Source organism: Magnolia sinica, chromosome 5, assembly GCF_029962835.1.
Source record: "Magnolia sinica isolate HGM2019 chromosome 5, MsV1, whole genome shotgun sequence".
Taxonomy (NCBI): domain Eukaryota; kingdom Viridiplantae; phylum Streptophyta; class Magnoliopsida; order Magnoliales; family Magnoliaceae; genus Magnolia; species Magnolia sinica.
In genome coordinates, this window is record NC_080577.1 from 2,726,701 (window position 1) to 2,870,879 (window position 144,179).

Below are 144,179 nucleotides of genomic sequence, written 5' to 3' on the forward strand. Positions count from 1 at the left end.
CATACGTAGGTATGAGTTCTTTGTGCATAGTACTAAGAAGGACATTACGGGCTGAACGATTTTGTTTTCGCCACTTATTATAGCGAGTCATCGCAACCCTATGTTCTTGTAAATTCCCGTTTTCAGCCAGGATGGGTTCCTCTTGAACTACATCGAGTGTGTGAGATATGTCGTCCTCGTCCAGAAGGCATCGCACTGCTCGGGACCAGTCTTCGTAGTTGTTGCCGTCGAAATGTTGTCCTCTTAGTTGTTCAGCGATTAACGCTTTGGTGGCCTTCTCTACATTGCATGAGTATCACTACTTAGCTATGATCTAAGGTATTGACACTAATCATCAGCATTTCTACGTGTTATATAAAATTTCGAAGTATAAAAGCAGTTAACACATCTTAATGAGATCTGAAAGTCCACATACCCGAATGGGCGGTGTAGAACAATCAAGTTCTCTAATTAAGATGAGATTTAATGCTTTTATAAAAATAAATTTATATAACGAGCAACCTTCCATTACATGGTTGCATGCATCATTTGGTGTAGGAGAATAAACTCCCACTCAGGTTATGCACAACCTTTATTTAAATATAGGGAGTACCTAAGTACTAAGTTTTTCTATATCCAATGAAAACAAAATAAATAAATATGGGGCTTAGATCTAAACACATCAAGCCAAATATTTTCTCATATATAAACATCATCATCAGAAAGAAAAATGAAGTGCTAAGATATCAAAAGAGTACTTTCTTCACCTGTGATCATGATCCTTAGTGATGGATTTGATCTTCACCGTTAATGATCAATGTTGATGATGGATCCTTTCATCAACATTGATCATCATGGTTGATGATCATTTCGTTCACTAATGAGCAATAGATCAACAGTGTATGGTACCAACACGTGTATGGTACAAACACATGTACACATGTACTGCATGTATAACACATGTATGTATAACACATGTATGTATGGCTAATACATGTATGTATAGCTAACACAAGTATGTATAACACATGTATGTATGGCTAACACAAGTATGTATAACACATGTATGTATGGCTAATACATGTATGTATAGCTAACACAAGTATGTATAACACATGTATGTATGGCTAACACAAGTATGTATAACACATGTATGTATGGCTAATACATGTACAACAGGTAATGCGTGTACAGAAGCTTACACATGTATGGTAGCATGTACAGAATCTAATCAACGTATACAGGTACAGCATGTATGGTAGCATGTACAGGATCATGTATGGAAGCATGTATGGTAACATGTACAACAGCTAATGCACGTACAGAAGCTTACACATGTATTGTAGCATGTACAGGATCATGTATGGAAGCATGTATGGTAACATGTACAACAGCTAATGCACGTACAGAAGCTTACACATGTATTGTAGCATGTACAGAATCTAATTAACGTATACAGGTACAACATGTATGGTAGCATGTACGTGTGAACTTGATAATCAACATGAATGGTAGCTAACACGTGTACAGCAGCTAATGTACAGTGGCTAAATAACACGTGTACAGCAGCTAATGTACAGTGGCTAAATAACACGTGTACAGCAGCTAATGTACAGTGGCTAAATAACACGTGTACAACATGTACAACACGTGTACAGGAGATATGCAGGTAGCCAACACGTGTACAACATTATATGATCAGAATATTGTAGTTCAACACGTTATGCACTCCGTAATTATTGTAGTTCAACACGTTAAATAAGTAACATGTATGGGATCTTTTGTTTGTAGTGGTCCACCTGATTTGTGGATCTGCCTCATTTTTAACCCCATATCATTACACGATACATAGAAAATAATGAACGGAGCAGATTCCCAAGAAAGCATCATAAGTGGACCCCACCTATCCAACCCAAATTAAAAATCCTTTCACGGACAAACAGGAATGGGTGCTTAGTTAATGGGTTTTTATCCCATCTCTATGCTCCATATGTGGGCTGTCCAGTCCATAGACCCATTTAAAATTCGGGCCCGTGGGCTAAAATTATTTTACAAAACTAATGGAGGGTGTGGATTTATCGACAATTCATCACGGTGGACCCCACTTAGATTTTTAAAATCCAACCAGAATCTGCTGCATCCTGTAACAGCGCACGCCTATTTCGTCTTCAAGCGAACTTCTACTGAAATTCTCCACCGAAATTCATGGGCTGAATAGCTGGGGTGTTGTACATTAGCCAATCACGTGTACAATACAGCAACTTTATGGATTCTGACTAGTGGGTCCCACCATTAGTTAATGCCTAAGAATTCTAAGTCTGTGACTTATATCCATAACACACATCCTTAGAATTTATTTATATGACAAGTGATCTGTAGCACATTGTACTCATAATTCTAAGTATGATTTGATACTAAAATCATAGACATGAATCTTGTCCAAAAAAAAATTTGAACCGTCCATTTCCCTCATATGATTTTAGGGGTTGGGCCATTATTCCATTCCTAAAGGAAAAGATGGGCCACTTACCTTTTTAGATGATAATAATCGGAGATCCGCCGTTAAATATGCTCTGATACCACTGTTGGGAAGCGCGGAAGGTGAGCCCTCAAGATCTGACGGTCTACACGATGTTTGGAACCTTTACAAAGCAGAAGAACGGTGCTCCAACGGCCCGCCTATCTACTACTGGAGCAGATGGAACTATTCACACCTCTGATCCTACGGTATATAGTGGTCCCGGATTACGATCTATGAATCAGATCGTCCCAAGGACAAGCTAAGATGGACAGACTCTCGTGCACAATGTTTCTCTCTCCGTATACTCTCAGTATTTTGTATATCTTATATTTATGCGAGAGAGAGCGCGTGCCTTTTATAGGAAAGGAAGGGAGATTGGATGAGACCATATCATCCGGTCTTATCCCTATCTCCTATCATAAATCAAATTCAATTTTGAATTTGAAATATAACCGAAAAGGAGAAAGGCCGGAAGATGCCTAAACATGTGGGACCCACCCACTAGTGATTGCTCACCAGTGGGCCCCACCGGCCTACGTCCAACAGGACCCACCGTGATGTGCCGTCCAACCCTTAAAAACTGAAATTGCAGAGTTTGGCCATAACTGCACAGAAACATTTACACATGGCCACCGCACATCACCTGTCTGAAAAATCGGGCTATTCCACTTGCCAGGAAGGCCACACGTCCAGGCTGAATGTGGACCATTAGCAATCCTCTTCTCAAACCATTCATGAATTTTGAACCACGTCACGTGGAGAAAGTACCCATCGTCAGACATCTCATCATCCACACAAACTTAAAAACCAACGTTTCAGAAAGGCAAGTTATGACTCACCTTAGCATGAAATATGATGATCTCCAATCACTGAGATTCTTTCCATCTTGACCGTCACTGTTACGAGCATCTGGATGAACGGTCTGAATCATCACGCCGCCGCAAGGCAGAAGCGCGAACCTCTGCTGCGAGTCTCTCTCATCCCCAATAAAGATGAACAATAAGGTCGGATACTCAGGTTTCCAGTCCTCGTGGTTCTGTAATCGTGACCAATGATCCATCGTGTCCCACTGCAGATAGACATTTTGCCTAAACTAACCACCACAGGACATTTTGTGGCCCACAAACAGAAAACTTAAGAAGATAAACACAGGAACGGTCCAAATTCAACAGGAAGATATCCCGAGATTGGTGACTAGGATTTTCCGATCAGGAAGATATCTGGGGCATGATCTATCCATCACAAACTTAGACCTCATCTAGCGGCTTATCGGAAGGCGTAGGTTCATCCTTGTATTCCTGCTAATGTGCATGCCTAGCTTGGGCCCAGAAGGGAAGGCCTAGTGGGCTATAAGTAGCATGTTGTTATTTGTATTACATATGAATATGGGAGCTACCATTAGTTCACGACACGTAGGGCCCACCCACCATTTCTATCTAGAGTTTGAGCTGTGTGGAGCCTGCGTATGAGGCACTCTGCCTACTGCCCACTGAACTAAAAACCACCGGAAAATTTTTAAAAAATCAGACCTTACAGCCCAAGAATCATCCGCCAGTAAAAACTCAGCTGGGATGCCAAAAAGGGAACAATGTACAATCATGCCTATGGCCTTTTATCGTCACCTGTTGCCCACCTAAATTTGAAATGTCTTGAGCTTCAATGCGTCCGCTGCCTGACGAATGGATCCAATGACAAATAGACAATCCATCTGGAAGTTTTCCCGCCGTGGATGCCCTCGCCAATGTCCCCCATTGTTCCCTTTGGTGTCGCCCACCTGAGTTACGGATCAGGCTGTATTCTGAGATCTAAGCTTAACATTGGGTTGCATCTAATGGATGGATTGATGGCACTCACCATCATAGGGTGCTCCAGACAGCTTGAATGTGATCATTCCGTCAATGAATAAAGAGAAAATGAATATAGTTCAACAGATTCCCAAAGTTTGGTGATCCAAGAGTCATATAGATAGGTATCAATCTCTCTGTATTTTCCACCTCCCTACAATCTTCCCATTCCAATCAGATTAGAATCCATGAGTTTCCTATTGGCAGGTTGACGTGCTTCGTCATGATTTCTAGTAAATGTAGGGCCATCATAGCAACTGGCATATGTCAACGAGCTCAGGCAGCAGAAAACTCAAAAAACTTCTCATTTCCTAATAACAGGAAAGAATTAGGATCCATTTCTAATTGAAGAAACCATGCAAGAATCGGAAAAAGGATTATAGCATTTTCATCACTTACAGAGATATATTGGAACAGGAAAAAATCACATGTTCATATGCATGCCCACAGAGCTTCTTCTTTTCTCTTCTTTTTTTCTTTTTTTTCTTTTGGTGGGAGGAAAGGTCAGCTGGAAAACCCACGAACCGAACTGCAATAGCGCAATCAGAGCTGCAGTTTGTCCTTACAATTGCTCGAATTGATATGAATACGATAACCTCTGCTGGTCGAAGCAAAACTTCATGTACTCATGTCCCAATCTGTCTTCAAGCTACAGATTCAAACTCCTCGGCAACACTATCTTCGTGGAGAGTGTCATATTTCAAGCCCCTTGCAACATCGAAGAAATGAGCAACAGCCTCTTCGGGAGTCCCCACAAGCACACCATGCCCAAGATTAAGGATATGCCCCCTCTGCCCAGCACATCTCACGACCCTGTTGAATGTTATCAAATTCAAAAAAACCAACATAATATAAACTCATTAAGATGGACTTGGTGGCAAGACTACATTTCTAAATCGGATGAGGTTAGTCAAGAAGCTCAAAAAAAAAAAAAAAAAAAAAAAAAAGGCAGGCCCTGAATAGTATCTTTACACAATAGATAGTAATTTAGGCAGTCACTGTGCACTTGATTCTCCAAAATTGGAAATAGTAGGAGCGTCAAAGTGCTGAGACGATCATGTAAATCCAATTCAATGGAAACAGGAAGTGACCATTGTGTGGCCCCCCACTAGTAAATGGTTAGCTCTTTTCTTTTCTTTTCTTTTTTTTTTGACTTGCAAGTATCGGTTTCCTTTTTTTGGAGATCAATGGGTCATGAAACATGAAAATCTTGATTCAAGCTGGCTAAAAATAGTCAAAACTCAGGACAGGTGATATTGCTGTTACATCATCTAGTGACCTGGCTATCTGCTTGCTTTTTGGTTTTTCCTATCAAAGATGAAGCAATTTTCCATAATATCAATAGAAAAAGATAGCAATGTGAAAGGTGTAACTTCAGTAAAATCACAACAGAAATTGACTGAATTTGAGATGACGAAACAAACCTTTGAATTTCATCTGTCAATGCTGGAAGTGGGGAAAATAAATAAGCTGGGTCAACGTTTCCCTGGATGCCAATATCACTTCCCAACCGTCTTCTTCCATCTTCCATATCAACCGTCCAATCAAGCCCGATCACATCAACACCGGTTCCTTTCATGCGTTCAAGAAGGCCACCATTACCATTGATGTAGAGGACTAGTGGAGTTTCAGGGCATCTCTTCCTCACTGTACTCACTATCTGTAGCTCGGTGATTTCAAAGAGTGGTCAATCAGAACAAATTCAGAAAAGATGAACAGGTCAATTGGCATTGCAGAATATAATATCCAGTTTTACAGCATGCTTTCCCAAGTGTCTAATTAGCCCTTTGGGCCAGCTAATTGACCTTTCCACGGGAGATGAGGAAAGAAAAAAAAAAAACAAAAAACAAAAAACAAAAAAACTTTTGATTTTGATAATGTAAAGGAAGATTTTAGAAAATGAGAAAAACTCCATTGCTCCTAGTTGCATCAGGACACTTAGTCCAATCCAGTGATCCAGACTGTTCATTAGGTCAGATGCAGATATCAAAGGCTACTTTTCAAACATCAAACCACGCTGATAAACGTTAATACGGTCTTAAATATGGACAGCCAAGATTTTATACACAAAATAGGTCCAATCAACAATTTGATCCATCTATGCGTTAGGGCCCATCATGGATTGCTTATGATTCCAAAGAAACGCTTCTTTAGGCAATCATAGCCATCCCATCCATGGCTTGGGAATAGGATGGTATAGAAAACAAGGCCAAAACAAGAATGGATTGGACCGATTTGTGAAATTTTTTCATGGTAGTCTGTGAAATGTGTTTTCGACTATTTCTTTTTTTAAGAGATGAGATTTTTTTGGCCTTGATAGACAATTCAGTTAGAACAAATGGAATCTCCAAGTGAACCAATGCAACAAAGAGCACTATAACTTAATAGTGCTTTGAGAGCGCCTGAGCATTTCTGTTAAAAAATATCCGTTTAATAATTTTTCACCAAAAAGAGATCTTTCAAGGCTGGGATGAAAAAGAAAAAGAACTGCTATCTTCACGGATGTTTCCTTTATATCCTTAAATCCCAGAAAAGGAGAGACATATGTTGATAAAAACGGAAGTCCTTTCAGCTCAGTTGAGGGGTTACAAATCATTTGAAATCCCCACAGCTTTGCATAAGAACAACATAACATACAGCAGACAACCCAAGCAGAACATTCGAGAACTTCAACAGTATGAATTCATGATAAGCTTTACTGAAATTATTCAGAAAAATAATTCCAAATGGAATCCATCCATACATGAGTTCACCAGATGGCATTTCTTATACTTCAGTTTCACTTGTAACTCATCTTCTGCTACCTTAAGAGTTGCATATGACATCATAATAATGAACCCATTTCTGGACAGACATTTCATGACGTTGAAGTAGGAGTTTGTAAATTTACTGAGAAAAAACAGTATTTACCTCTTTGATATAAGGTTTTGACCAGTATGAATTCATGATAAGCTTTACTGAAATTGTTCAGAAAAGGAATTCCAAAAGGAATCCATCCGTACATGAGTTCAGCAGATGGCATTTCTTATACTTCAGTTTCACTTGTAACTCATCTTCTACTACCTTAGAGTTGCATATCACATCATAATAATGAACCCATTTCTGGACAGACATTTCACAACATCGAAGTAGGAGTTCATAAATTTACTGAGAAAAAACAGTATTTACCTCTTTGATATAAGGTTTTGACCAGCGGTCCCACATATCCGGTGGTAGCTGTCCACCCCATGAATCAAATATTTGTATACATTGAGCTCCAGAATTTACTTGGAAAATGATGTACTCAGCTATTGCCTGCGTCAGATGAGAGAGAAGAGCTCTCAATACATGTGGCGCAGTATGGCACATGCTTTTTATGGTTGTATATGTGCGAGTCGTACCCCCCTCCACAATATAAGTTGCAATTGTCCATGGCGCTCCTACAAAACCCAGCACTGCTGCTTTTTCCCCAACCTAGATATAAAGAATGATTAAGTAAGCAGCAGCATTGATAGAGCAAGTGAAAAAGAATATCATCAATGTCTTCTTGGTTTATGCTTGAGGAAGTAAGAATTTGACAAGAACTCGTATGATCCAGTATTTAAAGAATGAATTGACATATATACCTCCCTCCGCAAAATTCTTAGAGATTCCCCCACAAAATGAAGTTTCTCCAAGTCAATGGGATGCAATGTTTTCAGACCCTCTTGAGAACGAATTGGAGACTGAATAATAGGGCCTTTTACATCTTCTATGTCAAACGGAACACCAAATGCTGGTAGAGGAGTAAGTATGTCGGAGAAAATAATAACGCCGTCGGGACGAAAAGCTTTCCATGGCTGCAAAGAAATTTCCACAATGAGATCAGTTGTCTCTGACCTCTCTCTGAATGATGGGTATTTCTCCGCAAGCTTTCTGTAAACAGCCATATACCTTCCTGCTTGGCGCATCATCCACGCAGGGGGTCTATTAATGGGATCTCCTCTTGCAGCCTGAACCAAGAGCGGATCTGGAAGCACATGATAGTTTTTTTAAAAAAAGAAGAAGAAGAAGGAAAAAAAAAAAGTATATCCACTTGAGCTCCAAAGATCTCCAAACAAGGAAACATGGAGATACAACTGCAGCTAATATAGTTCAAAAGTGAAGTGTAAGATTAACAACATTAATGTACAAATCAGAAAATGCTAAAAAGGTGAATTTTCATAACATGTCAGTAAAAGGATTGAAACCACATGCTACAACAGAATAAATCAGAGTGGGCCATACATCCTAGCGATCAGCATATTCTGAAAATTGACACACACAAAAACATAATGATAGGAGTTTAAATATATAATTTTTTAAAAAAAAGACTAATTTTTTTAAAATTCAGACATTTGGGGTTGATTTTTATGTTGCTTAGAAGGTGTTTGATAAAATACCTGTCAAACCATTGCTGCTGTCTCAAATACAGTGAGATTTTGAAGGTGCAGTCCAGGTGTTTGTGAAAATGCTGCAACGGCGAACTCGGCTCGATCTTGGCTCGAACTTGTCTCGAACTAGCCCGAGCCGCTGACCGAACCAAGCCGAGCTGGCCAGTCAGGCTCGAGGACCGAGCCGAGCCGAGTTCAAGCTGAGGTCAGCTAGTGGCCGAGCCGAGTCGAGCTGAGGCCAACTCGACTCGGCTCAACTCGATGTACACCCCTAGTACAATCCAAGAAAGAAAAAGAAAAAAGACACTAGGAAGATTATAATAACCATCTGATTTTATCTCTGAATTTGGACTATTCATTGTTTTCTTTCAGCTGTCCATTCAATAACCACTAACTGGATAGTTAGGATTGTTCGATCAGTATGATTATCAAGCAATCCTCCATCCACAATGTGCCTGACAAGTTCAAAGGCATGGATAGCAGTACATGTGCGCCACGCATTTTGGAAAATGTGCCACCACCATTTTGAAAATGGTGGTAAACTACCACAGGGGAGCCTTTGTACGTTATACTCAAGTTTTCAATTGTGAAAATGGTGGTAAACTACCACAGGGGAGCCTTTGTACGTTAAACTCAAGTTTTCAATTGTGACAAGCTGGCCATTGTTCATTAATCCTAATCACTGACCTGTTGCATCCGGTTGTGGTAGAACCAAGACCCTAAAATCTCCTCGATAGGACAATTTTGACCTTCCATTTTTCGTTCAAACAAACGATTAAGAAGAGAAACAGAGCAACCAGGTGTCACCAACAACCTACTCGTCTGCACACATGTGCCTATGTGCCACACATAGAAGATCCAAGATGTTCATTAGGTCACCTCACCGTGTATATACCCTGGATAGGATAACAATCATGTTATCTCCTCCAGTGGGCCTCACATTGTTGAATTTGTATCAAAGGTATCTTTTCTCGATCTTGTTATTTTGTGCATGCGTGGCCCATCTTGTGAACATAATGGTCTGACTTTTGGAATGAGGCGCCTGAATTATGGGCTTGATGAGATGAATGGATCTTGAACACATGTGACAAGATCACATATGTGCACGGCAGGTATAAAAAGGTGCTATGGTGCTGCAATGATGTAGCAATTATCCATCTCATCCACAGCCTGTGCACCCACAAATAATTAAGGAATGAGTTCATTTTCGCCTAAGTTGTAACATAGGATTACCAACATGCGTCACCACATTGGACCCCACATGGTCCATGATCTAGAAGGTAACTAAAAGTGGTGCAACAGAAAGCTTGCGCTGGCAAGATAATTCTTCTTCATCATCATCTAAGCCTTATCCCGCGACACAAATCATGTTCTGCCATTCCAGTTTATCAAAGACCATGTCCTTGGTTAAACCATAGGTCATCAAATATTTTCTTACTACCTCCATACACATCCTCGGAGCCATAGCCCTATCCCTCCCTGCCCGTCCACCAACCGCTGTCCATTTGTCTTCAAGGGCCACCCTACCACCACCAGAATGCCGTTTGACCACTTTCCAAGGAGGGCTCTTTTTCCCATTTTTTTACTGCTTACTTTGCTCCTACCAAGACAAATCCTCTTTCTTATTAATACATAAACCAAACAACAGGTTTAAATATTTCAAGATTTGTGATTTTCAATCCAGGATGTCAACCAAACAAAATGTTCAATAGGCTAGGGAGTCACCAATCCTGGATAGACCACTCCCAGGACTCGCAAGCCGCAGCTCCTGCAAGGCTGGGATGGGAAGCCCCACCATCCAAACGGGCAGCAAGAGAAGAATACCATGCATTGAAATATCTGGCGCCAAATTAATCACAGCTAGAATTTCATGAAAATGCGATATAGAGAATAGCACACCTTCAAAGCGCACAGTGGGCCCTAGAGTCAGTGTGCACCTCATCTCCAACCACTAAAAGATGGATGGCAGAATCCAGCAAGCACTGGAAAATGCGAATTTCAAACGCCCAGTTTGAAATGTGTGTTCAGATGCCCATCTTAAAGAAAAAGCATTACAATTGCATGAAATTAGGGTTTCGAATTAAAGAAATAAGAGAGAGAGAGAGAGAGAGAGAGAGAGAGAGAGAGAGAGAACACATATATATACCAGAAGAGAAGCTTGCCCTAGGGAATCTGCGGATGAATTTCCTCCTAGAGTAAACCTTAGTTCCATTGGGGAGAAACCCTAGCTGTAAAAACGAGCTTGAAGAAGAAGCAGCAGAAGAAGAGCTCCAACCGATGGAGCAGCAGCTGTGGATTTCAAGTCGGAATTAAAACAGATAAAATCCGAGAATTTGACACACACACACACACACACACACACACACACACAGAGAGAGAGAGAGAGAGAGAGAGAGAGAGAGAGAGAGAGAGCTGATGACTGACCTGGTTACAGAGGAGGAATTCATTGGCAACATGTATTTCGTTGTAATGTATTATTACTAAATGGATGGAATTTGGGAAGAGGAGACTACAGAAATGGAGATTTTCTCCACATCTAGGCTCTCCTTATCTATACGTTTCCTTCACTTTGCTCTATCTTCTCTCTCTCATGGTGAAGACAATGGAAGCGGATTGCGTACCGAGCAACAAAATACGCTATAGTGCACTGAGTAAACTACGTTGGCCCCACCATGGATGTATGTGTCTTATCCATTGCCTCCATCCTTTTTAAAGCTCGTTTCAGGGCGTGAACCCAAAATTGAAGCATTTCCAAACCTTAAGTGGACCACACCACCGGTATAAAAAAAAAAGAAAGTGAGAATTGAATGCCCACCGTTGAAAACTTAACAGGGAACGCATAAGTTTCGGATCAAGTTGATATCTATGTTTTCCCTTCATCCATGTCCGTGGTCACTGAGCCCGGAGCAGGTTTCAACTGTGGTTGTCATTACCCCTGTTTCGGTAGTGTGATCCACGCGAGACTTGGATAGGACATACTTCAGTTGGGCTCATTTCTTAAAATTAGCTGATAAGATGGATAGACGGCGTGAATAAGACACACATAAATCAAGGTGGGGCCAATAGAGTTTACTCAGTAGGCAATCTCCTTCAGTGGAGACTTGAGTCCTCGATGCTGCCGACCTCTCCACGTCAGCACCGTTTGCTTACAGTGATGTGTGTGTTTTATCTACGCCACGGATCTATCCTGCCACCTCATTTTTGGATGTGAGTCAAAAAATGAGCAGTTCCATAGCTCAAGTGAACCACACCACATGAGAGGACCGTTGAAATTTTCAAATTTTTTGGGATAAGGCTGATATCCATGTTTTCTATTCATCCACTTCTTTTGTGACCTTCTGCATAGGTTGGATGGCAAACAAACACCATGGTGGACTGGAGGGTTTCAATGGTGACTGGTGAGTTCCATTACCCCCTGTTTCATATGGTTTAGTTCACTTAAAACGTGCTAGAGTCATAAATACATCACATGAGAGGTTCGCCCCAATATATAGATACAATGGGACTTAGTCTTTGAACCTGAGCCATCTTCCAGACGGTTTCTCATAGCTGGTATGTGATATGCCAGTTGTACAATTTGTAATTGCTGCCATGTCCAGGTATCAAATAACTCTGCGTTGCCAAAAAGAAATAGCCTTGCAGTATTTTTAAGAAAGAGAAGAAATTTGATATCATGGCCGAGTGTGATGGTTGATACATTGGCTCTAAGAATTGTACACGTCGGCATATAACTTAAATTTAACCATCCAAATCGTGTGCCTAAATTAGATAGATCATTCAAAAAAATTTTGATCTGGTTACATTTATCTAATTCGGTTGGTGGGAATTTAGTGGACGGTTGAAATAAAAACAATCTCAATCTCCCAATTTTTCAAATAAATACACATTAATCGTAGGATCACATTGTCAATTTGATTTTAGGGTGATGACCTATCAACGGCGGGACCTACCATTTGGGGTTGATTTGAGTTAACACTTGCAGCGTAAACAATTTCCCAGTGCCTGCGTATCAATTGTCGTACTATGACTGAGTATCAAATCAATTGTCACACGTGTTAGTTCATGGTGTGCCGTTCGGATTCACGTGTCATCGTGTGCTTCACGAACAATATGATCATCCATCAGAGGATGTGTAATATCATCTTGACCTCGGCTACCTACCGAGGCGCACACGGTTCAGTGATTCAGACCGTTGATCTCCCAAAAAGAGAAAGCCCAATTCTTCCATCCATCAATGGCCTGAAATTACGGTTACGGAAATGACACGTCTATCCACATTTCGTGGAAAATGGAAGAATTGGATTGATGGAGTATTTCCGCATTGGAGAAGTTTCGGCATCATCCTTCCACATTGCGGCCCATCGGATGGACGATCTTATCACCGAACCATGTACGATAACCAAAGGGACGAATACACACTGAGGACGAAAAATGGGCAGGATCCGACAGTTGAAGCATGTCCGGTCGGTCCTATGATCTAAGAACGTGAGCCCAAGGCCATCCGAACCTTTACTGAACTCCATCTGGGTCCGACCCCGGATCCACCTGATATTTGCTTTCTCCCTTCATCCTGGTGGAACTCATTGATGGGTGGGATGGCGTACAAAATATCACAATGGGCCCAGGAAGGTTCCAATGGTGGGCATTAGTGAATGACCCTGGCTGGATGTCATGAGTCATCATATTCAAACGCCGCAATTTTAGAGAATGATCTATCTACTGTAGTGGCCATCAGATGGACCATTCAGATCATTTGAACTTGCAGCCACGTGGGCCACCCAGCAACTCACCCAAAATGAATTGCTCTCTTAGTGCCAGAGCATACACAAGGGCATTTCACTTGCGTGCTTTCCTCGCTGTTTGAACGAGGCTTTTTGGTCATCGCCACCACGATCCTGAGGGGACTTGGCTATTCTACTTGGAGGCCATTTGGTGTGGACCTAGTGCAGGAACTGCACCAGCTCGAACCATCCTGACCACCAACAGTCGGACTGAAATAGATAGTCAATGACTTGAAGAATAGTCCTGTGCTTTTTTAACCGCCCATTTGTAGGTCGATGCACCCATTCACGGCCTGCATCCGTTCTATCCATGTGGACATCTGCACCCCTTTACAACAACGCCATGCAATCCAATAGCAAAAGCTGTTGGCTGTATTTTAAACTGCAGCCCCCTCATGACCCTCACCCAGTTCATATTGTTGCCACTCTCCCAAGGCACGGCCCACAATCCAAGTCTCCTTACCAGGTGTTTGTAAAGGCAGTGGCCCGATGCTCTGCCAAAAACAAAACAAAAAAAAAATAAAAATTCAATAACAGAATGCCAGGGTCTCCATGGGAAGGCAAACAATTGGCATTACTTTTCCAGCCAGATCAATATCCAATGCATTTCAGGTTCTCACCCTCGACGCCTCATCATGAATTACTAAGTCTAGGAGCACCACTACTCACAAAGATCAAACAATTCTCTGCTTGGATTTGATGTTTTTAATATCCAACTCAATATCCAGTACATTTCAGGTCCTGCCTGATAAACACAACATGTCGATTTAGGGCAAAAAAGCAAGAGAGCATACACTGCATGCATCCATTCCATCCATTCGGCCAAAATATTCAATCTGCATAGTGATTTCAGAGGGTAGTGATTAATTGACTTCTGCAAGCTTCAGATAATGCCAGACTTCCTCATACATAACCTAACCCATCTATCACAATCTGCTGCATGCATGGTTCCTCTTACTGGCTACAACTATACAATTTGAATTCCAAAAGGAATCAGATGTGAACATTTACCAGAGGTTAATGGTCAGGAAGTCTTTAAGCGCCAAAATATTCCTCAGGAAGATGAAATTTCAAGCCAACAGCCTATAAACACGACAGGAACAGATACCGTCAACAAAAAGCTTTAAGCAAAGATAGCAGCAAGAAGATGTTGCAACCATAAATCAAAATTTAGGATGCTATGGAAGATCTTCCTGATCTTCTAGTCAGGAAGTCTTTAAGCTTTAAGATGCACTGTTTAATTCGAATTGCAATTGTTGATATAACGAAGCCATGGATTTAAGTAGCACCTTCGGAGTGCGAGTCGCCTGGGGACCGAAACCGGCACAACCCGGTCCAACTCATTCCATTTCCGTACAAAACCTATGTGACTTGGACAATACCGAACCATATCGGAAGATATTTCAAACCATGAATGAAGTCCCTAAGACCAAATTGTGATTTGCTTCCCAAGCACTCGTATTGAGAGTAGAAGCTCCAAATTGCAATTATGTCACAAGTTGGACTAGAAAAATTAAAGGACACGGGATGCATTTGAGGCTATGGCCATGCTAGGATTACTAGTTAACATCGTTAGCTTTTGTCATTTCATCCTGATTAAAATAAATGTTCACAATTCAAATTGCGTCCAAACGCATCCTAAAGGAGAACTTTGAATGGTACCTGAGCAAATTTAATATCTGCATCACTATGATCATTGACTCTCCCAGCTGCATCACCAACATAAAAAGATCTGTGTGCAGAGGTAACTTTTATCAAACCAGTATTCCGATCCCATTGGGAGTAATTCGCAATCAGACAACATTTGTTCTCAAAAGGAATTATGAAAGACATGTCAATCTAAAACACAACAAAAGGGCATGATGCATCATGACTACAGAGTCTACAAATGAAGCCCTTTTTTTTACCTTTTTCCTGTTTCCAAAGGGAAATGATCTGTAAGCAGACAACTGAAAGCAAACTGGCTAATTCCCACTGACTAAAAATCTTAAAAGTTAAAACTGTAGAGCAAGCTAAGGAAGACAGAGAAAAGAGAAATAACTGATCCATATCAATTGCAATGCCAGAGTTGAAATTTTGCTCCATTATTCTCCACATTCCAGGCTTCGGTTTGCGAAATGGATCATCACCTTGACCCTTAGTTTTCCCTAACCCGCAAGCAATAAAAACCTGCACTCAAATGTATGAAAAGTGAGAACCAATGCAGACTTTCCTGGACTTCCGATTCAAACGATGATATTCAACTAGAACGTTCATACTATTGTCAGATACTTTGGAGAACTTAACCAATGGTAAGACATGCATGCATGCATAGCATAAGCACACATAGCACAAAAATCACTTTCAATCTAACACAAAAGCAGATTCAGTACTTGCTGCAGACTTTCCTGGACTTCCGGTTCAACTGATGATATTCAACTAAAACGTTCATACTATAATCAGATACAACTAAAACGTTCATACTATAATCAGATACTTTGGAGAACTCAACCAGTGGTAAGACATGCATGCACACACAGCACAAAAATCACTTTCAATCTAACACAAAAGCAGATTCAGAAACTTGCTGCATCAGTCAACAACATCACATTGCATGGAAATAACATTCTCAACACTGTTACATAATACCTGGATTGGGACTTTGACACACTTGATGAAATTGTTGAGACGTCCGATTTTGGAGTCAACAGCTTGCTGTCTTTTATTCTTCCAGCGCTCAATGTTGGATTCATTAGTGAAGATTACCTGATGTTAAAAGGAAAAAACTAAACTGATGACATACGCTACCTCTTAAATTTATGAGAAGAATTGACTTTGTTAGCTGGCCAGAAGAAACACTATTACGTGATAACAGCTTCACAAGGTAACACATTCTTGAAAAATCAAAACCCGCCATCTTCACATTGATGATTCCAGTAGGTAGAACGTAAATGAGTTTACAGTGCAACAAGAAACAGATAAGAGAAACAAACCAGTTTATAGCCATCGTTGTATAAGCTTTGCAGCTTCTCTGGTATTGAAGGATACATAAGAGACCAAGCATCCGCACCAACTCTGCAGTTGAAAAAGTATCAAACCATTAGGTTGTGGATCACATGTTTGATTGGTATTTTTCAGTTTTTTTTTTTTAAAGAGATTGGTATTTTTCAGTTAAGAGGCCCAACAAATCTGCATACCCATAAACTTTTCTCAGAATTCCCTTTTCTCAAATTGCATCATCATCAACAATCGTCATCTAAGCGTTATCCCAATTAATTGGGGTTGGCTACATGAATCCTGTTCCACCATTCCACTCTAATTTTTCATCAATTCATCAAAAATTGTTTTGCAAATTCTTTTGTTTTGCAGGCACCTAAAATACCTAGGTTTGTGATCTCTCAGAGAAAAAAAAACTAAGTTTATGGATTTAGAACAGCATCAAAAGATTGTAAAATTTGCAAGAAAGTCATTTTGAGTTGTGACTGGTGATCTCCACAACACTGGTGACTGCCAAAGATGGTAAGGCTTCCCAAAATGCACGTCTCTTGGATCTTTCATGATTTTTCGAATAGGATGTATAGCAAGCACCAAGCTTGCCATATGAAACTCCTAACTTTTTAAATTACTCGATGTCTAGGGTACAACAATGTTCCACTTTTGAATCCAGCGGTGAATGTAAGTTTGTGAAAAGCTTCAAAATGGATTTGAATTAATGCTAAAAGATTTGAAAAGAAAAAAATAAGTACTTTTAGAAACTAAACTATTAGTGCCATTAGATGGAGATTTCCTAGGATTTAATCCTCCACAAATAAACAATAACACCAGCACCAAGGTAAAATATTTTAATTAGTGTATATCAGCAGGTATTTCGTGCAGAGTGTGTGCCATGCAACAGAAATAGCATGTTAGCCCATTTCCAAACATTAATGAACTTGTTTAACAATCAATACCTCAAGCATTTAAAATCATGGTACCTTTTAACAGATGTATTAACGAGACACCCATCAAAATCAAATGCAGCAATTTTTCCTGAATCATGAAGCCCTTCATCCTACGTAAATACGGAAAATGAAGAACATGAGATAGAATAAAAAATGCCCAGTGATAGTAATAGTATCATGCGGACTGATTTCATTCCAAGAAAAGAAAAGGAAGTACATGTCTGCATTAGTGCCACAAAAATAAATAAAATAATATGCTCCATTGACAGATCAAAGTAGAAGAAAGCAATGAGAGAAGCAAGTAACAAGCTTGATAAATTCGGTAGACCCTGTGGGTTTCAACACTGAGGTGGTAGACCCTACTCATGGCTCAGTGCTAGACCCTGTGGGTTTCAACACTGAGGTCGTGGGATCGAGTACCCATGTGGTGTGTGTAGGCATGTGTAAAAAAAAAAATCGATAAATTTGGTGAAACAAAACACGCGTGCACACCCACGCACGCAGGCATACATACACACATATACATTTGTGTGTGTGTACTAGATGAACAGCATAATTACTAAAATAACATCCAGTCTCACCTACAAAAGAACTAATGCACGAATAGATAGCAGATTATAATCACAATTCTGACTCAGGAAACAATCCAAAAAGTGAAAAAGCTGGCAAAGCATAAAACAGTTTCCATCTCCTATGTAAAAATATAAAAAGAAAAAAAAGGGACACACCTTAAAATAAACATCCAGTTCTCTCTTACAAACGAACTACTTCATAAATAGCTAACAGTTTATATTTGCACGAAGAAGATCCCATCTCACCCGTTCAAGAAAGATAATTGTTTGGAAAGCCTTCCATGTTGGTAGAAGTGTAGCATCCTGAACCAGAAATGAGAATTAAATGAATGATCTAACAATGTATATAAGGGAAGGTGCAGTCAAACAGGAATGCTAAAGATGAATGAATGCTGCCTCATTAAGTTACATATTCTGTAAATATGTGGGGAAAAAATCAAATAAACTAAGAAAAAAGAAAACCTTGTACTTGTTCTTGACATCAGAGGTAGAGAAAACTATCTCCAGCTCAGCTCCATTGTTAGAGGCAGACAACTGGGATCAATTCCATGGAAAAAATATGATCAGTTTCTACAAGCAATGAACCACCGTAAGAAATATCATAGAAAAACATTAGGACCTTGTTGATTTGCTGTAATTCATGTGAATTGATGGTAAAAATGTAATTATGGTTTTTCACAAGTATTTGGAAGGGAGGTAGAATTCCACCTCGAAAATCGGGCAAAATTCAAATTCATAAGACGTGTTTCGAAACAAAACTTTGTGAGGCCCACCATGATGTATATGTTATATCCATGCCGTTCATTTTTTCAGATCATTTTAGGGCATGAGGCAAATCCGAAGCTCAATTGGACCACACCGCAGAAAACAGTGGGGATTGAATGATAACCATTGAAAACTTCTCGGAGGCTAAAGAAGTTTTGGATCAATTTCATCCATGCATGTGTGACCTTATGAACACATTGGATTTCAAATAAACCTTATGGTGGGACCTATGCAAGTTTCAATGGTGGGTGTCATTATTCCCACTATTTCTTGTGGTGTGATCCACCTAAGTTTTGGATCTGCCTCAATTTTGGGCTCATGTCCTCTGGCAAAATGAATGGATGGCGTGGATAAAACACATACATCATGGTGAGGCCCATAGAGTTTTGCCACCTATTATTTAGGGCCTTGTTTTCCAAGTCAGCCTACCAAAGGAAGTGGATTGCATGGGTGCCACACACCACCGACCTTGGTGGTGTGTTGACATCGCCAAGTTATTGGGCCCCACCATGATGTATGTATTATATCCACATTGTCCATCCATTTTTCAAGATCATTTTAGGGCATGGGCCCAAAAATGAGGTAGATTCAAAGCTCAAGTGGACTACACCATAAAAAGTTGTGGGGACAGTGACGCCCACCGTTGAAAACTTCTTAGGGCCCACTGTGATGTTTATTTTCCATCCAAACCGTTCATAAGGTCACACAAACCTGGGTGAAGGGAAAACACAACTATCAACTTTATCCAAAACTTATGTGGTCCCCAAGAAGTTTTCAACGGTAGATGTTCAACCCCCACTACTTTCTATGGTGTGGACCACTTGAGCCTTGGATTTGCCTCATTTTTGGGCCCATGCTCTAAAATGACCTCGCAAAATGGATGGACAATGTGAATATAACACATACATCATGGTGGGGCCCACAGAACTTGGTGATGTCAACACACAACTGAGGTCGGTGGTATGTGGCACACCACGCAATCTGCTTCCCTACGAAAGATGTCAACATTTTACATCCATTTTTACCAAGGTAAGTAATAAATGCTAAATTCCAGTCAAATTCTATGTAAAGACAGCAAATCAAACAGGACCTAAGTTGAGTTACATAATAGTATGGAAGTAAATGGAGAAATAGTATTTATATGGCTAAGGTCAACGGTCACAAAAACCAATGACAGTTAAATAGCTAGACTTATGAAACTGTGCTAGTGGTTTGGCAGAGAAGCATGTAAAAGATTCAGCCTCAGATATAATTGTTAAAATCAGTATAACTGCAGGAAAAAAAAAAAAAAAAGTGCCAAGTGGGACAACCTTGTGATAAATTTCAGGCTATTCCCCTTCACCAAAAGAAAAGCATTAATAACTAAAAAAGTACAGTTTGACAACCAATATCCAACTTGCATTTGAAATTCAACTAGGTCCGAATAACTTGAGAGAAAACAGTAATGAGTGGAACGCAAAATCCACTATCAATAACTTCACCCCAAAAGTGGAGTTTCGCGCAATGTTAAAATTAATCAAATTTGGTATAGATTTAGAAAAGGGCAGTGTATCTACCTTTGGTTTCTTAGAATTCCCATCCTTGAGATTATCTTTCACGGCTTCATCTATTTTATGAACCTAAAACAAATAAAAATGACAATGAAAACCACAAGGATATGTAGAACTAGAACCACATGTTTACATGTGTTAAATGGCTACATAGTGCTAATCTTGAGGGCCTATGAGAAGCTACAATAAGAAGAAGAAGAAAGAAGGAGAAGAAAGATGGAAGAGGGAAACAATGTGTGTGTGTGTGTGTGTGTCTGAGAGAGAGAGAGAGGGAGAGAGAGAGAGAGAGTAAGAACATGAGATGCTTAGGATGTATTAAAACCCTAGCCCTCTACTCTTATTTATAATGGTAAAAAACATGAATGGGCCCTATAGGCCTTATTACATGGAGTTGTGAATGGCCTCTATGGGACTTATTACAAGGACTTGTGCCCAATGGGCCTTATTCAATCATCAACCTTTCAACAATATGGATAATTTGTATACCTTCGTTTCTTTTGAACTCCTTTCCTCACTACCATCAATCCCAGCTTCACCAGCATCACATGCCTGAAAATAATAACAGTAGCCCCACAAACAAAGTTGCAGAAGAGAATTAAAATTGTGGCATCTCACATTGTGGGCCCCTGCGTAAATCAAGGGTGGTAGTCCACTCTCATATTTTCCCTGGCCCACTTGAGTGTTGGGTTAGGCTGTTGTTTAACAATTGGGGGTACTTCGAAGTGATGCATCTGATGGACTGATTGGATGGCCTTCATACATCACATGGGCCACAAATCCACCGGGAACTACCGTAAGCTTACCATGGTGGCGGTACCACTCACGCACACCCTTTATTTTGTAGGGAACTGAAGCACCCACTCCAATTGATTCACAAACACCCATTTTCATTTTGGGAATTAAGATAGCAGACCAAGTAGCATACTTCGGTTCCCAAAATGGAGAATTGCCATAGGCAAATGAAGGGTGGATGAAAATAATAGCCACCTGTTTGTCTTTTTTATTTTTCAACTCCTCTTTTACTGCATAAGGAAAACGAATACAGCAAAATTTTCATTCAAACCTCTTTGGGAGACAAATCCCCTCCTTCCTCCAACTTCTTTAATGCCTCCTGATCGCAATTCTAGAAAGCCCGTATAAAAACAAAGAGAAGATTATTTTTTCAATGAATCATAATCGAACATGAAGAATAACCAAAGCGTAAAAATAAAATAACTCCACTATCCAAACCTTCAGAGAATCGAAACCCTTGATTTTCTCCACGGAAACGATCGGTTGAGATTCCCTCGGAAAGCAATCCAAATGATGCCATTTCGTAGAATCGAACCCTCGAGGGTCTCTGCTGACCAGGCCCAGCCTCAGAGAATCTGCAGGAATCGATTTCGAACACTTCTTGCAGGAAGAACGGCTGGATTTTGCGTACTCGACAACGATTTTCGAAGAAGCCATAGAAGAACTGAGGCCGGATGAGGATCGACGATGCCGATGAAGGAACGACGGGACCCAACGGCGGTATTGAAAGGACAGGTGAGGTGAGGGGTTAGGGTTTTGCCGGAGGAGAAGGAGACTGCGAGATTTTAGCATATAAGGAAATGAGGATCTGTTGGAGAAAGCTAGGGTTTTGTTGCGGTTGGAGAGACAAGGGTTCGACTTGGAAGATCATCTCCCGCCATTTTCGTCTCGAGCGCGTGCGGAAGTTTCAGACCGTTGGAGATGGTCTTCTGCTCATTTCGAGAACCTCTATAGACAGAAAGAACGGGGCGGGAAGGAGAAAGCACTAGTTAGATTTCAGTTTGTGCAAGTGGGCCCCATTATTCGACAATCCAGACCATTGATCTTTTGGGCTCCATCGTGGATCGAACATGCCCCTAGAATCTCCTCTATAATAAAACCCCAGCTATTGTATGTGGGGCCAGAAAACGGTCGGATAAGAAGATAAGTACACGAGTGGACTCGGACTGGTGGCTGGGATCACCCTCTTTTCAGGGAGAGGTCTTTAGCGACGAGGCACCAACAGACTACTGGCGTAGAACACTTCCCCACGCACTAGGGCTTGGATTGTTGTAGGCAGGTTGACGTGGCGAAGTTCTGTGGGGCCCACCATGATCTATGCGTTATATCCACGCTGGCCATCCATTTTCCCATATCATTTTACGACATGAGCAAAAAATGAGGCGGATCCAAAGCTCAAGTGTACCACACCACAGAAAGCAACTGGACAATGACACCTATGTTGAAACGTTACGGTGGACGTAGGGAAATGAACATTACCGTGGGCCTAGGAAGTTTCAATGGTGGGCATTCAATGACCATTGTTTCCGCTGTTGTGGGTCACCTGAGATTTATATTTACTTCATTTTTAGGATTAGTGTACTAGAATGAGTCGGCAAAACCGGTGGACGGCATGGATATACAGCATACAACGAGGTCGACCCCACAGTCGGGTCCCACCCACTTCACTGGATCCTGTGTGGCTGCTAGGGGCCAGTTTGGCAGCGTGGATTTGGAGCCCCTGTAACCCCTTGGATTTGAAATCCTTCCGTTGTGTTTGCCACCTTGGATTGTGAATCAAATTTAATTCAAAAGTAGCTATGCATGTATATCTATATGGGTTTGAATTTAATTACTAAATCAACTTTAATATCTTTAAATGGTAAGATATGTAATTTTTGACATGATGGTTGTGATAAGCCTGCTGTAATATATGTTTTGCCCTAAAATGATGAAATTCCTAATCTTAGATGGGTCAAAAGCATAAGATCATGTTTGAGTGATTAACTAACAACTTTTAACTGTTAATTAACATGGACATTGATCGGATGGTGTTGACTTACATAAACAATGTTTGGATGATGCTGATCATCATTAGTGGGTCATGTGCCTAATATAATAATAGTATAGTCACACACATATTACACATGCAACTATTAGAATGATTTTAGGTGTAATCATTAGAGAAGGATTTGAAACACCTTCACCGGTTACTTTATGATGCTTAGCAACCGAAGGATTCGAAACCCCCTCGAATCGCCTCCAACCCACGGTGCCAAACGTTCCCTAAGTCGCGTCCCTCGGGTCGAGATATTTATGATTTTGTAGGAGCACGTGGGCGTGGTGTCCAACCGGTCCGCGAGCAAGCACACGTGCCGAAGTGGCATGCTTGTGAAAGCCGAGCGTTTCTTCAGGTGGCCCCATTTAGATCTCCTAGCCTAAAAATGACGCCACTTCATTACTCATATGGGTCAGAATGTACAGCCAAGACAAACGGCTAAATCATTTTTCTAGCCACCCAAATGTTTTGTACAATGTGGCCCACCTCGATAGCCAAACATCCTAATTTTCAAAAGAGGGAACCAAGCCAGCCTGGCCCGCCCGCTGGAAAGCCCGGATCTCGTACATGATTTCATACTGGCATGTGTGCTCTCGTGTGGGTGGACAGGGCTCCACACGCGTGTGGTCTTAGCAAAGCACGAAGCGGTCGTTGAACACGATTAAGTCCCGCCCCTGCCATTATTGGGTGGATCCAACGGTGATAGGGACTGTTTAAATGTCGACCCCACGATTGATGCACCCATATTTTAGTGCTCGAGACCTATGATATCGGGAGCGGATTGGATACTTAACGCTTCAGTAGCCAAGACGCTACTGAAGTGGTGTGGCAAAATGCCATTGGCTAGATAACAACGGTGTGTTCCCTTGGTATAAATGCTACTCCGTTAGATCATTTAACCGATCTTTCTCCCTTTACGCCGTGCACCACTCGGCCATGAAATCGGATTGTTATACCGAGAAAATTCAGTTGGCCCACTATGAATTTATGTGATTTATCGACACCTTCTATCTGTTTTTCCATCTAATTTGACGTGTTGAGCCCAAAATCCAAGCTCGTAACAATCTCAAGTGAACCATACCACATAAAACAGTGGAAATAATGATTTCTACCGTTGAAACCTTTCCAGGCCCCACAGTGATGTTTATTTTTCATCCAAATTGTTCAAAGGATCAAGATATTTATTTTTCATCCAAACTGTTCAAAGGATCAAAAAAATAGATGAAGGTAAAAAAACAAATATAATCTTAATCCAAAACTTCTATAACCCCCAAGAATTTTTCAACAGAATATTCAACTCACACTGTTTCCTTTAGTGTGGTTAATTTTAACCTTTTATATGCTTAGGTTTTGAGCTAAGGCTATAAAATTATCTTATAAAATGGATGGACAAACAGGATAAAATACATAAATCACAGTGTACCCCATAGAGTTTACTTACACAATCCGCTTCCCATGGCCCCATATCATTAAACTCGGCATGCATTTTTTCTGTACGCAGATTTCTTCCTGCGCTGATAACCCAGTTTGGGATATGATGCCAAAATTGAACCGTATCCAAAGCTCAAGTAGGCTGTATTAAAGGAAAATGTGGTTAAAGAAATTCCTACTATTAAAATCTACGTGGGTTCAACAGTGATGCTTACAAGCCATCCATACCTTTAATAACTTCATTCCTACTGAGATGAACTGAAATAAAAAAATATTAGCATGACTCAAAACTTCTGTGGCTCACGAATATTTCTACTATGGACGTTCAATTATCACGTTTTTGGCCCACTTGAGCTCTAGAAACGGTTCATTTTGGCTTCAAGTCTAAATTGAACTCAAAAAACAGATGGACGGGTAGGATTTCTCACAAACATCATAGTTGGCCCCACTTGGTTCCCAGCGCAAGACCTTCCTGGAATGTCTTTTGGCAGAAAATCCACCGTCCGGTTATTCCTTAAGATAAACAATTACGTGTACGTGGCCGAGTGCGTCCACGGCCTAAACGGAAAAACATCCCAAACATCCGCTAACGCATCTCCGTTGGAAGAGTATTTATTGTAAGGAAACAGCAGCTTGGCATCCACCAGTGGCGTTTTGCCACATCACTTCAGTAGCGTTTTGGCTACTGAAGCGTTCAGTATCCAATCCGCTCCCTATGATATCATGGGATCCACCTTGGATGGAGGATGGCCCAGTAGTGGGGTCGGGCCACGCTGATTCGGAAAGGCTTTCGATCGGAATCGCGTACAGCACCTTTTCTGCAGCGAGTGGAACCCAGCATGCTGTATCAGTAAAATCCACTCCGTCCGTCATGGAATATCCTCACTGCTAGACCATGGGGCAAAAAATTAGCCAGATCCACAACTCATCTGAGCCACACCAGAGAGAACAACAGGGGATGTGATGCAAACCATATTGAATGTGGGGCACCATGGTGTCTATCTTTCTTCTAACCCCTTGATCACGTGTAACACACTGGGATGAAGAGAATATAACTAATATATAACTAATATATATATATATATATATATAGAGAGAGAGAGAGAGAGAGAGAGGAGAATGGGTGGGGTGTAACTTCATTGAGAGAAGGAAAGTCTTAAAAAAAAAAAACTCTCTCCTATACTCACGGAGAGAACATTAGATTTGCAAGAGAATTTCCCGTGAAAACCTTTCCCAACCTTTTCTATGTAGGGCCTACTCTGATGTTTGTGATAAATCCAACCCATCCATCCGTTTTTCAAAATCATTTTAGGATGTACGACTAAGGATGAGGAGGTTCACTCTAATTTTCTTCCTTTTCATGGAGGTCAGGTTCTTTGTCCCCTTTTATCCACCTTCACACACACAATGATTACACGTGTGACATATTCTTCACAATGATGTATTTATTATATCCACACCGTTCAACCATTTTCTGAGATCATTTTAGAGTATTATATAAAAAAAATAAAAATGAATCATATCGAAAACTCAAATGGACCACACCAAATATAGCAGCGAGGTTAATGAATTTCACCGTTAAAAAATTCATAGGGTCCACCATAATGTTTATTTTCTATCCAATATGTTAATAAGGTCACAAATACATGTATGAAGAAGAAAAATAAATTTCATATTGATCCGAAACTTCTATTTATTTGACATCCAATCTGTTGATTTGGTCATACAAGCCCAGATGAAGGGAAAAAACAAAAATTAGCTTGATCTAAAACTTCTATAGCCCCCAAAATGTTTTTAATGGTCGACGCTCATTCAACACTGTTTCCTATAATGTGGTCCATTTGAGATCGGGATATATCTCATTTTTGGTATTATATCGTAAAATGATCTATAAAAATAGATGGACCACATGGATGTAACACATACATCATGGTGGGGCCCACAAAGCACCAACCATCAACCCATTGGCTAGTGTCGGGGGAGTAGCCAATCCGTTTCCCAGGGAGAATGGAACGAGGGATAGCCACCCTTCTACAAACTTAGATTGGGTAGTGAGTAGCCACCCCTCCACTACCCAATTCATAGTGGAAAAGCTCTATAGGCACCACCAAAATGTATGGTTTCATCTACCATTGAAACATTTATAGGGCCCACAATGATGTAGTTTTCATATCCAACCTATTCATACGTTAACATAGACATAGATGAAGTGAAATATATATATATATATATATATAAAAGCTTGATCGGAAACTTCTGTGGCCCCTAAGAAGTTTTGAATGGTGGATGTTACTGTCCCCACTGTTTTCTATGGTGGGTCCACTTGAACTTTAGATTTCTCTCATTATTTTTCTCATGCTATAAAATTATCTCTCCAAATGGATGGACGGTATGGATACAACACATGCATCATGGTGGGGTCCACGGAGCTTGGTGACATCACTTCAGTAGTGAGACCTTGTCAGTATCTAATCTGCGCTCATCCGAGAAGGTATCGTGTGCGAAGGAAGCGCATTGGCTGGTGTTCCACACATATCACCGATTGGCTGATGTGTCGATGTCACTAAGTTTCGTGGGTCCCATTATGAGGTATGAGTTATATCCAAACGGTCCGTCCACTTGGTGAGATAGTCTTAGCACTTGAGCCGAAAAATAAGACAAATCTAAAACTAAGTGGCCCACACTGTAAAAAGCAGTGGGGGATCGAACGCCTGTCGTTGAAACCCTTGTGGGGTCACATAAATCGTGGATTAATATGATATTTGTTTTTTTTCTCTTCATCCAGGTCTATGTGACCTGATGAACAGATTGGATGGAAAGTAAATGTTACAGGGGGCCTATGAATGTTTTAACGGTAAGAATCACGCCCACCTTTAAAAACTTCTTGAGGGCCACAAGTTTTAGATGAAATAGATATTTTTGTTTTCTCATCACCCAAGTAGTGTGATCTAACGAACAAGTTAGATGGAAAATAAACATTACAGTGGGCTCAGGAAGTTTTTAACGATGGGTGTTTAATCACAACTGTTTTCCTATGGTGAGGTCTATTTGAGATTTGGATATACTTTTTTACTGGGTTCATGATTGAAAACGATATGAAAAATTAAACGGACAACATGGATTAAACATATGATAAACCCACACAGCACCATCCAATAGCTTCCTAGCTGTATACAACATGCAATTCCTATAAGAGTGCAAAAATCTTGACGGGCAAGTCATTATTTTACAGACTCTCTCATTCTCACAACTGTTTTCCTATGGTGAGGCCTATTTGAGATTTGGATATACTTTTTTACTGGGTTCATGATTGAAAACGATCTGAAAAATTAAACAGACAACATGGATTAAACATATGATAAACCCACATAGCACCATCCAATAGCTTCCTAGCTGTATACAACATGCAATTCCTATAAGAGTGCAAAAATCTTGACGGGCAAGTCATTATTTTACAGACTCTCTCATTCTCACAGCTGCTGAATCCCAGCCATGAGTGTAATCTAACAGCTAATATGAAAGCTCGCTTTAAAGTTCCATGCGGCCTTGTGCGCAGGAGACGGGGACTCTTCACCTCCTTCAAAATTTAGGCAGGCCACGTCACGTGAACTTAAAAGGCTTTAAAAGCAATTATACATCATTTCCATTGATGATGTGCCCCACCCCACTTCTGTCAGATGACTTTTCTAGGAACAAGAAGATTTGCTTCTCGCCCGATGAACTGAGTGTATCTTACATACATACCATGGCTTCCACAAAAAATGGGTATTTTTTTCACCCCGTGTAAAAGGCGCAGCTTTGATGCATGTAGACAATTAATGAAAGATGCTTTGATTCATGGCTAGGATCTCAGGGGTTGTTTGGGAGCATTTAATCGATGGTAAATTATGGAATTTGGATTGTTTTTGTGTCAATTCACATCAAATATGCGAAGGTATCTGATGATTTCATTTCAAGTGGATTCACATTCGCGCATAGATTCAAGTTATTATCTCTCCCTACCAATGTATTTTAGATAGAAGTTATTATCTATATTTACAAATTTATTCTAAATATAAGTTGTCAAATACATTCACGTGAATTAAAATGAAATCTAATTATTTAGACTGTCCACTATGTGAGCCCCATATTGTTCATGGACAGTCCACCACATGGGGACTCTTTTGATATGGACTTGCTGGAGAGCCTTATTTGACAAGGATTGTGAGAGATACGTAAAAAAAAAAAAAGTCATAATAAGTTAAAAAGTTAAAAGAAATTATTTATTAAGCTAAGTAGTTTTTTGTATATAAGTTATTTTGATTATGATGCTTACCAAACTAACTTACATTTAAAAGAAAATTTACTTAATTACTTAATATAATTAAAGATAATTTATTTAGTGGTATCTAAGTGGACTAGATCTTTAACCATATACCATGATGTCAAACGTGTGCTTTGTGTATGTGTTGTATTTCACCTTACATGAATTTAGCAAAGTCATATCTTATGGTAGACTCATAAGAGTTTCAACATGAGGTTATGGGTTCGAGTAACCATCGAGGTGAAATCTCACTGTGGTGTGGGTGTACTGGTGTGTAGGGTGTTAACCGGACTTTCTTGTAGCCCCCACTTGCAGCGTTACGTGGTCATCCATTCATTTCATGATAAATATTACTCTAAAAATGAGATAGGTGCAAGACTCAAATGAGCAATGCCATGTGAAGTAGTGGGATTAAACACAATCTTGAAGCATTCGCAGGGATATAGTCTATCTTATACATGTTTATCAAATATGCACTTTTTCACAAAAGCAATTCTTAGAGAATCAATATGCTTCTCTTTTAAAATTTGCAATATTTGGTCCGTCTAAGACTTTATCATTTTTTAGGCAAAAGATTTCAACTTGGATCTACTAATTTCAAAATCTCAGTGGATGTAATTGACTATGGAAACATTTGGCAACTAGAGAAGGCTTATTTAGATAGTGAAGCTCGTTTTATGTAATTATGGAATCAACAAAGCTTTTAATATGCTCATGGACAAACACATGGATAAAGTGGTCTCCCTTGCCCATGGGATGGTTTAAGCATAATTTCAATGGCATGGCATGAGAGAATTGAAGGAGGGGCTCCGGGCCTATTTGGTTTGGTGTAGATACAGTTAAACCATGATAAAAGCATAATTATAAACAACAATTGTTTCAAATATTGGTCAAATTTCATCATGAATTTTGAGCAAAACTCATCCTCCTAAAAGTTAGAAAAAAATTATATAAGGCTCACCAAGACACATGTTATATCTACACTATCCATTCATTTTTTTCATATTATTATAAGGCATGAACCCAAAAAACAAAGCAAATCCACAGATGAAGTATACCACACCAAATAAACTGGTGGGTTTGATAATGGGTATCATTATTCCCACTACTTCATTTGGCGTGGTCCACTTGAGCTTTGAATCTATCCCATTGTTTGGCTCGTGTCTTAAAATGATTTGGCAAAATAAATGGACAACGTGGATAAAACACACTTATCACCATGGGGCTCATAGAGTTTTGTCATGCATACTTGATAAGGACATCATGCAAATTATGAATTACCTTACTCGTCAAATTTTGCTGAGGGAAATAAACCTTTGAAATGGCATGCCTATAAAAATCTGCTAGCAGAAATGCAAAATTAAATAACTATTACTTCTTTACTTTAATTTATCAGTAATTATGTGGAACCAAACAAGTCCGTGAGGTTAATTTGAAAACGTGTAAATGAGTTGCTAGTTATAGGTTTTCCCTTCCTTTTTTATGTGCACACATTGTTTGAACGAGAACTGTAGCACTAACTTAATGGTGCATATGCGGCCATGTGGCAAATATAATATCTTCACAACATAAGTTAAATACATAGAAGTTAATGCATTATCAAGTACATCTTCGAGAAGTCATGGTACTTGGGCATCCTCTAAACAAAGACAAATAACCATTAGGATGACGTGCATTGAAATAATGACGTATTCAATAAAGGCAAGACAATAATATAAAGATAACGGTCACTTTACCATTAATAATATCCAACATTGTCACGTAAGTAACAATTAATCTCACAAAATTACCCTCAATACAGGGTCGATGATGGTTGGTTTAAATTGGATCATGAATAGATTATGAAATGCTTGTAAATCTAGAGCATGTATCAAGTGGTCAATTTCCAAATCACACACAGACGTTACATGGGCACTCGAACCCATAACCTTAGTGTTCAAGCACAATTTACCTATCATCGTGCCATGGGTTGGAACTCAGTTACAAAATATAAGTTACAACTTCGAAAAGAAGTGATTTTCCTTACACATGAAACTTTTTTTTTTTCACACGCACACACACCCCACACACTCACGCTGGTAGAATTTCACCACCTATGGGTACTCGAACTCTTGACCGGGAGTTGAAACTCCTGAGAGTCAACCACCCGGGCAAGAGTGAGGACCCTTTACACCCGGAACTTATTATAACTTGTTTAACTTAAAAAGGCATAGGCATCCAAATGACTCCAAATAGAAAAAGCTGCCCGCATTTTTTAGAAAATCAAATGTTACAAAAGTATGTTTGCGGGAAGAAAGAGAAAGCCGTCCAAGCTATCTTGTAAATATTACTCAAGTATGCTTGTATGCATGGCTTTGTTAGTAATAGAGGGTAGGGGACTGTTTTCATAAAAAGACTCTACAATGGTTAAAATGGCGGTGACTCATATTTTTTGATGCAATCCAGAGCGTACAAATCTTCAAACAAGGGCAACACACCCTGATAGAAAGCTTATAATGATAAAACGACAGCAACCATTTTGTTCTTCCCTTGGACTGAGACCATTCATTATTTTATTTTCAACCGTTCATTTGTTAGCTATTAATTCAATGGTTAGGATTTATTGATCAATGTGCATCCACAATATTTATCATAGTTATGTTCTAGTGCTCTGTTAAGTTATAGTGCTCCATGTTTCATAGGTTCACTTGGACAGTTCAACCGATCGATCCGAACCGTCTATGAAGTCCAGATTATATTTCACAGCCTATCACACATAAATTAAACCGAGAAGGTCTAATTAATCTTTGATTAGGCCTCATTTCTACAGCCAACTGTTTTTTAAGTCATGGATGGGATGGTTACAACTGCCAAAAAAAAAAATGATCCTCTAGAATCATAAGCAATCCAGGATGGGCCGGAGTAGAGAGATGGATCACATTGTCAAGGAAACCTTTTATTTCTGGTGATCTTAACCGTCAATATTAAATACCATTTATCAAAAGATCAATGTTCTTCTTCTTCTTCTTTTTTCCTTTTTCAGATCAGCGTTTTGAATGGCAGCCCTTGAAATAAGCTAATGAACAGTCTAGATCGAAGGATTGGCTGTCTAAGAAACAATGTAAAATCTATCCGATACCTCTGAATTTACGTGGTGTCGTCCACTTGAATTTCCGAACAGTTTATAAGAATGGATTAGATGGTTTTTATAGAGGGAGCAGATTGGGTACCGGCCCCACTAGGACATAGCTAGAGACGAATGGTTCTGTCAGGAGCTCTGTGGAGCCACCATGACATATGTGGTGGTTGATCCAAGCGGTACATCCATTTTAAAAGATCATTTTAAAGCATGACTCCAAAAAAGAGATAAATCAAAGGCTTGAGTGGACCACACCACAGGAAGTAGTGGTGACAATCACCCCACCTTTGAAACCTTCTTGGCCTACTATGATGTTTCTAACCTATTCATAAGTTCACATGGACCTGGGTGAAGGGAAAACATAAATATCTGCTTGATCCAGAACTTGTGTACCGCCTAGAGATTTTCAGCTGTATGCATCCAATCCTCACTATATTCTTTGATGGGGCTTTTTCAGCATTTGAATTTGATCTACCTCATTTTTTTCTGGCTTGCAGTCTAAAATGAATTTTCAAAATAATTTGAAGCATTGATAAAACACGTACACTTAGAGCTATACACGAATCGAGCTAGCTCGATTAGCTCGCTTGAATTGACTAGGAAAAACTCTACTCAACTCGGATTGAAACTGTGTTCAAGCCAAGTCGAGTCAGTTTTATTGAGCTCGAAAATTTTCAAGTCAAGTCTGGCTTGGACCGAGCTGGACTCGACTTGGTCCTAAGCTCAAACCCGGCTCGGTTCGGCTCGACTCGATTTTTTGACTGAGTGTATATATTTCAAAACAATTTTTTTTTAAAACCCTAACTAACTTGAGTCTCGATTGCTCTCCAGCGCCCGATACTAAAAACCCTAACCCACTCTAGCCGTCTAGCAGCAACGCTTGACCCAAACCCTATCAATCTCTCTCCTCTCATCTCTCTTTCTTTCACCATTCTCCAATGCCTGAACGGCAACCGGCGACCATTCTCCTCTCATCTCTTTCTTGTCGTTCTCCAACACCCGAATGACGACCGACGACTACTCTCTTTTATTCTCCGTTTATTCTCTAGCGTCCTCTTGGATGACCGGCAACTAAAAGGTACTTTCCCCTACTCCTCTCCTCATCTCTCTATTCTCCAGCGTTTGTCCGATTATTAGACCCCACCCGGCCACTGGCTTGGTGGCTATGGCCCAATTGGACGGTCAGACCCCACTCGAAAACTCGAACTCTAACTTGGCTCGAAACTGGACAGAGTTGTTAACCGAGTCAAGTCGAGCTGTCAATCTAGACTCGGAGACAGAACCGAGCAAAGTTCGAGCTAAGGTATCTTGCTAGTCGAGTTAAGTCGAGATGGGCAAAGCTCGACTCGAATCGACTCATGTACACCTCTACATATACTACGGCAGACCCCGCAGGCCCTTGACAAAATTGTTCATCTCTAGGTAGGTCGTGGTGGAGGTGGTGCCCAATCCACATCCATAAATAAGCTATAACAGACCCACATATACGACTAACAGCAGCACCCCATCTTAAAGGGCAGATTGTGTGCTGAGTAATTTAAACAACTTTAGAGTACTACGTAAACTCCGTTTGGCTATCATTATGCATGCATCTTGTTTATGCCGTTTGTGCATTTTCTTTGATCATTTTAAATCATGAGCCCAAAATTAAAGGAAATTCAGATTTTAAGTCTACACACCACAAAAAACAATGGAAATTGAATGTCCATTGTTGAAAACATTTTGAAGGCAATGCGCCTTACGTGGTTCCCTATCCATTGAAATAGGTGGGACCCTTGAATGTGGGCCCTTTGTGATGTACGAGACTACATCCATATATGCCATCCATCTATATTAAAAGCTCATTTTAAGGCACGAACTAAAAAATAAAGCAATTCAAATCTTAGATGGACCATAATATAAGAAATAATAGTAATTAATTATAAAAATATTATTGTGAGCCACAAAAGCCTTGGATTAAGATGGTATTTATGTAGGTTTTTCTAACCTTATCAATAAGTTGGATAGCAAATAAACATTTGAGTGGAATCCATGATGTTTTTAACCGTGAAGATTTAATAGCTACCGTTTCCCATGGTATGGTCCACTTAAGTTGTGGGTCAACTTCATTTGTCCAAAAATAAGCTGTAAAAATGGTGGGACAATGTGAATTTAAGCCACATACATTACCATCAACTCTATAGTCAGCGGTCCCACCCACCGAGGTGGATTTGGGGATCCACCGAGGCTTGACCCAGTTGGATGACAAATAAACATCAATGTGGCCCTAGGAATGTTACAACAGTGGACCCGTTATTCTAACTGTTTATGTGATGTAGTCCACTTGAGCTTTGGATACGCTCCAATTTTGGTACATGACTTAAAATTAGTTGATAAAACTAATGGACATAACGTGTGGCCCCACAAAGTTAATTCAGTACGGTACTGAGTTGCCACTCTCCGCATCTCAACTCTTCCCAATGTCGTGGGACAGGAGACTTATTTGATACTACGGCACTACATGACACTTAATACACAGGCACCAAAAATTTGCATTCGTGGCGTACATTAACTCAAAAGGAACCGCCTATATTATGTAACCCAATGTAGTTAACTCACACCCCCAAAATCAAATTGCTTGAACAATACTAATCTCTGATTTGTGCCCATCTATTTGTTAAAATAGCACCATTGGATGCTTTTCATCTTTTGACCATCCGATCAATGTCCACTAATCCGAACAGTCGTATCATCAAGTCATCTTAATTTCTGATCCATGGTAGATTTAGACGGGAACTCATGATTTAGAGTAATTTCTAAGTGCATGTGTATCACCCATCACATTGCCAGAGTATCAAAGTTTTACCCAAAAGCATAAGGATCATGTTGGTCATTTACTTCACAAACCTCGGGCAGCGTACCGAGTTCCGCTGACATTGTTACTCTGCTCTCGGACCAGTCCATCCCAGTCCAGCGCTCGGTCTTGAACAAGTCTTCCCCGAAGACCTACTCGTTTTGTTCATCCACGAATGCCATTCAATCGACGCGCGATATTCCGTACATCATAGGCACATGACCAGGTAATCCGTACTGTTCATCCAACGGGCCCCACATTTGATGTTTCAAAAACATGAAATCTCACAGATTGTAAGATCCCAAACATTTCACATCTGCACTTTTACAATTGAATGTGGACCGTTGCAAAACCTTTTTTTTTTTTTTTTCAAAATTTTTAAAAACCATCTATAAGCAGGCTAACGTAACAAAGGTTCAGGATCTTCCAATCTGGTAAATTCCACGGGCACAGACGAGTTACTGCTAGGTCCATCCGATGAACGGTTTGGACCGCATAACATGAACCCCACGTGTGTGTAAGCCACATTTGCTGACGAGAAAGGAGGCTATAATGGGACGAGTTCGCTTTCCCTCCGTCGTGACTCAAAGACCACCACGTGTCGTGGCCGAATGGGACCTACATACTGAGTGATTCAATGATCAGAACTGTCCACGTTTTGTGATGTATATTATAGGCGATAGATATAGAAACTTACTATAGAAATATGATTATCACCATCACTATCTGTATGTGAATTTACACTTAACAAGAAAAGTTCTAACGGATCGTATTCAACTCTAAAAATCAAAGTCTAGAATTATAGGCTAATAGCTCATTTATGGTAATGCAAATAATATGGACGGTTCAAATCATTGGAATAAATCAACACGTGGGCCCCGGTGGCCGGCAACGCACACTTGATTCTAAATCGCGACAGAGACAAAATGGACTGTTAAACGCAATTTCTTGCTAGCATCTGTCCGAACCACCGCGTTTAAAACCCACCAAGCGCAACCCAAGCCGACACAGAAACCACCAACATGGGCAACTGCAACGGCCTTCCGTCCGACAGTGACCGTCATCAACTCCATACATCGCCCCAGGTCGTCGTCTCCGGGCAAGATGCAGGAGGGGGCGCAAATCATCCCCGACCCCAAACCGCCACCAATCATAACGTGCGCCCCCCTAATCCTACGCACCCCTCCCAACCCTCACGGCCACCACCGCCCGTCCCCCCCCTCTCCGGCATCGGGCGCGTCCTCGGCCGTCAGATGGAGGACGTGCGTTCCACCTACATTTTCGGCCGCGAGCTCGGCCGCGGGCAGTTCGGCGTCACCTACCTCTGCACCCACCGCGAGACGAAGCAGGTCTTCGCCTGCAAGTCAATCGCCACCCGCAAGCTCATCAACCGCGATGATATCGACGACGTCCGTCGCGAGGTCCAGATCATGTACCACCTGGCGGGCCACCGCAACATCGTCGAGCTGAAGGGGGCCTACGAGGACCGCCAATCAGTCAACCTCGTGATGGAGCTTTGTGCCGGCGGGGAGCTCTTCGATCGGATCATTGCCAAGGGGCATTACTCGGAGCGGGCTGCCGCCGCGCTGTGCAGGGAGATCGTCACTGTCGTCCACTACTGCCACTCCATGGGGGTGATGCACCGAGACTTGAAGCCGGAGAATTTCCTGTTCTTGAGCACGGATGAGGATTCACCGCTCAAGGCAACGGATTTTGGGCTGTCGGTTTTCTTCAAGCCGGGTAAGGACAGCTCTCCCTCTTATTATTATTATTATTATTATTATTATTTATTCTGGTTTCTCTTTGACGACTAAGTGAAAGCAGTGCCAGTGAATTCTCTTTGTGGAATTTTATTGAACAGCTGTGAACTGTTGTTTGAGAGATTTTATTGAACTATTAGCAGTTTTAGAGAACTGAAAGCAGTGCCATGGAATTCTCTTAGTGGGATTTTATCAAACAACTGTGAAATGTTGTTTGAGGGATTTTATTGAACAGATTTAGTTTTTGAGAACGCGCAGTAGAAGACTCCCTGGCTGAGGAAGGGGTCTTTTGTTCTTCTTTTTTATTGGGAATTCTTATCCATTGCCGTAATGGATCTTTGTAGCTTTTTGTGCAGTGGGCACTTCTAACAAATCTCCTCGTTATCAATGAAAAACCAGAAGTGTCTCTATTGTTTAACATAATTTGAATAACGTAAAGTAAATCCGATGAGAAGCATAGATTAATTTAAAAATAGATACATTGATTTGGAAGAAAATGTGGAAACCAGATTTTGGTGTTTTACTTGATCCAAAATACGAGATTAATGGTGGCGGATTAATTAGTTGGTAATTGCACATGATGGCATGACTTATAAATATCCATTTTATGATCATTAATTCGGTACACACACAATGGTATTGTGAGGACTCTATGCACCTCTTGAAAAAGGAGTTGATCAGGAATGAATGAGACCTTGATCTTTCTTGGGAACAACTTTTTTTTTTTTGGAAGGCGATGACTTTATTAAAAAATGAGAAACAAAATATAGATGGCTAAAAACAACCCACTTGTCACTCCATTATCCAGCCTTACAAAACAAGGACAAAAGTACAACATCAAAGCCCAGACCAAGGCTCCCAACCAAAATCGTACTGACTTTGGTCATCCCTTGCCCAGGATTAGCCCTCAATAGAGCGGCCGCAGAACATCCTTGGAACTCTTTCCTCAGCAATGGCCAATTGGAAATGATGTGCAATATTTTATCGACAAGGCCTGGATCAAAATGACTGTTCCTCCAGGTTAATTTTGTGGTTTCACTGAGATCTAGTGATCATTGTCTTCAGAAGTGGTTGTTAGCACTATTCGCTTGCCCCGGTTATTAGGAGCTTAGTGAAATCCATGTCATATTTATGACTTCAACTAGAAGTAGACGTTGGCATCATTGAGGAACCCAGGACAAGTTTAACAAACTGAAGGTCTAAATTGAAAACAGAGCTTTTGTGGGAGGAGCCATTTACTGTGGTGGAGTGAGCAGCAATGCCTGGGAGCTGCCTTAAGACGATCGTGATGATCTGACGTATATCTAGATGATATTGGAGATTTGGTTGTAACCAAAGCTTTATGGATGGACAAAAATAAGGAAACATGGAGAAAGGCTAGAGAGGGGATGGGTTCTAGGGGTTGAAGGAAGATGTTGCACGGCAATTTCAAAAATCTTTTTTTTTTTTTTTTTGAGAGGTAGGCAATTTCAAAAATCTTCTCGTCCAGCTTCACTGGATAAATAAAATTTTACCCTTACAAATTCCTCCACCACCCTGTGATGGAGAGTTTTGCAATAGAATGAACCAAACTCCAGAAATCATGGGCCTTTATATTTGCATCATTTTGGCCAATACGGGCGTATTGTACACATATTGGCTGATGCTGATAAGGTGATACTTGAAACAGGGATGAAACATTCTAATCCACCATATCGATACTGTTTACCCCTTCGTATTGCTTGTGGTTCAATACACGTGTAAAGGCGCATAGATTATTTTTTTCTCGCTGTCTCCCCTTTTCTTCACTTCAACCTTATAAGAAGTTTAATGCTCATTTTCCACTAGATCTAGGCCTGTTTTGGAGACAAAACACAAGATTTCAGTGGGATTTGATGAATCGAAGCAAAGTGTACCATTTTGGGAATTGCTTTGCTAGTTGAATAATTATATTTTGTGAACCTATGTCTATATGCATAAGTTCAATAAACTTTAAATTCTAAGTAGTGAGCATATAACTAAAATGCCAAATGATTTGCATTGGATGGAGATGCTAATTGCTAGATGATGTCATGATAATCATTGTTTGAAGTATCCCCAAGATTATCCGTATCTCCAACTTGGCGATACCGATAACACTGGTAGCGATACTACTAGTAGTATAAAAAATTCCAGCTATCGATGGTGTGTCTCTAAGTATCGCCAATGTATTGATATCAACAATATTTTCGATTATGTAAATTCCAGGCGTCACTTATATTGCTAGTATATCGATATCGCCAATGTATCCCCAATATTTTTGACTGTGCAAATTTTAGGTATCGTTTGTATCACCAATGTATCAGTGATATTTCGATAATATTGCCAAAAATCTGTTTATTAAAAAAAAATTTCCCTTTCAAATTTTTCAATGAGCGCATGGTTGTATGCAATGTTCAATTTTGTTGATGATAATATCACGATATTATCGTTATCGCAACATGGGCGATATCGAGAGTCGTGTGTTCGAAATATTGGTAGCATGCTATGTATCACACCCTTGGGATACAGATACGTATCGGCTATCGCACGGGATATATTGTTTGTATCACATAATTTATTGCACTTTTTGGGAAACATGGGGAAACATTGGGAAAATGGTTGAATTTTTCAATGAAACTTCATGGATTGTTAAAAAGGACCTTAATACACACTTTTAAATCATAACATCTCGATTCGAGATCACACATTTTCATTTCCTTTTCAATCTCAGCAAAATGTCGTGTGTTGTTGATCTTTTGAAATATCGGTGGATGTTTGGACAGAAGGTCGGATGGATAGATGGGATTGGTGGACTAATTTCTTATGACATCACATGCTTTTAGGCTCCCATGAAATGGAAACTTATTACGTATGTGTTCTTTTTATAATTTTTTATTCCTAATATAATATGTGTATTTTAGCATCTCCTGAAGTTTCACAAAAAATTTCACTGTTTTTTCAATGTTTCCCTCATTTCTGGTTATCGGCGATATCGATATTGTTCTCGTATACCCGACCAGCGAAACTTGTAGCGATACGGATATTTCGAACACTGGTTGGACCATAGGTCATTAAGACTTTTCTTGCTACCTTCATCTACGTCCTATTCGGCTTTCCCTTGTCCTTTTAGAACCTTCAACTTGTACCAACTCACTCTTTCAAATGGGTGCATTTGTTGGTCTTTGTAGCACATGACCAGACCATCTAAGTGTACTTCCCCTCATCTTATTAACTATTTGTGGGAGTTTTGTGCTCTTATTGCCGATCCCCAGCCTGGATAAGGGAGGAGGGTTGCGTTAGGTTGGCAGTGTCAAACTTATGCCATAACTTTCATCACAAATTCGAACAATATAAGTTATAAGAATCATTAAAATTTAAAGGTCAAAGAGTCAACAACTCAGCTTTCAGCCAGTCAGCTCGATAGATAGTATTCTTATCAAAGAATGGTCCGATACACCATTGAATATATGTCCAAGGCACGAAAAAATATAGATTCTCATCTCTTCATTCTTCATTTTCCTGTTGTCTGACATACAAATTTGCAATTCTCTGGCTACAAAAACTTCTGACTGACACAGGTCTAATATGGCCCATATCACATTAGCTTTGGGCTGTGCGAATACGCTCACCCAACCTATATTCAGTACCTTGACAGAAATGTTCCCAAGAACTAGGCACATAAGTGAGTTCTAAAGATCTTAATCCAGATTACCATACCTCCAAGATTTATATCATTGAACCAATAAAGAATCACTGATAATCATCCTTCGAGCAGAAGTTCCTTCACATGATTGAAGCCTCTTGGTCTGATGAAGACTCAACAAAATGTGATGGCATTGCAGCTTAAGAATTTTCACCTTATTTTTTAGTCACAACCTGGCCCGAATTCAATTACCTAGTTTCATTAGGAAACCCTCATTGACCATCGCCTTGGTCACCCCTATGAGACTGTAGTAGTTTCTTCTTTACTTTTGTTGGCCCTGGGCGGCCCACTTGTGGGCAACCAGTAGTGGGTGGGTCCCACATAGTTGTCCCCCCAGTTGGATATCCCTTTTTTCAACCCTTTTCTCTCGAAATTCAAATTCAAACGAGAGAGAAAATTGTGATAAAGGAGAGTTCGGATGTGATAGGGATAAGCCTTATTGTATCCGAACTCTTCCTAGTTCTCTCTAATTCTCCCATTATAAAAATGAGTGGCGTTCCCTCGGTAAAGGCATCCACCCAAATTTTTGTAGAGAAAATTGAAAGAGGAATAACAAGAGAATATCTAATGTCCATTAGGTTGCCTTTAGACAATCTAAATCGTTAATCGTGTTCGGTGGCCATCCTAACCATAGGATCAAAAAGGTGATTTACTCCTTTCTACTCCTAAAGTAGCTAGGTGAAGCATTGGACGTGGGCCATCCATCTTTGGATTTGTGCATAGGTCTTAAGATCGTGTAGATACCGTCAGATCCTGGGACCCCACCCATCTAGGCCTTTCAATGCCTATCAACCTGAACCCTCCTTGCCTCAATGTTACTCTAGGATCTACCACTTGAATGTTGGAACTTGGAAATGCTGAGTTAACATGATGGTCAAGATATCATCCGAAACCAAGTGGACTCATCTGAGTCTTCTTGGTTTAGATGAGTACTGAAACAAGTCACTAGACCGAAACAGGACTAAGTTGGTCTGACTCATACTGGTTCTGGTCTCTAGGTGAGTCACACTCGGAACTCTTATCTTCTCGTCATTCTGACCTTCACCCTGGCTACCAACTAGGATAAGAGTTCTTCCCTCTTCATTACATGCTTATCCCACTCAGTAACCTTTCTCCACTTTATTGTTGTTCTCTATGCCCTTTCTTGCAATAGAGGCCACCCCCTTTTCCCAACCTACCTTGGAAAGGTCCACCCCTATTCTTTTTCCTTGGAACTCAGTTCGCTCTGGTTTCAATAGCTCCAACGCCTTCTTGCCAGTTTCTGAAAAGCATGAATGCAACACTTCTTTATCATTTGGAATATGTATGTCCTTAACCTGCTGCATTCCTCAAATATGTTTTTCATTTCTTCCACCTTTGCTTGGATTGGGAGATGTGTGACATAAAGAGTCACCGGGTTCGTGAAGTCTACTGCTACTGGGTTCTGAGTTGTTTCTTTCTCTGTACTCCGACCCACTCTTCCAATTTAATATCTTTCGAAAAAAGGGTCTTCCATTTTGCTGTGGCAAAAATTGCGACCCAAAACCTTGCATAGCCTGACAGATCTGTTCAGCTACTTGAAGTGAAGAGGCATGCCGTCCTTCCCCAACACTTGGAGAGCCACGAAGGGATGCAGTTAGAGTTGCCGGAAGGCAAAGCATGGTTTTTCAGATCAGCAGCCAAGAATACAAGACTCGCGCTAGGTCACCAGTGCTATAGGTTCCCTAGGTCATGCCATGTTCTGCTTCAGAGTGTTTTTTTTTTTTGAAGAAATTTCGGCTGTTTTGTTTCTTCATTTCTCAAAGTCAACTTTAAACCTGCACGGGGTTTGGGCGAACGGCAAGCATTGTGGGTGTGCTCCCCACAAACATGAGTTCGATTCCCCTCCCTGGGATTACCTGATGCACGTGGTTTGCGGGTGATTGCGTGTATCCGCAGGGAATAGTCTCACCCCCAAAATGGGGCAGTGACACCCTGACATCATTAAAAAATAGTGAACTTTAAACAATTATGCTTCACCACTAACACTGCAATATCTTTGTTGATTATATCTCATTTGCAATTCACAATGTGATATATGACTAGGCTCTTCATGATGCCTCTGCTCACAATATGATATATGCTTAGGCCCTTAAGAATATGATTCATAAAAAAAGGAAGAATCGTTGTTACCTTTGCTTTTTTATGTATTGACTGTGGTGGTTCTCATTGACGGTCAAGGTAAAAGAAATGTCATTGTTTGCAGCATTTATCATTAACCCCCTGTTCTTATTTGAAGAAAATTAGAAGAGCTATAGAAACATATGTAACGTGTATGAACTGGAATGGTGGTGCAGGAGATGTATTTAAAGATCTTGTTGGGAGCGCATATTATGTAGCTCCTGAAGTGCTCAGACGACATTATGGAGCAGAAGCCGATATTTGGAGTGCTGGAGTTATACTTTATATTCTCCTTAGTGGCGTCCCTCCTTTCTGGGCAGGTGCGTGTTTTGGCTGAACAAGCAAATGGATTTTGTTTTGAGCAATAGCCTTGGGAATTTGGATCCTGTCGGTGGTTCACTTCCCCCTTTTTATGCAGAGAATGAGCAGGGTATATTTGATGCTGTTTTACGCGGGCATATCGATTTCTCTTCTGACCCATGGCCTTCCATATCTAGTGCCGCCAAAGAATTGATAAAGAAGATGCTACGGGCGGATCCAAAAGAACGGCTTTCTGCTGTTGAAATTCTAAGTAAGCTTCAAGCCTGCAAAACCACAGTCAAGACAACAGTTCTTTGCAGATTGATTGTATGTGTGTGTCTACATGTATGCATGATTATGTATAACACAGCTATACAATATCATTCCTTTGGTATGGTTGAAATAATGCTATGCTGGTATCCTGTGTGTCCTTTGTACATGGAGAACACTCTCGTTAAAATTGGCCACATGCATAAAACATGCTAAAACATATAAAATCATTGGTATTTTTATATGAATTTAGCATAGTAAATATAAAGAACACTAACTTAAAAGTACCCAATGTGCTGCCATTTCCAGAAAAAAAAAACATTAAAGAAAGAGGAAAAATAGTGGAAACTAGGAGAGAAACTGGAGCACTGTTTAGTGGTTTCAGCATACGTGGCCATGTTATTACAAATTGATGAAAATAACTAAAAGTGCTACGCCCTCTGTACGAGTTATAAGATGGTATCATTTTATTTCTTTTCCTCCCATTCACCTTATGTCGAGGCTTCCAAAGTTTGTTTTTGGAAGGATGCATCTCAAGTTGAAATGAAAATGAAAACAGAAGAAAATAAAGGAAAAGGAAACGATTTTCCTGTGATGGGACATTTCACTATATTTGTATAGCAAAAATAGCAGTGGATTCCACATAGCAATCATTATACATTTCCACAGTCAATTTCCTTAGCACAAGACACAAGGTGAGTATTGTCTTACACAAGTGAGATTTCCACTTTCTATTCAAACAAGATCCTCAAAAATAACATCCATGGTTTAATAGTGCCATGGAATCCTTAAGATTCCATCATTGGATCATCATTGCACTTTTCTTTTCCTATTCTTTTGTTTTCCCCCAATCCAAATGTGCATGGGTATTAGGAAAACAAATTTGGAAACCTCTTGTTGAAGATACTCATTCATCTCCATGAATGGTGCACACATGTCAACTTGGGTATTAGGAAACAAATTTCATTATCTCCCACTTTTGGTTTTGTATACTCTTTGTACAGTTCTGATGTAATTCTTTCAACCTTGATGCATCGTTCTCTGTCTTCAATTTTCTAAGTTGGTAATTTTTACATGATATAGCCTTGATGTTGTTGCTATTCCAAAAGAACAAAAAATGAAGCTTTGATGTTGTCATATAGTTGACATATTGTCAACTTTTCCAGAATTATCAGTGCCTCATATTTGTGTTCCAAATCTTGTGTCAGCATGTAGATTGCATCGATTTCATGTTGACGTATTTATTCATGATTCCAAAAGCACCTTAAGAGGGGCCCTATGTTTCTAGTGCCAGAAATGATGTAGACTGACAGTGCCTTGGTTTAAGAAGGATCAGTGTTAAGAAGACATGTGGCAGAAGTGTCAAGTTTCGATGTCCTAAAGTCTCCGGCATGACAAACCTCAAAATCTAGGCACATGGACATTGTTGGGCGTGGAAGCAACCTTATATCAAATTAAACAATGCAATAGAGAGAGAAAAAATTCAAGCAACCACAGTGAACACATATTTTACGTTGAAAACCCTCGCGGGAAAAAAAACTACGGCACAAAGTGACGATCAATCCACTATTAATTAGAAGAATACAAGAGATGGAACAACTTATAGATGGAAACCCTAGTTTCCCCCTTTCAAAACCCCTGAATTCGTGCTAGCTCTAGTTGTCTTCTTACTTTAATCCCCAATTGGGGGTCGCATTTATACACTTCGTATAGAATTAGAAACAAAACCCACACTTACGCATACAAGAGATGGAACAACTTACAGATGGAAACCCTAGTTTTCCCCTTTCGAAACCCTTGAATTCGTGCTAGCTCTAGTCGTCTTCTTACTTTAATCCCCAATTAGGGGTCATATTTATACATTCTGTACAGAATTAGAAACAAAACCCACACTTATTTATATTGATCGGTCAAACCGTGTAACCTTTGGTCGGACTGAACCGAAAATGTGTAAAACATCACTGCGAGCAATAGGGCCAAAACTGGAATATTCGGTCAAACCAACAAAGGCTTCAGTCAAATTGAAAATTGCCTTAAGATTAAAGGCACTCGATCAATAATCTCCACCGTGGCTTTAATCCTCCAGCTTTACTGTTCCAAGTTGCTATCATCATCTCTAACCATCTTCAATAGTAACACTATTGTCATCGCTTCTCATGCACACTCCGTCTTCATTTCTTTTTTGCCAAGTCCAGAGTAGTTGAGCAAAACTTGAACTTTTCTACAAGAAGAACCTTTATAAACATGTTTGCCGGATTCACACTGGTGTGAATCTTCTTATGAGTAGCACATCCTTCCTTTAGCGTCTGTTGGATAAAATGATGACGCACATCAATATGTTTAGTCCAAAAGTAATGCTCCAAGTTATTTGCCAAATTAGTCATGCTCTCGCTGTCACAATGCACAAGCACAACTTTTTGTTGAAACCTCAACTCATTCATCATCCATTTCAACCAAACAACTTCCTTGAATGCTTCCGTCATTGCCATATATTCAGCTTTGGTTGTGAAAAGTGCAACCACGGATTGAAGCTTCGACATCCAAGTGCTAGCTCCACCTGTTAACACGAACGAGTAACCGGAAGTCGATCTTCTATTATTCGCATAATCTGCATCCACATGTCCTACAAGTTTCTCTTTAGAATTTTTGAAAACCAAGACATAGTTCTTCGTACTTAATATGTACCGAAGTAACCATTTCACTGCTTCCCAATGTTTCTCTTTAGAATTTTTGAAAACCAAGACTTAATAATCCGCTCACAACACCCACCGCATATGAAATATCCAGTATAGTATAGACCATGACATACATAAGTCTGCCAACCGCGCTCGAGTAGGGCACACGAGACATACCGCTTTTCTTCATCTAACGTAGGACATAACTCCGAAGAAAGTCAAAAGTGAGCAACGTGGAGTGTGCTAATCGGTTTAGCGTTTTCCTGTCCAAACTTGACCGAGATCTTCTTAAGATGTTCCTTCTGAGACAACCATAGCCTATTCATTTTCCTGTCTCTGTGTATATCGATGCCGAGAATCCTCTTTGCAACCCCTAGATCTTTGATCTCAAATGTCCCGGATAATTGAGTCTTCAATATGTTGATTTCAGACATGTTATGGCTGGTGGTATGTCATTAACATACAACACCAAAATAATGAATTCCTTGTCACTCAATGATCTAAAATAGACATAATGATTGAATTCACTTATGATAAACCGCTGACTCAACATGAAAGAATCAATCTTCTTGTACCACTGCTTAGGCGATTGTTTCAGGCCGTACAACAACCTTTTTAACTTGCAAACTTTATTCTCCTCTCCCTGTACCTCGAATCCTTCAAGTCGCTTTATGTAGATATGCTGTTCTAGTTCCTTGTGTAGAAACGCAGTCTTCACATTTAACTGTTCCAGTTTCAGATTGTATTAGGTGATCAAAACCAGTACAAATTTGATAAATACCTGCTTGACCATTGGCGCAAATATCTCATTGAAGTCGACACCCTCCTTCTGAGCATAACCCTTCACTACCAATTTAGCCTTGTACTTATCTAGTTGCTTCCAATAAATCCACTTGCAACCAATCGCTTTCTACCCGACGGGTAGCTCTACCAACTTAAAATGTTTCATTCTTGTATAGAGAGTGCATCTCATCATGCATCGCTACCATTTACTTCTCTGCATCTTTTGTCTTCTAGAGTTTCTTGAAAAGTAGATAGACCCCCCTCATTTGCAATGATAGCAAATGCAACGTTTGAGTCATCCCTGTATCTTAACGGTAACCTGTGATCTATTGATGGATTTCTCCTAACAAGTGGTGCAACCGCCTCTTTTTGTACCTCTATTTGCGGCTTAGGTTCTTCAAGTGTTTCACATTTTGTCTGTTTCAACATCAATCACCGATTTTTCCATTTTCTTGTGCTCATCCTTTCGAAACAAGGAACCTTAATCAAATTTGATGTCCTAGCTAAATGTGATTTTCCTTGAAATCCGGTCATACAATTTGTATCATTTCACCCAAGCACAATAGCTGGCAAAAGTACACTTCTTAGCCCTTTAGTCTAGCTTATCTCTTTCAACCAACAGTACATGATAGTAAGCATCACAACCAAATATCTGCAGCCTCGAGCAATCAACTTCCTGACCACTCCATATTTCTTTTGGACTTTTACAATCAATCAGTGTAGACAGAGATCGATTTACTAAATAGTAAACCGTGTTTACAGCCTTAATCCATTGCTCCTTGCCCAACCTAACATTACTCAACATATTTCAGGCTTTTTCCAAAAGAGTCTGATTCACACGTTTAGCCACACCATTCTGCTCTGGTGTATGCATCACGATCCATTCATCCTTGCAGTATTGATTAAATTCTCTAGAAATAAATTCTCCGCCGTTGTTTGTTCTCAGAATTTTCAACTTGTGCCTTGTCTGCTTTTCAACCATTGCCTTCCATGCCTTGAAAGTGGAGAAAACATCGGATGTATGCTTTAAGAAATAAACCCAAACGTTTCTAGAGAAGTTGTCAATGAATCTAACAAAGAATGATGACTCTCCATAAACAACAGGCGATGACCCCCACACATCCCAATGCACATAATCAAGCTGTCCTTTACTAATATGTTTCCTAGTTTTAAAATTCAAACACTGCTTTTTTTTTTTTTTTTTTCCGCATATGTAGTGCTCACATATATTTAAATAAAAAATTTTAAAATAAGGAATTAAATCACTATCAAGAAGTACCTTCATACCGCGCTCGCTCATGTGGCCTAGGCGTGCGTGCCACAAACATGAGAATCCGCTAAAGACGTTGCAACTCCACCCGTTATAGCATTCCCGATCAACCCGTAAAAGTTTCTGCTCCTTTGTGCTTTCATAATAGTGAGTGCCCCTTGAGAAACTTTCAGGACACTTCGTAACTGACGAATTTGCACCTGAGTGTATCTAGACCTCTTAAAGATATCAAATTCTTCTTTAAGTCCGGAACGTGCCTCACATAGATCAGTGTACGCTCCACCCCATCAAACATTTTGATGTGGACCAAACTAATTCCTATCATCTTACATGCATGCTCATTGCCCATAAGAACCATGCCACCATCATACTCACTATATGTGGTGAACCAATTTCGATGAGAACACATGTGGTACGATACTCCCGTATCTAAAATCCACTCATTATACAAGTGACCGACCTTGGACACTGACAACATGTCACAACCACTCTTCCCTTCACTAGATTCCATTGAATTGGCTTCCTTCGGCGAATCATCTGATTTCTCCTCATTACGGATTTTGGGATTTGTACAGTCCTTCGTATGTCCCATCTTGCCACAATTCTAACACTTCAACTTTTATTTTCCTTTGTACTTAGACCTCGATCGCGACTTCCTCTTCTCTCGCTCAGATTGTCTTCCACTAGCAACCAGTGCACATATAGAAGTACATTCTCCTCCATTATTCCTTCTCAACTGCTTCGACTAAAGGGATGGAATGACGGTATCAAGGTCCAGGGTATTCCTATCATAGCACAGAGTATCCACCAGATACTTATTGTACTCCGAGAGAGACGTCAACAAAATTAGGGCTTTGTCTTCTTCATTGATACTCATCTCCACGCTTGTCAGTTTACAAAGTAATTTGTCGAAGACATTGATGTGCTCGGAGAGATCCGACTCTTCTGCCATCTTCATATTATAAAATTGTCTCTTTAGATACAGGCGATTGGAGAGCGATTTCGTCATGTAAATACTCTCCAACTTCGCCCATAATCTTGCGGTGGTTGACTTATCAATGGCATTGTACATGACTTCATCGGCCAATTATCAAGTTTATCCCAATTCTCTTCCTTTATCGATTCAGGACATTTCGTTTTTTCAAGGAGTGTGTGCTGCAACCCTTGCATAATTAGGAGGACTTTCATTTTTAACCTCCATAATTCAAAATTGTTTTTACCTGTGAACTTCTCTGTCTCAAAACTTCACATTTGATCCCCTCAATGCCGTGTTTTCAGATTCAATCTGAAAAACCCAACATACACTATGATACCACTTGTTGGGCGCAGAAGCAACTTCAGTTCAAATCAAACAATGCAATAGAGAAAGAAAAATCAATTAACCATAAAGAACATAGATTTTTTGTGAAAAACCCTTGCGGGAAAAAAACCACGGCACAAAGCGATGATCAATCTACTATTAATCAAAAGAATACAAAAGATGGAACAACTTACAGATGAAAACTCATAGTTTCCCCCATTCGAAACCTTTGATTTCGTGCTAGCTCTATTCTTCTTCTAACCCTAATCCCCAATTAGGAGTTGTATTTATACACTCTGTACAGAATTAGAAACAAAACCCACACTTATGCAGAAATTGCATGAATTGTCGATCGGACTGTCGATCTAATCGACTGTATTGGACAGACCATCGATCGAATCAACATAGTTGTCGTCCAAAAGTGTCCAGAGCAAACTGGAATTTCCGGATTTTCTTGATTGAATTGACAAGGCTCTTGATCGAATCAAAAATCCTGTTTCAGCAACAGATTAAAGGCACTTCAATCAATATACACTTTCGTATAGAAATAAATTTATTAAAATGAATATATTGATAACAACAATAAAATAAAAGAACATAATGAAAACATTAATCAAAGGATTTTTTTAATGGATAGAAAACCAAAGGTAATATAAAAAGACCATTCACATAATTCTAATAAAAACCAATTAGTAGTAATCTAAAGGTTCTAAACTAAAAAAATTAATTTGCAAACGTCAAAATCATGCAATAATCATGTCAAGAAGCAGTAGCTCATGTGAGTATTAAAATGAATATCACCTGCTATCTTAAAAGATTCAGAGAACCACAATGAAAGAACAAAAAAAGAAGCAAAAAGACAACAACTTCCAATTTTTAATTTTACATGGTCAATCTCATAATAAAATTGAACTTAAACCTAGAGTTTTAGTTTCTTTCAGCCCCAAGAGAATGGAGGCAAGCTGGTGGACAAGGAGCAACAAGTCTTCAGTTTGACAAAAGAAAATTTCACAACTCATTGGAAAAGATGCAAGAAAACTTTATGGAGAACATGTCTAGACACCTCAATGTGTTCAACACATGGAACTTTTCATTGAAATCACCAAGACACTTTGTCAATATAAATTTTGAAGTTTCGTGTCATGTCAATGTCAAGAAGTGACCGTGTGTCCAAAGTGTCCAGCATGGGAACAAAACCAAAATAAGAAAAAAGATGTCAAGGTGACAATGAGAAGGATAGTTATTGCTAAAAGTTTCCGCTGTCTGGCTCTTCAACATCATGTCTGGCAATGTCTAGGACTCTACTGTTACATTAAAGCTTCCATACTTGCAGCCACTTTGGGACACAGTCTCACAGATGATTCCTTGTTGACAATAGTCGCTCAGTCTAAGATTCACAAGCAGTGATTGTCATGTGTGTGTTGTTTGAGAGTGGTAGAGAAGAGAGACTGTGAATGAGAGAGATGGGTGAGAACTCTCTTTACTCTCTTTTCCACTTTGTTATTAGTTGTAAACACAAGCCAGTTTTCTTCTCATTTTCCTTGTGGGTTCTTCTCATTTTTATTTTTCATATGGTTGTGTCCATGTGCTTTCTTATTTATGCAAACATGTCTTTTGGATGTGGTTTTTCTGGGGTTCACTGTTAAGTGAGCAGTTTTTGTTAATGATCGAATAGGAGTTGGGATATAAGCTTTTTCTTTCCAGAAATCTGGATCTAACCTTTTTGAAAATGGAAAAAAAATACAGATCATCCATGGGTCAGAGAAGACGGCGATGCATCCGACAAGCCAATTGATATTGCAGTCCTAACTAGAATGAAGCAGTTCAGGGCAATGAACAAGCTTAAGAAAGTAGCTTTGAAGGTAAGATCCTGTTGTTTTTTTTTTTCCTCTCCTCTTTGCCAAATGCAATCCTTGCAACCCTAATTGTGGTATCTTGGTTTTGTTTCTTTTCAGGTAATTGCAGAAAATCTTTCTGAAGAAGAAATCGTGGGCTTGAAAGAAATGTTCAAATCTATGGACACAGATAACAGCGGAACAATCACTTTCGAAGAATTGAAAGCAGGGCTTCCGAAATTGGGCACCAAGCTTTCCGAATCTGAAGTGAGGCAGTTGATGGAAGCGGTATGCTCTCAATGCTTTCATTTTAGGGTTCTGGTTGGGTTTCCTGTTGATTTTAGTAGGTTTTCTACATTTCTTATACCTTCCATTCATTTATTCTCTGCTCAGAACTTCATGAACATTCACATAGTGAAGATATCTAGTATGTTCCTTGAAATAGTGAGAAAAACGTGTCGCATTGTTATTTCTTGTATCTTCCATTCATTTTCTCTGCACAGAACTCCATGAACATTTACATAGTGAAGATATCTAGTATGTTCCTTCAAAATAGTAAGAAACACATCATTATTTCTTGAATGCGTAAATAAAGAAGCATGTATTTGATAACTAGAAATAACCTGAATGTATAGATAGTGAATAGTAAAATTTCTCCTAATAGTTGTGTTGACATGTACAGAAATTCCCTGTACGGATTTAGGGCAAGGCTTGGAACAACAGCGCTAACCATTACTGCTAAAGCTACTGTTCGCTTCCTAATCGGTTTGGATGCTTGCGTCCTCTTCTTCGTGTTTATGCCGCGCGTGCACACACACATGCACACACTTTGGCACTTGTGAATGCTCTCTTTTGTGAAGACTTCTTTACTTCTTTAACATAATTTTTTTTGATAAAGTTCATCATGCGATGCTATGAAATCAAGAGTATTTGCTAATTTCTCCCGTGAATTCACCTGTTCTTCGAAGCTGCTGACTCTTTAAGGCTCCCTCTACTCTATGTCAACTTCATATTTCATGGTTTAATAAAAATAGGAATGCATATGTTCTTTCAGGCTGATGTGGATGGAAATGGGACCATCGATTATATTGAATTTATAACAGCCACGATGCACATGAATAGAATGGAAAAGGAGGACCACTTGTACACTGCCTTTGAGTATTTTGACAAGGACAAGAGCGGGTATTCCTTTCGTTAATCAGTTTAGGTTCTGTGTTTAAACCTTTTGTATTCTTACCAGCAATTATTAAGCATGTCGCAATTTCTTTCTTCTACTTCTTTTCTTTACCAGATACATCACAATGGAGGAACTGGAACAAGCCCTCAAGAAGTATAATATGGGCGATGAAAAAACAATTAAAGAGATTATTGCAGAAGTAGACACGGATAATGTACGTTTGATATAACGCAGAGTTTGTTTCACCTCCTCTCCTTTTTTGTTTTTGTCTTCCCTTACAGTTAATTAGGTTGGTTGTATGCTAAAACTTTTCTTTTGCCTTCACAATTTTTATTTCCAAATTTTCCCATGCAAGTATCATATATATTTCAATGGAAACGGGTTGTGATAATAGACGGAGGTTAACCTAACCTACAATCGGTTGTAGGTGATCATTCTCAACTGATTATAGGTTAAATGGAGGCACTATTTTGATTTGCTTACGCCCATATCTATTCCCAAAGTGGAAAATGGCTGTAGGCAAATCAATCAGTGCAGGTGATTATATCAACTTCCTAATGAATTTCATTTTTTTAGAGAAAATGCTTTCAAACTTCTTGATGTGTCTAGAGCACCCAAAGATCAGGGTTTACCAACGTAGATATTGACTTGGACTTCATGAGGGCTTGAGTCCAAGTTTACTTGGAGATCTTGGTTGAATACTTTTTGATTCTCATGTACTTGATCAAGTCTCATGCTACTTTTAAGTTTCCGGGAAGATGATTGAGGTTTTCAAGTACTTGACCAACTTTTTGAAATAGTTCGAATCTTTTAGGACTATTGAGGAAAGAACTTGGCTACCCCTTTGACTCGACTTGGGTGTTTGAACACTAAGCCAATTTATTTTTTTTCTTTTTCCGAGCAATCCATTGAGTATTTGAACACTAATCCAAATTGATGAAGTCTCATGTCTTTCCGGATAGCTATTCCCAGAACTGTCAGACAGAAATCTAAAACATACTGTGCATGGATATCCAGTTGGCCTGCTTGGGTTGAGGTTTACAGTCAATTCTGAAAAATCAAGGATGCAGCCTCATAATGTTAACTTTTGGCCTGGTTGGCTTCTTGGTCGGCTGTTTATGCATATGCAGAAAAAGGTCCGGCTCAGTTAGTTATTGGGATTTAAAACTCATGCTTGGGCCTAGGTCTCTAGCTTCAGCCAAAATGCAGGCGTACATGTGTGTGTCTGGCTGTTGTTTGCAGCTGCGTGTGTGTGTGTTATATGCAGAAAAAAAGGGTTTCAAAATGGTCTGTCCAACTGTTTGTGTGCACGCATATGTGCACGTGTGCACTTGCATGTGTTCATTTTGATGTTCCATCGGGACATCATACCTGTTCAGAGTCTTTTCCTCTTCTCAAGGCTTTACCCATGCCAAGCAAAGAAGGGGCGAGTAATGCTTCCCAGCATGACCCATGACACACCAAAGGAGACCAATACTCTCCCCCACACCTTAGAGAAGGAACAATGGATAAATAAGTAGTCCACTGTCTCCACATCCCACATACACGACATGCAGCAATTAGGCATCATCATTGACCTCTCTTGGAGATTATCAATCATTGAAACCAGATTCCTCCCAACCAACCACGGAAACACCCTGACCTTGGTGGGGCCCCATCAGGCCAAACGGATGGCAACTGAAGGGGAGCTTCCAACCATACCGAGATTGAATGGACCGAGAAGCGGCCAGACTTGTCTAAAGACCACACTTCAGTATCCCTTTCACCCGTAGTGGGTGTTAAAGCCATGAATACCTAGTGCATGGTTGGTACTGGAAACAATATTAAGGCACCGTTTGGTAGATGCCTAAAAATGAGTTCACCTCATTTTAGTTATCAGTAATCTTGATGTCTAATACATAACTAGTTCATGTCACAGGAACCATGTATTAGAGATCAAGAGCTCTAACACATTATTGTTAATTGGAATGAGATGAACTCTTTTTAGTCATCCACCTAACAGGGACTGGGGATTTCTCTTAAATAAGTTTTGATGGCCACACCAACTTGCATTTGGCATGGCTTTTTTATCTTATTTATTTATTGCTAAATGGAGTGACTTCTACCTGTTCATTGCAGGATGGAAGAATTAATTACGATGAGTTTGTTGCTATGATGAAGAAAGGGAACCCAGACGTTCCGAACAGGCGGCGTAAGTAATACGTTAGAACAACTGGAAGTATGATGTAGCAAGGATTGTGATTTATGGTTTCAGCTATCAGTGTTGGCAAAAAAGAAAAAAAAAAGGCCATTCTGGTTCCATGGAGGACCACTGTTATGCATTTTGTATAATTATCAATGTTGCCAGCCTGTTAGTATTGTTTTTCCTGTTGTTGGTTTTTCCTTTTTGCTTATGTTTTTGGGCAAGGTTGGATGGTAGTTTTGGTGCCAATGCTGCAGCCCTTGGGTCATAACCTCTTCAGCAAAGATTCATCGGCATTGCTTGTTTTCTTTGCTAAGAACAATATAGAACTGCAGACGAGCTGAAAAATCTTGTGCTTTTGGCTAGAGACTTGCACTATGTGCATTTGGGCGGTAGTGTTTTTGTTTTTGTTTTTCTTCATGTATTATTTGAAAGCCTAAGGGCCTGTTTGGGTGCCCTTAATAATTAGTTAATCTCATTTCAGTTAATTCATAATTATGTATTAGATATCTTTTTTGGTCAGGATTAAAATCTGATGACCGACAATTTGTACCAACGTGCATTTGGTTGCATGAGATATGAAATTTGCACCAAATGAGACCGATTAATCATGAAATATTACGAAATTTGGTGTGACCAAACACACCTGAAACCAGATGAACTCATTTTTAACTGGCACCTAAATGGCTCTTAGGTAAATTCCAGTTAGTTTTGTAGGCAGCATCAGTGAAATGAGTGCATTCATTATATCAGGCCAGCTCAAGGGAATCCGTTTACTGTCTCATGGATTATCTTTCTTCTGGGTTACCAATACAACTGAGACCGTCGGATGTGATGGGATCCATGCTTGGCAACCGTTTCAAATTGAACAAGGGATCTTCATCCAAAGGCTGTAGTAAATTCAGTGTCGGATTATTATTATTATTTTTTGAGTGGGATGGGATATCGGATCATTTGCTGAAAGCGAATAAGAGAAGCGTCCGATGATTTGTTTATGTAATAGATTACTCAGAAGTCGAGTGAATACATAGTCCGTATCTTCAAACGGTGTACGTGGGAGTTTTCAAATTCTGTCAAGAGGGACCATGGTACGTAATCCAGACCATTGCTCTGTTCTGCTGCGCTGTAAGATGGCTATGATTGTTTTATCGGTGTGGTTTTTTTAATCATAGGCCATCTAAGGCAGAGCTCACTAAGTGTACGGTTGGATCGGCAGGTTCGATGGACAGTTCATGCTTACACGTCGATGGACTGGCTTATGGCATCGTTTCCTTCAAAGTCTTATTCTCATCCAAAATCACGAGGCCTTTTGGGGCCAGCATGAGCCATTACTCATTCACACCATTCGTTTGTGAGGCCCACTGCGGATTTACCTGGGTGGAAGTCGCATTGATCCGGTAGATCCTTGTGGGGCTAACCTTGATGTATGTGCCTTGCATCAACGCCGTCCATATGTTTTGACAGATCATTTTAGGGTAAGACCCCAAAAGTGAAGCAGATCTAAATCTTAGTGGATCACACAACAGGAAACAGTGGTGATTGAATACCTACCATTAAAAACTTCTTAGGGGCCACCAGAATGTTTATTTGCCATCCAACTTGTTGATAAGGTCACAAAGATCTGAATGAAGGGACCGTACAATATCATCTTAATCCAAAATTTTCGGTGGCTCACGAGAAGTTTTTAATGGTCAATCGGTGGATTTAACCGGTTATACCATCCATTAGTGGGCCATCTGTCAGGAAGCCTATCTTACTGGTTCTAAGGTTGTGGCATCTCCATCGAGGTTCATTCTCAATATCTACCCCACGGGACAATCCCAACCCTGTAATAAGACTGCTTGCCAGTAGAGGCATTGAATGGAAAAGGCCCAAATCTTGGATGGCTAGGATCTCCAGTCAGGGAGATTTTTGAAGTCCGTTCCCTCCACACTGCTACCTATCAGAACAACGGTCTGGATCGAAAGACGGCCCCACATGGTTCCTTTTCTAGGCGTGCAGTGCAGTAGAATAGGCCCCATTGGACGGTCAAGGGAGAAATGAACGGATGGTCCATGCTCAACCGACGCTTGTGGCCACCTGATGAGCACGTCGTCCTATCTTTTAGGAGATGAATCTAATGCGGTAGGGCCCACATGAGCGGGCTCAGATCTAGTATGCGGGCTTAGATTATTTGTGGCACATCTGATCCGTCCATAAGACGGGATTGACGGTGAAGATGATCGGACGCATAACTCAGGTACTGTGGTCCTCTCCTTGGGATAACAATTGAAGGTTACCAATCAATAAATAAATAAATAAACAAATCCAACGGTGGACATTCCATGTAAAATTATGGCTCTGCAGAATGCATGGATGGGCCTGAGTTTTCTGTAATAGGATCTTCACGCTGCGTCCTATCTGATTAACGGATGAGATTTTCCAGACGTGAAAGTGATAACATGATCTGTCCTACCGTTCACCACTTTTTCAGTGGTGTGGTCCACCGTAGATTTGGATCTGCTTAAAATTTGGCATAACGTCCTAAAATGAACTGAAAACACGGATGGACGGCGTGGATATACAACACATTCATCAAGGTCAGCCCCACACGGTAAGGTAACACCTAATCTGCTAAGTGGGGTGCTTTGTGGCCCACCATGATGTATGTGTTTCATCCGGCCCCGTCCATCAATTTTGCCAGATCATTTTAGGGCATGATCCAAAAAATGAGTCAGATCCAAATCTCACGTGGACCACATTACAGGAAACAGTGGTGATTGAACAGCCGCCATTAAAAAATTCTCAGGGGCCACAAAAATTTTGAATTAAGCTGGTATTTGTGTTTCCCTTCATCCAATGTGACCTAATCAACAGTTTGACATTAAAATTTTTTAGGGGCACAAAAGTTTTGAATGAAATTGATATTTATGTTTTCCCTTCCTCCCGGCGGGGTGTGTCATGTGTGTGATCTGATTGATGGGTTGGATGGCAAATAAACATTACAGTAGGCCCCAGGAAGTTTTCAATGTTGGGCGTTCAATTACCACTGTTTTCTTCTGATGTGGTCCACTTGGAAGATTTGGATCTGTCTCATTTTTTGACACATGCATTAAAATGATCAGAAAATGAGATTTGAATGTCTCAATTTTTGCCTTAAGATGATCGGAAAAAATAGTTGGACAGTGTCGATAGAACAAATACATCATGGTGAGGTCCACAGAGCACTGCCCACTTCACCCTTCGATATTCCTCCAGCCCTAAAATGATCGTCAAAATGGATGGACGGCGTGGATAAAACAAATCCATCACGGTGGGCCCCGCAGAGCCCATGTCAGGACCGTGGACGCGGATTAGATACTGACAGGTTGAGTAGCGAGACTCGCTACTCGAGTGACGTCACCAACTTCTATGGGCCCCACCATGATGTATATTTTATATCCACACCGTCCATACATTTGGAGAGATCATATAATGGCATTATTCAAAGAATGAGTCAGATCCAAAGCTCGAGTGGACCCCACCACAGAAAACAGTGGGAGAGTGACGCCCACCATTAAAAAGTTCTAAGGGCCATAAAAGTCTTCGATTCAAGCCGATATTTGTGTTTTCCCCTCTTTCATGTCTGCGTTAACACTGAACAGGCTGGATCTGAAATAAACATCATGGTGGACCTTCGGAAGGTGTCGACCGTGGGCGTCACTCTCTCCACGTTTTCTGTGGTGGGGTCCACTCCAGCCTTCGATCCGCCTCATTCTTCGTATCATGCACTGAAAGGATCTCTCGAAATGTATGGACGGTGTGGATACAAAACATACCTCATGGTGGGGCCCACATAACTTGGTGACGCCACTTCAGTAGCGATTCTCGCTACTGACCCTGTCAGTAGCTAATCCGCGTCCCAGGAGCGTCCGCCTCTAGCTAGGTCCCGGTGGCGGTAGTACCCAATCCGAGTCCTGGTTCCGTAGTTGCGGCCAAGTCGCACTCATACTTCTATGAGTGGGAAGACAAACAGAAACTTGGGCAATCAATCGGGGCCGTGAATCTGTGAAATATTTGAACTCCAAACTCATTGCTGCCGTCCATATCTTGGAATTGTTGCTTACGTTATTCCAGAGCCCTCTCTCTGGCATAGATTTCCTGGAGACGGAGGTAATTTTCGAAACCCTAGTTTGCAGCTTCTTTTCTTACTTTTTCTGCTTCTTGTGATATTTCATTACTTGGATTGTAATTCTCGGTTTCGATGGTAGAGGGAGGTTTTAGCGATTCTATTGTAGAGAAATGATCAGATACAACTTGTATCATGAGTTGTGATACCGCCCTTTTTTTCTCCCTGCCAACATGTCATAATGTCCAATCCGTGCGGCGAACTAGAACTAGAAGTCGAGCTCTTAAAATTTTCGAAACGATTTTTTTTTTTTTTTTTTCAGGCCTTAAACCCCGTCTGAGCTGGATGAGAAACCCCAAGATGTCTCAGCTTCAATTCCGTGATGGGAAGATCTTAGCCATCCAAGGTAGCCTTTGTTCAGTTGAATGTGGAATGAATGCAATTTTTGATGCATGTACCTCCACAGTCAGTTCCATAAATAATTAATGGTCTGGATCTGTCAACCTTTGGCCCCACTTGGGAAAAAAATGTAGAGCAAAGATACTACAGGGAGAGTTTGTTGTTGTAGATTTGACCCTTGGGTCCCACTTGCAGTTGTAGATTTGACCCTTTTATGGTTGAATGTGGCCATGTGGTCTTTGTTGTTTTAACCTTTGTAGCCCACTATTTGCTGGCCAGCAGTTGAAGGGTTGAGGATTTTCCCACTTAAAGAGACGTTTGCTGGATGAACCAATGAAATGGGGCCCATAGTTTCAACTATTTGACTCACTGAACCATTGTGCTCTGCATCCAAGAAATGGAAACTCAAGCAAGCTAAGACACACCCTTAGGCTGAGCATTGTGGAAGAGCTCACTATGCAGGTTGAATTTTAGGTGACGATGGATGCACAATGGTGGTGTCGGAAGTAGGATGATAATGAGAGTGAGAATGGGTGGCGGTGTGCTTTGATTTGGCAAGAAGTGAATGGAACAGGAAAGAAGAGTGTAGTAAGAAGAGAATTATGGTGGTGGTAGCGATAGTGAATGAGGAAGAAGGAGACGGTATAGGAGCCGTTAATTTGTCGGGTCTTATGTGGGTGTCCATATGACATAGCAGATAATATATATTTAAAGTATCAAGACTTGAGTTTCATATTTGTTTGTTTTCAATCTCTATGTAATATCTTGTCCCTCAAGCTGTGGATCAGCCATGAAACAATATCTTCCAGATTGGAAGATCCTAGCCCCAAGAGTCGGGCCAATTTTTAGTTGAATTTAGAATGTGAAACAACTTTTGTTCTGAGCTTTACAGGTGCAGAATAGGATGTGGACAGGCCATGGCGTGAATATCTTCCAGGTTTGAAGAAACCAGCCTTAATTTGTAGGCCTATTTTAGTTGAACTTGGAATGTGAAGTAATGATTAATTGTAGGACTGAATATATGCAGTAGTGTTGATAATTGCATCACGCTGCATTCTTTTCAAAAATTGATTTTTTTTTTCTAGACACTAGCATCCAAACATCAGTGTAAGAAAAAACAGTAAAACAGACAATGCCATCCAAACAACACACTTTCAAATGTCACCTTTGAGAAACTATTTCACAGATAACAGATATTTGTTCCAAGCTAAACACTTAACCCGAGTGGAATTGCCTAAAATAAGCCCTGAAACGAAATTAAAAATTAAGTTTAATTTCTGTTTAAGACATGGATTACTGAAAGTGAGTCCCCTAGTTTATTTTGGATATCAGTATTTGATGGTAATGTTCTCCATTCAGCTGGTTGATCAACCTGGATCATCCACCGATTCTCAGAAACTCTTCATAGGTCACCATGTAGAAATCACATTGTTGATCCTAACCATCTGATGATCCGATCGATAACCTGTGAAATGGGAGTTAGAGATTGTTCATAAGAAACACAGTCTAATCATCAATCTAGGCAATCTTCAGGTTGGCCCCACCTTAGATGGTTAAGATCATCCTCTCGTGTGTCTTTTACACTTTCATCCATGAAGAGTGTACTTGACCCAATGTATACTCCAGATCAATGAGCACACTGTTCACATGTCCAAACACTCCTAGTTGCATTGTAGCCTGTAGTGCATTTATTTTTACTGGATCTTTTCTCAATTTCTCAACTGTAACTGTTAGTTGTATCATTGTCGTTTCAAGTTCTTGTGATCTTTGCCTATTGACTTGCACTTCTCTTGAAATTTCTTTCCTTTTGATTTATCTCTTGCTGTTTCTTTCTGCCAAAGTAGTAATGACCCCTTTTACTACACATCACCATAGTAATTTGTATCAAGGGGAATATACAACGTGTGAGTCGCTTCTTTTGTTGCTAATTTCTCTGTCTTTTTTAACCGATATGATGTTTCTTTCTTGCAATTGGTGTGAATTACCCTTTAAAAAGGTGTAAATTTCTGGAGGAATTATATTATCCTTAATCTGAGATATGTACAGTATCCTCGGATCCTTGGTTTGCACGAGTGGAGCACATGGTTTGGCTATTCAAACCGTTGATCTAATGGAACCGACAGTGGATGGATCATGCCCTAAGAACTTGGATGGGAAAATCCCGACCCTTTAATTGATGCCTTGGAAGTTGATGGCCAATAAACGATGTAGTAGCTGCACATACCAAATGGAGAAAGGCCAAAGATTGGGTGGCTGAGATTCTTCTTGTTTGGGCTAATTTTCTCATATAGACTACTTTCACACATTGTTTTATAGATCTTTGGATTTTCCTCTCTGCAAATTCTTCCTTGCTCTTTGGGGAACCCTGGAAGCGGCTGACCGCTGATAATCTGGCTTATGATTGTTTTACTTCGGAGGAGGCTGCCGCTCTCGAGGTGCCTGTTCATGAGGAAGAGGTAAAGGCCGTGTTATGGATTTGGAGAGGGACAAAGCTCTAGGTCGGCTTTCTTCCAGTCTTTTTAGGAGCTGATCAAGACAGATTTAGGGCGTGTTTGGATTACCAAATACTATGGTGATGTGTAGTAAAAGGGGTCATTATTACTTTTTAACCATGCTTGGATAGAATGCAAATCTCAATGGATTTTGGTCACCCGTTTACAGCCTAGTCACATCAATGTAAATCAATGATTCTCAGCCAAATCCAATGCAAATTACCACCGTATCTCTCTGACGAGAGAAGTGACCGTTGAATGGGTTTGGTGCATTCATGTACAATGAAATAGAGATGCTTCATCAAGCTCTTCCTATTAAATTGGTGATGCTCTCGGTCGTAATCTCACAAACCATTTTGTATAGAGAAGGAGAGAGTTCCATTCTAGTTTAGCCCCTCCACCTCCTTGCTGGTGACCATGCACTGGCAACTACCTTTCTCATACCTACCTCCCTCTTATCTTGGTTTGCCTTTGTGCTTAGGCAAGCCAATGAAGAGTTTTTGGGACTTGGTGATTGAACACATGGAGAGGAAATTCTTGCCTTACAAAGTCAAATTTCTGTCCTTAGGTAGAAGAGTTACTCTGATTAAGGTGATCCTTTCTAATCTCCCCCTTTACTTCATGTCGATGTTTTGGTGCCCTAAGTTAGTCCAAGAGAGGATTGATAAGCACCAGAGGATTTTTTTTGTCTGTTAGGGGCTGGTGGATAAAGGATTCTTCTTTATATTGCGCATCTTTTGTCTAGAAAGCGGTTGTTTGTTGGCTGTCTTGGTGTTTTCAAGTGTGGGCTTTTTGATAGGCGAGGGGTCGAGGGTCAAGTTCTCGGAGGATGTTTGGTGTGGGGTCTCTCTGTTTCGCGCTTCCTTCCCTTTTTTGGCCTGTCTCTACCTTGTTGTAGACGTTTCAGTGGCCAACTGTTTCTTGGGCTTTGGGAATGGGGTCATTTAGAGCCCTCCTTGTCGTTAGAATCAGCTGGACTCCAAGTTTGATGAATTCTTGCTGCTTCTTTCCTGGTTACAAGGCTTTCTTCCTTCACTAGGAGTTGTTGATTCTCAGGTGTGGTTGAAAGATAAATCAGGGACTGATGCAGGACAATTAACCACTTGCTCTAAAAGCTCGAACTGTTAGAGCATGGCGAATTAATCATTTTATCTCATAGCCCAGGCCCCAAGTCCATTAGTTAGGTCCTCGGCCGAACCTTCCTCATGAGCCCCAAATCCATGGGTTCCGCCCCTCATGGGCCTCAAATCTATGGGTTATGCGGGCCACCCACCCCGAGTATGCCCCTGCATCCTACAGGCCACCCCGCTCGAGCCCGGTGTGAAAATATCCCCGCATTAATCACCCCCGGTGAGGAGTCTCGAACACAAGACCTCTTGCTTTGATGCCAATTTGATGCAGGACAATTAAGCACTTGCTCTAAAAGCTCGAATTGTTTGAGCATGGCGAATTAATCCCTTTATCTCATAGCCCAGGCCCCAAGTCCATGGGTTAGGTCCTCGCCCGAACCCTCCTCATGAGCCCCAAATCCATGAGTTCCACCCTACACGAGCCACCCGCCTCACACGGGCCCCAAATCCATAGGTTACGCGGGCCACCCACCCTGAGTGTGCCCCTGCATCCCACATGCCACCCCACTCGAGCCCGGTGTGAAAATGCCCCTCGTATTAGGGACCTTCTTGGTGAAATCTCTTTATAGGCTCGTGGCTTAGATCGGGACTTCTGAAGCTTGGTCCCATACCGTTCATGTCTGGTATTATGGAGCGCCTCCAAAGGTGGTAGCATTTGCATGGCTTGCGGGTGGGAACGGAATCCTAATCATCAATAATCTTCGCAAGAGAGTAATGGTGTTGCTAACTCTTGCCTCTTATGCCTTAGGGATGTAGAATCGGTGGATCATTTGTTCATCCCAATTGTTCATCCACTGCCCTTTTACTTAGGAAGTTTTGGATGCTGTCATATCTTCCTTTAAGGTGAGTTGGATGATGCTATTCTCCATTGAAGGCTTGTTTTGGTCTTAGCACGGTGGTGGGATTGGTTAAAGGAGCACATCGCGGTGGAGTGTCACTCTCTTTGCTGTTCTTTAGGCAATCTGGTGTGAAAGGAATACCCATTGTTTTTGTAGTAGTAGTAGTTCACCTAGGGGGTATATCCAGTCTATTTATATATTGGGGATTGGGCTCCCTAATTGGGTGTTTTTTTGCCTTTTTTTTTTCCTTTCCTTTGTTTTTCCATTGTTCTGTGTTGGCGTTTTGGCCTTCTAATAAATTGCATTATCTTTAAAAAAAGAAAAAATCAATTCACCAATTGCTTTCTTTTACAGGAGATGATATAGTAGCTTTGGCAAAACTGGAATATGGTAGAGCCATCCGCACACAGCATGCATGGCATGGTGACTTATCATTTCGGTCTATCCATCTTTTAACCTACCGCAGATGTCAAATGGTTCAACGTAAACAGTAAATTGGATGATCCTAGTAATTTGATCAGTGGCCCTCAAAGTAATGATATAGCGAAGAAAGGAGATTTGTTATGGCAAATTGTCCGAAGTACACAGCGATCAGATGTCCTATTAATCCAATCAATGGCCCTCAAAAGTACTGAGATAGTGAACAGAGGTTATAGATTGGATTGTTTAATAGGTTTGATTTTGAAACGAGCTATCCATGATAGGGCCACTGGCTGGACAACCCCGATTTACGCATCACCTTGTCATGTGTACTGTGGAGAGAACCATTTTCTGGTTCTTCCAGCTCTAAGGCATAATCGCCCATTTTTTTACTTGTTTCTTCTTGTTTAGGTATTTTTCTTACAGATCGATGTCATATATGGGTTTTTAAAAAATAAAAAATAAAAAATACTGATTTCGATGTTTTTTATTTATAGCAATTGAAGGTGCTAATGTCCTTAGGAGTTATATGATCCTTGACTGCTACATATGCAATTGTATCCTTGTGCTTCAGTTTGCAAAAGTGGGGTTCATGGTTTGTCAATCTTAGATATTGATTTGACATGGCGCCACATTGGATTGATCATGCTCTGAATCGTCCTAGATGGAACAAGTCATAATCCTGACCTTGTTGGTTGCCTGCAATGGAATCTTAAGAGGGGAAAAAGTGGCTATGGATCACATTGAACAAAAAAGGGGCCAAACATCGGATGTCTAGGATCATCCATTCAAGGAGCTGTTTGTGCACCTTCCATCCATGCTGGGGCCTATTAGATTGATATTTTGGATTATTAAACATTGGGCCCTCTTATCCAAAATGAAAAGTGATTGAACTCTTCCTTCTATGGCTTGAGATCTGGGATTTTTCAGACATTTCTAGGAGTAATACCAAGTAATTATAATTTGGTCCTCTTTCACCTCAGGAGATAAATGATGGGCGACGAGAAAGGAGGTGATGAACTGAAGCCACCATCTATCGATTGGAAGCAGAGGATCGAAGACAAATATCGTAGCATCAAAGAACATGCAGAGACTTATCCCTATGTATGGGCTTCATATATTGTTGTATATGGGGGCCTCTTTGTGTATACAACATATAGATGGAGAAAGCTCCGTAAAACTGAAGACAGGGTTCGAGTCCTCCAAGAGCGTCTGCGGAAGCTTGTTGAATCTGAACAAGAATCATCATCCTCAGCAAAGCCCACTTCATCCAATGGCTCAGGTCATTCACAGAAATAATGGTGTGTATTTTACCAACTGAGATTTTATACCCGTTTGCCATGGGCTGGAAGATTATAGGGTTTTTTTGCGTTGTGTCAGTGAGAATTCGAAAGAAATCCTTTTTTTTTTCTTTTTTTTTTTTTGTTCTTCTTTCTTTCCCCTTTTGTTATCGAGTTTCTTGTTTTAATTGAAATTGCAAGATATTTCATATGTTTAGCGTTAAACGGGCATTAATAGAGAAAACTGTTGTAATGTTTTAAATCTTTTGTTACACTGATCAAATGAGAAGAAACAAATTGTTTGGACGGATGAGAAGCTTGTGATTGCAGCAGTATGATGATGGATTCATAGGGAAGTATCTTGCTCTGTGTAATGAGTTTGTTTTGCCAAAGTGCGACTCAGGATCATCATCATGTGCCACGCTACATTTAGGCCTTATATTCATGGCCCATATTAGGCACGTCAAGAACTGATTTAGAGAACGGTCACAAGGTTTTCTGGCCATGTACAGCTTAATCTAATCATCTTTCTAAGATCATAGGTTAATATAGGATGTTTGATACTCTTATCATGAATATGCATTGCTAGTGGAAACTCAAAGGGCCTTCTTGATCGAAAGCATTGGAATGTGTCTGGCATCAAAACCACTTGGTGGGCATCTGATTGGATATTTTCAAATCTGGACTGTCCAGAAGGCCAAAAACCGATTAAATGAATGTATTATCGATATTTCCAATTGGCTGCGGCTGGCTCGAGGGCAGGAATAGAGTTCTCACAATGAACAATCTTTGCAAGCGGCAAATGGTTCCTCAATATTTGTCTTCTCTGTAGGGACATGGAATCAGTGGTCCACTTCTTCATCTCCTGCCCTTTGGCTACTGGGCTGTGGGACAACATTTTGGAATTCTTCAACATTCCTTGGGTGATGCTGAACTCAATAGAGGGGCTGTTCTCTTCCTGGCACATCATTATGCCGGTGAGAAATGCAAATAGTCTTGCCAGCCGTTTTATGGTCCATCTGGGCAAAAGGAACAACCATTGTTTTAGCAACTCTTGTGGGTCTATGCTACCAGCAGTTTGGAAGGTCTTTCTGTACATCAGGGATTGGCTCCCTGATTAGGGGTTTTGTTGCTTTCTATTTTTTGCTTGTATTCTTTGCCTTCTGGTGTTTTTTAATATAATTCTCAACCTTTCAAAAAAAATAAAAAATAAAATCCAATTGGCTTCTGCAATGCCTAAGATTAAATCATTCTCCATGGCCAGTGTGTCACTTAAAGGGTTTTTGAAATACATTGTGGATCCTGATTATTCAAGTAATGGGGCTTGATTTTTTTATTTTTATTTGTCGCCCAGGCAACTACTAACACGATTCCAGTAGATGCCGCTACATGTCAAATACCCCAGATTCACTCAGCACCTTCCATGTTGCCCGAATCTCACGCACTTCTGGAAGGGTTCATCCAAACATAAAAGCAACATCCAAGGACACTGCCTACACACCCAAAAGCAATTGATGGATGTCCATGTTATTTTCTCAAGCGAGATGGCCATGTATCTGTAGGCAATATAGAGATGTCCATGTCGTTATCTTAAGTATGTTCTGTCAAACATGCCGTGATTTTGAGATGCTTAAATTGATGAAGATGTCGCTGGAGTTTGCATCTTTGATGAACAAATAAGAAACTTGCTCTCTGCAGTCAATGGAAGCCTGTCTTTCTCTAGGATGGCAGTGATGAAGGGAGAGGTGAAGATGCAATATCCCTCTGACTGTATGGGAACTCCGATACAACTGAAGCCATTGGATTAATGGGTTTTCCAGAGCTGGAGAATTGATGAAAATCAACATAATTCTGCATTCTGAACCCATTCATCCAGATGCTAGCTTTGTGAGAAATGCTGGTAAATTTCAAATGAGCTAATTTTCTACTAGTGGAAACATTGCAAATGTAAAAGAGAATCAGCTTCTCTCTCACTTTATTATGAGACTGTTTCTTTTCTATTTTATTGCTCCACCAAGTTGACTCACTGAGTTTTTAGTGGTAGGTAATGCATTATTATTGAATGTGAGAAAGTGTTCTTTCAAGAAAAGAATTTATTTTCTCTGTTTTCTCCTCCTTTGGACCTTGCCCTTGTGATGAATGGTTGTGCATCCAAATCCTTTTCATGCACATTATGAAGAAGAGAACGCCGTGTTCTTTTAGCTTGAAACATTAGGATTTAAATGGTCTCTTCAGAAGGCAACAATATTATCCCTATGGAACTAGTTCATGGACTGCCTGACCAAACATCCACATCAGACATTTTCAAGGCCATTGATCAAAGATCGAACGTTGGAACATTTTCTACAGGGAAACAAATGAGAAAAATTCAGGATCTTGACATTGGTATTGTGAATGATCAAATACAAAACTTGAGTAGACATTTGCTGTCAGCTCTTCCAGAAATGCATAGATCTCATTACAATGGGGATGATCTCTATCTTCCACACAGAACACATGAACAGTGTTCTTCACCTCAATCCAACTACACCCAGGGCCCTTCTTCACCTCCATGCTTCTCAATCTCTTCCTCACCTTCACCACCTCCTCCCACCTCCCTACTCCTGCATAAATGTTCGACATAATCACATATGCAGAAATCTGCTTGGGTTCTAAGCTGAACATCGTCTCAGCCACCCGCTCACCCACTTCCATGTCCATGAAGAACCAGCAAGCGCTGAGCAGAGCTCCCCAGACCACACTGTCGGCGTCAATCGGCATTCCTTTAACAAACTCCTCTGCTTCCCGCAGATAGCCTGATCGGCCAAGAAGATCGACCATGCAAGCGTAGTGTTCTAGAGTGGGCACTAAGCCGTACTTCTCCATTGACTGGAAAAATTCCATCCCCTCATTGACAAGACCTGCCCGGCTGCAAGCTGTTAGAAGCCCTACAAAAGTCACAACGTTTGGTTCTATTCCTTGCTCTAACATCTGTTGGAAGAGTGAAATAGCTTTGTTTCCAAGGCCGTGATGCGCATAACCATTAATCAAAGCTGTCCAAGCAGCAACATTAGGCGAAGAGATGTTACTAAATGAGGTCTGAGCATCGGATATGCTCCCGCATTTGGCGTACATGTCCACAAGAGATGTTCCTACATAGACATTTGACTCAAATGGTGTTTTTGTCACATGGGCGTGAAGTGATTTTCCTTGCTGAAGAGCTCCGATGCTGGAACAGGCACGGAATAGAGTTGAAAAAGTCGACCTGTTGTGCTCTACTCCTAGTCTGTGCATACTCACATAGAGCTTCAAGGCTTCTTCAGCTTGCTCGTTTTGAACAAACCCCGAAATCATGGAATTCCAGGTCACAGTGTTCTTCTCCCCTTTTGTGCTCTCGAAAAGCTTCAAAGCTTCATTGAACTGGCCGCTCCAGCAGTACACCGAGATCATGGTATTTGAAGACACAAGAGTTCTTTGAGGCATTTCCCGAAACAACCTTTTTGAGTCCTCGATTCGACTGCTCTGCCCATACCCTTTAATCATCAGATTATATGACACTGGACTTGGTTCAACCATTCCATTAAAAACTGACTCCGCATCTCCAATCCTACCCATTGAGATGAATCCTTCAATTAGTAAATTTGAAGCGTTTTGACATGGTTCAACCAATCTATCATACACACTCTTAGCATCTTCCACAGCATCACATTTGCAGTAAAATACGATAAGTCCGCCACAGATGGATTGATCAGGTTCAAATCCGTATCTGATCAGAAGTCCATGAATCATCTTCCCTTTATTCAAAGTTCCCAATCTACCACAAACCCTTACGACACTATCAAATGTAAACTCATTTGGGTCTGCTTCGCCACTCGCTCTCATCAAACGAAAGAACTCCAAAGACCTCTTACACTGCTCTTCACTCTTCGAATAACCCGAAATCAGAGTGGTCCAGGAGACAACATCTCGGTTCGGCATTTTCATAAATACATTCAACGCATCACTCATCAAGTTACAGTGAACATAACCCACAAGCATCACACTCCACACCAAGGGATTCCTTCCATGCAATATGTCAAACACCCGGCGCGCATTGTCTATCTTGAGACAAGATGAATACATATTCAGCAAAGAGCTCCCTACCAGCTCAAAATCTTCATACCCAGATTTCAGAACAAGGCAATGTATTTGCTCCCCATGATCTAACGATCTGAAACGAGAGCATGAGCTCAAAGCGGTAGAAAAGCTACTCTCGTTGAGATTGGTTCCGGACCAATGCATCTTGGAAACTACATCCAAGGCTTCTGTGGTCCTGCCCCACTTGGAATACCCAGAAATCAGGGTGTTCCAAGATACGACTGTTCGCTGAGGCATTCCGTTGAACATCTGGCGCGCGGTGTCTAAATCGCCTTTGCAGGCATGCTCTGTTATCGAGATGTTCCAGGAAACCACGTCTGGGAGATGCTTGTCGGGGCTGCTGTGGAAGGTGGCGTGGGATTTGGGGTTCCTCCATCGGCGACGACGCTTCCAGTTCCTGGAAACTGAAGTTCTTACGAGCATTTTTACAGACAAGAGGAAGAGCAGTTAGATGGTCCTATTCCTATCGATCAAATGGATGATCTTTCCTCCATGACCGTTGGTTGGCTTTTTTCCTAACCGCACGTATGCAATCCATCGCCTAGTGTGATTTTGGGTGCATCGTATCCACAACGTGGCCCAGCGGATGAAAGGTATGGATCTCGTACATGTGATATTCACTGCTTCGTAACTGATGGGGAAGTTCTTTGGTACTCCGGCAGAGTGTGATGGTTGATACGCAGCAATTGTACACGTGCCGTAGATTAACTCAGATCGAACCATCCGAAGATGAGATTGTTTGAACAGATGACTGCTGGGCACTTCTTTGCTGAATCCGGACCATTGGCTATTTTTCGCTTGTGCAATAAAGGTCCACCAGTCGGCTAGTTAGATAATCAAATCAGTATAATTTGTGGTTTTTGATCCATCTGAATTGGGGTCCACAAGTTAAACGGTTTAATTTGATTTATCTTGGTATGCCACGTGTATAAACTCTCGTGCCTGCGCATCAACCATCACACTCTCCAGAGGTATCAAAGTTTACACGCGCCCACAGAAGGGCCGCCAACACCTGTTGAAGGGAGCGCGGGCAATACACGAGCTCTGTTGGGCTTAGGTGATATGTGTGAAATCCACTCCGTCCATCAGCTGCACCACGTCATGACCACTGTAAATATCGAAAGTCCGCTTTATTTGAAACTCACGTGGGCCACACCAGAAGAAAAATGTAAAATGTCTACTAAAACCTCTAAATTCACAGCGTGTGGTAAGCATGAGGTTCTGATGAGGCTGATTTTTAGCATGTCTCTTCATCCTGATGGGGCTCATCTGATGAACGGGTTGGATGGAGTATAAACAACACAGTGGGCCCCAGGAGGATTTTGATGTTTGGCGTCCCATTCCTACAGTTCCCTTTGTTCCCTTTGGTGTGGCCCACCTGAGTAATTGATAGGGCTGATTATTGGGATCAGATCTTACGACGAGGTGTTACAACCGATGGACGGGGGGGATGCCACACAAACATCATATATGACCGGTGCTTGGGTGTTGAATGCTCTTCCTACAACAGGTGGACCCAAATGCAGACGGGAGGATGCGCGCGCTGATCGCTCCTATCCACAGAAAAATGACAAAACATGAGATTGTCACGATAAACGGCTCAGATTCATTATGCCTACATTCTTAATTTAGGCAATGAACACCAATTCAGGGGTCCATTACCATCACATTCTTAACTTTTCAAGGCTAGATCCAAAACTTGGAAAACTCGACTCAGACTCGATGTCTAGTCGTGCCGAGTTGACTCGACCGAGTCTTTACTTGACACGACTCTATACTTCTTAATTAAAATTTAGAATATCCATAATTCAATATTAAAATTACTTGTCATAAGGATAAAGGCATAAACAATAGCGAAATGGAAAAAAAAAAAGAAAAAAGAAAAGAAACGAAAAAAAAAAAGAAAAAAAGAAACAGCAGTCATGGTTCCCTCAGCTAACCGACGGTTTACCTCTACAGTTTTAACTGATCAGGAGGTGTGAGACTCGTCTCGAGTCAAGGCGAGTCGTGCTGAGGCAACCGACTCATTGAGCCGACGTGATGAGTCTTGTCGAGTCAAGACCGACCCAAACTCGAGCAAGTTTCCTAATGACTTGGATTTAAAAAAGAAAAGAAAAACTCACTGAGTCGAGTTGGCTCAAATGAGTTTCGAGTCAAGTCACTGAGTTTTAGAATTATGGTTTTAGGTAACCTGCTAAATCTTGAGTTAAAATTGATATTGGTAACAGAAACTAGTTAGGAATACAAAACCAATGTTTTATATAGACCATACAGAGCTAATTACAAACAAACACACTCCACCATGCCTGATATACTAGTTCCAACCTTTATGTGGACAACTGACATTCAGAAAAAGAAAAAGATTCGACAGCTATACAAAACAGCATGATTAGGATTTATTCATGGTACCTTAATCTTATCTCTATACGAGAATCCCTTCCAAGGACAACAACTTCCTACAAACATGAAAAGCTTAAGTAATTCGTGGAACGTCTGTCGACATTTTTCCTGGCCAGACCAATGCCTGTTGCAATATGTAGTGCAATGTGGAGTTGTTCTTCAAGGCTGCGAAGGAGACGGAGATGTTGGGGGTTTGAAATCCGGGTACTGCACACACAAAGATGAGACAGATGAAACTAAAAATAAAAATAAAAATCATAATTGAAAAGTGTTTGGAAGTGGAAGTGAATCGAATTGTGAACATTTGGATTTATTCAAAGAGGAAACAACCAAAAAACAATGAGGAAGTAGCCCTCAAATTTGCACTTACGCTTCTTTTGTCCAACTTGAAAGAAATTTAATTGAAATTTGGAGACCAGATCCTCAATGTTGATGCTGAGGGGTCATTTGGCAGCATGGAATTGGAGAGATTTGCTATTTTTTGGGGTGTTTGGTAGCTAGGAATTGGACAAAATAGCTTTCTGAACTGCCACCTCAAAGCTCTGATTTCAAAAGCACTTGATTCTGTGTAGACTAAAATCCAATCTATTCCACCGGGGTTCAAATCCATGCTGCCAAATGAGCCCCAAGAGAATCTCAATTTGGAGATTTCAACTTTATTAGACTAGCAAATGAATTCGATCAGATAGTGCAACCAAATCCAGCCTCTGGGACAGATCTGTTGGGGGTCATTTACACAAATAAGTGCTTGACACTGGCCCCAAAAAGCCCGACATGCTGATGCCACTGTACAGTTACATGATAAAACTGGAATGATATTGTTTTTGTGATAGTAATTTGTAAGCACACTTCTAAAAATGCATCATCAATAACACTAAATTGAAACTACATAGATTTCATATTAACATGAGCAAATTAGGGGGGAAAAAGGTGAATAAAGGTTTGCCTAATAGCTGCATAGACATGCGTCCAATACAATTATCTACTATGGAATTTTTTTTCTTTAATTTTCATAGGGTCTGTTTGGGTGCCACTTAAAAATGAGTTCATCTCATTTTAGTGAATCATAGTTATATATTAGAGATTATGATTGTTGGTTATCAAGATTATTTTTAATCCTTCCAAAAAAAAAAAAAAAGCATCTCTAAAACAAAATTATGATTATCTAACAAGAAGTCATTTTTAAGTGGCACCCAAACAGGCCCTTAAATATTACAAATTCCATTTTATGAAACGCTTTGAAATGGGTTTATCCTGTGTTGATTGTCTTTATATGGTTAGAGCCGACTTCTTGAGCATTTTACTTTGGATTCATTGAAGAGTCGTCCAATACTTGAAATTTTATCAATTCTGCTATACCTCTCCTTTTATGTTCTTGGATTTAGCAAATCTTGTACTAAAAACCTACAAAAATATTAGGTAGCTGTGTTTTATCCATCTCTAGAAACTTAAAAGATTTTCAATTACTGAAAAATGTAAAAAATGCATGTGAAGGTATATAAGAGCAGATGAGGATGAACATTACATATGGGTATGGTGAAAGTGGTCTTTGCAACCCAGAAATTGTATCTGCTTTGACTTCTTCTTTTGGCATCGAATTGATTTGAGGAGGTTTAGTGGCTGCCTCAGGTTTCACCTCGGGAACTTCTGTACTTGGGCTTGCCTCTGCAGGGGCTGGTGGAAGAGCTTTTTGCTTCAAAGGCGCTGGTAGAAGAGCCTTGCCAATCATCTGCATGTCCAATAAAAATTTAGGGGGCAAAAGGTATAATAATCAAGTTCTTTGTAGTAATCAATTCCCAAAAATGGAAAGTGTGTAAGCAAATTAATGAGGGTGGCTAAATAGGGGGTCTGTTTTATCCATCACATAATGAAAATGACCCAAACAGCACTCCATGCTCATTGTGATAAAAAGGCTATGCTAGCCTTCAACGCACACCTTTCTCCACATGGACCTTTACACGCAGCACACATGCCAACCTAGCAAGTCCACGGGACATCTGAAGGTGCACAAGGTGGGCCCACTATCAAGATGAAGATACCGGAAAGAAAGGTAACTTGTAAGGTGGGACACACATTGAATATGGACCATTGGCAAAGTCTTCTTAAATTATCCATTCTTCTTATAACCTGTCATGTGAAGGTGGGGGGCCATATTATGCACCAATCAGGTGTCCAACACACTTTGCTAGGTTGGCATGTGTGGCACATATGGAGACGGTGTATCCTCTATATGCTTCATGCACCCTTAAGAATACAGTCTATTCCCTCTATTCAATATGCTTCATGCACCCTTGAAATACACCTTCCAAAGCACAATAAAAGGAAGGATTTTGAGAAATCTAAAAATGCTCTGAATGACAGCTGATAGTTCCCGCTGAAAGAGTTGATGGTCATTGGATTGGGAATGTAGCAGATGTAAACCTCCTAAAATCAGTATGATGCCTCTCTACCTAACCTTGGCCTCTCTAGATCTCATTTTTGTTGTTTCTCTCGGTCTTACCCATATATATAGCTCTCTGAGGCCAAATGGCTGGAAGCCATTTCCAAGTGAGGTTAGATATGGGGATTAAAAAAAAAAAACAACAACACCAGCCCAATATAGAGATCTGTTGAGAAAACAGATTTCTGTGCTAACGTCTTCTTTTTTTCTTTTCTTTTTTTTTTCTTTTTTTTTCTTTTTTAAATTGTCATTATTTTCACTCCTGAAAATTGTAAAAATGAGTTGTACCTTTATCTCATCAAGAAGTTCCCCGGGAGCGACCTTTGTAGTCAAGAACTCGTCAACTTGTTGCACAGTTTGCTTGCGATCCTGTCAGTAGAAGAAATGAATGCATGTTGGCTTCCAACATAACATTTCAATCGCATATTATCTATTACAGATGAAAAATGTATGTGCATGCTTTGTGAAAATTAGGCTACATTTGGGTGTTTGTGGTTCCCAAGAATGACTGGATTCACTAGCATCGATCATGGTTTTGATAAGAATGGGATCTTCACAATTTGATTCCAACCACGATTTGGGGTGAAAAGAGCAGGTCGATGCTGGCACCGTTGATGCATGTGGTGTCATCTGTGCCAGCCCAAAACATCAATATCACTAGGGGCTGTTTGGATGCTACAAATTGTTGGAAATGAAATCGATTTCCATGGACTTGGTGCTTTCAGCTGTTTTTTATTACAAAAAGTATCTGTAGTAATCGATTGTCACTATTACGCCTTTTCTTTGAAATCTAGTGAATTGATGTCTCCCAAAAAAGCTAATCCATGGGCATTTCCTCTTTTTTACTGGGGACACCACTGATTCTTGAGAGATCTTTTTGGTTTTCAACACTAGAAGAACTACAATCAAAACAATGGCAAATGAAAAACAATCAATTTCCATGGAAAATTTAGTTGCAAAACAAACAGTGGACTATGGATTCTTTTTCACGACTTTCCACATTTTTAGTTTTCCATGGAGGTTTTCAATATCCACAATTTGGGTGCTTCCTATCCAAACATTCCCTATGGACACTTAGGAAGTGCAATCAACTATGATTCTGGTACTACACCCAAATGCTACCTTAAGAATACATTGTCATTGTAAAACAGTAAAAGTAGAGAAGAAATGTAACTAACTTCCGCAAATAGGAGTTTCTTAGTTGCAAACTGAACAAGTGCAACCGAACCTAAGACCTGGAGAACTGTTTCGACCTGGACAATTACATTTAGGCAATGAGTATATCAAGTTCTCAAAAAATCATGCTACTTAAAATAATTAAAAATGCCAAATTAATGGGAAATGTTTCCCACTTCCCAACCTCTGTAAATGCCAATAAACCTAAGCCGGTAGCTGCTGCCAACCCAAGTGTAAGAGACAAACCATCAGCACCGTCCTGCATACAGTTATCACCATGATCATCATCATCATCTAACAGAAAAAATCAATTAAAAATTTGAAGGAAAATCATACAAGTTGAACATCTCCTATTTCTAACAAACCAATAACTTGCCACCACACCGAGCATAATCAGACAGTAGATTCATCAGTAAGAGATGGAAGGTCACATTATATGATCCCCAGATGAAGGATATGTTAAATTGGGGTCATGGACTCTCAATAGGCTTGGCCAGTTTGTAGATGGACCATGCCACAGATCCCCCAATGGGAAATCCTAGCCCTTTTGGTGGCCTGCAGATGCACATTTAAACCTAGAGAAGCCACAGATTGGGTGGCCATGTTCTGCCAATTTCAGTCTTGGTTGGGCCAATCTATTTATGAAAATTTTACTAAAGAAAGATAAGGGCGCCAGAAATTAAATCCTTTAAATCCCCAAAATCAATACTCGGTGCTTTTTTCGGCTGCAGCCAGGGAAGCCCACTATTCTGCAACAGTGAAATTATGGTGTCTAAGATTCTTAATACATATAATTTACATTGACTAAAACTCAGATTCTCAAAGGAATAAAAGGGAAAAGAAAAGAAAAGGAATGAAAAGGAGAAATACAATCCATCCTCGAGGCCCTTCTGCACCATCTTTTATTGCAAAAGTAGCTTTGAAACCATTGATTGTAACCAATTCGGCTACGAGTTCAGAATTCCCATCAAACCTGGCTTTCATCCCAGTTTCAATGGAATTAGTCTTGAATGCTAGACTCAAGCACCAGAAAAAAGAAAAGAAAAGGAAAGGACAGTAAAAAAAAAAAAACATTGTGGGCTGTAATAAGGGTGAGTACGAAAGATCAATTGTCCAAATTCGACAAACAAATTGTGCGGCCGACTATGCTGGTTAATGGGTGCATGCATGTATTCTTTCATGAATGCATATCAACCGCGGCCCACCTAAATGCCCAAATAGTTGGCACTACAACAGATAGGGCATTGCTGAAAAATTACAATTGTCAAATGACCTTAGCTGTCCAATCATGTTTTTCATTATAGTTGTGGACCAGTGTAATTGCATGGGTTTCTGCTAGTTCTGATATACGAAGATAGCAATGATCAAAAGAATCAAACAAAGCTGAAATACAAGAAGATAGCATCAATTTCAAAGATCAAAGTTACCAAAAGTTACCAAAATAAGTCCATAGATTGAATGACTAGAAATCATTAATTCTTGGCAAATGGCTTATCCATGAGGTGCCTATCAGTTGAATGGTTTGGATTGTGTTAGATCAAGAAAATTTATAAGTTTATTTATTATTATTATTTATAAATTATTAAGTTTCCTGAAAATTTCTAAGTGATAGAAGGTTGACGCAGCCTGATCATGATTTGCAAGGTAGACGCAACCAAGATCGTAACTTAGGCAGTTGATGCGGCCGCGTAAACCGGTCTATTGGCAGAATGGCCGTGTCAACACCCTTTTATGACTGTTTCCTTTGATTCCTTCTCGTATTGACAAATTTGCTAAGTTTCAGGTGTAACTCACGATAACGCGGCCGTGTAAACCCTCTTTGCCACGTGGAGAAAGCTAAGTTGTCACTCTGCCACGTCATCAAATCGGAAGGGTAACATGGACCGTCTATCATTTGGTTTCGCTTTGACGAATTAGGAAGCAACACGTCATTAACAAAGCCCTCCATATGCTTATAAATACCCCTTCAAGCCTATCATTTGCACTTCATTTCATTTTTTTCAGCCTAAGTCCTTCTCTCTAGTTAACGCAGCCATCTCAGGTTGATGCGGTCGTGTCAACTGGCCACCTAGAGGGTTGGTCGCGCCAACCCCCTCCAATGACCATTTCGGGCCCAGATACTACCAAAATGTTTAATAGGACAACATCAACCTCTCCAATGGCTGGTTTTATGTCCAGATGCTGTCCATTTTCCTCACAAAGCTGCGTCAACCACTATTTGACCCCCCAAACCTCATTTTTTACCATATTAATTCATTAGAAAGGCTGATTAATTCCATTTTTATTCATTTTAAAAGCTTCTTTCTAAATTATATTAAGGGTTCATTACCTTTTGGAGGGTTTAAACCCCTAATTACTCTAATGCTCTTTTAGGAATGAGCTACATTTCTTGATCATGCAAGTCTAGTTCCATGACGACTCACATGGCGATCAAACATATGCCATTACATGAGATGTTCATTCTCTCCTACACCAGTATGGATTTCAGGATACTATTCTACATATCCATTATAGTGCAAAATCACTATTCCTTATAAAGGGAGTCGCAATGAACATGCCTTTCTTTTCCACAAATATGGATTTTACAGATCAGGCCCTTTGATATGCGAACAATACGCTCTCCGATAGAGACAAAACACTTCGCTCCCTGTCTTGGAGATACATACGCAGACTGTGCATACTAGAGAGGAGAATACCAAAGAATGGCACTCATACCCAGATATCTCATTATGTGAGGAGGCCATAGAGCCCAGGTTAATGATCGCAAAGTCTATTTGTGGATTGTCTGAAGATAGTCACACCCATTGTTTTAAATATAGACAATATTGGCTGATATATCCCATGATATATCTTGTATCTCACCTGTGAGATACAAAACACACAGGTAGTGCTGATATATCCTACATGTTCGATCTGGTGAGCATTTTCAATTTCCGATCCCTTTTTTCTTGTTGAAATTATGTTAAATATGTGTCAAATGGTTACAAATCCATTGGTTCGTCATGTTTTGTATGAAAAAATCATGAAGTTGGAGCTTTGATTTCGATATCCATTGGTTCTTCATGTTCTCCATGTTTTTTTTTTTTTCTTTAAAAATTTCCTTCAACTAGCTGTCAATTGAGACTAATTTCGAAGTATTTAGAAATATTTGATGAAATAATCATCACATACACTCTAATTTTGAAATTTGAGGGTAGGCGGTCCAATTTGGGGAAAATTCAAAATTTTCCCAATTTCTCCCAAATTGCTTGCAATGTTGCACTCCAAACATGAAATCAAGCATGTATGAGGTCCAATCTACTGATTCGTTAAGTCCTTGTTAATTTTTGAAAAATAAAAATCAATTTTTAATTAAAATTTATTAAAATATTATTGTTTTTTGAAATTTTCCTTCAACTAGTTTTCAATTGAGACTAATTTCGAAGTATTTAGGAGCGTTTGACGAAATGATCATCACATACACTCTAAATATTATGCATTCAATTTGAATATAGTTGCATTAGTTCAATCAAACAACATATAGCTTAGGACCCTATACAAAGGAAACAAATTATGTGCACTTCTTTGTTGAGATGTTATGATTTAAAAGCATGTATTAATGTCTTTTTTAACAATCCCTGAAGTTTCATTGAAAAATTCAACCATTTTTCCAATGTTTCCCCAAAAGTGCGATAAATTACCTGATACAAACGATGTATCCTGTGCGATTACTGATACGTATATGTATCCCAAGGATGCGATATGTAACACGATGCTGATATTTCGAACACCGGTCACACCTTGCATGCATGTTTGCATTACATGAATCTCTTGCATTTTGTTACATATCACCCTTTCACCTTATGTTTTATCATAGTTTTGTCACCATATTTTACCTTAAAATCAAGGGTTATTCCCTAGAATGTAATTAAGGGTATGTGATATACCACAACATGGAATGTAAGAAGAATCCAGATAATTATAAAAGCATTCCAACCGCATGCATTCTTGTCTCTCTTGTATGAATGTGCCAATGTTGTGAAAACGTTTTGCTAATGAATGGAAATGAATGTGATTCCCTATGCAATATTTATATTCGATCCAATTATATTATTCAGAGGGTTGATTCTGTTTACTCAATGCTATTGATGAATCAATTTCACCAACCATTAACATCTCTAAAATTCCCAACATGGTATTTCTCCAAATCTAGCAAAAATAAATACAGAATTGCACCCAAAAAATCTTTCCTTCTCCAAACACAAAGCAGAAGATAGAGAAAAAAGCAAATTGAAAAGTAACAGAAACACTGAAACTAGACATTCCATGTCTTACTTGTCGAGAATGAACATTGTGGTATTCTCCGGTTCCTTGAATTTCAAAGACAGCTTCTTCAAGAACACTGGCTTGTCATCACCTCTGTACTCAATCAAAACCGCCTTCTTCTTCAAACTCCGGAGATCAGGGCTACCTACTCCTCGAATGTCCTTCGCCGACCTTATATCAAGCAGCAGAGCACCACCATCTTCCGACAACTTCGAATATGCATTCCTCGCAGACTCAATTCCATACGACTTTGGTTTCTTCAGAACCTGAGATAAAACCAATGGAACCGCCAAAACAGCGATGCTGCCAATTACGATCGGCGGATTGTCGGTTGCAAACTTCAAAAAACTGTCGATCAAACCACCCAAATCAAAATCAACAGAACCTCCAGGTGTGAAGGAGCTCAAAGACTGTTTTAGAGCTTCCTCATATGTCAGAGCTCCAGCCGATCCGCTTCTGCTCAAAACAGAAGAGAGGAGTGCTAAGCTGCTACTTAAAGTAGCAGGTTTTGAGAATTTGAGTGGAGAAGATGGTGGGAGTGACAGAAGCTTTCTGTGTTCTGTTCTTCTGTCAGAGAAGGTGGAGGGTTTGTGAACTGAGACTGGTGTAAGGCTTGCTAAATTGAGAACTTCCATTTTGAGGGATTCTTGGATCTTTTTCGAACGAAATGGGAATTGGGCTTTCAAGAGATTGACTTGGGGGACTGAATTTCCATGGAATTTGAAGATTTTCGCAGAGAGAGAGAGAGAGAGAGAGAGCTTAGCTATGCGAAATTGGGAGGGGCTGTTTGGTCCAAACATAGAGATGATGAGGTGGAAAGACAGATGGAAATGTCACCAGTGGGAGGATGCCACGTGGCGTATAAGGATGAGACGTTGGTTCTGCAATGGTGATGATGAGTTAGAACGGAAGAAGCGGAGTATGTTAGACGCTTCTCTCTACAGTACACGTGGAAGATTGATATCAAAATCGGGTCCATTCATATGCTTTTTCTTAGCATGGATGGCTTATATTTCAAAATTAAGACTATATTTCTTTCTAATCAACTGATCGATGGACATTAAATCTACGGTTAGTATTCAGTAAAATAAAAAGAATAAAAAATAATGAATTCCATTATCTATAAGGTTTGATTTTCTTAAAATTAACCACATTTTCTAGAGTCAAGTGCATGGATTGATTTTTCAACATGCCACGTGGTCGGGTGAGAATGATGGCTGTTCCATGTTCCAGTTCTTTCGGCTCTACTGCATCATTTAGAAAAAATAAAAAGAGAAATTTCCTACTGTACGACCCATTTATGGCCCACTAACCTTTTTAAGCCCACTTATTTTCCAATCCCAATAAGAAGCCCCAGCTGTACGGACAGCTTTTCTCAGGTCGATAATGCCCCTTCTTTTCCTTCCGCAAGCGGATCGGCTGGTGATCGAAGACAAGCGCTGACGCACCTCGAATTCCGAGTAATACCAATGGTTCAAAAGAGATCAAAGTTACATGGGCCTCACAGTTATGTATTTATTATATCCACAACGTGCATCCATATTTCGAGATCATTTCGGAGCATTATCAAAAAAAAAGAATATCCAAGGATCAACTGGACCACACCACAAAGAGCAGTGGGACAATTGATTTTCACCATTAAAAATTTTGTTGGCCCACCATAACATTTATTTTACATCCAATCTATTCATAAGGTCACAAAGACAAGGATGAAGAAGAAAAACAAATTTTATAATGATCCAAAACTTCTGTGACCCCTAAAAAGGTTTCAATGGTAGACATTCAATCTCCCACTACCTTTAACAGTGTGGTCCACTTGATAGTTAGATCCATCTTATTTTTATATCAAGTCTTAATACAAGCTCGCCAAATAGATGGACGGTTTGGATATAACACATACCTTATGATGGGACCCGCAAAAGCAGTGAAGATTGCACCACGGAAAAAAAAAAAAAAAAATCAATGATGCAGCCCGGCAGCCAGTGCTTTTTTTTATTAATATTTTTCTTTTTATTGGATAACTTTTTCCCAGCTACATTTTTCTCTAATAGATATGTATATAAATATAATAGATATGTATATAAATATGTATACATAAGCATATATATATATATATTTTTTTCTCTCCTTTTATTCATTTAATAAACATATCTCTTTAACTAGAATGAATTACTTGACGTACCATATATGATTTTGGGGTGGGAGAAACTACTTTAGCTAACAACCCGATTATTTTCCAAGATTCCTTTAGGTTGATGGTTGAAAATCCATTTCATTCATTTCGCGGTCAATTTCAATCAGTTCGTGGTCAATTTCGTTCATTTCATTAACTTTACAGTCAATTTCAATTAGTTCGTGGTGAATTTCATTAACTTCGCGGTTAATTTCATTCACTTCATGGTCAATTCTATGCATTTCGCGGTCAATTTCCTTCACTACACGGTCAATTCTACACATTTTACGATCAATTTCGGCGTATTCCCTTCACTTCACGATCAATTTCATGCATTTCAGGGTCAATTCCGGCGAATTCCCTTTACTTCACAGTCAATTCCATACATTTCATAGTCAATTCTGGCGAATTCCCTTCACTTAACGGTCAATTCCATGCACTTCACAGTTAATTCCCTTCACTTCACGGTCAATTCCATGCATTTCACGGTCAATTCCCTTCACTTCACGGTCATTTTCATGCATTTCACGGTCAATTCCGGCGAATTCCCTTCACTTCATGGTTAATTCCATGTACTTCGCAGTCAATTCCCTTCACTTTATGGTCATTTTCATTCATTTCACGATTAATTCCCTTCACTTCACGGTCATTTCCATACATTTCACAGTCAATTCGCTTCACGTCATGGTCAATTCCATGCATTTCACGATCAATTAACTTCCCTTCACGGTCATTTCCCTTCAAGTCAAAGTGGTCGACTCACAGGGAATTGACCATGAAATGCATGCAATTGACCATGAAATGAATGTCTTATTGACTGAAAGTAGCCTTAGTGAAGAACTTGAAAAGGTTTGTGGGCCATAAGTGGGTCGTACAGTTATCCGGACAACTTTTCACATGTCGAAAATACCGGTGCTTTATCAATTTTACTCCATTCACTCCCTTACAAGTCTGAACTCATCTCTGTCATCCATATTCCTTCTTGTCACCCATTTTCTTCATTAAATCTCCATCCTACTATCACATTATATCTCCATGTTCCATTCTAGTCAAGGCTACCTTCTTGAAGTTTATTGGATAACCACGTAAAATTGACTTAGCAATGCATGAAATTAACCACAAACTTCTAGGTAATTTCTTAAGAATTTAAACATCCTTACCTCCTACGGCTGTCGTATCAGTGAAATCCGTGTTCGAGAAAAAGAATAAGAGTGCGTTAATGTGAAACATGTTCTTTGGAGAAAAGCGTTGATGTGAAACACGTTCTTCAGAAAAAAGCCTACAATATTTCACGTTTATCAATGCATTCACGTTCTCTCAGAAAACGAATGCAGGTAGCCATGGGTGGAATGGAACATGAAAGATGTAATGTGATAGTAGGATGAAGATTTAATAGAGAAAATGGGTGATAAGAAGGAATAGAGATTGAAGAGATGAGTTCGGACGTGTATTTGAGGGAATAGGGATGACAGAGATGAGTTCGGACATGTACTTGAGTGTAAGGGAGTGAATGGATTGAAATGCATGGAATTGATCGTGAAGTGAAGGGAATTGACCGTGAAATGCACAGAATTGACCGTGATATGAATTGAATTGACCATGAAGTAAAGGGGAATTGTTAGAATTGACCGTGAAATGCATGTAATTGACTGTGAAGTGATTGAAATTAACCGCAGAGTGAATGAAATTAACCTCGAAGTTAATAAAATTCACCGCAAAGTGAATAAAATGAATGAAGTTGACCATGAATTGATTGAAATTGACCGCGAAGTGAATGAAATAAATTTTCGACCATCAACCTGATGGAATCTTGAAAAATAACCAGGTTGGTTAGCTAAAGCAACTTCTCATATCTCAAAATCATATATGATACGCTAAGTAACTAATTTTGATTTAAAAGATATTCTTTTTAAATGAATAAAGAAATAAATGAAAAAAATAAATCTATATGCTCATATATACATATTTATATAAGTATGTATTAGACAAAAATGCAGGTAGAATAAAGTACTATACGTTAAAAAAAAAAAAAAGTGTAGTTTGTACACTTCATTTCAATAGCTACGGTTCTAATCCGTAGTAATAGGGGACCCTAGCACACATTTCTGATTAAGCAGGGGGAGAAGCAATGGCTGCGGTTATTACTACGGTTATAATCCGTAAGCATAAGACATTTTGACTGTGTAAAACTATCCTTATAGATGGGGCTAATTCTTGGAAGGTAAAAATAAGTGAGCTGAAAAAGGTTCGTAGGCCATAAATGGGTCGTACAGTAGGAAATTTCTCCATAAAAAAAATGCAGGAATTGGTACGGTAGATCTGGTACAAGCTGAATATGGTAGAGCATATCTCTCTTCGTTACATGTGTCAGACTTACGTATAAATCTCATCGGTCCACATGTTGCAGTATGATATGAATGAAGGTTTATTTGAAAACTACTTCGATCGAATGATTTAGGATGACTGATCTTTGCCCTTCAAGGGGACGGTTAGAAACAAAAACATAAAGGAAAGTGCAGAAAAGTGATAGATGGAAATATTTATTGGCAGGTTTTCAAATCATGGCCTACCCATGATAGTGTTAATTGATAGACGGTCCAGATTTCTAGATGACTCTGGCACGTGTACTGTAGAGGAGGTTTTATCATAATCTTCCATGACTGGATGGATGGTCGAGATTACTTCTTTAAAACTCATGCGATCTTCATGTTTTTTTTTTTTTTTTCTGGATGGGAATGCTTGGCGACATTTCTAGCAGAGGGCTAGTGCGTTGTACGTACTACCAAGTGTCGGAGTACAGAAGTAATGGTACGACGCGAGGAATGCTACTCCAGAGTAATGGTACGTCGGAGCTGGGAAAGCTCTGAGGGCCCACCATGATGTATGTATTTTATCTACGCCGTCCATCCATTTTTCCAGCTCATTTTAGAGCGTAATCCAGAAAAATGAGGCAGATTCAAATCTCGGGCGGACCACACAGGAAACAGTGATGATTGAATGGCTAACATTAAAAAATTCCTAGGGCCCATTGTAATGGTTATTTGCCATCCTACCTGTTGATTAGGTCACACAGAAGTGGACGAAGGGAAAACAAAAATATCAGCTTGAACTTTTGTCGTCCCCCAGAAGTTTTTAACGGTGGGCGTTCAATCAACACTGTTTCCTGTGGTGTGGTCCGCTTGACATCTGGACCTACCTTATTTTTGAGTTTTTATCCTAAAATGATCTGGAAAAAAGGATGGACGGCGTGGATAAAACATATACATCATGGTGCGGCCAACAGAGCCTTTTCAGCCCCGACCAGCACCCATGTCCGTACTGGAGGGGTCACAGCCGAATCCGAGTCCCATCTTCCAACGCTAAAAACAAACGCACCACATTTTGCCAACTTGGCATATGTTTGCATCTAGAACGTTCATAGGGTGGTACCTGCAGTGAAGGTTCCTTATCCCAGAAATAAGGCCCATATATCTCTCAAGTGAGCCGCAAGCTCAGAAAGAAATGGACGGTCTGAAAAAAAAAGTTACAAAGAAAACCTTTAATACACTCATGCACTGAGAAATTGTACCATGTGGCATGCAAGTAAATCAATCTATCCGTCCGAGACGTGGACCACAATTTCTATGTATCACCAACCGAAAACTACAAGATTTCTATTTGCCATTTGGCAGCTGGGTGAGCATTTAATAAATGGCTGACTGAAGAAAATAAAAATCCTCTAAATCCAACAAACAAATGTCCATTAATTAGAGTTTAAAATCTTTCGATTTATGTTAAGTGTGCAACTTCTCATCGCTCTCTATATATCAACCATCATACTCTAGCAGAGTATTACCAAACCTAAAATCTACGCTATACATCCAAAGTGCATGTGTTGCTCACCTCAATAATGGGGAACAATGGAGAAGTTGACACCCACCTTCTAGAAACTTTCAAATCGTGCATGTTTGTATATATGCGATATAACAATCCATTCATCAGATGTGCCCCACTCTAAAAATGGGGCCATTTCATAACTCAGTGGGCCACACCACTTGAATTTAGAGGATTTACGGATTATTTTACATTATTCCCTGTAATGTGGCTCACCTGAGGCATCCCACTCAATGAACGGTTTGGATCCCACACAAACAACATGGTGGTTCCCATAGAAGCTCGCACGTATGGTAACTCATGTACATGCGATTACATAGAGTCATTCCCTCAATGTCCGAGCCCCTTCCGTGCCTATGTGATTTTCATGTGGGGCACTCTGAAAAAGCAAATTAAGCGATTGAACGACTGTCCCAAACCTTTTTTTTTTTTGGTTTTTTGTTAGCTTGTTAGTACACCCCACTGTCAGTTCACACGACTGTCCCAAACCTGTGTACGTGCGTGCCTTGCTCGATGATCATATTTTCCTGATTTCATATGCATCAAATCCACACAATGAGGATGTACATGTGTGGTTCATTTCCACGTGTGAGGCAAGCGAGCTTTCAAAGGCAATTCTCAAGATTGATTCATGATTGGTGGTTACAGCGCCCCTCCAATGGTTGGTGGGTTACAGCGAGCCCCCCCTCAGGCAGGCCCCCCACCCCCAAAATTCGTAACTTGATAGATCTTAACTACCCGATCAATGGACTTAATGTAGACCGCTGCATATCTTTGGACGGTCAGGATCATCAGAACTGGGTGCCAATTTCGGACCGTGTATTTGGTAATGGGTCACTAACGACTATGGGCTGGGGGCACCTCGTAATTGAAACGGACACTGCAGCAATGTATGTAAAAGAGGGCTATGATGCATGAACAAGCGTAGAAGATACAAACCATGGACCCAATCGTGCATGGACACTGATCAGACAATCCTAACCATCCAATTGGTAGGTGGGTCTAAATTCAACAGATGAAACCTGATTGTTAAGATGGCCTGTTTTCTCTGGACCAATGTCACAGCCAGAGTGTTGCTCGAGCCATTACTGTGCAGCACTTGATTCGAATACACTCTGGAGGCATCACCCAAGTGTTTGCAAGGCTAGTTTGAGATGGAATAGTGCATACAAGAGAGATTTGAAGGAACGGCTTGCATTACTAGAATACAAGAACTTACACGAGTACCTGGTTAAGGGTAACGACTTGCTAGATAGCAAGGCTAGTTGGGAGCATGCCAAAACGTCGTGGCATTCGAAGATCAGATCAGGAGGTTCCATGAGGAACAGTGAGGGCATCGCCATATTACGAGACAGATATTGTCATGGGCCTAGCATCTCCATTAAGCTAACCCATTTCATTAGCAGTGTCAAGAATTCTGGAAAAGATAGATAATTGTGTAGAGATTGCTAGAATATTCTAAAGTTCTCTAGTGCATTCTTGTAGCTGTAATATAGAATAAATCTAAAAGATTACTAGAGTATTCCTAGCCACTGGATCATCACCACATGATTCATCCTAGAAATTAATGGAAAGTAGCTAGAAGATTATTGTGCCTATATGAGAGATGGATCCTCATCTGGGAGGCACCCTCTTAAGTTCCAGTGCACTTGACGCCTTCAACTCTCTTGTCGGTTCTCTGTTTCTCAAGTTAGCTTAGCTAAGACTTGGGCAGTTGGCTAATTCGTCCATGGGGGGTTGTGAGTAGAGTGGGCATCGATCTTACACTTGAGAAACACTAAGGCATCAAGATATAAGTGTTTGGTTCCATGAGAAACACACAAAATTTGTTATGCCTAAAAGCATCAGCAGAAGTGCAGGGACCCACTTGAGATGGTGGGACCACCTGCCCCAACCCTTCGTTTCCCCCCAGGCTTTGGCAAACACGATTTGTTGTTTGGTACTAAGCACCATGTCAGTCGTTTGTCAAATATAAGATGGCCATAACAATGATCATCCGTGAAAGCTATTGTAGACCTTTTAACCGCAAGAAGTGAAACTATAATTAGATTTTTTAAAAAAATCATGTTACATTGTCCAACGTAGGAGATGATAAGGGTGAAATCAGAGAAGATCGAAAAAATAATCCAAACCTTGCCCGATTTCCCAAATTGAAAGACTAACACCCCACTTTCGAGCTTCTGCCAGCCGCATGTAAATCGACAGCAATGATGGATAGAAAACGGCATGCCTGATGTGATCCTCAGAATACAGAAAGAAGTGCTCAGCAATGTCCTCCTTCCATTGCAACACAGGCTTGTGCTTCTTCAACAAAGACAGGTACTCCTTGCCAGTGATAGCTCCACCACCTGAACCTGCAAAACCCAAAAACATTTTAACACCCAATTGAGGTTTAATAATCTCCTTTGAATATATAAAATCTTTTTTTTTCATTGCATGGAGAATATACATAATTTATTATAGACATGTTTGTATGCACAAGTGAATTGAATTGCGAATATTCAGAGGAAACGGTCATGTAGCAATGACATTCCCCTATTATTCATGATGAGGAAGAGGCCTCAAATTTAAGAGTCATACATTTCAAGTCCAATTTGGAGCATAATCCATCAAAATTCACGCTTAGGAAGGCAATTACAATTTGGTTATTTCCCCTTATCATACTAATAATTGCAATTCAATTGGAGGGTGAATCCAAATGCACCTTTAAATGGAGATATCGGTTCTATAGTTGAATGTCATTTACATTAAGGGGCTGTTTAGATTGGTGGAAAATAGGATTCAACCATGGAAAGGAAATCGATTTCATCAGATGTGACGTTTTTGACCGTTTGCGAAAATAAAAGCAGCTAAGCAAATTAGTTTTTTTCTTTCCACAGTTTTCCTTAAGAAAGGGCCATTTCCCTCTCCTAAAAGCACCTGAAAGTAAACATGGAGATTTTCATGTTTGTTTGTTTGTTTGTTTTTGTTTTTTTTTTTTGAGAGACGAGCTCTCATTTTTTACCATTGACTTTTCCGCATTTCCATGAAAAACACATGTGCTAAAACAAACAGGTTATTTGGGATTCTTTTCCACAGGTTTCTATTTCCAAAGATTTCCTCCAATGTCACGTTTTCCTTTCCAAATCTACTTTTTGGATTCCACAAATCAAAACAGACCCTAAAGAAATACAAATGACAATTAAGCATGGAAAGTACTCCTTGAATTTGATTTTCTTAAGCGTCAAAGCACAAACCTCCAGAAAGCACGAAATCATTCCCATAGAAATTGATACCAAGGAAGATCTTGAGTGCATGGTTCCGAGCACCATCATCAGTGTTACCAAGAATCAGCTGAAGGGAGGACCTAATCCAGTTCAAAGGAGCATTTGGCCCAGGTCTCTGAGGGCCCGAGAAGTCGTAAGTCATGAGAGAGAAACCATCCACATCATCTCTCAAGCTTTGAAAATCTTCCAGGCCAAAATCATGCTTTTCAAGATTTTCTGAACTTGGTGGAGCGATAACAAAAACCAACTGTAAAGGGAGGTTGGAATTCCTCTCCGAACGCACTGAATGCAAGTCCTGTCCTAGTTGTTTGATGAACTGCAGTGCCTGTAATTGCACCAAGAAAGGTCCATCAGCTTGACACATTAACAACAACAAAAGCAGCAGCATCAACAACAGCAATACCAACACCGCCGCCGCTGCCGCTGCCGCCACCACCACCAACGATAATAGAGAACTGTCAGATAAAGGCAAGGTACCATGACCTCTGGTACTGTACTGTCTTTCCAGCCAACATGCCACTTCTGTAGGACACAACAGTAACATGGAAACTGTATGCCCCACCATGAAGATCACCTGGGACAAAAATCATGTTGTTCCTCTCATCAGGTGGGCCAAAGCTTTGGAATCAATGGACAACTGACACTCTCACTCAAATACAGTTGTTGGCCACCTAGTGAAAGGGATCAGCTTGATTTTCAAGGAGGAGGATTGTCGTGGAGGTACCTAGTGTTTTCAAGAAACTGGTGCTCTACACGTGTGGCATGTTGGCGGGAAAGATGATATGGTACCACAAGTTACGGTACCGTGGCCTGTATGTGATCAGTTCCCATAATAATAAAAGCAAATCTGCCCTTAGAAGGATGGAAGGAAATTAATAACTAATCGCACAGTTGGCTTCAAATTTCTTTGGACCACAGTCACAAGTTTCAAATGCATGTATACAAAGCAACTATCAGATCTAGGGCCACCGTAGGCTGGATCCAACTTGGACTGCTCTGATATTTTGAATTAGGCTGCCCAGGCTGGTCAGATTGGTCTGGCCTGGTCAAAAGTTTCAACTTGCAGGGCTTAGCCCACCGACAACCCTAATCCTTTGTTGCACAAAGCATGAGAATAAGCTTATGCAAGTGTAAAAGCCTTGGAAGCGGGAGTGGTAACAAGGAATGAGTTTGAAGCAGAAGATGCACCTTGTAGGCTTTTATTCGATATACATACATACTGGCACACATGCACATCAAGCAAGCGGGAACGTGTTCCCAATATGCATGTTAGATCACATCATACATCTTTGTGATTGAATATTTGGATCTATTGGGCATGGTCTGCTCATAACCAGATGCTGAAACGATACTGAAAAAAATCAAACGGCATCAAAAAACACCTAAATTAATCATTGAAACACAGTGGCTGCAGCCAAGAGACAAGTAGAAGGCGGTTTCCACCATGGTGCATTTACAAGGAAGTATGGGCAGCCCAACACACTTTGACATAACCGCTGAAACTCGGGCACAATACAACACAGACACTGCTATATATAGCTTGCTAGAAATACGCATCTGGACTTCCTTCCGCCAGAGGGTAAAACACACATGCCCAATTGCATTTATTGAAAGCAAAAGACAAATTCTATAATATTCAAGTTAGCACAATTCATCGAAGCCTGTATTTACCATGCTGCGCATATCTGGGTCATGCAAGACGCCATAACCTGCCCACCTCGACCAGGATTCTAGCACGATACCATCATATCCAATTTCCCTAACCATTAACGAGTGAATGCTCAAGAAATGAGAAAAGCGGTTTTGATAAAGAAATGCCAATGTATAGAGGGGAATGAATGCACTAAGGCTTACTTGCACTCTGTTGTTATGAGATCAATTGCCTTCTTCCACTGCTTCTTCTTTCTAAGCAGTTGATTGGGAAGGGCTTCCAGCACAACTCTGGGTAACACCTATGACACAGATGGATACAGACTGTAAGATCAGACGATCAATATTAGTAGGAAACAATGGGAATAAAGCACAATATCAATGGAATGAAGAAATAAATTAAGAAAATCATGAGCATATGGTTATAAACTACACATGAGAAGATCCATTACATCTCTTTGAGCAAAATACTACAAACTGATCACATGAATCTGAGCATTTGACAAGCCCAGAAAAGATGAGGAATTAGAGGGTTACCTTTCAAAAAAACAAAAGAAAAAGACTTGAGAGGATCCTGAGCCCGAGCTTTGATAAGTGCATACATGTGTGCAATAAATAAAGCTCATGTACATGCCACACATTTGCCAAAATGACACAGTTGTGAGATCCATTCCATCCATCAGGTTGGTCCACTCAGCAGATGGCCCCCATATTGGAAATAGGTGGATGGGTTTAACAAACTTCAGCCAAGTTTTACAAACTGTGGGCCACCTGACCAGTGGATCAACCTGATTCTTGGGCCAAGACATCAATATAGTGGTTCCTTCTAATGTATGGATTGGATCTCGGACCTATTGTGCAATGCTGGAATATGTGTGGTGTGTAAATGAACTTTATTGGTGCATACAAAGCTTCCTTGAGCCTTAGTACAGAATTTTTTTGCTCCCAATTCTGTTTACCCATGGTTCACTGCTTCACAATGCTGATTGATGGCACTGTGGATGGGAGATCGCCGCAAAGGCACACCACATTGGGAGATCCTAACCATTCAATCTGTTGCCTACAAATTGAAATTTAAGAATGAGGAACAGTGCTGGTCCATATTAATAAGAATGAAAAAGGACTAATATTTACCAATCTAGTATATCCTGCATCTACAGTCAAACCATCAGATCAATGGTCTGGATAGGCAAACCATGGGCCCGCATGCACAGAAATGGAGGTCTTAGCAAACTGTACATTTACTGAGACCGGAGACCCTATATTTCCTCTAAAAAAATATACATTTTTGTGAGCAACTAAAAATATGTTCTGAAGATATGAATTGTCAAGAATTCAATCTCCCTTAAAACTCTACCCTAGAACACATCTGAAGTCCAAAGTCCAACCCTCAAAGCAGCAATTTAATAAAAATTGTGGGTTATAGCTAATGGTTTTACCAAAGAATTCCCATTCCTTCTAAGCTCAGAAATCCATCCAGTATCGGCATTATGCCGTCCCTCCAGTAATAACTGGGACCCATCACTGAGAAAAAAAAAAGGCACAACAAGCTTACAAAAACAATACTGTTGACATATTAAATAACTATATCAGTATTAACTACTTCATCATACCTCTTTAGGTTATACCAGACAGGCGACAAATGTGTAATCTTGGGAGTGAATCTCTTTGACATCTCATAACCTTTGGAATTCCTGCATAAAACAAAAGGACATCATAAATGTCATGTAGAATGCCCTAGCCTGAGAGCAGGCTGCTCCACTCATCGGGTGAGCCGCAGGTGTATGAAAACGGTGAATTATTATAAAATGGCTAATGGTAAGTTTTTGGGCTGGGCATCTAAATAGTGGGGGCCACCTCGGCTTGGATTTGTCACATATATTACAAGTTGGCACATGCGCCTATGTGTGAAGGTCCGTGTGGAATTAGCAAAACTTAACAGAACTGAAATTCTTGTAACCTACTAATGAATGGTACAAGACTCTTTCCCAGTTTATCTTAGCTTGTTAGCAGCTTCATTTGCCTATATATTACTCCAGAAAATTGTGAATTCAATCAGTGCTGTTTTTACCCATGGGTGATGACATTTGAACCTGTTCATCAAGTTTGTAAAGACATTTACGCATGGGAACGTGATCAGATCTTTGCAGATACCACTAGGGTAACAGATCGGTCACTCTAGAATGTGGTAAAGGGTATGCAGTATGCAAGTTCCTCGGATACATGGTAAACTAGGGGTTGGATCATGTGAGTCACTCCAATACATAACTATAAGGGTTGGTCTAGGTGCTTGGAAAATCCTTAAGTGGTAAATATTTTACATGTAATATTTGGATGGGAGAAAAATGTTATAAAGTGTTTATAATCTGTACAGTGTTTAGAGCTTTTGCCCCCACTTCTTTTCCTACAGAAAAGGAGACATTTAGATTACAATTAAAGAGTTCGCATGCTAAAAATTTACATACTTAGGCGGAGTGCAAAGTTTGATACACACGCAACCTTGTGTGCAAGCACACCATGATGGGTGAAGGACATCCAAACTGTCCATCATGTGTGCCCCCTTATGTGAGCCTTTCCCCAAAAACAGGCTGTTTGAAAAATTAGGTGGCCCGCATAATGGGGAACAGTTTGGATTAGGACGTGCACCATTAAAAACCTTCAAATATTTCATAGGCCCCACCGAGATGGATGCAAAACATCCAATCCATCCATCATAGGTGTTGAAGTTGGCTTAACCCAATGACATATCTTATATAAAGTTCTTTTATGTGATTTGAAGAATTTGATAAGATCCGAAACAGCTACTAGAACTACTGATGCTGGGGGTGCTGGTAGCCATGATGCTAAGTAGCCGTGATCCACCAGCTCTTGCTTATGTCAGTCTTGGGAATCAGAGTAGGAAAGCCGTATGCAAGCAAAGGGAATGGAGTGATCGACCGAAGATTTGGAGTTGCGTCTACTGCTCTAAGGGGTCATTTGGTACTGTGGATTGGGGGGTTTTGGAGGGTGGTTTGGCAGCGTGGATTGGAGGGTATTAAAAATCCAAGTGATTGCCAATTCTCATTTTTGAAGAGTTTTGCATTTACCAATCCTCTCCCTTTTTTGCTCATTTTTAAAGACATGAGAGTCACACGTGTAACATAGGTATCACTAGGCTACTAATCTATTGTGCATATGGCCTGTTGATGATCTCCCAAAACAACCAAATATCAACTACATCACCAAAATTACATCAATAGAATGATCTGAGCAGTCCAAACCTACATTGACCATGTAAATTAAAGGTTAAAAAACATTGGTTAGTTGCTCGGTTGTGATCCTACAGTTGTGGTCCATCTGAGGCTTGAAATTTCATCATTTTTTGCCAAAGGATATATTTCAATGGGCTTAGTAAAATCATTGTGTCAAACATCACATATGTACACTAATTAAGGATATTAAAGTTGATTTAGCAATTAAATTCAAACTCTTGTAAATATACTACCTAATTGCAATGCATAGCTATTTTTGGATTACAAGGGATTCCAAATCCAGGGTGCCAAACACAACTGGAGTATTTCGAATCTACGATGTGAAGTGAGGCTTAAGATCTGTCTGGTGCGGAAATATACTTTTTACCCAATAAACACTATATACAAGCTAACGGAACATAGATAACTGTTTACTGTAAACACTTCACTGATTAAGGCCAAACAAGACAGAATGTAGACCCGGACCTCAAATGATCAATAATCACGATTGGCAAACATGTATGCCACATAGATGGTGTATGAATTGACACAATTTATTAAATAGTGGCAAAAGCACACAATTGTCTGATCCAAGAAGAAGAGATATACGGTGCATACGTACCATGGAGTGACGTATGCCAACACCGGATGCGGAAAGTGCCGAAAAGACGTATTTTCCGAAGCCTTCGAATTTTCCTGAATTTCTTGGAAGAGGAAAAAATAGAAAATTAGAATCAATCAAGGAAAAAAATAAAATACAAACGGAGAGCAAAATCGGAATATTAATTGCTTACAGCGATTATTTCTTGAAAACCGATATTCGGTTTGACGAGGCCCCTTTCGAGTACTGAGAGGACCGTATGTGTATGAGTTGGAGGGTATTTGAGGCGGTATACAGCGATGGATACGATGGGGATGAGGAGGAATAGGAAGAAGAAGAAGTAGGAGATGCGGGTGTGAGTGGCGGCATCGCTGGTTCTCGCTACTGGGGCTGCCGGTTCGGCCCGGTCCTGGCCCGGCTCGGCGGCGAGCCGACGGCCTCGTCTTTTCGTCATCCGAACATATGACGGTTTTTTGTGGGATTTCGGACGGCGGCTGGGAACAATTTCACCAGCGGCAAAGATGGAAATCGGGATCCAAGAAGCCTGGGCTCGATCAGGGTTTTGACGAAGCGTACTGCGCACACGAGTGCCCTGTGGCTGGGATACACGTGAAGGTCCATGCATACGAGTGGCGTGTATATCAAATCCAATCCACCCAAACAGTGGGACCTACTTTAGATTGGTAATTTATTCAATACTAGATACATGTGAGACTAAACTAGGTAAGAGTGGCATGTATGTCAAAACCAATACTTCCAAGTAATGGGACCCACTTAAGATTGGCCATTTAATCAAAACTAGACAGGCCTCACCCCTTTAGAGAATCCGGATCATTTACTTGTCATAAATAAAAACTTTCCTTTGGACAATGTTAATTAGAGTTGTACACGAGTCGGGTTGAGTTTGTGCCAAGCTCGACTCGGCTCAGCCACTAGTTAACCCTCCCTTGAACTCTACTTGGTCCTTGAGCTTGACTGGTCAGCTTAGCTCAGCTTGGTCAGCAGCTCCGGCCAATTCAAGCCGAGATCGAGTTGAGTTCACTTGTGCAACATTTTCACAAACACAGATTACACATTCAAATTCTTACTATATGTAAAACAATAGTAGCAGTTTTACAGGTATTTCATCAAACACCTTACAGGCAACGTTAAAAAAGAAGAAGGTATTTCTTTCATATACATACCTTCCTTACAGCAATCAACAACTCGTTGAGTCATTTCATTAAACACCGGGTGAGCAACACCAATGTCAAGGTAACTGAGTTACCGAACTTATTTGATCCGAGTTCGATTTGAGTTTGGGTACGATCTGAGTTGAGTCAAGCTCGACCAAGCCCGAACTTGGTTTGAAGTTTTTTTGAACTTAAAAAATCAGCTCAACTAGGCTCGAACTCAGTTTCAAACCGAGTCAAATCGAGCTTTTTTGAGTTGAGTCGAGCCAGCCAACCAAGCTAACTTGGTTAGTGTCCAGCTCCAATGTTAATTGAATCAACTACTGTGCAGGAAAATAAGAATTTCCATTTATGGTAAGTTGAGGATCTAAATTCCACTTTAGATTGGCCATTTAATTAAAACTAGATGTGCCTCCCCGCTTGAGATGGGCCTTATCAATCAAAACTAGATACACCTCCTAACCAATGGGATATATTGTGACCAATCCCAGGTGATAAGTCTAGATGATTTTCCTCTCATAAATTTCAAGTTTCTTTTTTACATGCTCTCTACATGGGCGCTTAAACCCATTTTCTCAATGTCCATTAAGATCTCACTGTATAATTGATTGTATCTAATGGTCATCCTAACTATGAATTAGGTAGGTAATTAGTTTATTTTCACTCTCGCAATAGTTAGTCATATTGTTGAACAAGAATTGTTCATTTTCAACTTCACCAAAGTCTCAAAAAAATATAAATGCCATTAGGGGCCATTTGACACCATGGATTTAGGGGGGTTTGAGGGGATTTCAAATCCCCTAATACGTTTGGCACCATAAAGTACTTAGGGTTTCAAATCCAAGGTGAAAGCTTGGATTGCATCTAAAATCATTTAAGAGTTGCATGTGTAATGTATGTGTCACTAGACTATTAATCTATTAGGCACATGGCTCACTGATGATATCCCAAAACAATTAGATTATCAATTGCATCACTATAATTACTTTAATACGATGATCCGTGTCGTCCAAACATTGTCCATGTAAATCAATGGTTAAAAATTGTTGATTAGTCACTCATACATGATCTTGTGCTTGTGGCCAATCGAGACTTGAAATTTCATCATTTTCAAGCAAAGTATATCATTGAGGTCTTGGTATCTATTCCCTACAAGGGGTGGCTCACGGTGTGAACTGACAGTGGGTGTACTAACAAGCTTTAAAAAAAAAAAAGTATATATTTCACTAGGCCTATTACAACTATTGTGTTAAATACACTAATTAGATATTAAAGACTATTTAGTAATCAAATTCAAACCCTTGTAAAAATACTATGCATAACTACTATTGGATTAGGGGGTTACTGAATCCAATGTGCCAAACACAACAGGGCGATTTCAAATCTCGGGGGTTCCTAATTCAGGGGGTTCCAAATGCACGCTCCCAAATAGGCCCTTATATATTGTGGGCCCAACCATCTAGGTGTTTCAAAATTGAGACCCACTTTATTTAATCTATCCTAATTCATTAAAAATAAGAATTGCTTGTTGAATTTGAGTAATGAGGTTGGACTCTTGACAAACACACACATACGTGTTACTTGAACGTAAAGGTTATTAACACATGTGTGAAAACCATTACATGCATGGAAATTATTCACCTTCATATAAGTATTGTTCAACTATCTATGTGATATCCACTTTGTTGTTTATATGCTATCCAACCCATAAATCAAGTGAGCCCCGCCTTGATGATAGGTGCCTCAAAATCAGGTTTGCATAATCATTCTACATTTTTAGTTTTCCAACTTCCTATCAAAAGCAAAGTAAATGAGCCATCATTATGATTGTAGTTGTTTGTTTGGGCAAGAATTATGAGTCGTAAATCAAGATTCAAAAACACTTATAAAGAAAGTAAATATAGTAAATTATAATAATTAAAATTTTACTTTATAAAATTATCATTTTTACAATAATTTATCGATGAAACAAATAATGTAGCAAAATTATCGTTAAATGTAATTAATATTACTAAACAATTACAAAAGTAAATAATCATTACCCATTTACAATTATTTACTATTATAATTGGAAAACCAAATAAGCTCTAAACAGGTAATACTATGGAAAACAACAAACTTATGTTTAAAAACTTTCAAATTCACGTGGTGATGCACGTGATAGTTGGATTAGCCTCATTTTTTACACATCCCACTTTCTTAATAGGGTGACTCCTCTGAACAAATTTGGATTGATACGGAGCCATTAAAAAAGGCCTTTGTAAAGAAGTTGCAGTGGATCCAGCATCTTGCATAAGAAACTACTCACTGTCTACTCTTTCCTTCCAAGTGGCCTATAGAAACTCGGCCGAGTCAACTCAACTAATCCGGATTTTGAGTAGAGTCGAGGTGAACTTGCTACTGTAGTTGTGTGTGGCATTGTTAGATAGGCTATTTTAACATACTACAAAAAGCATGCACGTGCAAGCACATGTGGCAGCGCATGCATGGTTTAAAGACTCAAGAGCTTGACTCAATAGTCAACTAGGTCGTGTTGACTTAAAGATTCAGTTAGACTCAACTCAATATTAAATAATTAAATTATGAATTTAATTATACTAATAATAAATATTTAAAATAATATTAGTATAAAATTACGCCACGTAAAATACAAGTCTTTGGTCAGATGGCAAATGCTAACTGCCAGCTCAGTTGAGGTCATGAGTTAGAGTCTGTTGACTCAAGCAAGTGACTCTGTTTGAGTCATTCCTGAGTTGTGTTGAGTTGACCGAGCAAGCGAGTCAACTCAATGGGTCGAGTCTGAACTGAGTCAGACTCCTCAGCAGTTTCATAGTGACTCCGTGATGTACGTTGGCACATGTGGTGTATGTATGCATGACACTTTGGCACGTGCGGCACATATGGGTGCAGGTGGACCGGTGGCTTGGCCTGAGATTGAGTCCCTTGCTAGCGCGTGGAGGCAGTGGCCAACTCCCTGCCTAACCTTTGCCAAGTGAACTCCAGCTAATTAATATGCTTTTATGGCGCTAGCCAGTAGCCTCTGGCACGTGAAAACATGGATCGCGTGTAAAATATCCAAGCCATTCATTAAATGGGCTTCATTTTTATAGATTCTCCATCTAGAAAATAAGTCCAATATGACTATCACATGGATAAGGGACGTTTAGATACATGGACAGCCAGGAAGAACCCGATCGATGCTTTGGATTCACCTGTAACCCATATGGCTCTGAACTTCGAACAGGGCATCTACCCTATATTATGATCATATGGCTCTGAACTTCGAGCAGGGCATCTACTCAAAGCGATGCAACCGATGAGCGGCTTGGATCCTGCACTAGTATGCTACGTGTGAGAGACTTCCAAATTAGTGGACTCGCTGGTGTCCACCTAGCTATGGACGGACCAGCCCAGCCCTAGCCAGCAACAGCTCCATTCAATTAGCACTGCGCTATCCTGACCTGCAGTAGCTGATCGCTGTATGGGAAAAACCTGCAGTAGCTCATGTGAACTGTCATGTTTGCACCATGGATGCTGAGAGTCAGTCCAATTCAAGAGTTAGGTGGGTCACATTATAGGGCACCGTGTAAAATCATATCTAAAACATTTAAATTCACGTGGTTTGGTCCACATAAATCTTGGAATGTAGATTTTCGGCAAAACCATCCATCCTTGTGTGGCACATTAGATGAATGGATTGGATGTGGGCTTAGCAAAGTGTGTATTAGAGGTAGAGGTGGGCATCGAGTCGAGTCGGACCGGATTGGGTTTAACACGACTCGTTCTGATTTTTCATGAACCTGACCCGAATTTGATCCGATCTGGGACCAAGTCCAGTAGGGCTAACTCGATCCGAACCGAATATTTGCTGGCCTAACCTAAACCGAGTCCGACTCGGTCTGGGAAACCGAATTGAGTCGGATCAAGTTAAGTGGAGAGAGGGGGAGAGAAATGAGGAGAGAAAGAAGGAGAGAAAGGAGGAGAGAAGGAACGAGAGGAGGGAAATCAGGAGAGGGAGGGAGAGAAAGGAGGAGAGATGGGTGGGTGCGCGCCTCCTTCAGGTAGAGAAAGAAGGGTTAGGGTTCGTTCGGATTTCAGATCGGATCGGTCTAGATTGACCACGATCGGATTTAAGTAGTCCTACTCGATCCGATGTACGATTGGATCTTAGTAGTCCTACTCGATCTGCACTTATCCAGACTTTCGATTCGGTTCGAATCGGGTTGGATCTACCGGATCTGGTCGGATTCACCGGATTGGATCGGATTCTGCCCAACTCTAATAAGAGGACCTAGTTTAGTGTGGATTCGGTCACACCAAATTTCATGGTTTCATGATTAATTAGTCTAAATAGGTGTACGTAAAGATTGATAATATTTTATGAAATTTGTCACAACCAAACATGCCCTTTCATAAATTGTGAGTAATCAAGATTATTTTTTGTCCTCATCAAAATCTTCAATACATGGTTACAGAAAACTAAAATGTGATGAACTTATTTTTAAGTGGCAATCAAATGGAGCCTTGAGTCATGCACCTTAAGCTTAATAGCATCTCAATTACTAACATCAAACTCAAGGAATTACTTTCGAAACCGACATAATTCCTTGTTGTCTTCTTCGATAGCGCCATCAACGACCTTAAAATCAAATAAGTGAACAAAACATGATAATTCGATTCGAAGAAGATAATGTGCATTGCTTTATGGAGAATAGAATCTAGTGGGCATTTTGGCCCACAGTAAAAAGATGCAAAGCATGCATATAATGCAAGTGAAAGAATCCCAATTCCATGGTTCCATGGCTATAAATCTACCCTCACCCCATTCAAGCAATCCCAAGAGATAGAAGCCTGCCTTCACCATTTGCCTTTGTTTCCATGGCTACAGCCCAAGTTGAGAGGCCTACTGAAGAAGCGACACTTAAATCAAACGACAATGGCAAGCATTCTGAGAACATGGCTTCTGTTATGAAAGGGGGGGCTGTGGATATAATCAAGGGATTGGTGGATCAAAAGCACAATGATCAAGAGGCCAAGCAAGAAGTGATCAAGAAGCCTGATTTGGGTCCCATCCAAGATGTTAGTGGCACCCATGCGCATGTGTCTAAGCATGCTAGTGCGACAAGTGAGAAGAAGAAGAAAGAGAAAAAAGAGGATAAAAAGAAGGGATCGACTATTGGGTCCGGTCATAGTCACATTAGTGTGCAAAAGCCTGTAAAATTGGGCCATAAGATGAAGGAGAAGAAGAAGAAGAAACAAAACAAGGACAGTGATGATAGCAGCAGCAGCAGCAGCAGTGAGAGTGACGACGTTGCTCATGACAAGAAGAAGGTATGTGTTTTTGGTCCATCTAAATAGATATATGCGTGGATGTTGTACATACGTGTATGATTGCAGTATTATATGGTGCATTTTTTAAATAATGGTGATTTGATTTGTTATTTGTGCAGAAGATGGACAAGGAGAAGAAGAAACACAAGTGAGAAATGAAAAAGAATTACAGTAATACGAGGAATAAAAGTCCATATGGAGTGGCATATGATCATGTAATTGATGATTCCAAGGGCTTGTCACCTTTCTAGCTGGCTTTACTGAATGGATATTAAGTCTATAATCTCTCTCTCTCTCTCTCTCTCTCTCTCTCTCTCTCTCTGAGCATACTTACACCTATGTACAAGGGTTTTGGTAAGGTAAGATTCAACCCTTACATTACCAACTTAGAATGATCTAACTTGCTCATGCAGGCGTTAGTATCATATAGAAGCTATGATCTTTGAATCATACTTCATTGACAGTTCTACCTTTGAATCTTGGACTTCAATATCAGTCATTAAATATCCATATTCACACGCAATACTATTTCAACAAATGCTTGTTATATATGATGAACCAAGTAGCGTAGAGTCCATAACTTGAATGGTTCATATCGTCATTTAAGATGCAATTGGGGGTGGAATCCTGCTCCCTATCATTCTGTGGTAAGGTGGCAGCGTATCCTATAAAAACTGCTACGTGTGCTGACACTAAAATAATAAATGGTTGAAGGCAAACCCTAGGCTAATGACACAATACTAGGGCCAGGTAAAATCAATATCTTGAATAAGGCTAAACATGACTTGTCTTGCCAAATGGACAGATATATGTTAATGGAGAGTGATGCACATTTAAAGGGAAAAGAAATTAGATTGTCAATATTATCTTGTCTCTACAATTTTTGGGCCATGCTCTATTCATGGTGGGGTCAAAAGTTTGGATAATATGTATCAGTATGCAACCATCACTTGAGTGAAAGTCGGTGCGGAAGAGTGAGCCTTGTGAATCTAACATTCTACATGATATGGAACCTCTGCAAAAGTTAATGATAAATGATTGAGGTCCAATGATCCGCCTAACCACTAGTACCAGAGTAGATTGGTCTAACCACTCCTCTGAATCTATGATTAGATGACTCCAAATTAATTATTCCTATTTATAGAGAATGTCTGAATCTTTATCACCTTATCTAAATCTTCGTTTAAAATTGAATTTGTAATTCAACTTTCAACAAGAGAGAAAAATCGATTAAAAAAATCAGAGACCAAATCTGACACACCACTAGGAATTGCCCATAAGTGGACCCCACATCCAACATCCAGTACATTTGAAACCCGACCACCTTTTTTAAATGGTGCAGAACAAATATATCAGTCAATAATACATAGGGTGGAAGCCAAATAAATCAAATTGAATTTACTTTCAAACATGCATAAATTAACCGCATCGAGTAATAAACCTCGACTAGACAAATCCCCATTGATACTGAATAACCCTTGTGATTTGGCCCAACCAGAAGACTGCAGGATATCTCGGCTGTCCATCAGATGGGCCTTGTAATGGAGAGCCACGGTCTAAAATATAATCTGCACCTACTCGACAATACTAACAGTTGCATCGCATCAGTCATGACCCACGATTAAGAAAGGAGATGCATAGTCCGCATTCAAGGACATGGATCGAATGGCTAGGATGGTCTGATCAGTGCCAGTTAGGCCTGTGGCATCCCCGAGCGGAAATATTAACGTATTGTACTTCAAGTGGGATCATTTCTTTTAGTAGCGAATCATTTATCCTAGGGATTAATCACAAGGCCTCACAGCATTGATAAGTGCACTTTCCAAGCACTCCCCCGCTCACATGTGAAAATACAGCACACGTGTGACTAATCCTTGCTTCTCATCAGACGAGACTGCTCATCGGCTATGCATTGGTGGACGACTAAAAGAAATTGTCCAATGCTCCGCACCCAAGGGCTACGTGGGGTCCTCCAAAAATTGCAGAGGCCTGATGTTGTGCCGAAGGTAACTATGTAGTAGGGCTGAAAGTCCTGCGGGTTGAGTTGGGTTGGTGCTCAACCCTAACATAACCCAAGGTTCCTGTACCTCAACCCTAATCCAACCCAACCTAACATTGGGTTAGGAATTCTCAACCCAAGCAGACACGGTTAGGCAGATACATTCTAATATTTTCATTATTACATTAGTTTATTATATTTTCAATACACATCTTATTTTTTGTATTTATAATTTTATTAATTATATATATAGTTATTTATAGTAAAAAACTTCATTTTTTCTAAACAAACAAGCGAAAATATAGGACAATTACTCTAAAAGTCATATTGTGTAGCACCCAATCTATTTGGGAGAGAGAAATCTGACATATCTTGTTAGTTTGATTCATCGAAAATGACGTGGACCAATGAAACTCAATGACATTGGAATTTCTTGTGCTTCAACATAGACGATCTGCATTCAATTATAATTTATAATCAACTTATATATCGATTGGGTTTAGGTTCGGGTTGGGTCGGGCAACCCGGGACCTCAACCAAAGCCCGACCCAAGTTTTATTGGGTTGGTATTTGTAAAGCCCAAGCCTAAGACCAAACACGATACATTCTGCCCTAGCGCAACCCAATGTCAGGTTGGTTACAGGTCGGATTGAACCAGCCTGACTTTCAGCCCTACCAGGTAATGGGGCCTGCTGATGAGAATTCAAAACAGAGAACGACAAACCATGCATGAACCATCCACTATCTAATCTCAGAATTTGGGCTGTTCACCTGATGGGGGGCTCCACTAGCACAGGAGTTAGTAGTTGCAAATGATCTTAACCATGCCTTCCGTTGAAACACTTCAAATGGTCACATGTTATTGTTCTGGACGGCTACGTAAAAATCCACATTCAACGTATACAATTGAGGCCCAGATCAAGTTCAGGTTCATCTATCGATGTTGCAGGATTCAGGCCCAGTGATTAACAAGTTAACCCCACTTCTCATTTTTAGCCATGAAAGAGTAAATGGGTCGGCACCACCCCCTAAACACCGCAGCATTGCTTGGCTAGCCACATATCCTGCCGTCAGTGTGACTAGCTAATATCACCAAGATCTTGAATATGGCCACGGTACACTGAAGGATACTGTGTGATATGATCACAATATTTTCAAAATATCAGCATATTTTAAAATATCATATTTAATCACAATATTAATTCAAAAAATATTAACGAATTTAAAGAATATTCTATACAGAGAGATGCTCACCATTGCACACCTTTGCACACATGTCATGAACCCAAAACCAGAATGGTTCATGTGATGCGGCGTCACATGAAATCCTTAGGGACCAATTTTAAGCTTAGATCCAAAACTCTAATGGGCCATGGTACAGAGAAAAGCAAATCAAGGAAAGAAATTGTTTTCTTTTGCTATAGCTCTCTAAAATTTTGGATTGATAGAAGTTGGGCTCTAAGAGCTTCATGGGTGCTCACGTGGACCATTTAGATTTCGGGCTTACATCAATCCTCTGAGAACTTTTTAAGAACTTATCATATTTGATATGAGCCTAAAATTTGAATGATCCATGTGATGCAAAACCCTAAGGACCCAACTTTTACCTTGTTTTGAAACTTTGGTGGGCCATTTAAAAAAAAAAAAAAAACAGTTTTCTCCATTTATTTATATATCTCTTTGCTATGTACCACCATAGTTTTGAATTAGGGTGAAAATTGGTCCTGGCGTTTCATGGGGTTGCGGCATTACATGGAACATTCAGATTTTAGGCCCATGACGCGTGTGTAAAGGTGGACAGCTGAGCATGCCTCATATATATATATAAGCTTGCAAAAATCAATCACATCTACTATTTGAATAGACCACATTTATATATCCACTCCGTCCATCCGTTTCTCCAACTCATTTAATAAGGTGGTCCCAAAAACTAAGCAGATCCAAATATTAAGTGGAACACACTACAGGAAACAGTGGTGTTAGAGTGCCTCACCATTAAAATTTTCAAAGGGCACATAATAAGGTTTTCGTGATGTTTATTTGCCATTCAACTTATTGATAATGAAAAGAATACCTAGATGAATTGAAAATATAAAAATCAGCTTGATGCAAAACTTTTGTGGCCCAGAAAAATATTTTCAATGGTCATTCGTCGCTGTTTCTAGTGGTGTGGTCCACCTGTAATTTAGATCTACTTAAGGTTTCAGATCTCATCCTAAAATGAGATGGTAAAACAGACGTACGGAGTAGATATACCAAAAAAAAAAAAAACATTAAGGTGGGCCCTACACGGTTGGAGTGGGTGTTACCGGGCAACAGCTAATCTGGCAAACGATTAGTCAGCAAAAGCCATTTAAAAAGTTAAAGGATATATCTATTCCGTTGTCGTTACTGGCTGTGGCTGGTAGGCTGGTTTATGTTCAAATGACCGAAATGCCCTCGACCTATCAAAGAATAACGGGAATAATCTCATAAGGAGACTCGGGAATTGATAAGGACTAAGTGGGACAAACATGCGTCAGATCTTCCCCGTCCGTCAGATGCATCGTCTTATTTTCACCATAGATTCTAAAACTAAGACAAATAAAACACTTATATGGGCCACACATTAGCAAAAGATGTAAATTTGTGCCAAAAAGACCTCTAAATTCACATGGTGTGGTGTGGATCACATGAGTTTCGGAATGTCGTCTTGGAATGTCATGATTTGCAGGTCATCAGTTCATCTGGTGTGAAGCATCAGATGAGTGCATTGAATGAAATATACACACCCCAGTGGACCCCACACAATTCTAGATGATTTTATTAAGTGGACTTACCATCTCAATTGTTTCCCATTGTGTCACCCACTTGAGTATTGAATGGACCTGATTTTTAGGCCCTAGTCCAAACACAGGGCGTCTCACTTGATGGACGGCTTAGATCTCACCCACACGAAGTTATCCGCCCACGTCAGCGAAAGTAACACCCCCATCCGTACAAAAGTCACGTTTTCGAATTGCTAACATGCACATGCACGTGATCCATTAGGGACGGCAAACATAGCCTTTGCTTTTGGTGGCAAGGTAAAGTGAAGATAACATACACGCAACAGCTTTCCACCAACATGCCACTTGCGTAGGAAATCAGTACCATGAAAAAGATAAGTCCGTCGTGAAGATAACTCTTCACGAAAATTAGATTTGGCTCATTCATTATTTGAGTGGGGCCAATTAGACCATTGGTTATCCACTAATCCAATAGTGGGGGCCTCCTTATGAGCAGCTGGCCTTATTCTCGTGCCATGTGTTGTATGTTTGAGTCAACATACAGATTTGGCTCATTCATTATTTGATATAAGTGTATGAAAACAAATTTCACGACACCAATTTTATAATAAAATAAAATAAAATAAGTGTATGTTGGTGGGAAAGATATATCTCAAGGTTGTGACATCATTGTTGGTAGGTGACATCTAGGCTTACCAAGATTAAACTGATTCCTCTTTAGAAAAAATAAAAATAAAATTTAATTAGTTCCATAACACATCATTTATTTTTCCTTAATTTTTAACAAAAAATATTTATCAAGCACTATGAGAAAGTAATAATAATAATAATAATGTGGAGTTGTCCAGCAAAAGAGTTGGTGAAATATCCTTCCATTCCATATGGTTAGCCTCTATGGATTGAAATAAATGTCCACAATCATGTTAGTTCTTCGATAGATCATGATTCGTAGGAGTCGGCAGCTTTCTTGTGGGTTACACTACTGTTGCTAGGTCATAGTTTCAAAATGTGATTGGTTAAACAATCCTAACCTCTAATCTACCTTTTGAACGGCTAAGGTGAGTTAAGTACTGATAAGGATAGACTCTAAGTCCACACGTGTGGTGCATTGATCAAATTCTCTCTTTCTCTCTCTCCTCTTCTCAAACTCTCTTCTTTCTTCTTATCTACTCTTTTTCTCCTATTTCAATTAATTTTTTCTTGTAAAAGAGTTATTATAAATAAACAGTGCAAAGAGAACTCTCTTCCTCTCGATCTCTCCCTCTCTACTTTAGAAATTCTTCAAGCACCATGCTATTTTCTTAATTTTTTTTCGTGAGAACTTTTATATTTTAATCATCTATATGCTAGCAATCAATTGAAGGGTTAGATTATCCTAACTTCGAGATGTTTATGCATGGGGCGTAAACAAAAAGGTTGATAATATTGGTAGTTAGAGTCCCAATGAATTTTCTTGCACTATGCCGGTATGTATTGATCTTGGGGCCCACAAAGCTGCCCATGGTATTGAGGTATCAATGTCCAAGTAGTAAAAATGCATATGATACCTGAAGAGTATGCAAATGGTAGGAATTAGGAGAATGTCAAAAGGAATTGTCCTTCCAGGACGTGGTTTTGGGATATGGCTAAGATGGAATTACATAATACCCGGCCCCACTCTTTTCATTATATACGGTGTGTTTCAATTCCGACATGTGGGCCACCTGGTGCAGTGATCAAAACTGTTGGTCTGTTTTTGTCTAACAGTAATGTTTCATTTGCCCAAAAAATTCATTGTTAGAACAGTCGTAGCCCTTCTGATTTATGGCCTAAATGTAGTAACAGTCCAAATTCAACTGAAAAAATGTTGAAAGATTATTCGCTGTAGTCATCCAAAGTGAAAGGATTTTTTATGGCATGACCCATCCATGGCGGGACACAACAGATAAACGGACTGGATTACCAAGATCGGCCCACATGTAATGCTGAAAGCTGTGTGTGGGGCACCAAGTAATTCCTAGCGGCTGAGATTCTTCATCAATCGACTTTATTCCTCTGGATGGAGAAATGCCCTGTCAAGGCTCTAAGAGGCAAGAGCCAATTCTTTCCGTAGATTTGTGGGACCCATCTGGGAAACAAAGCAATCTTTCTTTCCCACTAATGCCAAACGTCAAAGATATGTGGACCCCACCATACAACTAGTCAATCGATCTGATCAACTCATGTGGCGTATAAGTAGGGGTCCTTAGTGAAGTTAGAAGACTCAGGCCAATTAGCAATTATCGCTTGTGATGGATTATAGGGGCGTCCGTTGTGCACCTCCCTCAAGGGCTTCCGGTCTTGCCATGTAGGATTCAGCTGATGTGTGAAGGTGAATGAAATAGACCGGAGGCTCTTTAGGGGGGCGGACAAATCTCGCCCCACCAACGTAGCATGTTGGAGTTGAAGCTTGTGGGGTATGTAGCCACGTGGACTTGTCATGCTTTCATGCCGTGGACCGTCTTTTGTAGTTCAAGGTTTGCTCTTAATCTTAGCCAAAAATTCAATTTCATATTATTAATATTATTATTTCTTATCTAATTTTTTTGTTATCATTTGTAAATATGATAACAATGAAAATTGAAATGGTAGAAAAGACTTCCGAGAAAGTAAACAATCTACGGTAGTACATACCATATCCAGGTAACATATATAATATATGAAAGTAGAGACTTCTCCTTAAGTTGCTTAAGATAAATTACTTATGCTATAAGTAACTAACTTATCTTAGTTCCTACTTATTAAGAACATAAATATGTTACTTCTCAGCTTCTCCTGAGCTTTTCTTTAGCAACTTATAAAAAGCAGAAATGTTATAAGAAAAAAATTAATTAAAATAATTAAGCACTAATTTTAAGTAAAAAATTATTTATAACTAATCATAAACCAAACTCACTTATCTGAAATAAGTTACTTACGTGCTGCTATAAGTAGAAAAAGTCATTTATTTGGTGGTACTCAAATGGGCCCTCCTTAACTTTATAGGAAGTTTTATTGCACCCTTCACAAAAAAAAAGATAAAAGAAGAAGAAGTAGAGCATAATAGTTGGAATCAAGGTTAGATGATGATGATCTATAAATCATATATAACGCGGCAAGCTTTTGTACTTTTATTTTCTTACAAATAATTTTGAAAATTAAAACGACATGGAAAAAATATTTTAAATGAAATCGAGAGTATTTTAAAAACTTCAAAAATATGGTTGTCATCTTGTGTATGGTTTTCATTTGATTGGCAAAAACATTCAAAACAATCTATTCTTTTATATGAGTAGCCTACTCTTATCTTCTTAGCTAAAAAACCATGTAATAAACGCCACGCGCCCCTACTTTAATGACGATATAAAATTTAGTCATAATTCATCTATTGTGCACATCATATTAGGATATTAATTCAAAAAGGAGTGTAATAAGAAAAACTCAAGTAGGCTACAATATTAGTAAAAGTAGAAATGAGTCCCTATCATTTAAGACATTCATATTTTTATCTCAATGTGCAGCAGCCGCAGCCTTTCTGTCTCCCTGGCGTTTTTCTTTTCTTCTCTCCCCTCTCTATTTATATGTACAATGTAGGTGCTATATATACTCCTATATATATGTAGCGTGAGTGGCAAGAGACAATTCTACCTATGCAATTAATTTACAGAATGCACGAAAGTTTGAATATTAAAGGGACATTGCAAGGAATGCATTCTAAAAAGATGAAGAGATTTATATATAGCTGCTTAGCAACCTAGCATTTAAATTTCACACACACACACACACACACACACATATATATAACCCATAAATGTCTTAAATTTTACTAATTTAGACTCTCTCTCCATGAGAGTAGCCTGTAATTTTCTGCTTTGCGAGTGGCCAGAGCCCTCTCTATTTCACTCTCTTTGCGTGTTGTGTTGCCTGCATCTTTTCCTTTTTCTACGTATACATCCAGCATGGATTTTTAAGTCAAGGCATGGAAGTTTTGGAACTGTGCTCAAGGGACGCAGATTGCGTTCTATCCCCGCCCGACTCTAGGCCCGAACGGGCAGTTCTGTGGGCAGGCCCACCGTGGCGTATCTGTTTATCCAAGCTGTTCATTTCTTTTCTCAAATCATTTCAAGGAATGAGCACAAAAATGAAGCAGATCCAACGCTCAAGTGGACCACACCATAGATAACTCTTGCATTTAATGCTTTGAGCATTTAATGCAACCAAATTTATTATTTGGTGTGGTCTACTTGAGCGTTGGATCTGCCTCATTGTTTTTGCTCATGCCTTAAAAAGTTGAACGGCTTAGACAAACAGATTCATCAAAGTGGACCCGCCCACAGAACGTACCGTTCGGGGCTAGAGACGGGCGGGTTAGGACGCAATCCGCGTCCGTGCTCAAGGGTGGTGATTGGTAAAGTCAGCCAGTCCCATATGTGGGCCCCACCCATCACAGACCCAGCTTGGCTCAGGTCCATAGGCCATCAGATCAGTTTCGACAAGACTAGAATGGGCCTTAAAAAATTCTCAGTTGGGTCATGCTCAAGTTAAGAAAAGTGGGCCATCTCTGTCTAGGATAAGGCCTGGGCTGACTCTAATCCGGCCCGTTGGAAGCTCATGAGAAGGGTGAATATGTTGTTATTTTGAACTGGTAATTGCACTCGTCTCACACGTGTACATGAGTCATACATGTGTGAGATCCGACTGGATTGTCAGGTGATTTTCAGTATGCATTTCATCAGGTGACCTTATACATACAAAAGAATGGGCCACCTATATACACTGAATCTGAAACATTGCCCAAGTTCTATTAATCTTTCCTTCTTCTTCTTTTTTTTTTTTTTTTTCATACTGGTGTGGCCCAGCCTACGGATCATATAGGCCTTGTTTTCTGTTTGGGATTGTCTGATGATCGGTTTGGATCTCGCACATTTGTGCCTTGTTTCCACATGTGTGGCGAATGTGCAGTAGAGGACTGCAATTCATTGCATGCAGCTTGCAGAGAGAAATGAGGAATGATCACCTACGGGCGCTGTAAATGTGAAATGCATGCGAGAAAAGAGATGGTCCTGAAAATGAAAATCAACTGGCATGAATATCAGACAGACCCACTTGTTAAGTGCCATAACCGTACATTGAGTCAGATCATCAGCCGTCAATTGGTTTCGTCAATGTGGCTTGCTCGATTAGTGGTTCAGCTTGATTTTCAACACAGATGATCTTCACGGAGTGGCCAACCTTTTCTACGCGCAGATTTCTGATAGAAGTGGCACGTGGCAGTAAAGAAAGGGTTGTATGTGAAAGTTCGCATGCAGTACATATGCAACGCGTCATTTCTCATTTGTAAATGTATAAGCTCGTTTGTGGAAGATAATATAAACTAAAAACAATGTTTTTTATTTTATTTTTTTTACGGTGACATCCGTACCAGGGTCCCATAAATCTTGACAAAAGGTGATTGAATCAATGGACCTATTCGAATCTTTAGCGGGGCCCATAAATTGAATGAATAGGCTCATCTGCGCATTTAAAATAGCTGAAGTCTTGTGGGTAACTTTCGTCTTTGTGGTCCAATCATCGAGTGTGGCCTTTTGTTCGGTTTTTGTTTTAAACCATCCACTTGAAAAGGCTGTTCATTGGATGGATGACATTGTCCCGCCAATGTGATATCCATATAATCATCCAATCACTGCAGGGTCCATCAACTGGACAGTTTAGACCAACCATTCAAACAACTACATGCAGCCATCAAGGATAGACCAAGCAACAGAACATCCAGGACCGTTCATAAGCTTTCACTTCATCAATCTCTATCGCTGGCCACGGACAAGATGTCCCTCTTTCTTAATCCAATCAGGTAGATATCATGTTTGCAAATCGGCTTTTGCGTCTGGAATAGTCCACCACCGATACCGGCTGTATGGCCCTTATAACAAGATAATTCATGGATGATGGCGGTCCAAGTGTGACGTAGAGCGGGTCACGGAAGGCCCAATAGGAAGCAGAAGTGATCTGGACCGTCAGAACTTAAAAAGAACTATCTGACAATCCAGAATGAGCTTTTTAATGTACCATTTATGATTTTGGGGTAGGACTAGCTACTTTAGCCACCCAATCCTGCTATGCTAGGTTCACCCAATCCTCCTATGCTGGGTTGCCAATGCCAAATTTGCAAAATATCTTCGTAACATTGGTCGAAATCCTATTTTATTTTTGTTTTTACTTTTTATAATAAGTTTTTTTAGTACAACTCTTCATCAGTTAAGCTTTAGGAATTGCACCCAACATGAAAAGTGTTGTCTAGTAAGTTTACTATTTATAGGAAGCCACGGTTTCTGGGAGTTTTAGTTATAGTTTGATTAAGAAACTTCTCCAATGGCCTAAAAATATAAATTTGTTTATTTAATCAATCAATCAAATTATTAATTTTATAAAATTATTTTTTATTTTCTTTGTTTTTTTCCTCATAGATTTAAAAAGTCCCTGTGAGGAGTATAAAGAAGCTCCATGAATTCAAGAAAGTTATCCTTGAGGAAGACAGTGAGCGACCTCATCACGTTCATCCCTGCGTCAAAGTGGCCATGAAAATGTTCATGTGGACTATATTTTTTCCATCTTGTAATTACCCATTTATACATAATAGCTAAACCCACCCACATGTACTAATAATCTATGTATATACAACCACACATGCCTGCATGCCAGATAGGTGCAGTATACCAGCCATCCATCAGGTGGGCCTCACTGTGTAGATTTATTGTCCAAAGATATGAGTGGTCCACCCAAAACGTATGTGATCATATTAGAAATGCATAAATGGATTAGAAACTTTGGGCTGATATTTTAAAAACTGTAAATTTGTTCAGTTTATTGTGGTCCAACTGACTAGTGTATTGACATGATTCAAGCTGTACATCATATATTTAAAATTTAAAATTTATTAAAAAGGAAAGTCTGTTTTGCTTCCCCATCTGTGTTTTTTGCATGATCATTACACATCTTTCATTGTTCCAATTTCTGTCACCATGCAGCAGCATTCTTTAGTGTGGTCACTCAATGATTCCCTGCGGCATGTGTGAGATAATGCATTCTTATTTTCATTTTCTAAACACATCTTATGAATGGTGAGTGGCCACTCTTTTATCATGAACATTATACTTATAAAACAAGATGAAGAATACACAGAAATGGAAATAGGGCATAGGTAGGTTTTTCTTTTTTCTAAAGGTATAATTTTCATTTACATTATAAGTTCATTTTAATTCTTTTATAATATTTCAGTATATATGTATCAAACATATATTTGGCTACTATGAGTCAACATGAGATATTGGAGTAAACTAAGGGAGTGTTTGGTGCATGAAATTAATTGGGATTATATGAGATATAATTGCAATTAAGTTAATAATTATGGATGTCATGTCGGCGGATTAGGGAGTAACGCACCAAATTTCGTTTTCTTGTTTGGGATATATGATCTTGCATTGTGATTTAAGGATACGAGGGATATACATTTGAATGTTACATAGTACTCATGGAAGCGGTTGAGTGATGCGCACCACCGATTTCGGTTGGATTAATGCTACAAAGGTTTGCAGTAACACGTTTCTAATTAATTCAATTATTGGAGTTACAAGATAATGCTAATCACTTAGAAATGACTACAATTCAAATATAGTGTAAATTTTGAATGCGGATAATGTTTAATTAATTTCAATATTAATAGATTACCTCTGCTATATATAATGAGAAACTCTTACAAGTATATAACTTACTTAAAAGATAAGTTTAGCTGCGATAAATTTACAACCTCACAGCTTTTTAGAAAAATATTGATTCAATTACATCATTAATTTAGATAATTTTAAATCTATCTTCTTCTGATTCACAAAGATTGGCCATGGCCGTGAGAAAGATGGGCCGCCAGAAGAAAATGACTATAAATTCCATACTCAAAATATACGGATGGCATGCATGATGAGTGGGCCAACCTAGTGGGCCATTATGGATGATAAATGGAACAAAAACCATGATCATCCATCATCCATGTTTGGACGATCAGTTAAAATTTATATTATCCACAACAAAAAGAGAATATAATGATTAAAAATAATAGAAATAAAATACTAAAACCCACACCAAGAATCAGGATGGTCCACTCATCAAATGGACAGAAATTAGAAACATGCTTACAGTTTAGGAAAATCAGGTCGACCATTTTTTATTTATACCACTTGTTTTATAAAGTATACGGTTTACATGGTAAGTAGACAAGCCTAATTCTTTATCTATGTAAACAAGATATGGGACCCACCTTTCACATATAAATTTCATCACCATCGAGTAGTTAGGAATGTAATGTGAATTTCTGTCCATTTAGACTTGCCAGTTTAGGAACCGCAGTACTGAACAAACAATCCCGACCGTCTGATAGGAGTCTGCGGTATGTGTAATTTCACATTCGCAGATTATTCCATCCAAGCAAAAAGTGGGCCACACATGATGATCACCTAGCCTGAAAATAGGAAAATCCAGTGATTTGGTGTCACCCCAGTACTGTGGACCATGCCCAGGGGTCCTGCTCAACAGATGGACCGTCCTGATTTTTGCCGTATTTGATCATTGTGGTGTGGACCATCTTTCTTACGAAGCTCATACCATACATACCCAACACCTTTTTTGCTGCACGTGAACATGTTGCATGATTACACCCGACAAGAGTACATGACATACCTATCAGCCTTTAAATCTATCATAGTAGAAAAGCATCCATTTCCTTCAATTTTCTACCTTATGCAGCCAGGGAGATGAAACAGTACAACGATCTTATCAAACTACACCTTTGCGATGTGATGTGTAGATCTAAACCGTCCATCTTAACACCCCTACAGTTTATGGAAAATTTTAGAAAATATGTACGGATCGGATGATCCTAGACGTCTATAAAGTGGGCTTGAGTGAAATGGTTAACCTGCAGTGTTTGGAGTGAAGTGAAGAACATTGATGGATAGGATTGTGCAAATGTCGTGAATTTGATATATGGAGCATGGAGGGTGGGGTCCAACGGATGGATGGCGCAGATTGGTATGTCACCCTGCCACGTGTGCTGTGGAAGGATGGCTCTACCATGACCCACCAAGATATCCTGTCTTTAAGCTTAACAGACAACGCGAGGCCACTGTGATGTGTGCATAAAATCCACTCCGTCCATCATGTATGCCCCCTCGTGTTCTCCTCGGTAGCCAAAAATCAGGAGGATCCAAAGCTCAGTTGGGTTACACCACAAGGAAAATTTAGATTGGACCGTTATATATATATATAAACCTTTCAGATGTTATGTTGGTTCCCATGTGCTTCTAATATTCCATCCAATCCATTCAGAAGCTGGGCCCCACAATTTTGCTTGCCCATGATATATGAGGTAGTCTGTCCTGCTGAGTTTTCCAGATTGGTCGGTTTGGACCGTCTAGATGTCTCAACGCAACCAGGAACACCATAACTAATGGTGCTCTTACAGCACTGGATCATTTTTCATGGTCCAACTTTCAAGTGCCAAAGGTACGTTCTTGAAAGCCTAGACCCATTCAATGCATGTGAAGATGTCTAACTTGCCCCCATTGCAACAAGCAAAGGCCAGACTTTGGATATCACCGTACTTTTTAGAAAAATTCATCAAATGAAATTATTGCAGGAGTATTGGAAGATTTTTAAATTTTTGGCAGTTTTAAAGTTTTTGTAATTTGTTTAAAATCATTGCAATCTTAATATATAAAAAACATTTAAAAGTTAAATTAATTCATTTTATCCATATTATAAAAATTTTAAACTTATTACTAATTTCCCATAAAGATTTTATTTCAGTGAGATTTTTCTTATAATACTAACAATAAAGAGGTCAAATTCTGAATATGTGCCAAGAAATTCTTGTGCCCAGAAATTGAAAAGAATGAAATTGTCACCACCACAAATATCTCCAAAATTTTGAAAATCCGGCAATATTTACATAAGAAATCATTTGGATGATATGCACTAATTATATTGTGAGATTTTCAAAATATAAGTTGTTTTCAATCTTTCATAATTTTTCATAAAATTATTTCAATATTAACTTAAAATTTATTGAAGATTTTAACTAATTTAATATACAATTATATATTAAAGTAGCACTTTGCTGATGACCCACGTGAAAGATTTAACTTGTACGTTAGATGACCTACTGGGGAGTTAACCATTTGCTTCTTCATACAATATTTAGGAACAAGCTCTAATGCAAAAATCACGCCAATCGGATAATCCTAAATATATGATGAATAGCATGAAAATGGACAATCAAGATTGAAAGGAAAAACACACTACATCCCATCAATATCTTGAAATGTCAATTAGATAGATGTTACTCCATATTGCTTATAATTTCAAAGTAGCACTTTATATGATAGCTCTAGTAATTTGATACATGGCTTGTAAATAACAAGTTATCATAATAAATTAGCCTCATGCAAAGGCTTAGGATTGTTGTATTTGCATTGCTCTTCTATAACTCCTTACTCTCGATGAATAATGTTTTATAAATCCTTTCGATTGATGATTAAATATACCATTTGCCGTTGAAATGCTTTGGAGAGATTGCTAATGTTCTCATAGCTAGCACATTTAAGTATTATAATCCAGGGCTTTGGTAAGGTCCCAGAAAACCGGGACTAATCATTCAACAACAAGCCATGGTGCAAAAATCATGGGATTAGATAATCCTAACCCTATGATAGGCCAAATAATTAGAAATGTCTATTTTATATGATCCCATGATTGGCCAAATAATTAGAAACATCTATTTTTTATGACCCATTAATCACATGGTTAAAATCATCGAACCAAAATACTACTTTGAAATCATAACCAATACAAAGTGAAATCTACAAGATTGATAGTTAACAATGATGGTTAAAGCCATTTTGTCTATTGCTCAATCAGTGAGATCTACAGCATTTTGTCTATTGCTCAATCTTGACTATCTATTCTTCTAGCTATTTTACTTAGATCATCCCAATTGGATAATTTTTGCACCATGCTTCGCTTTAGTTGTGTGAATGAATGGACGGTTCAAATCGGCAATTGAATGCCACATGTGTTAGTCGGAAGCTTTGGGACCATTTGGTGAAGGTGGGGATGCTGGCTACAACCTATAACTATCAATTATTTTATAATAAACATTTTAAATATTATTTTTTTTCAGCCAGATTTTCCAAATGATAACCAAAGAAAATCTCCACATTTTAAAATTTTAAATTTAGAGCCAACAACGAGATTTGTCCACTCATCAGGTGGGTTACGCATGTACTTTGTACCAGATCAATGGTTGTCTTTTTTTTGTATGGTGTGGCCCACATGATGAATGGATCACTCTACTGTTTGCAATATGTGTTCTTCATGGTAGAGCCTACATTTTGAACGGGTTGGATGTGGTGTACAGTTGACACTCTGATGACTATGTGCTAGTTGGATCGGTAATACTACAATCCAACTGTTGTATACATACACAGAGATCCTTGACTCTCCTATGCACTGTCGGAGAGATAAATACACACAAGCTAAAATAGTATGACACCGGGAGCGGATTAGGTGAGACCCCGGACCCACATAGGTGAGTGGGACCCCTGACTGTGGGGCCCACTGTGATGTATGTGACTACATCAATGCCGTCCATCCGTATTGAAAGCTCATTTTAGGGTATGATTAAAAAAAAATGAAGCAAATCCCAATCTCGGATGGACCATAATACAGGAAACAGTGGTAATCAACCATTAAAAACTTCTCGTGGGCCACAAACGTTTTGGATCAAGCTGATATTTGTGTAGTCTCTTCATCCAGATCTTCCTGACCTTATCAACAGGTTGGATGGAAAATGAACATTCCGGTGGCCCCATGAAGTTTTTAATGGTGGGGATTCAATCACTACTGTTTCTTGTGGTATTGTCCACATAGGATTTGGATCTGCTTCATTTTTAAGGTCATGACTAAAATGAGCTTTCAAAACGGTTGGACGGTGTGGATTTAAGGCACATACATCACTATGAGCCCCACAGTCAGGGGTCCCACCCACCTAAGTGTATCCGGGGTCTCACCTAATCCGCTCCCCTGACACCGTAGTCTCGGAGACCCGACAACCAATCCGAGCGCCTGGAGTCGACACGTGGCATGGAAAAGGCAAACCATGAAAACGACCCCCACATTAGTTTTCCATCATTTCACAGGCTATCCATCCTCTCTGAAAAAAATATGAAAATTCCAAATATAGCCCCCAGATATTCTTTATGTATACAGATAGATAGCAAGTCAAATAAACTCCTCCATCCACACATTTAATCACCAAAATCATTAAAGTAGTAGGAAAACCCAACCTTTTTCCTTTTTTCTCTGAAGATTTCATCTCATCCGTCAATCAAGCTCTTGGTTCTTCTCTACAACTCTCACTCCCTTTGTAGATCTAAGCACCTCAGCCTGTTTTACAATATACATGATATTAAAAACAAAAACAAATATTCACAAGTGTTCTAATGAAAATGATTGATGTTTAAATTATGGGCCACAAGGGTGGATAATCAGATGATCCAAACCGTCCATTCAATGGAATATACAGATTATGAGCAACTATCCACAAAAAATCACATTGATCAGATGCCCAATTTTCTCTTTTTCCCTCCTATGCAATGGACATTGCTCTTTTTTTTTTTTTTTTTCAAGATTGTCTAACCAATGTGATATTTAAATGGTTTCCCATCTACTGCTAGACCCATCAGATGAACGGTTGATATTATCCATCCAGGCAGCAATGGATCAGAACCGATAATAGATGGTCTAAATGAAAAATAAAACAAAGATCTTCAAAACATCAGATTTTATTAACCATAGATTACCTGATCATCAGTGATTTCTACGGCGAATCCATCCACAATGACCCAAGAAAACCTCTTCTTGTAAGTGCCTGTTGGGAGTGTGCTTGCAAGCAACTCATCATGCTTGTTGCTCAGGTACAGGTCCAGCTCATATGCTCCTTGTTTTGTTCTATCACACATATCCAACATTAGCAAAAAATGCCCACATTACACTCTCTTCAGGAGAAATGTACAAAATGGAATTAAAATGTTGGTGTTGGATGAAAGATGAGATGAAAAGATGACAGACCGGTCGGTGCGAAGACGCTCATATTCGGGATCGAAGTTCATGAAGACGAAATATAGTTCGGTTGCACCTGTTCCCATCACTACCACCTTCTTCTTCTTCTTTCTTCTTCTATAGCGAGTCTTTTTAGAAAAAGCCAAGAAGAAGTTGGTTTTTTCTATGCATGTTGGACAGGAGATAAATGAAGTCAAGAAGCCACATTTCTCTTTTGGATCCAAAGATGCATTTCCTCTCTCTCTCTCTCTCTCTCTCTCTCTCTCTCTCTCTCTTCTGTTTGGCATCATTTAAAAAAAGATCTAAATCCAACCGATTGGATACAAGTTACGGTCCAGCCCACCGATATATTTCAACAGATTAAGTGGATAGACATCCAACCCTTCGAATAGGTTGGTCCCAATGTATTGGACGGGTTGGATGTCGCCCACATATCAAAGGTTGGAAGTCATCCCCTGGGTGGACCATAGCTTATCGTCCAACCGGTTGGACTTGAGACCTTATCTTTTAAACGTTGCAGTGACCTTCAACCGTACACATGGCACGGTTGTACGGCAATCCAGACTGTCCAACCACTGACCCAACTTTGGATGGAGCATGACCCACAAAATACACTGAGAATATGGTAGAATCATGTGATTTTTAGCTTCGAATTTGGACGGCTCAGTATTTAATTTTAACCATTCATTTAATATCCATCAGCTGGATGGTTAGGATTGCTTAATCACTTTGATTTTATATGATCCAACCACAATTTGGATAATTTGAATAGATGCACATGAGAATCACGTGAGAATGTGTTGTAGTGTAGCTACTGAAAAGTTGTCACAAGACGGTCCCTTAATTGGACAGGTCCATCTTCTATGGTTCTATCATAGAATAACTATGATGCAATAATCTCATTCTAAAACGATCTTGACCTTTGATTTTTTATTTTTATTTTTTGAGTTGAATGTGAGTCATTGAAAATGGTCTTTCGGAGTAATATATTCATCCACAAATGGGGATGATCAGAATCACCCATTCAGTGTAACACGCAACATGAAAGGTTCATATCATCAAGCATTGTATGTTTAAATCACCTGGTATGGCCCACCTAGAATGTGGTATTTGAGGGGATTTGAGGGGATTTTAAATCGCTTGATATGTTTAGCACAATAAGTAAATGAGGGTTTCAAATCCCCTAAAAGATAGGTTTAAAATCCAAAGTAAAAGTTTAGATTACCTCTATACAATCATTCTAAGAGTTGCATGTGTAGCATGTGCGTCATTAGGCTATCAATTTATTGGGGACATGGCCAATTGATGATAACCCAAAACAATCATATTATCAATTGCATCACTAGTGTTGTTCAAACATTGTCTATGTAAATCAATGGTTAAAAATCACTGGTTAGCCACTCAGATGTGATCTTGTCCTTGTGGCTCATCCACAACTTGGAATTTCATCATTTTTGGGCAAAGTATATATTTCAACATGCTTATTATAACCATTGTGTCAAACATTACATACATACACTAACTAAAGATATTAAAGTTGATTTAATAATTAAGAAAAATTGACCATATTGGCCTTGATGTATGGTCAAATTTCCTAAAGATATTCAACATATCAAATATTCTGTAGGTGGCCTTCTGACACGCCTTTGAAAATTACTTGGACTAAAATGCTCGTCTTTATTTCCGTAGTTTTACGGATTTTTAGGGAATAAGAAGTTACGTCGTATTTAATGCCAAGAAACTGATGTATACGGAACCTTTTTTTACATGTGGGCAAAGACCAAACTCGTGAGGCCCAGATTGATGTATGTGTATAATTCATACCGCTCATCCTTTTTGCCGTGTCATTTTAGGGCTATGGCCCAAATATCAACATAATCCAGAGCTCGTGTAGGTCACATAATAGAAAATAATGGTGACAATGGAACTCACTGTTGAAACTTTACAAGCTCACTTAATGTTTGTTAAAAGTGGACACTGCCCAAGTCAGGACTTTTTAGGCTCATGGCGAGCTGACCGACAAGGTGAATGGAACGAATCACCACATTGTGGGCCTTGGGTTATTATACCAATGGCTATCCTTTCATTTAGTAGTAAAAGAAGTGAACATGTAACAATCACGACCCATATAACATGAGAACCACGACCCATATAACATGATACGTACAACCCATGACAACCATGACCTATATAATATGACAACCACGACCCATAACAACTACAACCCTTAGTACATTACAACCACAACCCTTTATGCATCACAACCACGACCCGGTATGGGTCGTGCTTGCCATGTTATATGGCTCATGGTTTTCATGAGGTAAGGGTCGTGGTTGTCATGAAGTAAGGGTCGTGCTTGTCAAGATATATGGGTCGTAGTTTTCATTTTGTAGGCATTGGCAAGGACCAACTAGTGGGGCCTACATTAATGTATGTGAATAATTCATGCCGCCAATGCTTTTTGTTTTGTCATTTTAGGGCTAGGTTTCAAATATCAGCCCGATCCAGATCTCGTCGTGGGCCAAACAATAGAAAATAATGGTGACAATGGCACTCACTGTTGATATTGAGCCCACATGAGCTCTGGATTAAGTTAATATTTGGTTTCTAGCCCTAAAATGACACAACAAAAAGGATAGGCGGCATGGATTATTCACATACATCAATTTAGGCCCCACTAAATGATCCTTATCAAGGCCTTTAAAATGAAGACTACGACCCGTATAGTATGACAATCACGACCCTTACCTCGTGAAAACCACAACCCATATAACATGACAACCACGACCTATACCCGGGTCATGGTTGTAATGTGGTAAGGGTCGTAGTTGTCATGTTATATGGGTCGTAATTGTCATGAGTCGTAATTATCATGGGTCATAATTATCATGCTATGTGGGTCGTCGTTGTCATGTTATATGGGACGCAGTTGTTATATGTTCACTTCCTTTACTATCAAATGAAAGAATAGCCATTATTACAATAGCCTAAGGCCCAAAATGGGATGATCTGTTCCGTCCACCTTGTCAGTCAGCTCGTCGTGGGCTCAAAAAGTCTTAACTTAGACAGTGTCCACTTTTAACAAACATCACTGTGAGTCTGAAAAGTTTCAACAATGGGTTTCATTGTCACCATTATTTTCTATTATGTGACCCACACAAGCTCTGGATCAGGTTGATATGTGAGTCTTAGCCCTAAAATGACACGATAAAAAGGATGGGCGGCATGGATTATACACATACATCAATCTGAGCCCTACTAGTTTAGTCCTTGCTCACGCGCAAAATAGGGTTCCGTATACATCACTTTCTTGACATTAAATACAACGTAACTTCTTATTCCCTAAAAAACTGTACAACTGCTGAAACAAGGACAAGTGCATTTTGGTCAAGGTAATTTTGAAAGGCATGTCAAAAGGCCACGTACATAATATTTTAAAGGTTGAATCTCTTTAGGGTATTTGACCATACAGCGAGGTCAGTACAGTCAATTTCTCAATAATTAACTTCAAAGTTATATAAATATATTATGCATAGCTACCTTTGTATTACAAGGAATTTTGAATCTAAGATGCCAAACACAACTAAAGAATTACAAATCCAAGGAGATTTCTAATTCAAGGGATCTGAATCCATGCTCCCAAACAGGCCCTAACTTTTCTTTTTCTGCCAAGGGCATAAGCATTAAGGAGCGCACCTGAAGGACAGTGGATTTCAGGTTTACAACATGGTGGCCCAAAAAGCACATGTCAGCACATTTCATGGAGGGATGGATCAATTCATTTCATGTCGATGAGATTCACATACCATCACCATCTGTTTCAACCAGGCCCAACGATCAAGCTAATTCAAAAGTCAACTGAACAACACCACGGGAAACATTTGAGAAGTGGACACCCACCAATAAAATCATCCAAATTGTGTGTGGGGTCCACCATGGTGATATATGTCATCCAATCTATTCGTATGACCAGGCCTACCAGGATGAGGGGACTCTCCAAAAATCAAGACATTCCAACTGTCTTGTTGGCCACATCAATTGAATTTAGAAAATTGTGCATGATTTTACATTGTTCCTTATCCAACATAAGTCTTAGATGGACTGATTTTTAGAATCTATTATGAAAATGTGGTGGGGGCATTTGATGCAAGTGGTGGATCTGATGCATGTTCCTCCCACGTGGTGGTTATTCAACGTAAGTCAGGCGCCCTATGAATAATGCCTATAGGTAGTCTGACTAGCATAATACTCTACCAAAACCCACAACACCCAAGTTTTGTGGGCCCACCTTGTTGTCTCTAGGATATCCACTCCGTCCATTAGGTGTGTTCCTCAAACCTTGGCTATTTGGCCAAATTCCAACCGGATCCATAACTTAGGTGGACCACATCATAAAGACAGTGGTGGGGGATGCAAACAATAGGTATATGTGTATTTCATCAAAACCGTTCATTAGGTGTGACCCATCACGTTCTACGGAGAATTTAAAAAATAAATAAATAAATAAGTAGCATAATCTTAAACACGAACGGAAAAATGTTTTCGACTTCGGATTGAATAGAATCTGAGTGAGTTTAAATAGTTTAATTAAAACGGGTGTTTTGGTCATTTGCATAAATTTAGTTTGCTAGGTTTGACCGAGTGTATAGAAAAACACGTTATAAATTGGGGTCTAATTGTTATTAGATAATTAATAGTTGGCTAAATGTAATTATAAAATGATGATGGGCGTTTGGCTGTAATTTCCTTAAAATATAAAATGAAGTCTGAAGGTTCCTTGATAAAGAGCGGAAGGAGCGGTCGAGACTGGAATCTTTTCGGGTTTACAGGCACGGATTTCCAAGCCGGACATGCGGTTTTGCTTTCACATGATATATCTTCGTGAGGGGGAGCTTCATGTGGGGACCACGCCCAGTCTTTCCATCCTTCCTACTCATCTTGGGGTGGGCCCCACTCCCTCCCTGGCGCTGTAGAAAACGAGAGGATCCGTGATGATATCTTGACCTACCCGAGAGGAGCCGTTTCTTACACCTCTCCCTGTGGGAAAACCAGAGGTGGAAAGAGTCCGATTATGGTACCTCGACCTCTCTACAGTACACGTGGCCAAGTGATGAACCAATCTCGATCGTCCATCAAGTTGGACCTATCTTGCATACCCACTTTCATAATTGTAGAACATATTAGATAATCCTACCCGTTACTTTCCTCACTTCCCAGAACCACATGCTGGCCGTTCATCAAGTTTGTTTACATCAGATAGCTAGGGTCATCTGATTTATGTGTATTTTGAACTATGTTCCATCCACAGTCCAGGAAGCTATATGGACGCTCCAGAATGAAAAGTCCCTTGCCACGTGTACTGCGAACTGATAGCTTGATCATGTGTTTTGTCCCACCTAGCCCCACGTTAGAAAGAGGAATAACTGATGGCTCCTTGACTCTTCTACGCACGCACCGTCGAAACGTGAGTGCCAGACCGTAAGTGCAAGCTGTAACTGCCAACCCTGTTTTTGGACAAAGGTCCACACTTTCACGTTCTAGCTCTTATTTTTATTTTTATTTTACTTCCCTTTTTTGACGTGTCCCAATCTCCACCCTACAGTGCTCCACCCCAGCTGTGATCGAGCAGTTCATCTGGTGGGATCCAGCGATGGATGGCTCAGTGTGAAACATGTGCACCCATCCATTGGTCATACGGCTAGGATTGTTTGTCTATTTGTTTTTTTTTTTTGTGGGTTAGCTTGTTAGTACAAGCAACACTGTCAGTCCACACTCCACTGTTGGCCACCCCCACTAAGGAATCGATACCATGACCTCAGGTGTTGAAGCGACCACTTGAGAGATATGGATCAGGGCTAGGCTTGTTTGTCTATGGTTATATGGTATTTCGCTGGACGCATTCGCCAGCATATAGGCATGCTTTCTGACCAATCTACTCGACGAACTGTGTGAAATGCGATCCTGACCATTGTACATTTGCATCCCAACATCAGCCCCACCGGTGGTGTGTTGATGTTTTGGGTGCTTTGGGGCCCAACGTGAAGTATGTGTTTTATATCCGCGCCGTCCTTTCGTTTTTACAGATCATTTTAGGAACCAACACAAACATGAAGCAGATAACAGCTAATGTGAACCAAACCACAGGAAAAGCCGGGGTTATTAAAACCTTTCTAGGGCCAGCCGTAATGTTTATTTGTCATCCAACCTGTTGATATGGTCACTCAGACCTGGATAAAGGGAAAATATAAATATCAGACTGATCCATAACTTTTGTGACCCCGTGAAGAAAAGTTTAATTGCGAGCATTAAATCACCACTGTTTCCTGTGGTGTGGTCAGGTTATGCATCGGATCTGCTACATTTTTGGATTCATGCTCTAAAATGAGGAGGGTAAATGGTTGGACGGCATGGATATAAAACATATACATTACGTTGGGCCCACCACCGGTGGGGTTGGTGCATGGCAACACCACCTGATCCGCCTTCCCCAAAAAGTCTCTTTTTACCGATACCAGCGACCAATCATGGAGTTCTTTTTAGTTAAATTAGTTGCATCTCTTTTTAACCGTCTATCTGTAGGCCACAAATCGAGTGGGTAAGATATACTATTAAGGAGATCTTTTGGGAACTATCCATCCACTGCGAAGCGCAACAGATCAGTGGTGTGGATTATCATACGATTGGCCCATTTTTAGGAATTGAAAACTCAGGTGTACTCCGCCTAGGACCGGCTACGAATGTGCCGGATGCGAATTACCTAAAGCTGTGGTCCCACCGTGTGACATCTAATCCGTCCATCAGTTGCATTAGCTCATTTGAGGACTGAGCCCAAAAATTAGGCATATCCAAAACTCAAGTGGGTCCCACCACAGGAGGCAATGGAGATGAGGACGCCCACCAATGAAACCTTCAACAGGCCACTGTGATATTTATACGCCATCCAAATCGTTCATAAGATGATTTCCTACGGGATAATGACAAAAAACAAATATGAGATTGATCATGGCCCCAAGAACGCTTAAACGGTGGGTCCCTACTCATGGCTCAGTGGTAGACCTGGTCGGTTTCAACGCTTACGTCATGGCCTCGAGTACCCATGCGATGTGCGTGTGTGCATTAAAAAAAATGTTTAAATGGTTGGCGCTGCCACCCCACGTTTTCCTGCGGTGTGGCCCACTTGAGTTATGTATCTTACACGAGTTTAGGCCTCAATGTACTGAAATGGTCTGGCAGGACAATGGACGGAGGAATGTCACACAGACATGACGGTGGGCCACAGAGGTTTTTGTTGCTGGGGCTGCCTACAACAATTGCTGGAAATTCGAGTCCGACTCCACCACGCGTGGATCAATATTAGAGATGCTTTCAGCTGGTGAAGCTAGTCTGCATACATGTATGCATCCTTTATTATATTTCTAAAAAAAAATAAGATGTAGGGAGAGTCAACGTTCATGTATGCTCACCTTATTATATTTTTACGAAGGAAAAAGAAAAGAAAAGAATCAAAGGTGTAAATGCATGCATCGAAATCATCTTGTACTCTTAGATGGGCCATACACAAAATATGATCCGGAAAATCGTAGCCATTCATTTGGAGGTCTATAGGGAGGGGCAAATGGACGGTCAATTGAAGTCTCATTGACCAATTAAAAGAGTCCTCTGGTTGGAGGATCAGGAAGAGCCCAATGTATATCAATTTCGTCTTATAGTGCATGGCCTTCTTTGGGCCATATCGCAAAATTTATAGATTGGACGGTCCTGATTATTGGATTGGAAGATATTTAGGAAGAAAAATGAACGGTCAAAGAGACTTCGGATTACTTTTCCGTGATCATTTATTTTCTTTCACCTGATCTAATAGAATGGGTTTTTTTTTTTTTTTTTTCACACGCGCACACACCCCACACACTCACGAACCCTTGACCGGGAGTTGAAACTCCTTAGAGTCTACCACCCGAGCAAGGACCCCTAATGGAATGGTTAGACCGGTCTATTTTTGCGTGAAAATCGGAACATGGACCATCCAGTCATCCGATCATCTTTACACGTGCCTCCCAACACCCACGGTACAATATAAGTTTGCAAGCCTGAGTTTGTTTTACTACGTGTCACCCCACTGGGGCCCACACGCTGACAAGATCTGATGATCGGAACTGTCCATATTATGGATGCTACTCTCTGGGACCACAATGAGAAACTTAGGCTGAAAAGGTAGGTCTAACTAATATAGAACATTCGAAGACCATTTTCAATGGCTTGGATTCAATTTCAAAGATCAAAGTTCCGTATACCTTGAGAAGCTCTATTATTGTACCATGGCTTATTTTCTATACTCAATAGAAGATGGACAGTTCCAATCCTGGATCCATTTATGCGTTTAAGCCCTAATGAGCTAGCGACCCTTCTCTCATCCACTCGGCAGGATGAACGGTGGATCGGGACGGCACCCTACCAGGAACGTTCTATGGTTGAAACTTCAACCAAAACCGATGACTCTACTCCTCCGATTGCTTGACTTCAAATGGATGTTTATAAAAAGAAATAAACGGTTGATAGTTCACATTCGTGGGTGAAGATGAAAGGAAGTGATAGATGAACGGTGGAGATCCACCGTGTACCCTTCCACGTATGTGATAGAATGGAGATACACCATGTACCCTTCCACGTATGTGATGGAATGGGAGCTGCATCATCATATTACGAGAGAACCTGCTCGATCGTATTATTTTGCAACTGTTGCGTGTTCTACTTTTACAATTCGAAGAAGCTCAGTTCGTACTCCGACTGCTTTTGTTTTCTTTGTTTTGTTTCAGTTTTGTATGGACGATATGTGCCTACTGTTTGTACGTTTTACTTTTTGGTCCACAGTGAATTTGGAATGAAATGATTTGGGGAGTCTGCTTTAATCCTGATGGGACCTCAAGTAACGTAGCTTGGTTTTTATTAATTAGGCAAAAGTGATTAACTAACTTTAAGTTAAAAAAAATCTTATAAATAATATTCAAGTAAACTTACTTATCTCCAATAAGTTATTTATTTACTACTACAAGTAGAAAAAGGTAACGTATTTGGTGGTGTCCAAATTGCCCTTAAATTATTTTTGGTACATATTTACAATGCTTCAAAATGCAATCTCGTGTGGAGAAACTTTACTCTTATAATTATCATTTAAAATGCCTCATCAAAGATAATCATTTTCAAACCAAGGAACTTTTTCAAAAAAGAGGTTTACCGTTGTTTGAGCTCTACTCAATTGGGTCCTTGCTTATGGGTCATTACCCTTACCTTGGTGGTAGGCTCACAAGAGTTTAAACACCGAGGCGTTCTAGTACCTATATGTGGTGAAATCCCACTACAGTGTATGTGTGTGTTAAAAAAAAAAAAAAAACCCTAAACTGATCCTTGCTTACAGCTTAGTGGTAAACTCGTAAGAATTTCAAGGCTATGAATTAGATAACCATATAATGGTATTTATTTTTCATGAGGCCGGTATCTACAGTTGGAACTATTTATTTGAACGACTTGAATGCCGCGTATGTAATTTCTCATTAACTTCTAATTACCCGCTCATCATCCACCACACTCTACCAAATTATCAAAGTCTTTGTCCATGATACTGGGGTATAGATCCGCAAGCAAAAGCGCATTAATAGACGGTTGGGTTCATTCAAGCCGGTTATGTAGGCACATTTGTGGTAATCAGGGATCTCGTAAGCCACCATTTGAGGTGGTCCACCGGTACTTCCGTTTACCCGAAAACAGTGTCTCTGGACTGAAGTACCATTTGTCCGGAACTGGAATTGTCTACACCGCAAGTGTTACTTGGCACGAGAAACACCTAAACTTTGTAGGGTCCACCATGATTTATATGTAAAATCCACTCCATCCATCAGGTGAGAACCATTATTTCAAATGTAAAGACACACAAAATTCTAGATTAAAAACTCATGCAGGCTAAAGCAACGGTAACTATGTAAATTTGATCACTCAGTGTGGCCTGCATAAGTTGTATATCTGGCTGAATTTTTCATTTATTATTCACACTGGTGAATTACACGTGATTAACGGGTTTGATGAAATGAAAATATCATGGTGCCCCACAAAATCATACTATTGTCATCCCATCCCATTGTTCCACGTGGTGTGGACCATCCGAGTTATTGATCTACCTTATTTTTGTTGTCAGTACCCAGCATTGACGATGGAACCTGATAGATTGAGTGGATTGTATAAATACAACATGTGGGCTCCACAGACCTGGATGTTTTATGCACTGGGTAAAACAGGTGTTCTAATACCGGACTCCAGTGGAGTCCGTTTGTCCTCATCCGTCCACTTTGCAGTAAATGGCTGACAAAAGCTATCATCTCTGTCCACGTCAGCACCATACCCAAACCATCTCACAGCTGTAACCGAGATTCTCTCGTCATCAAAAGCCTACGGCTACGGACGCTCGTCAGCATCTTAAGGTGGGCCCGGATGCACGTGTCACCACAGACGCCTCGCAGCTACTCGGTCCCACCGGCCGGCTCGTGCGCCCGGATACCTTAGAGGAGGATGACCGAAAACTGACACATACGTCTAGCGAAGTCCTTTCTTCCTCTGTATTTTTGCTGCAAGCTGTCAATCGCTGGCGGTAGATTTCCGCACGTGAGGAGGTGCTGCCACTGGTTCTACAGCAGTCGATGCGTTGCTGTCACACAATCACAGAGAAGATTTCTTTTTGGTAATTACCACTCGGGAATTCTCCGATCCTCGGCTCGAGCTTTTGCACAGTGACACAGATAAATTGGGAACAGACTCTCTGAGCTCGGTGTACACCTAGATCCCGTACGCGCAAGTTTCAGCCTTCCGGGCGGGAATCTCAACAGCCTTTCGAAATTCCAAATGAGAGTTTAGGGATTCCCGGATTTTGAAATGCTCGCGAGAAAATTATGTATGAACCACCTCTCGAGCCTCGTGGTGCGCACTGAAGTCATTCTCAAATGAATGAAGGGCAAAATTGGAAAGTGAAAATCTACATGGGAGCCTATGTCGCAACTTGCAAGTCAATAGTACATGAGTCGATTGGGTCAGCAACTCGGTCCAGTTTGAACTTAGATCGAGCACGGGCGGTAATTTCACAAACACATGGAATATACTTTTAAGTTTTTACTGTACGTAAAGCAATAATACCTATTTAGAGGTATTTCATTCAACACTTTGTAGCATTATCAAAATTTAAAAAAATAGTATTTGTTTCATATACACACCTCCTTTGCCATCAGCCAATACTTCATTAAATCATTTCATCGAATACTTGGTGAAACATCAGTATCAAAGTAACCGAATCGCCAAATTAGTTCAACCCGAGATCGATCCGAGTTGGGGTTTCATCCGATCCAAGTCGAGCTCAGGGAAACTCAAAATCAGTTTGAAGGTTTTTTAAGCTCAAAAACCGAGTTGAATTGAGCTAACCGAGCTAACTCAGTCTAAAGCCGTAGAACTTGCAACCTGAGCGCTATCGATCTAGGATCGGATTCTTCCGGGCCCAGGCCCAATCCTAGTTACAGGCAGGTGTATGCAAACCTTTCCATGCACCTGGTTGCATCTCAGGGCAACCTATTCATAGGCTGCCCTGAAAAAAATGTACTGATCGGATTATCCGAACCATCCAATTAGTGGCATGCGAAAATGGATGGACAATATAGTTCTAGAAGATAGGCTATATGTTTAGGACCATCCTAATGCACTGATTTTTTCCCCAAAAGAGTAACAGTGGATTTAATCTACGGCTCAGATACCTGATGTGAATTCTAGAAGATAGGCTGTATGTTTAGGCGCATGGGAAGGTTTCCATACACTGACAGGCGACAATTTCTATCCTGACATCTGTGTACATCCAAAAAGTGCCATCCTCACCATGAGGATAGCCTTTCTGAAATTCACCCATCATGTGGGCTACACCTATATATTTCATTATATAAACAAATATCTATGATGAGTGGATCGGAATGATTTGATCAATTGCTGAACCTCATGGTGGACCCAACTTAGTGGACGGTTTGGATACTATGCACACATGACCGGTTGGAACTTATCGGTGTTGATCCAACCGATTGTGTACGAGCATTCCCTTTCACCTTTATAACTTGCAGAGAAATGTTCCCGTGCTATGGCCGCTGAGCACTTCTAAGTTATAGTGCTCCTAGTTGCATCAGCTCACTTGGACAGTCCAGTCAATGGATCTAAACCGTCCATCAAGTCAAGAACACATTTCATAAGCTACATGGAAAAAATAAGCAGATTGGTTGATTTAATCCATCTTTGATTTGACCTTAGTTTTGCAGCCGTCCTTATGCATTGAACCTAATGAACAGTTTAGATCAAGGAATGGATTGTCTAAGTGTCTCAGTCCAATTAGAAGCACTAATGTAACTTGAGCACTGGCCTCAGAGGCTTAGATAGAAATTCCATACTCATCTTTTTCAAGCCTGGCCCAAAAGCTAAATGGACTGGCCTGAACCATTTGCAACCCTAGTTGCAAATACGCCCGCTCCAACCCATAAGCCAGGGACCCCAGTCCAATGCCAACCCAGCCGACTATAAAAATGTGCCCTGGCTCGATTGGTCCACTATAAAAAAAATCTCCCAACATTGTTTACCATATAGAATTTCTTACTATGCCCAATGCCATGTGTTAATAATAATATCTACGAATAGATTTTAAGATAGTCTTACATATATTAAGAAAATTGTTATATAAAAGTTTTATATACGTTAGTCTTGCTTTTAATAAGAGTTATATATAAATTAGTATTGCTTTAGATAGATTTCAAATTAAGAAAACTTATATTCATAAATATTTTTGTTTGATTGTAAATTATGAATGAAATCACTTATTACATAAGTGGTTGGGTAATTATAGATAAAAATTAACTTCTTATCAGCCTCGGCCAGAATTGGACACGTTATTAAAATACTCAGCAATTTGGCTAGTTGTAGATAAAACTTACTTTTTGTTACACACCCACGCACATTCATACAACTGTAGTTTTTCACTAGAATGAGTACTTTAACCCATGGCCCCGTGTTGTTACTCTTAGAAGTCTATTATTGAGGCATGAGTAAGGACCTAGACAAAAATTAAATTCTTATCAAGCCCCGTCAAAGATAGACTTATGATTAAAAAACTTGCAAATATCAAGGATCAGGATCAGGTTATACTAAGTTGATCCTTACAGTTACTCTGATGGTAGACTCTCAGGAGTTTCAACACCGGGTCTAAGGTTTGAGTATCCATAGGTGGTGAAATCATACTACGGTGTGAGTGTGTGTGGGGGTGTGTTAAAAAAAAAAAAAAGAAAAAAAAAAGTCATGCTAAGTTTGGCTTGACTTGACATGAATGACTTACGTGAAACTCATCCCAATCTTAAAACCATGACGCCAAGTGGACCACCCATCCGGCCCTTAGGCCCAAGCTTCACCTAATTACTTATGAGTCTTCAAAAGATGCACACACGTCAAACTCGAAAGACTTTGCCTCCACCAAGCTCGGCCCAATGCAAGATGGAGCATCCAGGGCCTAGGCCAGCTCAGCCCACTTGCAACATAGTTACGGGCATGTGGAATGCCAGAAAGGCCCGTTTTGGATGAACTTGCAAGTTGGGATGTTCTTATGAACCTGATGTTCTCCGTTTAAAAAGAGACCTATACTTCTTATAATCATATACTAAGCAATCCATCTCTACAATTTTCTTATGGGTGTGATGTTCTCCATTTATCTATCTGGTGCTTGTGGCAGCCCGCCCTGTAATTGTAGCTTGAGACATACCATAATGCCTATTTTAAATCTCAAGGCTAATTTAATTTTGGCCTAAAGTACCCAGTAACCCTCTCAACTGGGGAGAGTCATTTGATACTCTGATGTTGTGATGGTTCATATACATGCATTTGGAAATTGTACAAGTGACGCATGCAACTCAAATTTACAAATCAAGGGACCCACGTAGACTAGTAGATTAGTCACAAACCCCCAAAATCTGATTGACTGCACCATAACTGCCTTTGATTAGTTGACATTTATTCGTTGAATCCATGCTGTTGATCTTTTGCATTTTGATCGTTCTTCAGGTGTCCAATCGAGCAGTTAGGAGAACAGTTCGCTGTAATTTTGGTTTAGAACTTATCGAAAGTGGGCCCCACTATTTGGATGGCTTCGGATTATTCACATGCATGACACGTACAATTTCTGAGTGTGCTCGTGGGAACGATCTCCCTGGTAATGTATCAGAGTCCACCAACTTAGGCACTAGGTGGAAGTGGCTAATGATCACATGTTTGTGGCCACCTAATTTTTGTAATACTTTCAAGTTTCAGTGCATCCGTTAATCTTGGTGGGGCATACCTGATGACTGGGTTGGATGACATATACAAAACACGGTGAACTCCCCATTCCCTCTATAAGTTTCTATAGTTTGCATCTCCTCTGCAATGCCCTCAATTGCTCCATTTGGTGCGGCCCACCTAAATTCTGAATCGGGATGGGTAGGCCTAACATTGGGGCGCATATAATGAATGGGTCAGATTGCACTCGCACATGATGGTGGGCCCATCCAGCCTATTTTAGGCTGGGTTTGGGCTTAGTCTACAGGCCTATGGGTTAGGTCTTCAGTGTACTTTCACGCAAAGGTGCAAGTGTCATTGGAAGCTGGTATGTATTGCCAGTACGTAGCAATATCGGCTGTATGGACCTGATGTGGGGTGGCATTGGTGGTGAATGAGGTCAATTTGGAGGTGTACGTGAACCGTGCTAGCTCGGTTTGCTTGCTCGACTCGACTCGAAAAAGCTTGATTTGACTCGGTTCGAAGCTGAATTCGAGCCGAGTTGAGCTGATTTTTTTAGCTCGAAAATGAGTTTGAGCCGAGTTCAAGTTGGCCCAACTCGATTCGACTCGAATCAAACCCAGCTTGAATCGAGCTCAGATCAAACTAATTCAATGACTTGATTACTTTGATATTGAAGTTGCTCACAAAGTGTTTGATGAAATGACTCAATGAAGTGTAGCTAATAGTAAGGAAGGTATATACATGAAACAAATATCAATTTTTCTTAGTTTTTATGTTGCTTGGAAGGGGTTTGATAAAGTAATTGTAAAACCACCTTATAAGGACTTTATCTCACTCATTTTAAATCTATTGTGGAAAACACATAAAAGCTTTCATTGCAGGGTGAATGAGAATCAATGACAACTTGGGGCTCATTGTCATAGCAGATTTTTAGGAGCAAATGAGAGATTTTATGAGATATGATTATGGTTTGACCTTAAAGGGTGGATAAGTCCTATTAGATAGCTTTGAAAATTCAAGATCAAAACAAGAAGCACCTAGCCATAAGCTATAGCACCATCATCTCAGGCGATTCACAGCTTCAGAAAACATACAATGGGATTTTGAGGTGTTTGTGGAAATGTTGCACAGGCAAGTTTGACTTTATCTTAGCTCGAACTCAGCTCGAACTGGCCTGAGTTGAGCTAGCCAACTAGGCTCGAGGATTGAGCTAAGGTTAGAGTTGGATCGACTTGATGTACACCCCTAGATGTCATACCCGATGGGCTGATTTAAAACCCTCGTTTCAGGCTATACAATAGATTGGGCTTGGTTTCGTTTCGAGTGCACCCTTGGGCCTGATGTAACCTGGCCTACTTATATAATATTTAATACAATTTTGCTAATTTCACACGTATGGGAGCCGTACACATTCACATGGTGGTATATGTTTCTTGATATGACACGTGAAGGAAATATGAGCTTTTCATCACGTGAGAAACCGTGTTTGAATTTTCTTTCATAAAAATCAGGCCATTTTACACCGCAAGTAGGCCACAAAATCTGAAAAATAAATCAATGGCTAATAAAATCGACCATCAGTTTACTTTGTGCCTTGTAGGGTACCTGAAGGATGAAATCGTCTAATTTGCTAAGCTTTATTTCTTATCTCATTTGAAAGCTCATATCTCACATACGCGTTTGCATGTGCACGTGTGGATGCAACAGCACGTAGATACCGTTGGCCGAGTATATTTTTAAAATTTTTTCCAAATTCGTGGTTAGGATCATCCCACAACTGTGGTTTCGAGGGTACTGTTAAATCATGAATGGCTCAAAATAATTACATGGGAGATTGGCTCGCCCTCATCATCCAACCAGCGGATAATTTTCATTTTGTTACTTTTGTGTCACTTGTATCTTGTTTAGAAGCTTAGACCCACCAAGCAGATCACCTTATTAAAAAAATCAAACCAATCAACTCATCAAACGACCACAACCCTGTTTTCTGTGGTGTGGCCTACCTGATTGATGAGTTCACAGTAGGTGATCATCACAGGTATTTTAGTCATCTGATCCCATGTTTGAGATAAATTTCTTGCTACGAATTCACGATGCATGTCCATATATATATCACGTATAAACCTTGTACATGGATGGATGATACGAATAAACACATGCATTAACGTGAGGCCCTCAATTATAGTAGATTTTAAAATCACATCAACCCGCATGCAACGAAAAGTAATTACATGGGACCTAAACTCAACCTATTACATCCTCCCCACATGCCGGGTGGAATTTGAACGGACCAAATGAAATTCTATCCCACCTAATCACATTTAATCGCCTGCACAAACGCCCCTTAAATATCTATCAGCCATCCAGAACTTCCTGGACCCAAGAAAGTTTCATTGGTGGCCACCCGATTCATATTATTTATTGTGTGTGACCCACGTGAGTTTTGGATATGCTTCGTCTTCGGATTACGTCCTTACATTATATTTAGAAACTTACGAACGGAGTGGATGTTACGTGGACATCAGGGTGGGACCCACAAAAGCTTTAGGTTGTCGTACAGGGAGCATCGCCGACTCGGAAACCGGAATGCTCCTAAAATACGCCGGGTGCCTCCGCGACTATCCGTGCCCCTAATCTATCTTGCACCTCAACCGCTTCCCGCTGCCTCCCGATTACAAACAGACGGCAATCGGATATAAATTCCCCCTAACAGCATAAACCTCAGAATCCAAAAACAGAAAAGAGGCGAAAAAGCTCCAGCGACTTTTCTATTTGCAACCCTTTTTCGGAGCCCTAGATCGAAAAAACGACGGGAGATTTCTCCGTTTCAGGTGCGTTTCGCTCTTCAAATCCATGAATCTGCGATCGATTTCCCATTACAGCTCATGAGATTTCTATGATTTTTTAGCTTTTGGTGTTTATTTATGGGCTATGTGGATCGAGATTTTCGTTTTCCTGAGATCTGCTCCGTTAGTTTCTGTTCGATTTTCTCGCTTTTGATTTTGGTGTGGAAATTGAAATCCTGCATCTGGAAAGGCGTCGGAAGAGGTCGGTAGCTCGAAGATTAGCGAAAGTGTAGCCCGCGGGCAATTCCATCGTCTGTGGGCCCGCCCTCCGTGGCCAGAACCATTCGTCCTGCCAGCCCCACCGCTGATGAGACGTGGTACGGAATCCTACCAATTGGATGATCCGGCATGTTCTGCGATATCATGCAAATGGATGATTCAGTTGTAAGTCCTTCAACTGGATGGGCAGTGTTGCCGATTGGTACAACTTCTGTGCTGTGGGTCATCCATGGTGGGACCCATCAGATATCAGTTGTCATCATGGAGGATGGGTTCCGTGGACTTTGGAGGGGGCTATCAACTACCGCTTTAATGGTTATGTGGACTACAAAACTGATCTTCAATATTTATATACATGGTACTTTGGGTTCTGCTTTACATTATTAGTGTCACAGGTGGATTTCCTTTGGATAGATTACTGTCATTCTCACCATTTTTTTAAGGGCTTGTTTGGGAGCTTGTATTTGGAACGCATTGGAATCCAAATCACAATTACACTGGAATCAAGGTGATTCCAGATCCTCAGATGTGTTTGGCAGCTTGTATTGTGTTTAGATGCCTGTAATTGGAACACATTGGAATTCTTTAGTATATTCACAGGATCCTGTATTTGATTAACTAAATCAGCTTTAATATTCCAAATTAGTACACATATGTGATATTCGACACAATGGTTGTAATAAGCCCATTGAAATATATACTTGGGCCAAAAATGAGTAAATTCCTAGCCCCAGGTGGGCCACAAACGAGCAACTCACCAACGCTTTTTAACCATCCATTTAGATGGCCAACGTTTTGACAATTTAGATCATTCTATTAGTGTGATTTTAGTGATGCCGCCGATAATTGAATTATTTAAGAGGTTTGGGAGAACGGCTAGCTCTGTAGGTTTGCTCCCCACAAACGCAATTTCAATTCCCCTCCCTGGGATTGTCACGTGGTTTGCAGGTGATTGCGTGCATCTACAGGGATTACTCTCACCTTAAAAAGGGGTGGGGACACCCTCTTGTCATAAAAAAAAAATAAAAATAAAAATAAAAATTGAATTCTTTAAGGGTATTTAACATCAGCATGCCACGTGCACAACAAATTAATAGCCTAAGACACCTTTTTTATCCATGCAACACTCCTGCCTTTAAAAGGGGAGCCAAAAAAGGCATTTCACTGCAATTACACTGGAATCACAATACTAAGGTTTGATTTCAAAACACACTAAAACTGTGTATTTCATTTACCCCCAAATTGACGTAGTCAAATGATGGATTTGTAGCAAAATTCACCCAAATCCTCTCAAATCCCCTCAAATACATCCAAATACAAGGTTCCAGATGGTCCATTATTATCATCTTTGTTTCGAAGTTGGAATATAGTTTGATGAAAAGGAAATTCTTTCTATATCCATTTGTCCCTATTGGAGATTGAAATTTCTGCAGTTGATCAACATCAACGTGTTGTGTTCTATCCCAGCATACTATAAAAAAGAACATTGCGCTTGATTGTCGCTATGCCATAAGATTTCGATATTATCCATGTTCTCATTTGAATATATATATGGAGCCGGGTTTCACGTTGAACAGACATCATGGAGTTAAAAGTGTTGTTCTTCAGAAGGTTCTTGATTTTCTCTGTCAGCTGTTTTTATTATGTGTAGCAGTACTTACAGTCAGGCATCTGTTTATGTGGAACCTAGATTCCTCTGCATGTGCCTCAGTAGCACACACGTCCTGGTCCAAATCATCGAAGTCATATGGCAAGCAGGCCATTGTTGCGCCTTAGCCTAAATTCATGCTGGTCCCCTCATCAGGTTGATACATGTGTGCCGGAAAAAAAGGTGTGGTGGTTGAAAAAGGATAACTAGTCATCCACCTTCAATGCACATATGTAGCCATCCAACAAGCAGAACAACCTTTTTTGTTTGACCTATTGCATGTTAATGGTATGGCCTGCCTGATGGACCATGGGGATTGTGCTTGTGTGCCAACTGCAAGTAGCATTCCTCCTTTATCACTGGCACTGTTGTTATTGTTTGTTCTCCATTGTTTCAAAGTCCAAATTGAAATATATTGTGAGAGTATTAATCATTATTTAAGCCTTATCCCAGCTAATTGGGGTCAGCTACATGAATCCTTTTCCGCCATTCCACTCTATCAATGGCCATAACTTCAGTTAGATCATAAATCATCAAGTATTTTCTTACTTCATCTACCTTTGTCCTTTTGGGCCTTCCCCTTGCTCTTTTAGAGCCTTCAACTTGTACCATCTCACAAGCCAAGAGAGTAATCCAATGTATGACAACGATGTCAATGACGACGGAGGGTAACGATGGCTATGATGGTAAAGGTAGCGAGGAACAGGCTGATGTTAGAGAGAAAGGTAAGAAAAGATTAGACGACTCAGGTGATATAGCGATTGGAGAAGAAGACGGGGAGTGGAACCAGTTTCATTCCAGAAGACACAATCGGCCTCTTGTGGGCCTACCATTTTCGTTAGAGGTTATCTACATGGATGGTTCCTTATTAATCTAGAGAAGATTTTCGGCCGGGCGGGAGCCGTCATCGATGTTGTGATGCCCAGAGACAGAGTGAGTGGTGGCTATCGAGGATTCGCACTCGTTCGTATGAGCAGCGAAGCAGAGCTGGCTAGAGCGGTCGATATGCTTCACGGCGTAAGCTTTGATGGAAAGAAATTGTTGGTGCAAAGGGCTCGATTCGGACCTGAATCTCTATCCGGTCCTCCCGGAACCTCTACCCTGAAGCGGCCTTCTTTTAAATCTTCCAAATCTTCTGTCTCAGCTCCCCAAAATCAGGGTCTACCACTTATTCCAGCCAGTTCTCATCTTGTTAGATCAGAGGGACACTCATTCAGAGATGCTCTCCTTCATGGCAACAGTATCCCTAAGGATAAACCATCGTCCCCCCCTATATTGGAGGAGTTAGTTAGCGTTCCGCACAGACCTGCTCGTAAGGAAGAAAAAGATGATCAATCAGAGTTTACTATCACTGTGGACCAGGAGAAATTCGACAAAAACAGAGCCGATCTGGCAAAGTCCGTGGTGATCATTACCAAAGAGGGAGCCTCTATATCGGCAGTCAGGGAATGAATCAAAGAATGCACCGGGTTCCAATATGGGAACTCCGATGTCAAGCCTCTGGGATTCAACGCTCTTTGGGTTTGGGTGTGTCCAGGCCTTAACCCAGATATGCCAACGATGGCGGGTCATTTGCATTCATCAGGTCCGGTCGTTAAGATCATGGCGTGGGACGAGTACTCCATTTTTGGTAAGGAAAATGTATGGATTCTCATTTGGGATAACCCAATGGAATGCTGGTATGACGAATTTCTCATCTCGGCAGCCTCATGTCTGGGATTTCTTTTAGAAATGGACTCCAAAACGCAGTTAGGGGTGGAATTAGGAGTCATCAGAGCCAGGGTGAGAAGGAAGAAAGGAACCCCTCTTCCAACCCATGTGTGAGTGAAGGTGGACAATCGGACCATTATGCTCCCAGTCCAAAAAGGAGATTCCAGACTCAGTTCACCCCAGATGGGGAGATGTTTGGAGATCCAGGGAGCCAGCGAGCCAGATCCCAGTGCTAGAACAGGAGAAGATGCTGGAAGAAGGTGCACAGTTTCCATTCTCCAGCGGAGCACCATTGGAGTCTGTTGTCAGTCCGCTTGCAGCCATCATAAATCGAGACTGCAATCAGCTTTTCAAAAGGACATGCAGCAGTTCCACAGTTGCTCCTGCGTCTCGTCTGGAAGACGCCATCTCTTGCTTCCTCGAGAAGGAATCGAGGGCACTGGAGATCATGACATGTGGCTTAGCTTCAGAGACGGGATCTCGGGCGGAGGGCTCATCCTTTCATCGAGCGGCGTTCGAACAGACACGTAAGCATTCACTTCTCCAATTTCCGAGACGCAGTAATGATGATAGATCATCAGTAGCTGGATCCCGCCGCGCGTCTCCTGCTTATCTCGAAGACTGCATCAAAGCCATCCAAGTGGACGCACGGGTGTCATCTCTGAGACTCACATCTCTCACTGAAATCGGGACCGTAGAAGCGGGTCCGTTTTCGACCCGAATCCGCCTCTCTCCAAGTAAGTGCGGTCCATTTAATATATCTGAACTCGTTCCTAAAAATCCCACCCCCGAACCTAGATCAATCCCTATGCGATGTCCGACCCTCAAACCCGATCTACCCCAAATACCTGTTCATACCCACCTTCAACATCCTGTCCCTTCTCCACCCCTCCGTAACCACTCTCCTTCTGCCTTGAGGGACGATCTTTCCAGAGGGGAACTATCAAAGAGTCTTTTCTCCGAGTCCCAATGCTTATCATCCATCCCCACATCCCCAGTCAATTCAGCGACCCAAGTCAGGGATTGGGCAGATTTGGGTCCCATAACTTTGTTCCAGGAGGACATTTCCAGCGACGTGATAGTAGCAGAGCCCCTTCAGATGTGTGTAGAACTCCCCCATCAGCAATAGGAAGACAATACGATGCTCACTACAGAAGGCAAAAGTAGAGAGGAAATTTTCGACGAGATCTAAAATAAGAAATGGATCAGAGACGCGGTTGGTCATGTAGGTCGATCCCTGGGCTTATTGTTTGGAAATAGAACAGAGGACTATACCGGTATTTTTTAGTACATTGAAAATAGGGGAAGACCCCTCCCACCTTCAAGGACGCCTTCTAAACAAGTCATCCGTTCCTCCAGCAACAGAGAGCTTCTTAGCCTCCAACCAAGTCCAGCTGCATCATCTGCATCTAATGCTAGACGCGGACGAAAGGGGTTTCGGGGCAGTTCTGTACCTCCATGAATATTCTCTCTTGGAATGTAAGGGGGGTCAGCTCCAAGCAAAAACGGAGTTTGGTCAAGGAGTCCATCAGGAAAAAGAATTCGGATGTCATATGTTTTCAAGAAACCAAAGTCCCTCTATTCTCAGATAGACTGTTGGCTACGCTGTGGAGAGCTAAGGATGCCAAGCGTATTACTCTGGATGCTAAAGGCTCTTCGGGAGGTATCCTTATTGCTTGGAAGTCATCCAAATGGGACCTGCTGAATTCCTCTACAGGTGCCTTTTTGGCAACAGCCATCCTCCAAGATAAGTCTTCTAACTTTTGTTGTCTCATTGTCGCTGTTTACGGTCCTAATGAGGACTCTAACAGGCCAATCTTCTAGGACAAACTGACTGCTATTAGACAGTCTTTTTCAGGACCATGTTGCTTCATCGGGGACTTCAATGTTGTTCGCTTTGTCGAGGAACATTCTCGCAAAAGGAGAGCTTCCCTTGCCATGCAAGCCTTCTCTGATTGGATCCAGTCTCAGGAGCTTGCTAATCGTCCGCTATCAGGAGCCAGATTTACTTGGTCCAATGGTCCCAGGATTCAAATCCAGTTAAGATTAGATAGGTTTCTCTTATCTACAGATTGGCCGGAGGTGTTCCCCTCAGTGTGCCAGAAAGCTCTCCCCAGAACGACGTCCAACCATTGCCCGATTCTGCTTTCAATGGAAGTTGAAAATTGGGGCCCTAAACCATTTAAATTCAACTTAGCATGGCTCAAAATTGAGGGTTTTTAGCAAAGAATTGCGGAGTGGTGGTCTTCTCTTCAGGCGGATGGATTTGCTCGTTACAGGTTGATGTGTAAACTCAGACTCCTAAAGGAGAAAATTAAAGAATGGAAAGAAGACGAGCTTCGAAAGAGAGAGAACGAATCAGAAGCCCTATTCGCAGAATTGCAACAGATTGATTCTAGAGCAGAAGATGATGTTCTTCCGATGGATGTTCTCTCCAGACGAATTCAAATCATCCAATCCATCTCGACCAGATCTCTAGAAGATGAATTATCCTGAATGCTGAAATCAAGGGCAAAATGGATTTCCGAGGGCGACAAAAACACTAAATATTTCCATAGCATAGCCAATATGAGAGCTCGAGCCAAAGCCATTCTGAGTATCACTGTCGAAGGAAGGCAGATTGATGACAAAGATGAGATTGCTGATCTTGCGGTAGCTCACTTCAGATCCATTCTCTCTTCAGATGGATGGTCTAGACCTCATCTCGATGGGATTCCATTCTACTCCCTTGAAAGATTGGAGGCGGACCTTCTGGAGGCCCCTTTTTCGGAAGAAGAAACTAAAGCGGCATTAGATGCGCTGGGGGGAGATAAATCTCTTGGACTTGATGGCTATCCCATGATGTTCTTTCAAGCATTTTGGGATACCATTCGGTCTGGTTATGAATTTTCTGCATGAATTCCATTCTAGGGGAAAGCTATTTAAGGGGCTCGGCGCAACATTCATAGTGCTAATTCCTAAAGTTGTTGGAGCAAGTTCTTTCTTCGAATTCAGGCCCATTAGTCCGATTGGAAGTCCATATAAAATCCTGGCTAAAATTTTGTCCTCCAGATTATCGACAGTTATGGGGAAGCTAATTTCGAAATATCAAAATGTTTTCATAAGAGGCAGGCAGATTATTGATGGTGCTTTGATAGCTAATGAATGTCTCAACTCATGTCACAAGTATGGGGAAGAAAAGCATCTTTTGCAAGTTGGACATCGAAAAGGCGTATGATCATGTGGACTGGGGATTTTTGCATTACATGTTAGTCCGTATGAGATTTAGAGAAAAATGGAGGTGGATCAAAGCTTGTGTGGGATCGGCTCACTTTTTTATCCTACTAAATGGTGCTCCAAAAGGCTTTTTCCCCAGCACGAGAGGTTTATGTCAAGGAGACCCTCTCTCCCCTCTCCTTTTCCTTGTGATTGGAGAGGCCTTTTCGCAGATGCTCCTTGAGGGTCAAAGTGCAGGGATTCTAAAAGGAATATCGATGCCAGGTATCTCTACTCCGATCTCTCACATTCAATTTGCTGACGACACCCTCATCATGGCTAGAGCGGACCCTGATTCTATAGATAATGTGCATACGACATTAAGGTGTTTTGAGGCTGTCTCGGGTTTGAGAATCAATATGGCCAAATCTAAAGTCTTTGGTGTAAACATCTCGGATCTGGAGTTATCTTCTTATGCTGAATCCCTTGGTTGCCCGTCTGCCTCTTTCCCTACTTCTTTTGTTGGTTTTCCTCTTGCCATTGGCCCCCCTCCGATATCTATGTGGGACAAGATAGTGGAGAAATTCTAAAAGCTGCTCGCTAGATGGAAATGCCGTTATTTGTCGATGGGTGGTAGGCTCACACTCATTAAAGCAGCCCTATCTAACCTCCCAATTTACTTCATGTCTCTCTTCAGATGTCCGTTCTCAGTTCTGGATCGTATTGACATACTTAGAAGAGATTTTCTCTAGTGCGGTAAGGAGAATCAAAAGAAACTTCACCTTCTGGATTGGAAAGATGTTTGCATCCACTTTTAGGAAGGGGGTGCGAGCATAAAGAACCTGAAGGTTATGAATCAAGCCCTCCTGGGTAAGTGGTCTTGGAGGTTGGGCACGGAAGCGGACGCTTTATGGAGCAACGTTGTCAAAGGTAAGTACGGTTCATCCCCTGGAGGTTGGTGGACCAAGAACTCAGCCTACAGAGCATCCTTCATCTGGAGAGGTATCCTTCTCTCAAAAAAATCAGTGGTTTAAAACATCGGCTTTGATCTTGGGAACGGGTCTGCGATTCGATTCTGGGAAGACCAATGGGTGGGAGAAATGATATTGAAAAACAGATTTCCAAATATTTACTGTCCCTATTGAAAAACAAATTTCCAAATATTTACTGTCTCGCCACAAATAAAGAGAGGCCGGTTGCCAGCTACTATATGCAAACTGATTCTGGTATAGTATGGGAAGTTAATTGTGTCAGAAACCTCCATGGCTGGGAGGTTAGCGAATACGTTGATCTGCTTGATTGCTTATCCAGCATGGTCCCGGTCCAAGCCGACCCAGCTAAACTCTTTTGGTTGGCTGGCGGCTAAAAATCGGATCTTAACAATAGACAATTTGAGAAAGAGAGGCATGCAGCTCATTAACATATGCCTCTGTTGCATGAAAAGTGAGGAATCAGTCAATCACTTGCTGGTTCACTGCCCTTTCATCTCCCAGATCTGGCTGGACGTCTTTAACAGATTCAATGTCAGCGGGTGTATCCTAGTTTCTGCTTCCTCTATGCTAGCGTATTGGCATGGTTTTAAGTTGGGCAAAATCAAATCCCGTATATGGAGAATGGGTATCCTCGCTATTTGGTGGGCTGTTTGGAAGTAAAGAAACGACAGATGTTTCAATGACATCCAGTCTTCGGC

The 144,179-nt window shown here is 40.3% G+C and overlaps 10 protein-coding genes and 1 long non-coding RNA gene across 31 annotated transcripts in view; 5 read left to right on the forward strand and 6 right to left on the reverse strand.

Moving 5' to 3' along the window:
• Positions 1–4,636: 4,636 nt before the first annotated feature.
• LOC131245115 (uroporphyrinogen decarboxylase 1, chloroplastic) lies at positions 4,637–11,368 on the reverse strand. Its single transcript, XM_058244339.1, has 6 exons — positions 11,160–11,368; positions 10,882–11,024; positions 7,950–8,332; positions 7,513–7,797; positions 5,769–6,004; positions 4,637–5,157 (listed from the first exon to the last, which is right to left on the reverse strand). Exons 1-6 carry the CDS (start codon positions 11,189–11,191, stop codon positions 4,989–4,991), a joined length of 1,248 nt encoding a protein of 415 aa, XP_058100322.1. The 5' UTR covers positions 11,192–11,368; the 3' UTR covers positions 4,637–4,988.
• Positions 11,369–14,190: 2,822 nt separating this feature from the next.
• Positions 14,191–22,269, reverse strand: LOC131245116 (polynucleotide 3'-phosphatase ZDP). Of its 6 annotated transcripts, XM_058244341.1 has the most exons (13): positions 21,554–22,262; positions 21,387–21,446; positions 20,810–20,872; positions 20,330–20,392; positions 18,471–18,542; positions 18,255–18,311; positions 17,470–17,546; positions 16,489–16,570; positions 16,145–16,261; positions 15,558–15,685; positions 15,179–15,248; positions 14,528–14,599; positions 14,191–14,449 (listed from the first exon to the last, which is right to left on the reverse strand). In XM_058244341.1, the coding sequence occupies exons 1-12, from the start codon at positions 21,905–21,907 to the stop codon at positions 14,552–14,554; spliced, it is 1,191 nt and encodes a 396-aa protein (XP_058100324.1). In that variant the 5' UTR covers positions 21,908–22,262; the 3' UTR covers positions 14,191–14,449; positions 14,528–14,551. The 6 variants fall into 6 exon arrangements, 4 of the variants coding, with proteins under 4 accessions (XP_058100324.1, XP_058100323.1, XP_058100325.1 ...); XR_009170784.1 differs by lacking the exon at positions 15,558–15,685 and having other exon boundaries at positions 21,554–22,269; XM_058244340.1 differs by having other exon boundaries at positions 14,191–14,599; positions 21,554–22,260.
• A 13,513-nt stretch (positions 22,270–35,782) lies between these two features.
• On the forward strand, positions 35,783–54,432 carry LOC131245118 (calcium-dependent protein kinase 1-like). Of its 2 annotated transcripts, XM_058244344.1 has the most exons (8): positions 35,788–36,578; positions 42,617–42,760; positions 42,859–43,011; positions 50,785–50,900; positions 50,994–51,161; positions 51,928–52,055; positions 52,165–52,264; positions 54,169–54,432. In XM_058244344.1, the coding sequence occupies exons 1-8, from the start codon at positions 35,861–35,863 to the stop codon at positions 54,247–54,249; spliced, it is 1,608 nt and encodes a 535-aa protein (XP_058100327.1). In that variant the 5' UTR covers positions 35,788–35,860; the 3' UTR covers positions 54,250–54,432. The 2 variants fall into 2 exon arrangements, with proteins under 2 accessions (XP_058100328.1, XP_058100327.1); XM_058244345.1 differs by lacking the exons at positions 52,165–52,264; positions 54,169–54,432 and having other exon boundaries at positions 35,783–36,578; positions 50,994–51,216; positions 51,928–52,053.
• Positions 54,433–58,126: 3,694 nt separating this feature from the next.
• Positions 58,127–66,884, forward strand: LOC131245120 (uncharacterized). 2 transcript variants are annotated; one of them, XM_058244349.1, is made up of 3 exons: positions 58,127–58,363; positions 64,583–64,900; positions 66,578–66,884. In XM_058244349.1, exon 2 carries the CDS (start codon positions 64,590–64,592, stop codon positions 64,896–64,898), a length of 309 nt encoding a protein of 102 aa, XP_058100332.1. In that variant the 5' UTR covers positions 58,127–58,363; positions 64,583–64,589; the 3' UTR covers positions 64,899–64,900; positions 66,578–66,884. The 2 variants fall into 2 exon arrangements, with proteins under 2 accessions (XP_058100332.1, XP_058100331.1); XM_058244348.1 differs by lacking the exon at positions 66,578–66,884 and adding an exon at positions 65,712–66,129 and having other exon boundaries at positions 58,128–58,363.
• Positions 66,885–67,157: 273 nt separating this feature from the next.
• Positions 67,158–70,858, reverse strand: LOC131245119 (putative pentatricopeptide repeat-containing protein At5g59200, chloroplastic). Its single transcript, XM_058244347.1, has one exon. It carries the CDS (start codon positions 69,416–69,418, stop codon positions 67,223–67,225), a length of 2,196 nt encoding a protein of 731 aa, XP_058100330.1. The 5' UTR covers positions 69,419–70,858; the 3' UTR covers positions 67,158–67,222.
• Positions 70,859–71,230: 372 nt separating this feature from the next.
• On the reverse strand, positions 71,231–80,108 carry LOC131245121 (rhodanese-like domain-containing protein 4, chloroplastic). Its single transcript, XM_058244350.1, has 8 exons — positions 79,326–80,108; positions 75,882–75,984; positions 75,671–75,760; positions 75,196–75,267; positions 75,014–75,088; positions 74,124–74,204; positions 72,921–73,124; positions 71,231–71,602 (listed from the first exon to the last, which is right to left on the reverse strand). The coding sequence occupies exons 1-8, from the start codon at positions 79,949–79,951 to the stop codon at positions 71,555–71,557; spliced, it is 1,299 nt and encodes a 432-aa protein (XP_058100333.1). The 5' UTR covers positions 79,952–80,108; the 3' UTR covers positions 71,231–71,554.
• Positions 80,109–87,323: 7,215 nt separating this feature from the next.
• Positions 87,324–94,749, reverse strand: LOC131245122 (uncharacterized). Its single transcript, XM_058244351.1, has 8 exons — positions 94,303–94,749; positions 94,131–94,204; positions 91,892–91,972; positions 91,718–91,802; positions 90,483–90,580; positions 90,300–90,387; positions 88,599–88,953; positions 87,324–87,716 (listed from the first exon to the last, which is right to left on the reverse strand). Exons 1-8 carry the CDS (start codon positions 94,732–94,734, stop codon positions 87,466–87,468), a joined length of 1,464 nt encoding a protein of 487 aa, XP_058100334.1. The 5' UTR covers positions 94,735–94,749; the 3' UTR covers positions 87,324–87,465.
• A 5,354-nt stretch (positions 94,750–100,103) lies between these two features.
• On the forward strand, positions 100,104–100,895 carry LOC131245123 (uncharacterized). Its single transcript, XM_058244352.1, has 2 exons — positions 100,104–100,612; positions 100,732–100,895. Exons 1-2 carry the CDS (start codon positions 100,160–100,162, stop codon positions 100,762–100,764), a joined length of 486 nt encoding a protein of 161 aa, XP_058100335.1. The 5' UTR covers positions 100,104–100,159; the 3' UTR covers positions 100,765–100,895.
• Positions 100,896–107,634: 6,739 nt separating this feature from the next.
• Positions 107,635–110,769, forward strand: LOC131247183 (uncharacterized). Its single transcript, XR_009171560.1, has 2 exons — positions 107,635–107,874; positions 110,339–110,769. It is a non-coding gene; the product is annotated as an uncharacterized LOC131247183 (long non-coding RNA).
• Positions 110,770–117,599: 6,830 nt separating this feature from the next.
• On the reverse strand, positions 117,600–118,793 carry LOC131247184 (subtilisin-like protease SBT2.6). The gene is made up of 3 exons (XM_058247610.1): positions 118,553–118,793; positions 118,285–118,432; positions 117,600–117,868 (listed from the first exon to the last, which is right to left on the reverse strand). The coding sequence occupies exons 1-3, from the start codon at positions 118,627–118,629 to the stop codon at positions 117,806–117,808; spliced, it is 288 nt and encodes a 95-aa protein (XP_058103593.1). The 5' UTR covers positions 118,630–118,793; the 3' UTR covers positions 117,600–117,805.
• Positions 118,794–135,342: 16,549 nt separating this feature from the next.
• LOC131245124 (polypyrimidine tract-binding protein homolog 2-like) overlaps positions 135,343–144,179 on the forward strand; it is a 25,433-nt gene continuing 16,596 nt past the window's right edge. For 5 of the 14 annotated variants that reach the window (XM_058244355.1, XM_058244354.1, XM_058244357.1 and 2 more), the window contains exon 1: positions 135,379–135,702. The gene's annotated coding sequence lies outside the window, so the exon portion shown is untranslated. Of the gene's footprint in view, positions 135,703–144,179 lie in introns of all 14 variants that reach the window. The other 9 variants (XR_009170785.1, XR_009170786.1, XR_009170788.1 and 6 more) reach the window with 7 other exon arrangements.

Excerpts from the sequence above, each read along its gene's own strand:
- LOC131245119 (XM_058244347.1), bottom strand. The coding sequence starts at position 69,418 with ATGCTCGTAAGAACTTCAGTTTCCAGGAACTGGAAGCGTCGTCGCCGA.
- LOC131245118 (XM_058244344.1), top strand. The coding sequence starts at position 35,861 with ATGGGCAACTGCAACGGCCTTCCGTCCGACAGTGACCGTCATCAACTC. Across the intron at positions 43,012-50,784 it reads TTCTGCTGTTGAAATTCTAA|ATCATCCATGGGTCAGAGAA; the intron begins GTAAGCTTCAAG and ends AAAAAAATACAG. Across the intron at positions 50,901-50,993 it reads TTAAGAAAGTAGCTTTGAAG|GTAATTGCAGAAAATCTTTC; the intron begins GTAAGATCCTGT and ends GTTTCTTTTCAG.
- LOC131245116 (XM_058244341.1), bottom strand. The coding sequence starts at position 21,907 with ATGCTAAAATCTCGCAGTCTCCTTCTCCTCCGGCAAAACCCTAACCCC. Across the intron at positions 18,312-18,470 it reads ATGTCAAGAACAAGTACAAG|GATGCTACACTTCTACCAAC; the intron begins GTTTTCTTTTTT and ends TTTCTGGTTCAG. Across the intron at positions 16,262-16,488 it reads ACAACGATGGCTATAAACTG|GTAATCTTCACTAATGAATC; the intron begins GTTTGTTTCTCT and ends TTTTAACATCAG.
- LOC131245123 (XM_058244352.1), top strand. The coding sequence starts at position 100,160 with ATGGCTACAGCCCAAGTTGAGAGGCCTACTGAAGAAGCGACACTTAAA. Across the intron at positions 100,613-100,731 it reads TTGCTCATGACAAGAAGAAG|AAGATGGACAAGGAGAAGAA; the intron begins GTATGTGTTTTT and ends TTATTTGTGCAG.
- LOC131245120 (XM_058244349.1), top strand. The coding sequence starts at position 64,590 with ATGATGGGCGACGAGAAAGGAGGTGATGAACTGAAGCCACCATCTATC.
- LOC131245121 (XM_058244350.1), bottom strand. The coding sequence starts at position 79,951 with ATGGAAGTTCTCAATTTAGCAAGCCTTACACCAGTCTCAGTTCACAAA. Across the intron at positions 75,268-75,670 it reads TTTCTGGCGCCCTTATCTTT|GGTGCTGATGGTTTGTCTCT; the intron begins CTTTAGTAAAAT and ends TGTATGCAGGAC. Across the intron at positions 71,603-72,920 it reads CACTTTCACCATACCCATAT|TACCCGGATTTCAAACCCCC; the intron begins GTAATGTTCATC and ends TTGTGTGTGCAG.
- LOC131245122 (XM_058244351.1), bottom strand. The coding sequence starts at position 94,734 with ATGCATGGACCTTCACGTGTATCCCAGCCACAGGGCACTCGTGTGCGC. Across the intron at positions 91,973-94,130 it reads TTGGCATACGTCACTCCATG|GAATTCCAAAGGTTATGAGA; the intron begins GTACGTATGCAC and ends TGTTTTATGCAG. Across the intron at positions 90,581-91,717 it reads GAAGGAATGGGAATTCTTTG|GTGTTACCCAGAGTTGTGCT; the intron begins GTAAAACCATTA and ends TCTGTGTCATAG.
- LOC131247184 (XM_058247610.1), bottom strand. The coding sequence starts at position 118,629 with ATGGGAACAGGTGCAACCGAACTATATTTCGTCTTCATGAACTTCGAT. Across the intron at positions 118,433-118,552 it reads GAGCGTCTTCGCACCGACCG|AACAAAACAAGGAGCATATG; the intron begins GTCTGTCATCTT and ends TATGTGTGATAG. Across the intron at positions 117,869-118,284 it reads TAGAAATCACTGATGATCAG|GCTGAGGTGCTTAGATCTAC; the intron begins GTAATCTATGGT and ends ATTGTAAAACAG.
- LOC131245115 (XM_058244339.1), bottom strand. The coding sequence starts at position 11,191 with ATGTTGCCAATGAATTCCTCCTCTGTAACCAG. Across the intron at positions 6,005-7,512 it reads CAAAACCTTATATCAAAGAG|ATAGTGAGTACAGTGAGGAA; the intron begins GTAAATACTGTT and ends ACCGAGCTACAG. Across the intron at positions 5,158-5,768 it reads TTGACAGATGAAATTCAAAG|GGTCGTGAGATGTGCTGGGC; the intron begins GTTTGTTTCGTC and ends AACATTCAACAG.